The sequence below is a fragment of the Gallinula chloropus genome, assembly GCF_964237585.1.
Source record: "Gallinula chloropus genome assembly, chromosome: 8".
Lineage (NCBI taxonomy): Eukaryota > Metazoa > Chordata > Aves > Gruiformes > Rallidae > Gallinula > Gallinula chloropus.
Genome location: NC_140093.1, coordinates 12589180 through 12731954, shown reverse-complemented (window position 1 = coordinate 12731954; position 142775 = coordinate 12589180). Strand labels below are relative to the sequence as shown.

The window sequence follows — 142775 nt, the reverse complement described above, 5'->3', positions numbered from 1 at the left end:
ATGCTAACAGGCATTGTCTGTGTTTCCTTGGCATGCTTACAGATTGGGCTGTAATATTCTGCAGACCTGGAGTATGTTTATTCAAGGATTTTACAGGTGGCACAAATCCAGCTGTAGGTCCAGCAGCCAAGTGAAGATATTGTTAGTGGATGCTGGTGCTTCCATTGCAGTGACATTCAGTCACCTCAGACTCCATCTGTGTTAAGTGTTAGACAAGAAATACCTGTTTCATGAGTACAGGGGCTGTCTAATGGCTTACCAAAACATTTAAAATCTTTGAAAATATCTCCATTTTTGTGCAGATGTTGTCTTAGGCTTTTTTCTAAATGTACCAATTTCACTTGGATGAACACTGAATTTCCACCGTTCCCTAGATGAGCTTTCACTGTATTCCATCTGTAAGCTAGACAAAGGAATGCTTAAGTCTAAACTAGGGCAGTTTCACATTTGAAATGCAGTTTAAAATAAACCAACACAGAATGCTAAATATAGTTTACTTAGTTCAGATACTGGCTCTTTGACTTTCAACATCTTAAGGTGGTAACAGTTCCTGCCCAGGGGATTGAGGTCATAAAAGTGTTAAGGCTATGCAGTAATAAAGAGGAATGATTATAGCATGAAGATTCACCATCTGAGATTTTATAAAAGCTGTGGATTTCTTTTTTCCCCTTTTAAAAAGGCACTTTCATTCCCTCAGTTCCCAAAACCCAACATCTGCTATGAAACAGAACGACAGAGGTCTGAACGTGAGGCCACCTCACCCAGCTTGTCCCTCCCATTCCCCTTCCCTTCTCAGCCTATCTACCCATCTAATGTAGGAGGCACCAGGACCCACTTTGTTTCATGAAAGCTAAACATTCCCACTGTCCCTGAATACAGCCATTAGCAGAGCTGGGCTCCTCTTATAAACACTGTATGAAAGGCTATAAACAAAGCTAGGGAAGTATATGAAAGCCTGCAAATAAGGCTATTTCAGGGCTACCTTTAGTGTAAACTACTGTGACTAACATCATACCATCTTTGTCATTGGTATCTTTTGTCTTTGTTCCTCTTAGCAAGAGCACTGAGGCTAAAGAAATGGAAAAATTCACTCATCTGGAAGCTCTGCTGTTTACTGCTGTGCTGGAGAATTGCATTGATCAGCTCTCAATTCTTGGATGCATCATGCCGGTTTCATCCGAGGGCAAGACAGACCCCAGCCATGTATGTGCCTCTATCCCTGCTCTTTAAAGAAATCTCTCTTGATTTTCTTTTTGTGATGGTTTTAGGTCTTCTAGCAGCATTTAAAAAAATAAAAATCAATCTGGATGTTTTTTCTGTGTGTGAAGACCCTTGGGTGAAGAACCACAGTAAAAGTTCAGGGATGACCTGCATTAATATTTGTGCTGCAGCATCACTGAGAAGACTTTGTCAAGACTTTCTTCAAAGGACCCTGCTGACCCAAGATGAGGGTCCTGGGCTTATTATTTTAACATGTCAGTGATTAGATGCAAAGGATTAAGGAAAAGGAAGCAAAACATACCTAGGTTCTTATGCAGATATTTTAAAATAAAAATTACTAGAATATTTGACAGAGTGAAAAAAAAACCCCCAGAGTAATTCCATCCCTCTGTAAATCCATGCTAAACTTCCTCTAGTCCCCACACAGAATGAATTGAGAAAGATTCCACTTCAAAATTATTAGTGACTCCCTGTCCTCAATGTCCATTACTCGTTAGTTGACTAACTCACTCATTGCTGAGTGGCTTTGGTGGAGGTAGAAGGAACAGAGAAGCAGCCCCAGTGCTCAGGCAGAGGTTTGTTGGCTGTGGAGGGCGGTGTTTGGTATTTCTCGTGGTGGTTAAGGTGTGTGATTGACACAGCACACAGGAGGTACCCCGGGGTAAATGGGTTTAAGCTCTGTTCTCACACATTTTAAGTCATAGCAGGCTGCTTCCAGGTTAAGCAGATCTGAAGTTCTTTTTTAAGAGGAGCTCAAAAATGAAAAAACCCAGTGTAATCAGGGTGGAAATAAAACCCGGGATCTGAGTTTTTGGATCTAATGCTGTTCCCGCTGTCTACTGTGCCGCTTAGGAATGCAAGGGGATGGTAAATCAACACGTTGTTTTCTACCTGCTTGCTTTCCATACTGCCTTCCTTTCAAAAAACCCATGCTGCAGAGCACCAGGAGCTGCTGTGACAGTGAATTTCAGGGCGTGAACGATGCTCAGACTGTGCAATAGAGGGCACTCCTCCCCTTAGGAGAGCCCTCTGAGCCAGCCTCACCTGTTTCAGAGGATGCTGGATGGGAAACTCCTGATGTGCCAGCAGCAAAAATACGGAGAAAGAGCATATGTCCAGGATGGTAGGAGTTGTTTTCCTTGAGACACAGGCTCAGGTTGATAGATCTACTAAAGGTATGCTTAAATTATAGAGAAAAACACCTTAGCTTTTCACTTAAATCACAGATGCTCATTTTTTCCATGTCTCTTCTTAAAACATGATTTTCTTATAGACTGTAAACCCTGCTTGTGTTCTTAAAGATGCCAAAACAAATTGAGAAGGAAACAATTTAGAAACAAGCAAATGGCTTTGGGAAGCTACTGGCTAACTTTGGTGCTCTGTAATTTGCTACTCCTCCCCCTTGTCAGTTTACATTTGATTGTATTTGCAGAAGGCCAGTATTTGCAAAGCACCCTGGAGCTCTGTCAGTCAAACAAGTTAATGGCATTTTCAAGGACTGACATCTAAATTTCAGCTGAGGACATTTCTGAGAGGTTTAATCACAGTGTTGGCCAGGACCTCACTCATTTCCCAAATCAGGGACTGTTGTACATTGTTTCCCCCAGAGGAAGGCAGCCTTTCTATTTGCTGAATTTGGGACAAAAGACCAGCAAAAGATAAACCAGCTAAGAGACTACACAGATGGTAACACAGGCCGTTTACAAACTCCTTGCTCATACATAGTTATTTGCTAATTATTAGTGTGTAAGTCCCTGCTGTTTACAGACAATCCAGTTATAGCCTGTCTTGAACTTTCCCAGACATTAAAACACATCTATCAGAACATCCATAACATCTACATGATATTAAAACAGTTTGTTTGACAAAATTAGTTCTTTCTGAAGTACAACCATGCCCAGCAAACTATTTAACCCCCCCTTTTATTTTTCCTAATTAACTGTGTAATTTTCATTGGCCTGTATATATATGGGATTAATGTAATGTAAATTTAACTGTCCAGAAATGACACACATAGTCACCTAGACTCCTGCAGTCGTTGGACAGTCGGGCACTGCCAGGGGCTGATTCCTCCCATCTGGAGGTGTCTAAAATACGAAGCTGCTCCTTGCAGGGCCTTTCACAGCACCCCACGGACTGCAGCAGCATCACAGACCACTGAGGGAGCCTCACCTGACAAATCACTTCTTGGAAGTGCTGCTGGCAGATGGAATCGCTGCCCCAGACACTGGTTTTCACTCTGCCCTGTGCTGGCACAAGCGTGTGTGTGGTTGTGGAGGGAGCTGGGCTGAGAAGTGGTGCTGCTAAAAATAAACTATTTCCCCTCCTTTCTGCTGGAAAATGTTTCAGCTCAGTGAGTTCTCTAACCCATTCCTCCAGCAGCCAGGGTGGGGAGTAGGCAGCTATGGACTAAGGATGGGACTGGCAGGGACTGTGTTAGCTGTCTTCAGTGGCACTGCTAGTAAGTGTTCAGCCACAGAGGTGCTGGTAGGGGGGAAGGAAAATTTTATCTTTTAAGGTCCCAGCATGCACACCTCACTCTTACCCAGAGCATGTAAGGCAGAGAAATTCCTAAAAGCAAGGCCCCAGCTATTTTAGCATGCTTATGCTTTTCAGGAGTGTTTTTTTTTTTTTTAATAAAATTGTACATGGCCACAGGACACCTTTCTGTGCCAAAGAGAGCTGCCAGTATTTGGTATTTCTTCTTTGAATTCATGTTCTACTTCCTCTGCTGTCACTTTCTCAAAAAAAAAAAAAAACAACCAACCAAACCCAACCAAACATCTAAGCAGATAGTTGATATCTATCCCTTATTTCCACAGTTGATATCTATCCCTTATTTCCACGCATTTCAGCTCTTGTTACAACAATAATACTGTAGGGAAACGTTGTGGGAAATGGCTAAGATGGAGAGAAGGTGGCAGGCACACTGGCTAGTGGTCTTCTACTGCACAAAAGCTGCTGTGAGGAAGGAATGATTTGTTCTCTGTGCCTGCAAAGGCTGAGACAAGAAGCCAGGTGCTCAACTGCAGCTGAGGAGAAAAAAATCTTTCTTATAGTAAAGATTGTTGTGATGTGCTGGCCCTGGCAGGAGGGTACATAGTCTCCTTTGCAGGTGGTTGTTAAGAACAGGAATGATGGTCTGAAGCATCTTCTTTTGGGGCAGATGAATTTACCTTTTGTAGTCCTGTCACTCTATGACTTTTGATTGCATAAATCTTAATAAGCCTACATTGTGTGCTCAGAGCTAACCAAGATAGACATTTCTGCTCTTCTGCACATTGCAGGATGTAACACACACAATCATCACCTGCTCTTGGTATAGCTTCATTCTAGTTTCTTATTAATATTTTTTTCCTCTCACACAATGTTGCAGAGGGTTTATTTCTACTGCCTAACATGCAGGCAAATCTCTCTCTTTCAGACTAGCAGCCAGGAAATGAAAGAAATCATAGAGACCCAGAAGGAGTGGGACATTAACTACCAAGAGCTTATGTCAGCAAAGCAAGGGAATAGGGAAATAGTTACCTCCACACCTCTGAAAAGCCAGCAGAAACTGGGGAAAACTGAAGATCAAAAAAGTGCCCATCATCATTCCAGTAGAGCCAAGAAACACGGTGCTCTGTCTGTGGAGGATCTCAGAAAAATTCAGGCTGACAGGTGAGTGAAGCCCAAATATGACAGCTATCAGGAGGGGGATGCTCAGAGCTGTGAAGTTCTCAGTCTGTCTCTTGAAAGCAAAAATACAAGCTTCCCTCTCTGCCACTGCTGGTCAACCTCAGTCTTGGTCTGGAAGGAATACCTCTCAGGAGAGCAGCAGGGTCTAGCTTCATAGGCCATTCAGTTCTGGCCTTTGCTTGCTTCTGGATGCCAAGTAATAACAATCAGTTTGTTTTGAATTGAGCTGCAAAACATTACCTAGTTGATAATGGTTGCTTGGGCAGAATTCAGGCCAGGTCCTAGCCATGGGAGAAGCACTCCTGGCTTTGATAGGAGGTAAGAACAGAAATGGGATCTTATGTTTCCTTACCTTTTTAGCTGTAAACAGTAATGGATGAAGGTGCCACACACGGTAGTACCAGCTCCTATAAATTGTTTTGTGTTCCTTTTCTTCCTGGCAGGCAGTATGCAAGTGATGTAATCACTGTCACTATGAAAACAATGCACGAATCAGGAACATTTAATAGCCTAATAGAAGCTATTGAGCAAGAGAAGGCAAAAAAGAGCAAGTTTCATGACATCCTCATCAGGTCAGTGTTGTGTTCAGTACTTCTCTGCTTAACTGGAGAAAGCCAAAGCCCCTGCCTGCTCTGTGCATGCTAAAAAGAAAACAAAAACCCCCAAACCTCACTACAACAAAAAGCCCAGCAAAATACAGACAGGATTCTGCTTTTTCAATTTGAATTATTCTGCCTGCACTACAAACTGCACTTCTTCCCCCTTCAGCAAGAAATAACTGATGGTTCTGATACTGATCGGAGGTAGGAATTGCCTGACCTTTGACCACAGAGGACACCAGTGTCTGCATTAATGCAAATGCTGCCCCACATCAATTAAAACATAATGTGATGTAGGAGCTCCCTGATCTTTAATTCGTGTCCCCAGTGAAAGCCAGAGCAGCAGAGAATCTGTTCAAACCAGGGACAGCAACATACGGTCTTTGCATTATGTGATGCCCAGGAGAATCCTCTCTGACCCAGATGCTAGCAGGCTCCCCTTCCAGCGAGGGGCTAGCACAGATGGTGACAGAGACAGTTGTCTTATTTAGGGCTAATCCAGCAGCCACTTCACTGCAGGTCCTCTTCTGTCCCAGATCTTATAGTGTACAACTCTGTTATCATCTAAACTCAAACTGGTGATTCCTTAGCTCAGAATTCTGTGCACTAGAGGTTTGGAAAGGCTTTTTATCATGCAAAGGTCTAATTTAATCCCAAGTGTGGCAGAGACCATTTGAAAGGTACTTTGTTCTGTGTAGCAGCTCAGGTCCATCATTTAGGGTAGACAGCAAAGCTGTTCCAAGTCATGATTTGTCATGAGTCCAACCTACTGGAACAGCTCTGGTATTTGACTCAGGCATTTGTCTCCAGGGCAATCCACAGCTTCCAGTGATACATGGGATCTCAGGCACAAAACCCAGCTCTTCCACTGTCTAAAACCAAGGGATTTATTGTTAATCCATGGAAGGCACAGAAAGCAAAAATGAAAGCAGCAATTCCTGGTGGAAAAACTATCCAATACTGGAAGGTGGAAAGGAGCAGACAAATTGTAATCAGAAGGGACATAATCCTTTTTGTTCCATTCAAGCCACTATGTTGGCAGTTCTACTACACATTCTTTCCATAGAATGAACTTGACCTGCCTTTCAATAGAATATACACTTGTCTGGTTTTGTGTCAATACACCAGGCTGAGAGCAGCCTGCAGGAGCTTCTGTTTGATTTTAAGGTTGGGATAGGGTATGAAATCTCAGGTACCAACTATAGTATTTACTGGCTTTAAATCAAATCATAAACATAAAAACTTAGAAAGCATTCAGTGAAATTAGATTGTAATACCTAGAACATCTGCATCTGCTTTGTTTTAGAGAGATAAACGCCTCTCTAGCTTTTGGCCTTTGCTCATGTCCCTTCTTAGGTCTCAGAACCTGCAACAGTGGGGTTTTTTGACAGATTTTAAGGATTTTCAGGCTGATACGAAAAATATATTCTCCATTTATATAATAAAACTTACACAACTTGGCACTGTCTGCTGACCAGGCACAATTCTGAGCAGAAATGGAGATTTTTGCTCAAAGTGCAGAAACCATCACTCAATGATAGGCTGCTTCTCTCCCTGCTACAGGAAACAAATCATCCTCAAGTCCACACCAGACTTTCAGCAAGAGCATCCCCTGCTTTTTGGCTCATTCTCCCTTTCATTTCCACCCTCCTTGCTCAGGCCATGCACCTCTTCTTTCAGGATGCACTTACCATGTCACTACCTTTGGTGGGATGTCCATTGCTGACTTGCAGATGTGCTGCCTCCCCAAGGCTCAGAGTGAGGAGGAGAATGCCTTTTTTTCCTACTTACCCCTGGGAAGCAGCATGTCTTCTGCTGGTCTAAAGAAGCAGGCCAAGTTTCTGTGTTTTCTTTTAGTTCAGCTGTTAGAAACACATTGAGTGAGCAGGATAAGTGGGACAGTGTTCAGCTAAGTGTTGGGATGGATCAGGAGACAGGAATTTCCCTTTCTGGGTAAACAACTCATCTTTTTTTTAAAAAAAAATATATTTTCAAATAATTGTATTTCACTGTTTTTCTCCAGGGAGGAGGAAGGAAAGAAGGAGGTAAAGTCCCTAGAGAAACAGCTGCAAGATGTCAAGAAAGAAACCGAGATAGAACTGCAGGTGAGATCACTTAGCACTGGGCATCATGCTGGAGTGAGGGGAAGCCTGTTAGCGAGCTGGCTTCTGCTGCCCAGGAGGAGAGTGTGTGTGGCATCTGTAACAAGCCATCATTCAGGAATATAGAAGCATAATAATTGTAATCAAGCTTGGTATCCTGAATAAGCCTGCTAGTGACTTTAAGAGCAGTGCCCAGTGGTTTTCAAATGGGAGCTCAAAACACTCATAATCCTGAGAAGCCACGATCAAACTAGAATACCCCAAAACCACTGCTGGGAGTGGCAGAGCACAGGCATCTGCACTCAGAAAGAAGCTGTCTGCAGAGAGCAGCATCTCTGGTTCTGTCCCACCTACTCACACAGACGTGACACCTGGCACAGAAGAAAGTGTCATGATGAGGGAGTGAGAAAGAAATAAAGCTGGCACAGGGCCATGCCAGTTTTCTTCCTACATTTTTTTTCTGGGGAGAATGTCATGATTTTAATCTATTTTTCTAGGCATTTAGAAAATGCCAAACATGGAAATCCTACACAGGGACAGGTCGGTGTTACTGCACATACGCTGTCAGCCTGATCTTTCTGGAAGGCTTCAGCCCTTCTGTCTGCAGCACACAAATGGGGTGTGTGTGCACAGTAAGTCTGGGGCACTCTGGACGTGTCAGACTGGCTACACAGGCGTAGATCAATTGAATGACACCCCCCTGATCACTTTGATGCTCACCAGACAACTCAGGCTCAGCTCTTGCGTGTGCTTCAGAGTCAAAGCACACACAGCTCTGTGCAGGAACACAGCCCAGCCCTGCTCAGCAGGGGAAGAGTGTGTGACAGAAACCAAGCAGGAGGCAGGCAGGTTCAGAGCTGTGCAAGGACCCAAAGAAGGAACAAGAATGTGACACTTGGTGCAGTGCTGAGCAAGAGGACAGCCAGGGCATCCGATGAAAGAGTCGGTCTCACTGAGTTTTGTCTTTAGGCAAGAGTGGACAGTGATCAAACCAGTACAGAGTTGGCTACGGAGGAATCTTAAACCACTGACATGCTGGTGAAGTACAGTTTATAAAAGATTAAGGTTTTGTTTTGGCAGCCTGGATGCATGTGTGGTGAAAAGTTTAATTGTAAATACAGGATGGTTGTAAGAACGTGAAGGATCTACTGGCACGGGTAGCACACACAGCTATCTGTAACTGACAGAACACCAGAGGCCCAGAGGAGATAGTAGAGCAGCAAAGAAAGTAGGAATGTCCAAGATAGGATAATTCATTTGTCTGGACTAGCAGAGATCCTGGAAATGCATAAGATGCCCTGGAAGTGTGGCAAGATGAAAAGAACACTGGGGCGGGGGGGGGGGAAGTGAACGTAACTGAGAGGAGAAAGAAGTCACAGAAAGAAATGGAAGGATAGCAAGTTAGGAGACAAACCAAGGAAGAACAGTTGTGGGAACTAAAAGAGAAATGAAGCATGAACTCTTTTTCCCTACAGATTTGAGCAGAACATCTACAGGATGATTCTTACTGCCACTGGAGATGGTATGGGAGCCTATTTCCAGGCCCTGAGGAACAACCAAAAAGTCCCTTGACACCTGCATGGCAGTTAAATGGAATTAGCTGGATAGTTGGTCAGGCTTAGAGACTGCATGTTGTCTGTTTGCTTCTGCACATTGTCCCTTTCTCAGTCAGATTCCCACAGCTACTGGGAAGTTTCTGTTCTGCCAGTGCCCAAACTGGTGACCATGATGAGGTAATGCTTCTGGGTAGTGCTCCTCACACCCTGCAGTGTCTGTGCACACAGCACACATACCTGGTCTGGTTTAATGCCTTCCCAGGCACTGGTGTACAATGCCCTGCAATCATCCCACACCAACATGCAGAAGAACTTCACAGTGAGGGTGACAGAGCCCTGGGACAGGCTGCCCAGGGGGGTGTAGAGTCTCCTTCTTCTCTGGAGATATTCAAGACCCATCTGGCTGCCGACCTGTGTGACCTGTCCTAGGGACCCTGCTTTGGCAGGGGGGCTGGACTCGATCTCTGGAGGTCACTTCCAACCCCTACAAGTCTGTGAATCCCATGTCACACAAGCAGCAATGTCCTGGCACTGCAGTCAGGCACACTTCTCTGTGTCCTGCCCTGCTCCTCTCCTACCTCTTGCAGCCATAGGAAGGTGTGTAGCTCCTGCACTGAGACGATGCTCTTCTGCTAATTTGGTTCTTGCTTTGTTTGCCTCATCAAGTGGTTCTGCACTCATCTGGGCTTTTGTGTTTGCAGCTTACAAGTCCTTTTCTGGGCTTCCTTATAGTTTCAGCTTTGATAACAAATCAAAGCCAAGACTACTTTCAAGCAGTGCTTTCCTCCTGTGCCAAAAATAATGGTGTCTGACTGTCTCCCAAGGGAGAATAATTTCTCTTTGCCTCATATGGGATTTTCCCATAGGCAGTTTTACAGACACTTGCATGATTTGTCACCTTGCCAAGTAATTAAAAACACAAACACAACTTGCTGATTTTGGAGTACTTTGAACAATAATAATGCACAGACCTGTAGACAAAAGCCTACATGGTTGTCTCCAGTCTCGTGGAGAAGAAGACAAAAGCAAGAAAATCTAATCATGGCACCAGAAAAACACAGTCTTCCCTTCATTTTGCCTGCATGTTGGTACTTTCAGCCTTGGTAGCTCTTAATGAGATGCTAATTAATGCTGTATTAGCCTGCTAAGCTCATTTTTCTTTCTAATGGAACACAAAGCAAATGCTAAATGTTCCTATTTATTTTGTTTTCTTTCCTCTGGAAAGCACTGATGTCTCTAAAGGAGCTGAAATGACTGCTTTGGTTTTGCTCTTACCCCACCGTGCAGGAGCATCACCCTAGCATCAGCTCCAGTTTGGCTGCAGGAGTTGGCTGCTGTAGTGTTCATTTTCCAGCTTGTACAAATTTACTCATTTTCTCTGGTTTCCCAGGCAAGTGACAGCAGCCTGTACAGATTTTGAAACCAGTTAATATCCTACAACATGATATAGTTTATCATGAAAATCAGGGAAATGTAAACTTCAGAATTCCTGCACTGCTGTTCACCCAGAGAGCTCTTAACGCCCTGGGGGTTCTGCAGGATGCTCATGTGCAAGTCATGGTGCAGTTTTATAATGAGCAGCAACACTGCAGGCCACATACCAGGCAGAAAGCAAAGATGCTGCACCACAGCAAGGGGGAAAACAGGTCTGTAACTTTTACCCTGTGTGGGCTCTGATCACACACCCAGCTCCATGGTACCAGCGCGCCTCTCAGTAGGGCGTGTAGTAGCACAACTGAAATCCGTCACGTTTCCTCCCTTAACCTTTCCCAGGAGAAATGCATTAACAAAGTGCTTGGGGGGGAATGTTTTAAACATATATATACACCCACGGGTGCGTGTTGCTACTGGAGAAATGCACCAGGTGATGAGGCTTGCAATGGTCCTGAGCTCTTGGGCAGCTTCATTCCTCAGCTGGCAGAGCCCCAGGGCAGAACCCAGAGCCCCGAGGCAGAGCCCCAAGCTCAGCAGAACCCGGAGCTGGAGCCCTAGATCCAAACCTGGCTCCAGTGGGACAGGGCAGTGGACAAGAGTGCTGCTGCCAACAGCAGGTCTGCTCCCTCTGCCAGCAAAGCACCCCTGGCACAGCTCACACGCGCAGTTGCTGGGGCTGGAGGTGAGCTAGCAGGAGGGCTGCAGATGCCATGTTACCAGTAACATGCAGATGCCATGTTACCGAGGCTGGGTGACTTTCCAGGCCTTGCTGCCCTTTCAGGGGACTGCAGCAGGGGGATGACCTGGCAGCCCGGATGGATATGGGGGCTATGGCCCTATTAGGGCTGCGCTGTGGTTTCGGGGGAAGCGGGTCCAGGGCGCAGCAGGTGTGTGGATCTAAGCATATCTTCAGGCTTTGCAAGCTGAGATACAGCAGCTGCTAGTGGCAAGCCTTGAGCCCGTACACACTCAGTGTTGGGAGCAAGGAGGCAGAGGGCTCTGCTGGTGTGCTCGCTGCCTGCACATAGCACAGCAGCCCTGCCCCTCCAAGCCCCAGCCAAATGTGGGGCAGTGGGTACGCTGCTGGCGGCAGGGGGTTTATCCGGCTGCTGGAGGAATTCCTCAGACTGTTCACTCCCATTTGCTGGTTGCAACCAGCTGTATTTTTAAGTGGCTGTAAATACTAATGGCCGTGGAAGAGCTGAGAGGTGGAGGCAGCGCTCACAAGAGAGAGAAATCAAAGCAAAGGGAAACACAGGAGTGCACAGCGTACCCTCTCCAGCTGAGCGCAGTTGCTTTTGCAGCCCACAGCATCTGTGGGGCAGACTCCTATGGCACCGGCTAGCAGCGGCAGACAGGCCTCTGAGCTGATGTCTGGGAGCTGAGAGATCAGAGAAAATCAGCTTGTTTACCTGTTTGCAAAGCAGACGGGCCCTTGTCAGCTATTTCCCGGGTTTTGATCTCAGTCTCTGCTTTTGGACACACGAGGTAGGATTTTGCATCTTTGGTTTGGCAGGTTGAAGGCTGAAGTCATCCCAAATAAGCAGCCCAGGGGTTTGCTGCGTTAACTGTATGAGAACACGCCGTGTCCTGGCTGGGACCTTTGCTGTGACAAACCAGAATGAATAAATATGAACTCATTTTCCCAGTGCCTGCCCCTGGAAGTTCAGAGAACAGCGTACTCCACAGATGGTGCCCACAGGCTTTGGGCATTTACTTTTGCATTTACTGCTTGCAGTCTAGTAGTGAATGTGCCCTGTTTCTGCAGTGCCAGGTCCCTCAGCTGGGCTGTGGTAGCTGCCTGCAGACGATTTTCCCTCTCCCAGCAACAGTGTTGCTATAAACCACTCACGGGGTATTGCATTTCACTTCCCGTCTGGTTCGGATTGTGTAACCAAGCCCCCAGACTCCCCACCTCTAATGGAGATGTTTTACAACACCACAGACCAAATCCAAACCACAACCATGCCATGCAACAAAGAAAACAAAGCGAGCAGACGGGCCTCCAGCCTGGCTGGGGTGCTGGAATCAAAAGGCCGTTTACTAAAATATGAAATGAAAAAGAAAAGACCCTGGTGCAGTGTTCACCTCTCTAATATCTGAGTAGTTGGTAACTTAGGCTGAACCCTTCTTTTCTGACCTGTTTGCAGATCCTTAGCAGATGGCAAGAACACCCGACATCAGCAGCACTTGGCTTTGTTGAGCCCTAGCCCCAAAAAATCAGTGTTTTTCATTAGCATCTCCCCAGTCTCTCTGCCAGCCCCTCCATTTAGACATCATTCCCCCACAGTACAGGGTATGGTCAGCTCCCATGTCTACTGACCAGGAGCACAAAACACACACCCCCTCCCAGTGCCAAAATGTAACAGGAGGGAAAGCAGAGCCCATAACCAGAACCCTTAATAAGGCATAAATAGGCCGTGTCTGTAGCTGCCCACAGTCATATGACAGTAGGGCTGAAAAAGAATATCTGATCTTGGAAACCTTCAAAAAAAGTGAGTGCCTGACTTTTAAACCCACAAAACACCAAGGCCCCTGCCTGTCCCAGCCTTACAAAGCTACTTTTCCTAACTATGTCCGACAAGGGGTGCAGGGGGAGGGAAGGCTTTTCCTTCCAACCGTTACAAACTCTTCTTAGAAGGAAACCTTTTCCAAGTGAGTCACGCTTTTAAACACAGCCCTGTTGAGCTGGCTTCTTCCTGTGGCGTTTTTCCATGTTTACAGAGCTGAGGAATGCGAGGGTGCTTGGGAGACAAGATATGTGGGCTTCAAAGCATTGAAATGCCAGCACTTCAGTGTTTCATTTTCAGCTGCAAGGTCTGGCTGAAGGCTGCCAGAGCTGTCACAGCATGGCGGGAGAGCAAAGAGAAAGGGGTAATGGAGCAATCGGGCGCCAGACCAGAGGCACGAAGGTCCATCTTGCAGAACTGCACTGGAGACTTTGATGACCTTCTTTAACTCTTCTTTAGTACAGAAGCCCAGACTTTTTCATTTTACAGGTGGATCTTCCAAGTCCCGACCCCAGATTAATGAACCATTACCTGTTACTCAAAGAAATTCATTAAAAAGGAGGAAACAAACCAACGATCCCGATCCAAGCAACATGCTTTGCTTCCTGAGCACACTCTAAACCCTGGATAAATGGGGTGTGTGTCTCAGGATTCCTGTCGGGGGGGGAGCTCCTGGGGACAGAATTCCTCCAGGAAATCTCAGCTGCATTGTGAAACTACGCTGGGCACTCATCACCAGTGTTTCTTTGGTACTTCCTCCTCGCCCTGGGTGTATGCTTTTCCAACAAAGTGGGCACCATCCCACTTTGTAAGACTTCAAGAAAGGACTGTTCAAACCTATGCGTGGGACAGGATTAGATTGTCACCTTTGCCAAAGGCTGTTTATACAGTTGCTGTGTAATTAGGAAAAAAATGAATCCAAGGAATAAGAGTAAGGAAATAGTTTAGGAAATCAGACTTTGGTGTGTGTAGGGCTGAGGTGTTTACCCTCCTCGTACAGATGATCACTCTTTGAGATGGCCTAACCCAAGAGGCTAGGAAAGCCTAACTTTAAGCAGTTGAAATGGTTTGGACCAGAGACCAGAACCCTGGTGTCTTGTCCCAATCTGTTCATCACTCCGTCCTCTCCAGAGCTAATTACTCTGATGGGTTTAATTGCCTCCTGTACGGCTTTAGAAAACAAACTTCCCTTTGAAGCAGAGGATGAAATGGAGCAACAATCAGGGAAAGTGTGAAGCCTATAGATGGCCTTTTCTCTTCTGAGTGTGTCAGGGAGTGGAGACATTAAGAAACTGTGAGCTGACCCTGTCTCCAAGCTTGCTTTTGTGCTGCTTCTGTCTCCTCCACTAGAACCGAGACAGTATGATTGCCTACCTCGAAGACGAGCTCCAGGAGATGAAGGCCAAAACAAACATGGAGAGCTGCTACGTGAAGAAAAGCACAGACCTCCAGGTCCACCAAACCCAGAAGAAGTGCAGGAATGCAGAGAAGTTCCTGGAGGAGGAAATTCAGGTAAGCCCTTCCTCATGGTCCCTGCTGGAAGGCACCTCTAGCTAGTAAGGGAAGAGTCCTCCCTCAGTTCCATCACTGGGAGAGATGTCTGTGGACTACACAGGGAGCTCCTGTGCTCTTGATCCCCTGGCTGGCCTTCAGTGGCACGTGTGTGCTCACTGGTGTGCACTAACATTGTCTCTCATGTGTTCTGTCTGTGCTGATGGCAGAAGTTGAGGAGCAAAACTGAGGAAGAGATTCGAGTCCACACGGAGACTGAAAATTTCCTCCGGCAACACCATAAGGTGCGTGTGACGTTCTGCTAATGCCTGAAATAGCAACTGATAAACATTATGCCATCAGTGAGTGCCTGCAGAAAACCAGTTATTGCTCTGTCAAACTTACCAGGTTCCTGATTGCTGCTACTTATCTTCAGGTCTTAATTAACCCAGCTCTTCCAGACTTGGGATTTACTGCATTTGGAAACATTTCCTTAAAACTAAGTTATTTGCGTTGTTTATTCAGGTGTTAGGGATGTTTCCTCCCTCAGATAGGTGTATTCAGCTAATTGGAAGCTTATTTAGACCTTCCTTGGCAGTACCTGGGGCTCCCAGTGACTCAGGGCAGTGCTACCACACAAAGTGAGGGCAACAGCATCACGGAGCCAAGTGTTGCATGGTGGGGGCACTGAGAAGGAGATGACACAAACTGCCAGCTCAGTTTTGCCTTGTCTTAATGTGAGGGGGAGTCAGGGTTGGCTAACTGCTAACTCACAATCACTGTACCCATTTTCAGCAGCAAACAGCCACCAGCATCCTTGTGCTGTTGCTCCAAAGGTTCAGAGTTTTCCTATCAGCAGCAGCGGTGCCCGTTACCGCGAGTAACACCGCCCAGCATCTCCTGAACCATACACCTGGGGAAAAGCCTCTCCTACTGTGGGGTTCCTCATGTAACTGCCAGTACAAAATGGAACAAAAAATAATCATAAAGTGTAAAAACTGTCATTTGAGTGCTGAAAAGTGCTGTATCTTGAGAGCAGTTGAAATGTCCTCTGTAGCCCAGCACCTCAGTCTGAGCAATGCTTCATAGCAAGGGAACTGGCCAAGAACAAGCTGCAGCCTGCTTGACCTCTAGCAGAACACAACATGCAAGCCTCTCTGTGGTCAGACAGCAGCTGGTGGCTTTATAGGAACTCACAGAGAAGAGGATGACCATGCCCCCTCCCCCCATCTCCCTTGTGTGTCCAGCTGTGACACCGTAATGAGATCGATGCTTTTCCTCAGATTATTTTTCCATGCAGGCAGTGCTGGTTGTTGCTATGGAGAAGCTATTTGTGAATGGGAGGAAGTCATCTGCGTGACTGTTACAGCAACACCTGCCCTCCTATTCACCAGTGAGACAAAGCCAAGTTCACAACCTGAAATAGAGTGAAGTGCTGTCCCCTGGGACCTTGTTCCTGGTGTGCTGAGTTTAATCCAGAAAGCAGACAGGGAGCTGGGCAGAGGATAAAAGCTTCCTCACTGTTTCATTACACCACCCCCCTTCTGTACACAGAACCTACACCCAGCCCTTCTCCATCCCTTATGCATTTCTGAAAGCCCAGCCCAGCCTCTCTTCATCCCCTGTCCAGTGCCACAGCCCTAGCAAAGGGTCTGCAACCCACCAGTAATTTATCACCAGTCCTGGGGGTTTGACCCTTTTCAAGGCTTAGACAGGAAGGAAACATTGACCGTGCACAATTCATGGGACTCTTACCATGGTCCTGAAAGATCTGGCCAGATGAGAGTAGCAAACCTTTCCTCATACACTCTTTGTATGGTGCTGAGCATCACTCTGTCCCCGTGCAGAAGGTGGAGGAGAAGCTGGAATACTGGGTGGACAAGTACGAAAATGACACCGATGCTAAAGACGAAGAACTGGACGCCCTGAAAGCATCAAAGGCAAACAACATGGGAACGCTGCAGAGGCTTGCTGAGGAGGTAAGACAGCAGCAGCAGGTCAGTGCTCAGTCATGCAGAACTGCATCCTGGCTTTTTCCTACCCTCGTTCAGGTGAGGAACCAGGACCATGGGAAAACAAATATAAATCAGTAAGCTTGAGATGTAGGAAGGGGTTATGAGGACTGGTCCTGGGAAGGCAGGGGTGGAGTAGTCATCTTCTATTTGCCACCTGTGACATAAGGAGGGATGATGATGATGATGTTTCCCCTCCAGCTATTTCCAAATACCAGCATGTAATCAGAGCACTGTCAATAGCCTTTGTGCAGGGTAAAGACACTGTCCCATCCCATCAATACTCCTCCCCTTAGTTTGTCACCATTAGTCTGAAGAAATCTGCTCCTTCGAGCAACATCTGGGTAAGAGGGGCTGAGCCTGAAAGGGCAGCTCATCCCTTCCTGTGATGCTCAGTCACAGCTGCACAGGGCTCTCAGGGAACGGATTCCTGTTAAAACCATCCCTGCCCCACTCTGGTTCCTTAGTTAACTGCTGGGCTCTGCACACAGCAGAGCCCGTGGCACGGGGCAGGGAGAAGTGTCTAGAAGAAGGGGTGCTTTAAAGCCAGAAGGAATGAACTTGTAATCATTCCTTACTGTCCCTGGGGCTGAGATGATGGGACTGAGACGATTCCCTGCTTGTGGGCTCATTTTTCACTCTGTACACTGTCACCTTGGCATCCCAAGTGAGTTTGTACATCATCTGCTGCCTACCCTGGGGGACCATGGGTCCTTCCTCCCACCATCTGTTGCCCGAGACGCCATCAGACACACCAGCCACTTCACAGCACAGGATGGGAGGGTTAATTACACCCAGGCCACAAGAGGTTTGGCTTTGGCAGCAGCTCCCAGTGCCCTAGGATGGGCTGTGGTAACGAGCAGCATTTGCCATCTGGAATGAGGAAAGATCAAATAAAGGAGGGGGAGGAGGACGGTCCGTGCTGACATGTTACCCTTGGGCTGCCCGGGAGCTCCTTGGAACAGGGGCTGGGGACTCCCCACCACAACTCACTGTCTGGAGCAGCCCTGGCTGGGCTGTGAGAAGCAGGCAGTGGGGATGAGGGGAGCAGGCAGAGGAGAAGACTCAGTGCACCAGGGTCCAGCTGAGCCCTGCCCTGCCTCAACAAGCTGCTGGGCAGCAGGAACCTCGATGGCTGGCCCTGCCAGTTAGGGGGGAATGTCTCTTTCATGTGGCTGCCATCAACCCTGTGCTATTTTGCAGTGCCAGATTTTTGAGGAAACCATCATCAGTGACCGGGCAGAGAAGGATGCCAGAAGAAGAGAACTAGAGCAGGATGCCTTGGAGCTGAAGAGCATCCTGAAGGTAAAGGGGAGCAAAGCTGAGCCAGTGCTGCTCCATCCATCAGAAGTTGGGAGTCAAGTTTCGTTCAGGCAGAAAATGGCCTGAGAAAGTTGGCTGGTGTGGGGTGGCACGAGCAAAGGACAGGTAAAGCCTGTCCATTTCCTCTGGGGCAGACACAAAGCCAGCAGCTAGCTGCAGGTTTGAGCAGGGAGCGAACCTCGAATGATACAGGGCCATGCTCATCACACCAGCCCCACTGCCTGGGTGATACAGGGAGGCTCACAGGGCAGTTCCTCTGCTCTTCCCCTTGCTGCCAGCTGCAGATGCCCTCCACTGGCACAGGCCCAACTGCTGTGCACAGTGGGAGCACAGGGGATGTGCTCTGGGCAGTGAGCTATACCAGGTACCCCTGCAGAGAGATTTCCCCTAAGACCTCTCTCTTTCTCCTCCTTGCAGCTGCAGGCCTGGTGGAAAGGTACAATGGTCCGCAGACACCTGGGCCCCTACCAGGCCCTCGTGAAGATGCGGGAGGGACAGACAGCAAAGCAGAAAGAAAAAGGGAAGAAGGAAAAACTTGGAACAAAGAAAAAGACACGATAAGGAGCCTGGCCACAGACATGCTGGAGGGCTGTTGCTGGGCAGGGCGCTGCAGTCTGTCTGTCTGACAGGACAAAATAAACCATGTAACAGAGCTTGGACTATTCTGGGGAACAGGGTTGGTGATAGACATAGTTACAGCCAAGCTGCAGTAACTCTTAAGGCCTCAGAGCTGCCCTTGTACAGCAGAGACTCTGGTCTCCAGTACAAAGGGAACTGCGTTGAAGCATGGGAAACACTGTATCCCCCAAAGTGCTCCACAGACACTGACAGGAGGTAACGCTGTTAACAGCCCAGCCACTCACCTGCACTGAGGTCCTTCTCTGCAGGCTCCAGGCCGTGGCTGGCACGCTGGTGTTTGCTGTGGCTCTGGGTAAGGCAGGGAGGGCAAGTCTGTCGTGGTTTAACCCTGTTGGCAGCTAAAACAACCACAAACCTCCCCCCACACCCTCTGCCCCAGTGGGATCGGGGAAAGAATTGGAAATTAAAAAAGTAAAACTGAGTTGAGATAAAGACAATTTAATAAGACAGAAAGGGAAGATTAATGATACTAATATACAAAACAAGTGATGCACAGCACAATTCCTCACCTCCAAAAGCTCAGCTAGTTCCTGAGCCACGCTGCCTCCTGTCCAGCCTCTAGCTATATATTGAACGTGACGTCATATAGCATGGAATATCTCTGGGGTCAGCTGTCCTGGCCGAGTCCCCTCCCTGGCTCTTGGGTGCCTCCCACCTTCTCACTGTCAGGTCAGGATGAGAAGCTGAAAAGTCCTTGACTGCTTGGCAACAGCTAAACCATCAGCGTGCTGTCAGCATCCTGAGTCCAAAGCACAGCACTGTACAGCTGCGAGGGACAAAATTAACTCTGTCCCAGCCAAACCCAGGACTGGTATCCACATCCTCAGGCAGCATTCCCTGTGCTGTCAGTGTGGCCATTATGTCAGCAGGGGGAAAACTGCTGACGATCTGCAGTGGCAAACACACAGGCAGTCAAAAGCTCACAGGTTTCCATTCCCACAGTCCCACAAAACATCAGCACAGAGTCGCTCCCTGTAACTTCTGACCAAGGGAAGCAACAAGGTGCTCTGTCCCAGCCATACCCACTCCTGGGCACTGCCTCTGCCCAGCGAGATGAGGCAGCAGGCAGGGAGTGAAGCTGCTGGGGAGCAGTGTGGTGCTGCTTTAGAGTGAGAGGGCTGCCCTTCCTCCAGACACAACAGTCCATCACATGCAGGTTTGTGCACAATTAGCCCTGTGGGAGAGCTGGCTGCTTCCTGATGCTCCCGCGCAGGGCAGTGAGCTCAGGCCATACAAAGTCTGCTCTGCTCTTTGTGACCAGCCCATGCTGGCACCATCCAACGTCCTTATGTCCAAGCTGAGCTGTGCCAAAAGCTCTAAAGTTCAAGTGAGATGACTGAAATTGTGAGCAGAGAGGTTTTGATGCCGAACTTGGTCTGAACGGGAGGACAGGGGCTGGTGCCCGACTATCAGGCACATTTGATTGCCAAGGGAGCGCTTAAATTTCAGGCAAACTTGGGTTAGAAGTATCGGTGTCACTGCTGGAGCGCTGCCACTTGCTTGAAACCAGACACTGGTTCCACATTCACCGTCTTTCCATGGTCCCCTCATGGTGGTAAGCACAGGGATCCAGGGATTGCTCCAGTGGGTGCTGGCAGGAGCGGAGCCAGGGCTGTGCTCACATCCCACGTCTGCACCGCAGGCTTGGTGCAGGAGCCACCTCGGAGCAGCACCGGGAGCCAGGCTCCTAATCTAACGCCTCTTTTGACCTGGTAGTTTCAGAGCAGTATTTTCTGTATGTGGTGGGTGTTAACAGTGACCTGTTTGGGTGGGAGGGAAGAAGTTTGATCAGAGACTCTTCAGAGGCTTTGAGCTATGGAAAAAGCGGGGCTGAACGGAGGGGCAGTAGAACTCCACTGTGATGTCACACTCAAGGCGCACGCTGGACACAGAGCCAACTGAAATCTGAAGCATGACAGCAGCTCGGCTTTGCTTGACTTTCAGCAGAGACCAAAATGTAGTTCTGAAAAGCTCTCCACATCCAGGGGCTGTGCCAGGGCTGGGGTCCCCTGCCAGCCCCAGCTCCTCCTGCCAGCCTCTTGTTCCTATGGCTCATCACGGCCCTGGAGCTGCAGCAAGCGAGCCAGTAGGAAGCAAAACGCAGCACACTGTGTCACAGAGTAATTCCAAACTTTCATTTCAGTCACTTGCTCAAAGGTAAAAAAAACCCTAAACCAACCCAAAACCAAACCACCCTGAAACCAGGGTCACACAGGTACGGCAAAGCCCACTTCCAGAATGGGGAAGCCCCACATGCATGGGGAAAGGGGCACCTTTCCTTTCAGAAACCGGACAATTACACCTCCCCCCCAAAGCACAACAGCAGGACTGGGTTTGCTGTTCCAGTAACACAGGGGTGCTGACATCTCAAGTCCCACCACGACCACCCTAGAGCAAAGGTTCTTAACCAAACCCCTGTGAGAACAGGGGTAGGAAGGGCAAGCACTGGCCTGGAGACTGTGGCCATGCTGCCACCCCACCCACCCAACTCCTCCCTCTGCTGCACTGGCCGTCCCCAGGGCACCGTGTTCTTCACCAGCCTCACCTTGCACAGGGACTTCTGGTCCTCTGCTGTACAGCTGCCAAGTAACGGGCTGAGCACATCCAGTGGTGGGAGCAGGGAGCAGCATCCCAAAACCTGGCCATTTTGAGGAACTTGGCTGGGTTTGGTGCTGCTCGTTGTTTTTCCAGCTAAAGAGAGGTGGGACCAGGGTCAGGAAAACCTGAAATCCTGAGCTCTTTGGAGAAACTGCTTACCTGGGAGGTAAATGGAGAGGAAAGGCTGGAGACCCAGAAGCTGGTTAGAAAGCTTCTGCCAGAGCAGGGAGTGGACACCAGGAGAGGGCTGGGTAGCCCCGACACAGGAACCAAGGTGTCCCAAAGCGACTGCTGGAGTCAGTGGCTGGACAAACAGGGATGCTGAGGCAGCTGGGTGAGCAGGGGGCTGCACAGCATGGATGAGGGTTTGTGGGCTGGTGGCAACTTCCAGACCTTGTTTATTTTTTTAAATAATAAAAACACTATCTATGAGGAGGGGAGAAAAGAGCAGCAAACATCTTGGCTAAGAGGAACAAACCTTTCCAATGCCACGGGGGCGTGAAGCAGAGGTGAAAGTGTTACAGATCACAGCCAAGATGGGATAAAAGAAACCAACAGACAAGGAAGGCACAGAACACCAGTGCTGGCAGCAGCAAGCTCCCACACTTCACTTTGGGGGAGATTCTGTGCTAAATTGCTGCTTCTCCCCCCTCTGGGCAAGGTTAAAAATATCCCCAGAAGTTTCTGATGTGGCCACAGAGCGTGTGTAAAAGTGATGGAACTTCTCTCTCCCGGGTGACTATGGAAACCAGAGACACAAAGCAGGTCTGTCAGTGCTGCCTGTGCCCATGGGGCAGGGGAACAAACACCCCACAGAGGAGGTGATGTCTGTCAATGCAACAGAAAAGCAGCAGGAAGAACACAGTAAGGGATGGAAGCCGTAAAACTTTATTTTGGATTACCCAAGGTTTCCTCTTATATTACTGATGTGCTAGAAGTTCACACTACTGGCAGAGCACAGGCAATTTAAAATAGACAATGTTCAAATACATTTATATGTAACAGACTTAGAAATTATGGAATGTATTTACAGACATACACAAGGGATGAAGCTTTAAAATCCTTTACTCTATTAATTACAGCTTTACACTGCCCTCAGAAATAACAAAATTAGAATAGCTTTATAAAACATCACAGTATCTATACAAAAGAATTGGTTTAATGTCCAAATTCACCTTAAAAGTCCTCTGTTCCTAAAACATCTTTTCAAAGAGCCACTTATAGTCACAAAAGGATAAAAACACCATTTGCCATCGTGTCACTACCAAGAACAATGGAGGTGTTCTCGGCTCTGTAACAAGTCATCTCTGATTTATTTTAAGCAGCAAGCTGAGGTCGGGGCCATCTGAAAGCCTCATCCCCTTCCCAAGGGGGAAGCCCCAAACTCTGGCTGTTTTGCCCCGATCCCCACGATGCCATCAGGGACCCCCGAGTACCTGCACTGCTCCATCTCCAGTGTGGAGCTGTGCTCAGCCTCAGGCACCGCTCAGTGCTCCACACAGTTCGAGGGAGGATGGTGACACGAGGGACTCAGTGTATGAACATCAGATGAATTCCTCCCACGTCCTCCAGCACAAACGCCCCAGAGGGGAAAGACAATCGTGGCTTTAAGACACAATAGCATTTTATACATGTTTTCTTTAAAATATCTTTTTCCCCCCCGGGATACAACAAAAAATTGCACATAAATACACAAAAAAAATATCCCAACCCAGTTCGCACAAGAGAACTGAAGTTATTTTTGGTATAATACATTAAATAAACCATATGATGAAGCTTCAGGTTGAGATTTGTGTCTTAAACATCTGGTCAAGATTTAGTGTTTGCCAGCGTGAGAACAGGGGATCAGACACATCAAACCAAGAGGGTGACACACACTGGAACTGCCTGAGCAGATGAAGTGACACTGGGGACACGCCACCCCCCAGCCGTGCGCTCACAGCTCCGGCCTGTGCACCTCAGCATTACTCAGACACGGTTATAAATGACCATTTCTTGTAGTTCAGGCTCAACTCCCCACCCTGTTAGTTCCTAAAAACTAGTATTAGTGAAATGTCAAACTTCCACCAACCCAAATACTGTCAGGTTTTGTTTCCACGAGTGCTGGAAGCCGGACTGGAGCAAACACCGCACCCCTCGACTCCCCTACAATGGGAAGGTTTCAACAGGAAAAGTAACACGTCCTGGTAACAACACAAGTGACCTAAAGTTGAAAACTAAGGTGAAGTAAGTGCCTCCCCCTCCCCTTCCAAACTGTGTGCAGTGACAAACATACAAGAAGCATCTGTGGCCCATCCTGCTGGCTGCAGGTGGCAGTCCCCGCAGCAGAGGCCACAGAACCTTTTATGCAATCCTTTAGCAATTACCAACACCCCTTTCCAGCCAAATTAAGTGTGAGAGCTACTTTAAGGAGGGAAGTGCATCTGTGGGGAGCTGCTCTCGTCCTACGTGTACTGCAAGTTACTGGGCTTCGTGTTCCCTACGGGGCGAAAGGGCTCCCGCAGCGGTGACGCCCTTCAGGGGCTCCTCTCCGCTTGCAGTGAGACCAACCAATGCCAGTGAGAACCAACTGGAATAACGATGTGGAATAAGGGATTCAACAGTCACCATGATGGACCTCGAAAGAAATACATGAAGCAAAACAGAGCAGAAACAAAACTGCAAATCAAAAAGGGGAAAACCACAGCAAAGACCAGTCCCTGCCCCTGTCCCTGCGACAGGTTTGCTTCAGCAAAACCAACTTGTATCTAGCCTGTTCCCGTTCCTCCTCCTCCTTCCTTTAACCCCATGAAACCCCCTTGGTGTATTCTGCTTCCAATGCACCCCCAGATGCCTGAAGCTGGCCTTGGACCCTGTGCACCGTCTATGTGTAGCGTTAAACTGGCCAGAAGCTAACAAAGGGCCTGCCTGGGTGCTCAGCTGGATTGTGCAAGGTCTTTCTTTGGGGTTAAAAAACCCCAAATTTGAACTGGCCTTATGACTAGGACCAGAGCACATCCTTGTTTTGCAGATCAACTTCCCAGCACAATGGGAAGCTTGCTGGCTCCCATTCCTGTGTAGCGACTTCCCATTGAAACCTTAAGGCAAGAGGAAGGGAGCAACAGCAGCTCTGTAAAGCTAGCACTCCTCTACAGAGCCTCCTGTGATAAAGGGCTTTACTCATCAAAGCCTCATTAAACCCACACCTAGGAGCTGCCTCTTGCAACACGATGGCTGCTGTGGTGATCCACAGCCAACCTCTGGAAACTCAGCAACTGTGTTTTCAGAACACACGTCTCTGTGGCTGGGACACTCTCAGATGCTGGCAGGCCTGCACAGAATGCTTCTGTCCCCAGTAAACCTATTATCTGATAATGGCCTTCTAAGGACTAGCGTGGTGGCTGTAGCACTTCCCACTGCAGTGAAAATACACCCGTGGCTCTTGATGTCATCACTTGACAAAACCATTGAGTAACCCAACACAGCCCCACCTGGCCAGGCTGGGAGGTGAGAGGAGGTGGGGTGTCTCCCTCCACTGCCATTGGAAGCATTTTTGGATAAAAACATGTTAAAAGGCAAACAGAAAGTGAACCCAATGCGAATGCTGATGTGATTAACACAGTTTGAACAGTTCTGATTTAGTAGCTTTTACTAAAACGTTTCTTTCAGAGAAAACATGCAGTAATTTTCCCCTGGGGGAAAAAATTAATCACTTTTTTTTTTTCCTTTCAAATTTTAAGTAATAAGGACATGCCAACACAAGTTGTAGCCACATAAGGTTCGACCCCCCTATCAAACACTGCAGGCTAAGACCGTGTGTTGCAGTTTTTAAAATACATCATGGAAATTGGTGGTGTTCTTTTAAGGCAAAGAAACTGGTTTCTTTGAACCCTGTGGGGAAGGAAATAAATTTCATTCCCTATCCACCCACTGCAGCAACATCCTTCTTTTAGAAACAAATTCCCCCAGGAATTGCTTTCCAGGCTCTACACCCCATGTCTTCACTCTACAAGGTCAGTTTCTACAGCGGGCTCCAACAGCCTGGCACTGGATTCCCTGCCCTCCTCCCAGGGAACTCTCTTTTTTTAAATAAGGGGCAAAAATATTGATAGTAAAAATGTTATTGGAAACTGTTGAGATCTCCAAAAAAAATGGAGAAATGAAGTAAAACATTCCTGTCAGGAATCATGGAAACTCGTTTCCTTAGGACAGAGCTCTGTGTGTTTGGATGCACTGCATGGGCAGTAACGTCTTCACGTCCTTCTGCTTAGCCAAGGTAACCAAAAGGTCCTGGAGGTCTTTACACAGCAGACAAGTGGTGAAGTTGCTGCTGCTTTGGGGGTGCCAGCTCCAGGAGCGCCTGGACAGTCACAGCTACCTGTGTCAAACCCTTCTCTTCTAAAATATGTAGAGGCAAACATAATTGCTCCTGAATGGGGAACAAAACAAAGACAGAAACAAAATGGATGAAAAACACTCAACTGAAAAGAAAAAAAAAACCCAAAAACAAAACTTAAGTAAAAGGTGACTGAACTATGAGATGTTCTGGACAGGCAGCACACACACACAGAGGTATGAAAGGAAACTCCTGCTTGTGACTTACAGAACCGTGACCATGGTACTCAAGAGGCCCTGGGGTAACCCTTGTGTTTGTTTACTACAAAAGTGTGCAAAGAATAATTTGGAACAGGACTGTGGGAGAAGTGGGGAGCAGCAGACTGCCTTCTACCTCTGCCCACGCTGAAATAGCAGCACCTGAGCAAACCAGAAGATGATGAACTAACGGGGGGGAAAGCTTTGCTTCAACATGATGGAACCTGCAACAACGCAAAGCAGGAGAGGAACCACAGCTTCCTCCCCAAAACACAACTGCCTTTGTGAGGGAGCCCTCGTGTAGCAAACCTGGTTAGCCATCACACATGAGGAAAGGGCTGCTTTAAAGCAGAGAATGGAAACACTGGTGGAACAAGTCTAAGGGGAAATGTCCTACGTAAACACAACTCTCATCTCATGAGATGTGCTGCCCACCTCAAGTCTTTCTGGCTGATCTCTGTCGTTACAAAAATTCCTTGGAAGGCACCAAATAAAAGCAAAAAGAACAAACTGGTTTATGGAACAAAAAAAATACTCATTTCTGTGACTGACACAACTTCACTAATAAAGGCAGAAAGTGCCACTTGCCCTGTTCTGGGCGATGAGGAATCGGCAGCATCAGAGGCAAATACCCATCCGATGTTACGTGAGAGTCACTACTGCTCACTCGCCTTCCAGAACGTGGCAGGTAACCTCCAAAATCCTTCTAAGGAGTCAGAGTAATACACAAAATGCAAAAAAAAGAGGTTTTCAAAGCGTTTATTAGTAATTGTGCTATTCTCAGTCTAAGATGGATTTAAAGCCTCATCCTACACAAGTCCTTGGCACATCCTGGCCATCCTCACTCCACAACAGTCAGGATACACATCCAACAGCTCTCTGTGTCTGTAGAGAATAACCAAAGTGTGTCCTTTCTATAGAGCTACAGAGATTAATTTTCATGTGTTATTTCCACAGCAACCTGTGTTGTTTTCTCCACTCTTGGAATCTTTACTGATTTTTGACTTTAAAAGAAATTCTTCAGCACCAACAGTGGCCACCAACACTCCTCCCACAAAGCAAACAAGTGAATCCAGACTGAAATTCTCACAGTGAGCCATATGATCAGGCTGAAATACATTTTTCTTCCAGCAAATTTAAGTTACCTTGAAAAAAAGTGTGCTTCTTGAGAAAGTACTTGTAAACTTGAGCAAATATGCCTTATCTTTTTTTCTTATGTATGCAGATAGATAAGGGGAAAAGCTTTGGAATGACTCCATACCACAGACAGTCGTGACAGACAAACTTTAAAAACTGGAAGGCACTGTTAGTGTAAAACCCCTTGCAGCTTTTATCACAGTGTTCATCAGAAGTTAAGAAACATAGGAACCGAGTTCATTTTAGTTCATACCAGTAAGCAGTGCAAAAATAGCTTATTTTGAAATAAAACAACCTCCCCCTGTCAAAGGTCCCCTCTTTCCTCAAAAATGTTTTGCTTGGACAGAACACTGTGTGTGATTTGGAAAGAGGGCATCAGCTCCTCTACTTGCTCCTTTGTTAAATACTCACTTTATGATACAAGAGCTGGTGAGATCCACATACACGTAACATGTTTTTTACTGGTAGTGACCACTTCTGCATCCAAACCCCTGTGTATCTTAAACTGGGCTTGAAAGCTGCTGCCAGGTTAACACTGGGATGGTAACACCACTTAAACCAGGTTTACAAGCCCTTTGCTGTATTTCCAGATGTAACCAAAATGCACTGAAAACCCATCTGGAACAGCCAATTTACTTTGCACTTACCTGTCACCGGTCTGTGAGCAGAGTTCCCTGAATCAATCTACACTCTGAGGAGACATGGGCTTTTACACAGCACATGGGGAGTGCCCTGAAGTTCTGAGGTGTCCCTGAGATTGAATTAAAGCACCAGGATGCTTTTCCTGGGAAGGGAAAAGCTTTGAAGCTTTATGTAAAACTACCTGAGTTTTGTAAAACAGCGAGGAGTGATCATGCAGCTGGGACTTACATTTCTGCAGTTGTATGTTACAAAGGTTTCTGAAAACGACAGGATAAGAGGAAGAAGGGAATAAACATGGAACAAACATGGGTTGGGCACCCACAATCAAAGGTCAACTCAAGTTTAAATTTTTAGCCAGAGCACAGTAAAATGCTGTAGCATTCTGTGCCATTGGATAGCATCTTGGAAGATTTTTCTCCTTCTGTGCCAGAAAACATCTCTTTCAAACTGCTGAAGAGCTCAGTTTCTCTGAACGTTTCCTGCTTGACCTGTTATGTAGCTCAGGTAGCTCAGGACCCACTGATTGTTATTTTAAAAGTCCTGACAAAGTAATACACCAGAGTCCACAAATACAAGAAATCAAATGCTCTCAGGAGCAAGATAATGGACTGGGGGGATGACAAAAGAAAAATCAGTTACAAAGTCCTGTGGACAAAACCTACCAGACCATGTCTCCTAAGACTGAGATCTCATCAAGAACACTGATGTTGAAAACAGAAAAGACTTCACATTCTTTACTGTTTTTCATCAAATAATCCTCAAACAGTTCAAAGTGGGTGCAATTCCCATTATACAGATGGGGAAACTGAGGCACGAGCTGTCAATGCAGTTTTCCCAGCAGTACATCACCCATCAGAGGACTACAGCGTGCACCCACATGCCCTAACCTCAGTCCTCTGCTCTAGCTCACGGACAGAGCTTCCTCCCTGGTAAAAGCTTATCTGCTAAACATGGCACAGCAAATACAAATGTGAATTACGTCACAAAAGGTTGTGTGGGTGCACCAATGTGTTTACACATGGTGCTTGTCACCTCTGTCCCCTCAGTGGGAAAGAAAGCACTTCATACACACAGTCTTGACAAAACCCCAAATCCTCTCCCAAGCACCAGAGTGATGGAAGGAGGGAGCAGCATCACTACCCTTCAGCTAGAGGAAAAAGACCCAGCGATAGAACATACAGAGCGTTAGCATTAGAGTACAGTAAAACACCACAAAGCCCCAGAGCTGAATGGACAGGGAGACAAGACTGGATTCTTCTGAATCTGTCCCCAGGGAAAGAAGAGTCTCAACTGTTCTTTTAACGCTGAGGTTTAGCTGAAGAATGTCAGAAGGGGAACAAAGATTGTCCTGTCCAGAGTGTGTGAGCAGGAAGGGAAAACAGACAGAAAAAAAAGGTCAGTCAGTTAGCCATAGCAACATCCACGAAGCAGTCAGTCATCAGACATCTCAGATATATCCTACATCTTCGAGAAGCGTTATCACAGCTGGTTAATTCTCACAAAGGAATCTGCAAGACTACTGCAAAGAACTCACTTAATGCAAATATTTAGTGTTCAGTGAGGTACAGCTTACACATGTAACAATCCTGGTGGTTAAAAACACAGCGGTTTACACAGGCCTTAATGAAAACCATCTCCAGGGGAAAAGAAGAGGCTATGGGTGTCTGAGAGGCTGTGGGCACTGGGGACTCACCAAAGCTAAGTCTCCACGTGTATCTTATTTAATGAAAACAGTAGGACAAGGGATTATTTATGTGCAACTGTTGCTCGAATGCACTATCCTGCAGAGATATCTGTTACTAATTTGAGTTTAAGTGTTCTGTAACTATTCCCAGTGTGTAACTTCCCCCCCTTTCACACAGGTAACTGCTGTGAATCAGTGAAATCTAGATGTGCCTATCAACTGGTTTCTTCTGGTGCCAGGGCTTTAACTAGCCAAGCCCTACAGAAACAGCTGCTGCAGTGCCTGAAATTGGCATTTTCTAAAAGTAACCTTCCTCTTCGAAGGTATTTCTACACAGATCTATACTTTCAGAAAGCCTTTTATTTCTTTGATTAGAATTTAAATGAAAGGAAATGCCTGCAGGCATCTTTGCAAGGAAACTAAACTAGAGGCTGCCACGCCATTCCTGCACTCAGCTATCTGAGCTTCACATCTCAGCAGATGTAAATTAGACGTGTGAGAGCAACTCACACGTTTCAGGTGGGGGTAATTTCAGTAAGCTTCCCTGGAGACACTCTCCTTGAACTCTTTCATTAAAGCTAGAAATATGAGGGAAACGGGAAGGTCCTGGACAGTAGATGATGCAGATGTAGCAGACTGGGTCTAGGGGGGGCTTTTTCTTCAGTGACTTGTTTGTTTGTAAATGTGGGTCATTTCGGTGATCTGTTCTGCACTGCGATCCCATTAAAATACACCTTCATATCCAAGGGAGCTATAAATAGGAAAGCTGGGATGAACTGAAAAATTTTCCCCCAGATTAAATTATACTGTACAGTTCTGCTGGGAAGAAGAGTCTGAAGTTTCTTAGGGGACCAAAACCATGCAGGATTTCAAAGTATTAACGGTCACTTTCAACTCCTACCACACTGCAATGTGATGCACCACTGAGTCATATGAAATTGCCAGGCAGCAAGATAAACATGCTGTACTACAACACCACTGGCTCAAATGGTTGCAAGTGAAGCTATCCAGTAATGTCAGAAAATACTGCATGAGTGACTTGAGAACATTGCTTTTAGCCAGGAAATCAGTCACTGGGTCTTACTTTTCCCTTTCACAATAAAAAGGAAAGAAAACAGCATCTATAGCAGAAGCACTAATGCTCAGCAGGAAGAGAAACCAAATCAATAAATGCACTAGAAGAAAAATTAAAGGAAAACACTACGTATGAAAACTATTTGCATTCACTATTGGAACAAGACAAAGTGGAAAGGACAGGACAGGATAAAACAGAACTGGGCTCAGATGGACTATTTGATATGTTCCCACTGCCTAGCTCTTCCAAGTTTGAGAAGAGGACAAGGAACAACACTTGTACATATATGGAAAGAATTAGGATCTATGCAAAGGTAGCTACCATCAGAGAAAGGCCAGTAATACTGTGACTTGGTAAGACAGTATAAAGTTGTTCATGTAAGAGAATTATTCTGAAGGAACATGGAAAGCCTGTGGATAACAACACATGCAAAACATCATCTACATTTTATACTACCTTTGAGCTGTCAAAAATCTAATCTTGAAAAAATGTAGTTGTGCTTATAGAAATAACCTGCAGCTCTAAAAGCAGGCTTGAACTGCATCAGCAGTTAATGCACAGCAGTAAGTGAATCAGACCTTTGATAACCTATACTTGACCCCGTTCTGCTCTGGAAGACAATGCAACATAAGTCTGATCTAAGCTGTGAGACATAACTTATACGTGAACCTTTCCAAACTTTTAATTACTTTGTTTTCACCAAGTCTTTCAAAGGAGGTTTTATTTACTGAAGTACCATGCACCTGGAACGTGTCAGGATGGCAGAAATACCTACCTGAGGCACGCCGATCCTCTTGCAGGCTTCCAAGAAGTTCTCCACATTTCGTCTGCATTTCGCCATTGTAAGTTTAGGCTGCAGAGGGGTAAAGAAGGCAGGCATACAGTGTTCTTAACTGGCAGGATTTTAAAAGTTCTCTATTTCTTACTTAAATAAATCTCTTAATAAATCTCTTTGCCAAAAACATACTGCACAAACACAAGCTTGTCTAATTCAAAGCAGGCTCCGTTTCTTTAGAAAAGCAAGCCCAAATTTCAAAGCTATTTTATGAAAAGCTAATTTATGAATGCTGGATTCTTTTTTTAAAAAAAGACAATTCTGTGCTGTGCAATGTTTATATACAAGGTGTTACATAACACTGGCTAACACTTTTCAGTGCCTACAGTCCAGTAATTTTAAAAATGTATTTTGAATGAAACACATGCATGGCTTCCATGCTGTGATTTCAGGGTGATTTCACAATATGAAGCAATCTAGAGTCTGTTCTGGATTAGTACAATAGGAAATGTGTAAATATCAAACCACTTTTCAATTAATAAAAGAAATAAAAGACACGAAGGCTAACTGAAACCAGAAAACAATGGAAGGAAACCGGAATTGAAGCTTGCTGCTTGTAATCCTCTAGTAGATGTGTTTGATGTAGCTGTTTGAATTCCACTCACTGGCATTTTTTCAAGCATTTTTCTACAGCTAACTTTCACACCTCTACACAAACATACTGCCACACAGGCTCTGTCTTGTTTCTATTCTTGAAGCTTATTCTTTGTTAGAGACACAAGCTTTGAACAAGCTAGCCATAGTCTGTGTAGCAGCAGGTAGCGGCCTCTGTGGGTCTAATACTTTTCCATAAGCAGCGGGGTTCCTGCTCCATCCCCTCACTGTGCCGTATTTCCCCGCCAAGAAAGCAAGTTAAAGGCTAGCACTGACTTCTTCCTCCCAAAGGATGAGGGGAATACAAAGATCACATTGTGGCTGAGGAATGACATGATGCCTCTTCTGCTCCTGGAGCCGTGCTGCTAAGGGCTTTCTCTTCCTTGGGGTTTATACGACAAAGCCATGATTTAAGTCCTAACACAGAATATTCAGCAGCAGATAAAGCCAGGCCATTGACAAGATACTCTCAATGACGCAAGTCTTGTGAATAGCAGCTGTATGCCTTTTCTCCTAAGGATTCCACAATCTGCCTAAAACGTCAGCCTGTCCAGTTCAATCGGTCTCAAAATAATGAAGACATCTGCTTGCTCGCATTGACTCCAAGGGAGAGGAACCACAATGATACAGCAGGCAGCCCTGTAAGTGCCAGTTCAAATTCCAACCAACACGAAGGCAGACTCCAACGTGGGGAAAAGCAAACACAACATGCATGCTTCAACAACTTCCCCCAGGAAAAATCTTCAGGTTTTGTTCCTTACTCGCACAATGTGAAGGTGCATACCAAGGAAGCTGCCTCTCCATACTACTTTGAAGTAGCTGACACTAAATATTTTCACTGAAATTTCCGGCTTCCACAAATACAGATTAGGTGAATAATCTGTCATTAGTTCACAGTTCTTGACCTTTCTCTAGTTCTGTCCTTTCCCCAGATGATACTCAGACCATCTCCACTGCTTTCCAGAAAAACAGCAGTTAGGCAGGGTAAAAGAAATAACTTCAGTAATTTTCAGACTTCTCTGTGTGCTTCCTTCCTGCCTTGCTCTGAGCAGTCCCCAGATAGAGCCACTTTTTTCCTGTTATCACAAAGGTATGACTGGATTTGGTTTGTTCCAGGAGATGCTGTTCTCCAAGTAGCTCGGAGTGTGCTCTGCTAGAATTCCTAAGCAAAGGAATTTGTAGTGCTGTGAAGTGGACACAGGAACCAACTCTGTTTCTCTTCCTGTTTTCACTGCCTTTATAGTGGGACCCTAAACCTTGTAGGGAACACTGTATTTTCAGACTACCTGTTTTCTTGAACTTCTCAAACCTTTTGAAATACCCTGTGTTTCAGTTTTCATGCTGAACTGTCTCTTACTTCAGTAGTTTTCCAGGTAACATAGAGAGGACTTGGAAGCATTAACATTTTATTACTATCTGTGCTCGAAGTAACATAATTTAAATGAAACAAACCCAAGCATAGTTTCTTTTAATGCAGCAACAGACCTTCTTTAGACAGAACACACACAAGGGTTTATTTTTCACGTGTGTTCACAGCATTTGTCTGGATGACAGAACTTTTTTTGCTATTTATAAAATACTATCATCATTGTATACTTACAACAGCAGGCGAGGGGACATGAATGCTGGGAACAGACCGGGGACGCACATGGTTTGCTAAATGGCACAGAACAACCCCATCCGTGAGAGCTGCGCCAAGATCACTGGGCAGAGACACTTTCAACCGAGATTCTATGTTCTGTAGAAGAATGAACAAGCAGACACAAAACGTAAGAGCTGGTTTCCCCCACCTGTTTCACCCTGCAGAACACTTTGTAAGAGACAGAAATGCTTCTATGACAACTCAGTCCATCCTGGTGACGCTTCGAGGCACCTTTCTGAGCATCACCAAGGAAAGCTCAGCACACTACTGTGAGCTGTTCAGGGATGAATACTTTTCATTGTACAGCCCAGGGAACTAATGCAACCATTATTAAAAAGTAATTAAAATGAATGGTTGTCAGGGTCTAAGAACAACCAGGGCAATTTCTAACCCTATGTATTCTCAGAGAATGGTTCTGTCAAGGGAAATGAAAATTATTGTCTGTGTGGGTTGGAGGACAACATAGTTACTGAAAGTCATGATAACATCTTTCCCTGTAAAGAAAACCCCAAACTACTTGGCATTAATAGTTTTAAAGAAACAAGGTGGTTACATCGAGGTAGACTATGTCTGTGTAAGGGAATCAATACAGTTTCAATTCAGGCTTTTAATTTTATATGAGTCTATGATTTCAGATATTGTGTAAATCTCACTGAGTTAAGCTGTATCTAAATTTTCTTAAGTATTAAGAAAAAGATTTAAGATGACTTGGGGAGTCAAATAAGAGACAGACTACATACAAAGCATTCTGAGATAACAGAAGAGAGGCTCTGCAAACAGCACCAAGTTTTGTTTTGAGATAACTTTCTCCTTATAGGGAAAGGAGAGCGTCCTTACTTTGAAGTTTACAAAAAGAAGGAACTCACTCTGTCCATCTGGGATGTTTATCACTTTTAAAATCAGCTCTAACAGGTAGGAATCCTTTTTCTTGAGACAGTTCAAGCAATTAATTGAAGCACCTCAAGGAATCCCTTTGTGTTCCCCAGAATCAAATCTGGGGCAAAGCAGAGCATTACCTTAATGCCACGTGGCACTTTCAATATTCACGTGTATCGTCACTGTGTGTGGGCACAAGCCAGCAGTGTGGTGGCCCTGAACAGGCAAAACAAGCGCAAGTACGAGGAATATTTGTGCCTCAGATGTTCTGAACTTAACTGAGGATAAAGCAAGAATCAATAGATAGATCCAGAGCACAGAAGGAAATCACGCTCTCAGCATGACTGGCAGGAATCTCTGCACTCCATCTGCTTTTCTGTGGGCTTTGCAGCAAAAAGGAGTTTTAAAAAAAGAGATTAAAAAGAAGACAATGAGCAACTTCCCATGCAGTTCCTTACAAGTGTGAATGCCAATAAGGAAGAAAGGAAGCGCACATCCGTTCTAAAAGCAGAGATCACCAGACACCAAGAAGCAGGAGTCAGCACAGTGTATTTTACAGAATTTGAAGCTGACTTTATGCACCACAAAAACGAAAGCCAACACCACTGCTTCCATCTGAAAAAAAACACTCAGCCTGTACAATGCTATTCAATTTTGGTCAACTGTCCACCTTATTAGTTCAGTGAAAAAAAGCCCAAAATACGAGGACAGAGTTATCTGGGTGCATGCAATGCCCCCAGATGTCCACGTACAGGCTCCTGTCAGCACTTACCTTCCGTAGCTGCTCTATTAGCTCCAGCTCCTCCTCTCGTTGTTTGGAGTTTTGTCTTACTCTGGGGTCTGCAGGATCGTTAGCAGGAGACAAGGCACGGGTAGGAGATGAAGTAAAAGCTAAAAAAGCAGCATGGAGGAAAGAAAGTCAGTGGTGTGGCTGATTGCTCCTCACTGCTGCACCATACATGTGCCCATAAGGTTCCAGGGTGGGTACAGTGTGCTCCTGTTTACAAATGTTTCTTTCATTTGATTGTTGATCAAGTGAATTATCAACTAATCTAAATGAGACTTTGCATAACGCATTTTCCTTTCTGATTTGAGTCTTTTGGATGATATTCACAGAATGAGGACAAAGTTTTGTCAAATGAAGTATGTTGAAACAGCTCAGTCTTTCTACAGATACTGCAGCGTTGTTATGTGCAACTGTGCAATGCCACGTTTATCAAGCTGCCTTCATCAGCTGTCAGAGGCTTCTCTGGCATTTCCTTGGCATCTTTTTAGTTACAAGCAGAGACCAGGAAGAGCAAGTTTCCACATTTTGACAAATATGACAAAAGAATATCTGACATATCTAAATAAACAATTGCTTGTTCACAAAATATTTAATGCTGTGTGTCTACAAATGCAGCTCTAAAAGCAGCCTGATGATAATGACCTGGAGTAACAGTGCAAAATGTAGGTAACCAGGTGTTTGTATAACGTAGCAAACCCAGCTAGTTTCTGAGCTATATAACCTACCTTTGTTCGCTTCATCCCTGACAGCTGCTCGGAAAAGGAAACTCTCAGGTCGCTGGGAAGGGTTTCTATAGGAAGGCGGGGCTGCATGGCCAGGATATGGAGGGGAAAGGTGGACTAAACAAATGTGGAAAGGCACAGGAAAGGAAAAGGAGGAAGAAGGAAATGGTTAGAGTTTAAATAGGAAATGGGTTCAGCAATGTGGTAATTAAAAAGAACAAACAAAAAAAATTTTAATATAATAATGCCAAAATAAATTACAGCCATGCATGATAAAAGCACAGAGCAGGAAAAAGCACTTCCAAGGACACATGCATGCAAAGCACATTCCACATACCAATTCCAGCAACTGTTCTGACTGTTGCTGAACGCATCTGTGTGCCAAAGCCTGGATGAGGGCCTTAAGCAGCCAAACCCTGTGCTCAGCCTGAGGACACGCTTCACCCCTGCTCTGTTCCCTCTTGTGCTTCTAAGGAGACCCAAGCAACTGGGCGGTTTCTCAAACACAGCAGTGCCACATACAGAGATGGGAACACACACTCCCTTCTCTTGACAGTACAAATGAGCAAGCAGGCATCTTGATCTTGTTTTTCAGAATTTTTTCTTCCTTGCCCTGTTACCTGTCTGAGTGGTAGGTGAGCCGGGTGAGATGGTAGATCTGTCATCACTCTGTGGACAGAAAAAGCAGAAGAGTATAAAAGGTCCTAATCTGGAAAAACTGTGACTACATTTTAGTTTGCTGTGTTTTAAAAAAGGTTCCACCCAATTGTGTTTCAGAAAAAAAGCCAACCCCAAACCAACCAAAACCAAACCAGAAACCTGAAAAAACACCAGTATTTTGTTTCCAAAGTATCATCTCTGCAGAAAGCAACACATTTTTTTCTTTTGCAGAAATTACACAATTGGGTTTTTTTCTGAGGAGAACGAATGATGAAACAGCACTGACTGGGCAATAGGAGCTCTTTGTTCGCTCTTCCTTCCATCCCAAACTTTCAGAATATTCTTTGCAAAGCAGACACAGAAGAACAGATAATTAAATAACACACAGAACTTGCATTACAGCAGCAGCAATAAGGATACAACCTCTGACATCTTTGCTAATGCAAAACTGCTATTTACTGAACTCCCTCATGAAACACATTATGGTTTTACGACACTGCTTACACAGACTAATGATTTCTTGAGATTAATACATCCAGTAGAGCAGCATCCACAGAAGATAAAGAAATACTGTAATCACGTGTAGCAGTAAGCCGGTAAAGAATACAATAAAAGTACTTCTGATGAACTCAACTTGGTCAAGAGAAAAAAAAAATCTTAAAAAGCAACATGAAAGAAAACCAGGAACCCCTCAGAGGACAGAGTAGTTACCATGTTTTGATAGCTTAGGCCTCCTGTAGACACTGCCTAAAGCTAAAGATGAGGTAATATCTACTACAGTTTAATCAGGTAAATTGGACTCATACCCTACCTGAACTTTGGATTAGAAGCTGACAGACTAACACCTGTTAAAACAGATGTGTGGATCCAAGAGGGTTTTTTTTTTTGGCTTTACTGGTGAATGATAATAGCAAGAGATACCTTGACAGGACTGAAGGTAGAGGCATTAGGCAGGGTAGTAGCACAGCTTTCTTGATTCAACCCTGAGAGCGACTGAAGGTAGAAAGAAAGAGAAGGCAGTGGCAGAGTTAGCAAGTGGCTGACAGGTCATGCACAAAGGTGGAGTGTAAGATAAAAAGGAAGAGGTGATCATGATCACATTCTCAGAACAACTCAACAGACAATGGATACATACTTGCTGAACTATAGTGAAAGCCTTCCTACCTTATGGCTAACAAGCTCGGGAGATGTGATGTTTCTTTTATACACAGGACAGTGACCTCTGAAGCAGAACTAAGAGCAGTCAACTGAGGTCACAAGTTCTTACTAACAGCTATGCCATCAGACAAAAGAAAAGTTTACCCTACAACAGTTCATTCTGAGCCATTATTCAAACAAACAGCTTGCTTAGTAGTGTTTCATGAATGTCACACATTTTTAGTAAGCTGTTTTCCTATCAGCTTGGCAAAATCAGAGAAGCCCACTTTTAACAGGCTCAAGAATACACACTTGGTGTCTGCCACAAACACCTAATGCTGATCCTTGTGAATTACACACAAAGTAAATAAGATTCCGTGGGTGGAATCTGGCTCTTGGAAAGGTGTCTCTGAAGATTTACAGTGTTGTCACAAAGTGCAGCCAATTTTTAATTATATCCAGTATCAAAACCAACCAAATAACTAACTTTCCATGCTTCCCAAACAGGAGCTCCAGCATGCCAACCAACCTGTCACTGGCAGCTGGATCCAGAAAGCCAAAGTTCTGTGGCTTATTGAAAGCACAATCAAAATGTTAATGCTTGAGGACTGAATGGCTCAGGAACAAAACTCTACCTTCTGAAACAGCATTGGAATAGCAATGTGACAGCTTAGCAAAGGAGAACCCCACCAAATGACATGTAGAAACTCTACAGGTGTGAATGATACACTTGGGAGAGTTAATACTTTAAACAATTTGCAACTGTTATGCCACTTCAGAACAGTACAGCCAGGAACAACTAGAATGAGAGGTTGTACACAGGACAAGCCTTAAACACGTCTTTAGGCCAAATGCAGACTGAACAGTGAATCCTCAAAGCAGCCTCTTTCCCCACAGCAGTGCAGAGCAAAAACTGTTTCTTTGTTCTTTTCTTTTAAATAGCTTCAAAATATCACCTGACTTAGGCAAAATGTTAGCCAGTGTTTGAGAACAGGAAAATGAAACAGAAGTAGGTTGTCTCTACCATTAACCTAACTGCTTGTTCCTGCATGAAAAGAGCTTGACAACCTTCACACAGACTCCACACAGTCATCACAATCCACATACCCAGCAGTGGGAGAAGGGAGGGGGAACATGGCACACCACAAGGCAGAACAATCACAACAGCAACACACCGCATGCTCTTCACCTGTTTGCGAGTCCCTGGCCTTCTTTTAATGGTATTGGTGTTATTGTCAATCTCAAACACAAAGAGAGGCTCAAAGCCATTCTGTCAGGGACAGCAAGGAAAGAAAGACAGGGAAGAAAGGAAGCAGTGAGAAAGGTAGCCACAATACAAAGGGAACCAGGATCCTGCAATTCAGATTTACAACATTCTACTGCAAGTGCTGCCCGTGGCCTCTAGGTCTTGCACTGAAGTCAGTAGAAATCTCCCTGCGCCAGAAATGACTGTAGATAGAGGGACTGCCAAAGCAAGAGTCCAACCACAACTCTGCACCAACCAAATAAGGATATTTTAAAGGGAATTTGATTATTATGTGTTTGAATACACAAATGCCTATGGTCTGATGCCTATGGTCTGAGAGAAAACTCCATGGTACAAGTTAGCATAATTCAAGTCCTGCTTACTTTAGAATCATAGAATATACTGAGTTGGAAAGGACTCATAAGGATTATCAAGTCCAACTCCTGGCTCCATAATTATTTGTTAACATGGTGATGACTAAAAGCCTTAACTTAAAAGTGCTTCTGAGATCCCATGTGCTCACAGTAATACGATGGCCTTGGGCCACATTTCAGACCACAAGAGGAAAACAAAGCCATGAAGGGAGCACAAGGCACCAATGACACAAAGGTTATGAAAGGAAGAGGTCACACCAGCTGCCTGATGCTTATCAAGGGTTCCTCAGGCTTCATGACAGAGAAATTGAGCAGCAGTTTGAGAAGGTTTTTTCCATATTTGGTATTTTCCATAGTACTCACCTTGTAAGGGACAGTATGGGAGAAAACAAGAAGATATTTGGGGAAAAATGAGATTCATGACCAATCAAGGCTGAAATCATTAGCCAAGTCTGAAGCCTTCATACTATCTCAACAAGCAATTGCAGGTGTAACAAATGGGACTACCCTTGTGGGAACAGCAAGCAGGATATGACTAATACAAAACCTTGGGGTATACAGCACGTTTTCTCAGAGAGGCCAGGGATTATATTTCTTCAGCAATGTTTTAGTCAGTCTGCATATTACAAGTGAACACAAATCCACCACAGCGTGAAGTACTACAGCCAAACTCCACTTCTAATCACAGCCATGTAGAATAAACAACTAAACTGAACTAGTAACATTCACAGAAAGGACAGGCAGTCATTTTGTGAGTTCAAACAGACTGTCCTGAAATTGTTTGCAAACAGAAGTGAACGGTTAGAGTAACCTATGCAATGTGAATTCAGTTTAATTAGTGGTGAAAGACAACAAGGAGATGACCAAACGAAACACTATTTCAGAGAGGAAATTCACAGCTGAGATTTTGGTTTAAGAAAATTTTTGTTAAATCAGTAACAATACCAGAAGAGGAAAGGAGTAAAATAAAAGAAAGCTCACTTGCTTTCCAACTACATATTAGACTTATTCCTTTTTTTTTCCTTACATCTGAGCTGTAAACATTGTTTGGAGGGGGAAAAAAAAGCATTTGCTCAGTTTGGAGAGTTCTGATGTAACGGGGGAAATGCTGAACAAAGGACCTTTTTCCATACCTCTGTAATATTCTCCTGTTTTGTCAAAGTGTTATTCCCACACTGTAAAGCTAGAACAATCAGTGGGAAAATCTAGAAGAACTTCTTTTCTGAATTAACCTATCAGCAGGTTTCCATGTCCAAAATTTTCATAAGGTAAAGTCTACACTACTACATGCAGACTTTATGCAGGGAGGGAAAATGACAGAGGAAACTGTGTAAATGGAAAATGTGTCCTGAAAACTGCCATTAGTGAACAGAATTTTGATATGAAATGACTCTATAATTTGGTGAAGGAGATAAAACCCATCCTCAGAAATTAGACCTAGCTAAATTTCAAATCCCTAAGGACTGGGGAAGTGTCAAACAAATAGCAATAGAATATAAAAAGGTAAAAGTAATTTCAACTCTTACGACAGACTTGGTTTTTTTTGAAGCAAAACAATAAACATTTCCTTGTTGTTGAATAAGGTTTTTGCCATATAAAATACAATTGTGGAAACAAAAATGCTACGAATTCATGAGCTAGCCTGGGCTCACTGTTCCAGTTACAATAATTGCCAGAAACAGCTGCCCTGGCATATGTCATCATTAGACACAGTGTGTATTTCCACTACAAAACAGAGCTGCAGATCATAGTTCAGCAGTTCAGAAAACCCAGTATTTCAGATACTATTATAGTTTAGTGCTGCTGAAAAGAACAAGCAATCAAAAGAAAAATGATTAAAGAAATGATTGCTTTCAAATCTAGTTCAATCTTTCCCTACTAGCCCGTCTGCTTTTTTTGTGAAGGCACAAAGGAATGAAACAGTGATTGAAGCCAGTTTCAAAATGCTGAAAAATTCAAGACATGTAACATAAAATTCTATATATTAGTTTACAAAAGATCACACAGTGAAATAGAAATGGGGTCCTTAAAGGTATCTCTAAAATACATTCCAAAGATTAATTCACTGACAACAGAGTATCAACACTTAACCCAAACCACTGCTCTTTCCTGTTTCTTATTATCTGAATATGAAAGCACATTTTAATATGCTAATTGATTGTGATTTCTCTAAACAGTCACATGCATGATCACAACTAAACGTCTTTAATATCATAGGCTTTCTTTTTCTCCACACAGTGCTAGTCATGTGAAAGCAGGAAAACAAAAAGGTCCAAATAAAGAGACAGTAAATATCTGGACCAACATGTTCTGGAGAGATATTCTGACCAAGAGCACTGCCTAAAGAAAATTTAGGCAAATAATGGAAACACATGAATTAAGAAAATAAATCCCAAGCATGCAGTCATGCAGCAGCAGGCAAATCAAGTATATTTTTCTTTTACAGACATAGATTATGGCATTAATTATATTCTTTAATTATGCTACATCACTAAGATGCCACAAAGGAAGAAATAGCATAAAACATGAAGTGCATAAATGGTTTTATTTTTTCTAAGTGTTCAAAATAGATTTTTTTAAGAGCTCTTCATCGATGAACAGTAACAAGGCATGAGGAGTATTTCATGGTTTGCAGCATTCTAACGTAGAGCAGTTTTTCCCTGTTCTATGATACAGTTACCATAATCCTAAGTATTTCTAACCACCATGTGCAGGATGCAGACAAATTAAAGTGGGAGGCTGTACTTAAAGCATTGAAATTGCTTACTTGACATTGAAGAACACATCAATTTGAAAGTAAGCTAAATGAAGAAGATTGAACCAGAACAACTAGAGGTGAATTTTTAATTTTAGAAGCTGTTCTTTACTGTCAGCAATTTTCTCCTGCTCTCAGTAAAAGACAAGCTTTAATAATTTTTTGGAAGCCCCACTGTATCATTAATAAATGGCTGCCAGTACAACTATCATATTCATGCTACAGAAGCTCATAGCTAAGCTACTTTTCAAAGATGATCTTCATGTTTTATGCTATTTAGATTAGCTCTAATATAGTTGGACTAATCTGTGACAATCATAACGTTGTTATTTCTATGCTCTAGAATCTGCCACATAAAAAGGCCATTACGTGCAGGGTCTTACCACTAACAAGGCACTATCATCAGTATGCTGAGACCTTCTGGATGGAAAGGGACACTGGGAGGTGGGAGAGATGGAGTAATGTCAGAAACACACAGAATGGCAGAAACACACAGAATGGAACAGGTAGTGCTTGTTTGTAGCATTTTGAGGCGTTAAAAAAATAATCCATGAAGTATACATAACTGTGCAGGAATATACAGCCATATGACCCATGAACTATAGTGTATTCGTATTACTTAAGGAATCAATTATTCTGCTTTCTGTGTTGTCTCAAGCAAGCACAGACAGCTATGTATTCACAGTTCTTATTCCAGTAGAACAAAGGACCCTTTAAAAGAATAAATTAAGAACAGAAGAACATTAAGAAGGAGAAAAACCTATTTCAATTACCTCTTATTTCACTAATTTCCTAACAAAAAAAAAAGATATTTGAAAAATGCTGCTAAAGAACCATTTATATTCATTACATTATTAAAAGTTTTGATCTGATTAACACTGCCAAGTGAATTATCTTCCCCTGGAGGGAAGCGGGATAGCAAGCAGAAATCTGATGCAGAGACTGAACAGATGTCATTGGCTCAGCTCTGCACCTTATGTGACTTTTGTTCTCTACTGTGTTACTGGTTTTTGATTCTAAAATTACAGTAAAATAAAAATAAAAGTAGAATAAAATTAAAAAAAACATTTATTTCTTTTTCTGACAGGCCTCAAAATTCTAACACTTAATCTTTCTGGGATAACTGGTGATGAGAAACTGGGAGAAAACTGGTCAGTGAAGGGTAACTGCAACACAATAACCAGTCTGACTACTCCCATTAGAAAGTTAACTGTGCTGCTCCCAAGGAGCATCTTAAAGTGGAACATGAAACGTGTGTTCTGAACATAGAAAGCGTACATGAAACAACAAAACAAGCACACACAGACAGGCAATCTAACACAGAGGGAAATATTAGACTAATCCCATAAGCAAAAAAAAAATCTAAAACCCAACCCAAAGCTGTTTATTAAGTGTGAAAAAAATTATGCTGTAAGTCTTGAAGAGCCCTCCAGTATCAGGAAAGTATCTCTGATGGAGAGCGCTAAGAATTCAGGTGCTGACATCTCAAGTAGTACTCTTATTGGATTCTTACCTCACTATCCAGGGGACTTTGCTTCTGAGGACTTAAAGCTGCTTTTTGCTACAGAGAAAAAGGAAAGACCAATTTAAACTAACATGACAGAGAAACAAAAGCTCAGAACAAACCAGCATAATTTTAGAAGCATTTTAAAATACAAGACATCTTAGTTCTTTTAATAAAACATGTATTGGGGAAATTTTAAGTTTCCACTGAGCTGAAACTTCACTCATTGATATTATTAGTAAAAAACCCAGCCTCTATTCCATATGAAAACAGAGGAAAAAAAATGGTTTTGCATAAAAATATAACCCAAGGGAGGAATTTAATTGCTGAGAACAAAGTGCTCATGAATAACAAAGGCAACAGAATTTAAAAAAACCACCAAACCAACACCACAAAACCCACATAAAAATGAAAACCCCAAAAGGCTCATCAATGAATAAAATGCATCCTAAATATCTAAAGTCTTTAACTGAAAGACTGAACTGAATCTTTAATAAAAGCAGCTTTTCTACAAAAATATTGGCAGGGGCTTGAGATTAGTTGGTGCTAATGAAAAGCCTAGTTTCAGGCAGCTTTTTCTAAACTAACTTTATACGCCATATAAATGCAATAAACCATTATTCTCCTCTCTGCAGAGATTTGAGTAGGTCACCAGAGACATCATCAGTAAAATAAATTTAAGTCAACTAGCATATAATTTTTTCGCATATTAAGCAGCAGACTACTTCATATTGACTGCAGAAAAAGAGAAAGTGAAGACACTGAGTCCATGGAGTGTGTGATATACCACAAATTTGCACCCATGCTTTACCTGGTGGTAATATTTATACATCAAAAAATACCAAAATAGATCAGGCAACATTATCTTCTTGTGTGTACAGCTGGTTTCTTCTCTGCCAAATTTGTCTTAAAAATTAAATTGCCTCTATGCCTTCCCAAATAAAGACCCTTTCTTTCTTATACCAATCCCATCCCATCTATGCAAATGAAAAACTGAGAGAATGAGGCAGACTACGTAAAACCAGAATTCTTTGCAACCACCCTATTTTGGGTAAACCTCTTCCATCTTCTTCTTCAGTTCTAGTTTTGTCTGTGTCAAGCTGCAGCACCAACAGTGAATGGAATTAAATGCTACTTAAATGCTGGGACCTGATGAGATGCACCTGTGGCTCCTGAGGGAACCAGTGGATGAAGTTGCTATGCCACTCTCCATCCTATTTGAGAAGTCACAGCAGGCCACTAAAGTTTCCACTGACTGAAAAAGGGGAAACATAACCCCATTTTTTAGAAGAGAAAAAAGGAAGATTCCCAGGAACTACAGGCCAGTCAGTCTCACCTTTATGCCCTGCAAGATCATAGAGCAGATCATCCCGGAAACTACACTCAGACACATGGAAAATGAGGCGATTGATGATAACCAATATGGCTTCACTTAGGGCAAACTGTGCCTAACGAACTTGTTGGCCATCTGCGACAGGGTTAGAGTGTCAGTGTGTAAGGGAAGTGCAGTGGACATGAAACTAGATGATCTTTAAGGTCCCTTCCAACCCAAACCATTTTATTGTTCTATTTCTCCATTTTCTTTATAAAAAGTGCTGTGCATGCCCAAGAGTGCACTAGACCAGTATTAACAATCTTGGCAATTAATTTTCATTAAGGGATTCAGAAAATATAGAGTACCAAGTAGGTACTAAAAGGGGGTACCTTCACAAAGTCAAGCACAGCCTCTCTCTGGATCTGTTTTGTTCTCATCCTCTCCTCCTCGTACTGAAGCGCTGCTAGCTGGGCCTCTCGACGGGTACGCTCTATGTGCCTGCGATGCAGCTCAGCATCTGTATTAGGCACCTGGAGAAAAACAGGGCATCAGGCTGTAAAGACAGAGCTACAGGGGGTGAAACAGATGGCTCGTGGAGGAACAGCCACCTTATGGCTAACCTAAGTTTGGTTTTGCACCGAGCTCAATTCAAAAGTTCAAAATACTACAGTTCAATGTGTTACCTGACTGTGGTGACTTGATAGAGAGAGAAAGTAAGGTGAATCAGCTGGAGGTCTGGCAAATGGAAAAACAGAGAGTAAGCATACTTTTTATCTTAAATATAAACAAATTTTCATACTTGAGTTGTCAGTGGCACAAGTATCTCATGAAATCAGAAGAGTAACTGCTTTGTAAGCAAAGCTGTTAAACCAACTGCTGTGGTAACAATTTTACTCATTCTGCATGACAGATTTTGAGCAATCATTTCTCTCCTGAATTGTGATTTTTTTTTTTTTTACAGCTCAATATGTACCAGTGCAATTAAACATTTGGCCTATTACACTGAGGTATCTAGTACTTTATGCCCATTCTCTAAGAGCTGGTTAAATAACCAATCCAGGAACTTTTCAGGTGATCTTCATTTAGAGGTGCAACTGGCTACTATGGTTATTTGAGGGTGAGGGGTAGGAATAGTAAATCAGCAGAAACTATGTTTCTTTTCCCTACCTCTCTGTCCTGTCCACATAACTCCTTAGTACTTGGTGATGCTCTCTGTCCTGCATCAAATTTAGAGTTTCAGGTCTTCGTAATTCATCAGTATCCCTGTGGGTAAACACCAGATGGAAGGGGGATTGGCCACTGATGCATATAAACTACTGTCAGATGAATTCTTCTGTAGATTACAGATGGTTTTCTAAGAGCAATTGCCTAGACAATTAACTTCAGATAACCACAAAGGTGAAATTTAGGGTGATTGAAGAAATACTGTTGTGATACCAAGTCAGATCACAACTGCTGTAGTTCAAAATCATTACAAAATCCAACAGGATGGACTGTCTCTCTTAAGACTATGTTCCAGTTATCATGGCCCTTATTCTGCTCTGGAAAGAACAGAATTATTTTTAAACATTTGCATCAGCCGATACTTTCAGAACAAATCTGCTCACTTCACCAATCAAGTGATGACTTTCTGTCAGTGAAATAAGCCATTAAAGTCACAAGGCAAACAATAACCTATTTGTCTCTCAACCATCATATCAACAAAACATGAGAATGTTGCCAGTTCTTCTCCAGAAGGTAGCTGCTAGCACTGAAACAATTCCCAAGGTCTACAGCCTACAGCATGTTCCCTGCCATGCTGCTTCCTAGAAAGAAAGTAGATGGAAATTGAGTAGCTTACTCTTGACAGCCTAGACTCTGCAACCTTCAGTCCCAAGGCAGCTATGGAACAGAGACCTGCTTACCAATGCATTTCCAAATAACATCACTCATACTGCCTGCGTGTAGGCTTCTTACCTATTCTGCATGGAGAAGCTTAAGAGATGTGAAGACCCATACACTCCAGGTCTCCTGTTACTTAAATTAGCACTGGTGCACATAAATCTATTGCTGTGCTGCTGTGAACACACAGGACTGGGTTCAACTGAGTGCCAAGAAGCGTACTGAAACTAGAGCACACGCTGCTTTGCTGCTTCAGGAATGCACCACAGTCTGTCCAGGGGCACAAACTCTATTTACTGAATTGAATCAACCAATGTAAGTACTCTTGAGATGAAGTCTGCGTTACATCCAGCTCTAAGGGTTTTAACGGCTCCAGCATGCTGAAGCACAAGCCCAGGCTGCCTGCCAAGGCGTTTGCACAGAACTGTTGTGGAAGCAGTTTACAGCTTGTGGTTGCCACAAATGAAACATTTGACTAAAATGTAAAAAAATTACTCATTGTCACATGGCCATTTTTCCACAATTCTCAAGGCAACAACAACAACATGACCTTTTTAGTGAATTTGACTGCTGCAGCATAATATAAGCTACAATTCATTTAGATCATTAACTCTGCATCAAGATCCACTGCCACCCTTAAGTTAAATTTTGAGAACACATTGGATGCCCCAGAAGAACAGTTTCCTTTACCATTAAAACCTGCCTATGTAAACAGCAGCTCCCTCTTTCTAACTAGCTTTGCTTGTCATGGAACCCACTGTTTGTGAAGTATAACCATTTCCATGTTCACCACAAATGTTCAAATAGAAAAATAAACAAACAAACTAAAAATCAGTCATTCAAACCAAGAGCACTCTATCTGGGGAGAACACATCAGTCTGCTGTATTATTTTATACCTTACCCGTAGACACTACAGGATAAAGAATGCTGATATAGGCTGAAGGATTTATCCTCCTTTATATCAGCAGAGCTGCTGTACCTGCCCACTGGTTGCACTTGCAATTAAAATATTGCAGTATATCTGGGAAAATTTACACAATATTCTTAATCAATTTTCTCTTCCAATACCATTTTAGAATGCCATTAAAAATTAATTTCTATCGCCAGTGTAAGTAATGATGTACAGCTAACAGTTGTCTTAATTTTTTACCACACTTAGTACAATTGAACTGTTTTGCTGCCAAGTCACAGAATCACAGAATTGTAGGGGTTGGAAGGGACCTCGAGAGATCATCAGGTCCAACCTCCCTGCCAGAGCAGGCACATTCCCTTTCGCTCCACAGAATACTGAAATGCTTCAATGCCATATCAAAAGTTCTATCAATTCTGACTTTATTTCCACTGTCAAGAAGCTATGCATTTGCTTGTCTTCTGTTCTTTTAATTAAACACTGAAAATCTCTTCTCAAACCTAACCACCTCATTTATATCCTGGACAACTCTGACCCACATTTTACAGATACACATTCCCTCCCATAAGCCAAGCAATCATTACAGAGTACGGACAGAATTCAAAAAGCCTACTTCATTGAACTAAACATCCTGTTTTCAGCACTGACTCTCATCCCATCCCTTCTTCCCTGACGTAAGCTCATGACCATGGCACAGAAAAGCACATTTTGAATTAAACTAAATCCCGGAAGTACTACAGCTATGAAGAGTCAACCAAGAACATGACCTCACAGCACACCAGATACCCCACAGAAACTCTCATTACACTTCCCTAAACCTGCAGTACACTCTGCTTATCCCTTCTGTCCTTTATGTAATATAGCTTAAGTCAAGTACTTAATCAAAGCACAAATTAAATCGTGGAAAGCAGGCATTATATCAGTTTAAGAGTATACACTTTGATTTGGCAGATTGCTCCAACCAACAGATTTAAAGCCAAGCACTGGCCTAGAACAGACGAGCCTTCTGGTCACTGCCATTACTGGAATGCAAATTCCTAATGTGGAGCAATAACTTCTAAATGAAGTGCCATGCACATTCCTGGTGCAGCAATGGAAAGCAATAAAATTTTCTGAACACATTCAGTAAAGGTGCACTCTTGCATGCATCAGGAAATTTTGGATAAAGTTACTGTTACCACACATTCTTACCTGTTTTGATGTAAGTGTCGTCTTGTATCCTCTGTTCTCTGAAATTCTCGGACAGACACAGGCTTTACTGGTGAACTCTAAGCAAAGTAACACAGAAGATTGTCAGCAACGTGCTCAGAATACTACACATTCATGTCAAAGAATCTGTACAACAACATTTGTAACTACAGATATTTGGAAACTCGACAAAGAACCACAAGACACAACTCAGGGTTGCTCATTTCCATCTAGGAAACCTCACTTTTTATGTCCTGAGATTTAAATAATTTATTTTCAAGATTAAATATGCCTACGGATAAATTTAAGAGTTTAAAAACCTCCATTATCAAGAATCACACAGAGAAATAAAAGTGGGCTAAAAATAATTGATCTTTATGCATGTCAGCCACAAAGATTTTCTCAGACAGGTTATTCATGTAGTCTGTTTCTATAGGTTTGATTTCTGAGGACCAGTCTCCAAAAGCATACCACCTCAATGACAGTTTTCCCCCCAGTGTTCACAGCAGTGGCTGCTACAACTGGAACACAGGCTTCTTCCACTTCTGGCAAGTCACGCTATTGCAAAGCAACCCAAGTGAATTTTATTGAGTGCCCACTAATCCTCACACAGCTCGAAAGCGATCACATGATGTGAGCTAAAGAAAAGTGACAGTCACTTTACTGGAATCATTGCTCGTCCTTGTCTGTGCCAGGACACCATTTGGATATAATAACCAATCAATAAAAGCAGCTTCTGTTTGTGTATCATAAAGGCTAATCACAGATATGTGAAAACAAACCACTTCCATATGTTGGAGGGAAAAGGGTGCACATACCCTGACTCTCAGGAGTTACGCTGCAGTTACTGAGATCTCTGAAATGCAGCATTACAGTGCAAGAATTACATGCCAGCTCAAACAGAAAGAAAACCAAAGACAAACACGAGAAAATACTGTTTAGACAGATGATGACACACACTAACTTGCCCTTTTTTTCTTTTTTCTGTAAAAGGAAACAAGGCAGTGTCCACAGTCACTCACACCTATTTGTAAAGGCTGTCCTGAGAGCTTTCTAACCTGTCTAGTTGTTCATTTAACTGCATGCTTTTACCAGCAGAACAGTTTCACCTGAAACTACAGATGGAAGGTTTTGCTCATAAAGGTGATTACATATGTCTCCAACTCTGTAACTGTGGGTTCAGAGCCTTGCTCAACAGTAAGCAAGAAGTTGTTCTCTGCAAGAAGTAGGCTTCCTGTAAGCTAGTATAAACTTAAATTGGTGCTCAAGACATCGACTTTACTTGCAAATAACCATAATCACTGCTGTACTCAACCTTTATGCTGATTACAATCATCTTTTTTTCCTTGAGAGCGCCAGTATTTATTCAGTGCTACCAAGTAAATGTTAATAACTTTCTATATCACTAATTACCAGTTGAAAGCACCCACTTCAGTATGTTTGGAAGACAGCACTTATTTGGAAAAACCATTTACTTCACTAGCTGACAAGAACCCACATGACAGGAAAAATAGCGTGGCTGCTTTAGACTTGCTCCACAAATCCCAGAGGCCACTCAGGAGCAGCTTAACACTCCAGCTCTGACCCTCCAACAAAGCACAACACTGCTCTTTCTCCAGATCAGACCTAATGTTTTAGGGCTTTTGTTTTAAAATAGTAATTAAAAACAACACACACACACACACCACTTCTAAGAAAGAAGCATTAATGCCATCACAAAGGTTTTCCTGGGGTGTATGAATTTAATTTAAGTAAAAGCACCACCTCGTTAGAGATTCTCCGCTGGTCAATATATGCCATGAATTGTGAGCTGAGGCTGTCTGGGTCCATGCACTTGGGTTGCCTCACCTCTTCCTCCTCCTCTTCTGTAGCACAGCTATCAATATAGTCAATCTGATCAAGATCATGTTCCACTTGACACACATATACAAAAGGAAACAACATAATTAGATAACCAACAGCAGAGGAAAAACTCAACCAAAAAGCAATGTCAGGAACTAAGGCTCTACTGTTTTTTCTTCAGTCTGGGAAAGCTCAGCCTAAAAGCTCTTTGATTTTACCAGGTTCACTAACATCTATTAAACATCAAATTTTGAAATAATGATCAATTAATGGTTTTTAAAAAGCAATGAGAAACATATCATGCTCATAGTTTTTAAATGCTGTCCATGGATACTTTCACAGTGACTGGGAAAGTAAACTAAATACAGTGGGGATTGTTCAACAGCTAAAACCATCAAAATATATCAATTCACATTCAGACTGTTCAAAAAATCTGTGGACATTTTTAATCATTTCTCCTGCTTCTAATTCATCCCTTCAAGCAAATGAGAATGGATATGACAGATACTTTTACTACTTCCACTACAACAATGAAGCAGAAGACAGCATGTCCAAGCTGTCTGGGTGCAAATACAATGAGTAAAAAGTGTATGTGGAAATTATGAGGGACAGTACAGAAAGCAACAAAATCCTTCTAAAGCAATACAGAATCGTAAGAGATTTAATCTTACAATAGGAATGAAAAAAGAAATTAGGAACCACTGAATTGAGAGCAAAAAACAGCCTGGTTTGCCTACTATTGATTTTCCCTTATGGGGGTGATATTATATAGGGCAATTTCTTTACTTGTCACTGCTTTTACACATTCTGCCCAGGGACTCAGAGCCATGACATTGAGCAACCTACCCTGGTAAAAACCCACTGTGCTGACGATGCAGGGAAAAGCATAAGCTCCCTTTCTGAGCTCTAGAACCTTCTTTTCCCTAACTCTCCCCAAACTTGCTCCAGACTCTCCTGCAGACATTCTTTTTCTACTCCCCCACCCCTTTCCTGCTTGACTAAAACAGACTTCTCTTTGCCTCACCACACAATCTAGCAACTGTTACTGCCAAAGCCACCTCCGCTGCTACTACAACCATCCAAAACAGCATTCCTATATACTTTGGCTTCACTAAATTGCCAGCTCAGTTTCAAATCCTAAAAAACCCTGCCCCTCAGCAAAACAAATCAAACCAAACCAATCCCCCCCTTCTTTCTAGCTTTGCTTATTAAAGATTAGTAACAATAATATAGTAGAGGGTAAATGACACAGTATCTGTGTTAGGAACACATACTTGGAAAGGATCTCCTGGATCACAGACAGCCACAGGCTATATGGCTCATGCCCATCAAACACTCCTACTCATGAACTGACCGTGCTCTATCTTAAAATACTAGTGAGGTATTTTGAAATCCCTGGTGTTCAAAACTCAAAGAACAAAATGAAGTTAGTCTTAGAAGTGGAGCTGGCAGCACTACCTGTCATTAAGGCTGCCCACAGCTTCCCATAACACCATGTCTTCAATTCTTCTAACTTTGCCAGAATTAAACTGTTTGAACTGATTTTTGTCGTCTGTTAATGTGTAAAAGAGCATGAGTCAACTATAAAGGTTCAGATATTTCTAGAAGATGGCAAAAGAACAGAAAACATTGGCACAGAGAAGAGTAAGACCAAGAAAAGTTGACAAAGACAGGTGTGAGGAGGGAAGAAGGAAAAAGAAGTGGGAGTCAGGCTCAGGATACTAAAACTATCAGGGAATAGTGACACCCTGGGAATATGAACTGGAACCATTAAGGAAACAGAAAACAGAGCAGCTGATGAAGAACAATTAATCAAAGTGGAAGGGGATGAGATTTAACAGTCAGTAATGAGAAAAAAAATAAATTAAGAAGTTGAAATCACTGAAAAACACCCCAAATGTGGAAGAATGCTAAAACTGGGACATATATCGAGGGACACTGTACTGTGAGACAGTGGTAGCAGCAGATTAATGAAAGTTAAAATTGAGAACTGCAGAGATCAAGAAACATGGAAGTGCTATCACCTCCCGAACAACTACGAGGATGCTACTGTAAGACTACAGGACAACAAACTGAGAAGGTGCAAAAAAGTAATGTCACACACAGATACACATTAGTTCTCCCTGGATGGCCTGTATGTTTTGATTAAAACCCAAGACTGCTGAACGAGGCACTTTTTCTACTTGGAAATATGAAATTCCCTGACAAAGCCAGCACCGTAAGTTTTCCCCAGTAGCTCAAGCAGCAAAACTCTGTGTACCAAAATTCAAGCTTCCAAAACACCATTTGAATCATTTGGATACTTTAACATCATACATATGTGGATGCTGACAATGTTCCCCAGATAATCCTGATACTATTCGATTGTGCCTTGTAACATCCTTAATGCAAGTGTTCTTACACTGTTTACACAACTGTGGTTTGTGTAATTCCACCTAGAGCTTTCTCTCTCTCCTTTTTAGACGACTGACTACTAATACAAATGTTCTGGAACTTCAGTACTGACGACCAAGATCACAATTTACCTCCACCATTAGTTACCACCGTGCTCCCTCGGTTGTCTTGGTACTGACTTTCTCTCCGCAGTCTCTGTTCTTTAGTGATCTCTGCCACACGTAACGGGAGGTCTGAGAACTCATCTGTTGGCTTTAGAAAACACACAGTGAGGGCAAGAAAACACCCTTCTCTGGAAACACCATCTTGATTTGTGCTCTTACTCCAACTGCCCTGTTTTGCCCCTACAAATCACTAACTTAAAGCAAAATACAGCAATAGAGTTTGGGTTTTTAAAAACAACCCCAAACATATTTAAGCTTTCCTGGAAAAACCACCTTCTCTGCAGTTTTGCTTGCAATATCTACAACTCCTTGAAAACATCCCAGGATGTAAATTCCTAAAACCCTCTCAAAAATTAAGCTAGGAGTTCAAGCTCACTGAAACACTTTAGGTCTTGGTTATAGCCTTTTCTAGCCATCTCAAGAGGAAAAGAGAGCTTCTTCCTGGGAAAGTAATTGACAATCTCCTTGCCAAGAGACCCCATGTTCCTGCTTTTAAATGGCAAACAGATTTCATTTTTAACATTTGAAACAAGGCACAAAAAAAAGCTGAAGTTTCCATCTTTTTTGAACCTTAATTTTCATATCCAGATTTATTTTATTGAAACTGGGTAATTGTAGTTGACTCAACATTATAACACGATACAGGTTACAAGCTTTTTCTAAAATGAGGAACCTCCTTTTTCCCATCTTTTGCACTCCAGTAAATTCATCTGTGCTACACTGTTACACACATTTCTCTCATCACTTCCAACTTTGTCTCCATCCCATATGAACTCATGCTTGTTTTTCTTCAATACACAACGAATAGTTTTGACTTAAGGCAACCTGTGCACTAGCATATACACATTACCTATTGAATATGCTTCCAGACGTATACCTATTAGTGGTCTTTCCTGTACAATACTGTACTCAACAAAAATAAAGCTGCAACACTTACTTCATTCCCTGACCATCTTTTGTCTCCGCTGTCCACACTGTTGAAGCCAGAATCAAGTGCTCCATATGGGCGACTGGAATAGAGCTCCTCGTGGCTGTCAAACACACAGTTTTAGTTACTGGAATATAAACATCACCAAAAGCTTCCCAGCTCTTACAGAGCAAAAGCAGAGTAAGCTCCCAAGCACAGTTGCATTCCCAAGCTCAGAATGTTAGAAAGCATCGTACTCAGTTTGCTGCATAGAGCAAGAGGCATGTGCTGACAACCACATACCCATCAGTCAGCTGTCCACCTGCCACTGCCCGGCGTTTTAAGAGCTAATCTGATCCAAAGTACATCTCCATACTTCAAACAGTTCCCAAGCAGAAATTATGACAGAGAAAATGCCAAAGTGGTCTCTTACTTCATAAGTCAAACTTTCATTTTCCACTACTCATATGTTTTTGTTTAAAAAACACTGTCCCACCAGCTTTTTCATAGGTAAACATAAACCCATGCAAAATCACTAAACCTACAGGTGCATCAGAATATACCACACCAAAGTAAGCAGGATGTATTACACAGCTATCTTCTGGATCATAAATACCTAAGAAACAGTGCAGTAAGCTGGACAGTATTTCAAAACCTTCATCATACAATAAATATAGAAGTACAGTTTGCATCTGCAGAGCCTTTGTCAATGACATGTCTAGACAAAGGCATTAGACATGTGCCTAGTGTTACAATAACCAAACAGCCATACAGTTCTTCTCTAAATTTCTGGGCTCAGAAACTACGTAATTCAGCAGTACAGCCATCACAGATGTCAACTCTGGCAACTGTTGCAGATAGCAACAGTGAGAGAGACAATGGGACTTGTCTGATCCACTGCAGATGGCATTTCACAATGGCTCAACTGTCCTACTGGCAGTCGCTGCCCCAGGGAGAACTGCAGCAGTAATTACTGCATAATACACAAGGAAGAACGAATTTCAGGAAGCTAATTGCTTCACCCCATCATAACTATACTGCAGGTCATTTTCTCACTGGTATTGCTCTCAAGTTGTTGCTCCCTCTGAAATCCCTCTTTCAGGAAATACTTCTTTTCAAATGATTATTACTATTATTAATGCAGCAGCGTATGCGTGCGTGGGACTCAGTAGAACAGTGACAGGCTATTGCCCTGGGCTATTTTGACTTTCAGACAGACACAGCAAAAAAGTAAGAGGAGGGATAGAGGGCTACAGATGAGAAACATCAGGCTATACAGCTGCTTCTCTGCAGATCTAGACTCTGCAAGTTTGTACCGAAAGACAAGCTCTTTTACCTGCATGGAGTTTTGATTAACTCAAAAGAGTTCCACCGTTCTGGCCCTGTATTTGAACAGAAAGATTATCTACAAAATAAACCCCCAGAAAGAGAAAAGGGGAAAGAAAAACAACTGCTGCCTTTTGTGTGGGGAAGGGAAGGAATGACCATGAAATCACCCAGTACAGTTAGAGAGCTATCAATTTGAATCACTGATGATAGAACTACACCTATGCAAACAGTTCACTCTACTAAATATTGGATTTAAAACACAGGTCAAAGACAAATCCATGTGCAATATAACTCCATTTTAAAGGGATCAATATTTTCAGAATCCCTGTTCTAAGTTGAACAATTACTGCAAATTGAAGGGCAACAACATGACTATTTGGTTGCATCTCAAAAGAAGGAAGTATTTTGATATAAAATTTCTCCTTTTAGCCTTCCTTTTCCATCAGAGATTTTGAAAAGCTATACATCTAACACTAAGACTTTTTGAGGTTCCACATATTCATGAACAATTTTTCCAGGGCTCCTGAACCAGGTGAGACAAGACTTTTATTCCTTCCTGACTAGCAAGCTACAAGGAACAACAACTAGGCATTTGGACAGATCAGAGCATTCTGGGGCAACTACAACTCACGTGGGAAGCTATGTAAGGCTTGAAAGCAAAGGATGAGAGGTTGAATGCCTGGGAAGACCAATAGTCACAGGAAAGACAAAACTTGTCAGTGTTTTTAAATATGCAGCTCCAAAGCCACACTGAACCACGTATTTTTAACTCCAAGAACTCCAAGCCCCAGAACATCCACTACACTGCTTCATGCACAAGTACATCATATTTAAGCCACCTAAATCCACACACCCAGTTTGCCTCAACACCAAAAGAGTTGCTACACAGTTTTGACAGGTCTGCCTCCTGTGACCTCACTCCACTGACACCCTGAGCTGCTCTGACTTCAGTGTGCAAAGCAGCAGATCAAAACTTGCTGCAAGGTAAGGTCCACATAGCTTATGTTTAGAAAAGGACAGTAACAGACAAGGTTTCCCTCTGGTAAGACACTTTGATATAATGTGCCATGGCTAAAATAAATAGTTAGCTGTGCTAACCTCCCAACCACACCACTTTCTGCAATAGTGTTTCAGAGTATCTTGCTTTATTAGGTGTATTAACAGCTTTATTTTTAAAAAGTATGTGATCACAAGTGAACACACAGCACAAGTCCAACTTCCTGAAACTCTCAGAATATCTACCACTCAAGTTTCAGATTATTAACCTCCATGGTATTTCTCACCTAGCTTATCAGATAAAGCAGCAACAAAGTCTAGATGTACTGACTGATACCTTATTTCTACTGGTCACCTGTGAAGATAACAAACATGTCTTGTGACTTGCCTGGAAATATTAACTATACTGTAGCTGAATGTTTTATTTCTTTCATCCCAAATTCCAGAACATAGTAATTTGAGAACCTCTCTTCCAGTGGATCCTTCTACCATTTTCTCCTAACACATACTTGATCCACAGCCAGTGCTTCCGTGGGTAGACAAAGGCAGGAGGAACAACCTGAAACACTAAATGCCCTAAACAGCACAGTAACAAAAAAATAATTCCATCACCAACTCTTACTTCCTCTTGGAGATGGAAAACCAGCTGAAGCTCATTTCATATGGCTGAATCCAGAAGCAACTCTAGGGAAAGAATCCTCAAACAGTTCTGCATTTTTTTACATTCATAATTCCAAGCAATGATTAGAACATGTTCATTCTCATTTCAAAAGAGCAACTGATGAAATCTTTCACAGTAATGCACTGATTTTGTTGGAATTTCTCTTAAAAACAAACTATGCTAAGGATAGAAAGATCATGACATTTTATCATTTTGAGCTTTTTCTTTTCAGTATTACCAAGTATTACAGAGCTGTCTGCAACAGCTCATACTTGAGGAAGCTGCGTAACACTCAAAACGCTCACACATTGACCTCATCCAGCAAAATAATTTAAGACATTCGGTGAGGAATCCCTCAGTCCCTCATGTAAATCCTTCTTCACAAGGATGACTTATGATGGTTTATTGTGAGGCCCTCTGATTTGTGTTTTATGGCTGCTAAGACAGCAGTATATCCTTTAGCAACTTTTATTCCTCCACACCTTATTACCACCTTCCAAGGTGACTGAGTTAATTTTTAGACATATCTTTAGTTTCAAACTTCACCGACTCCCTTTCCTCTGTATCATGTAAGAGAAATAAATCTTAACTCCTGCTTTTCTCTAGACGATTTAGCAGCTGATATGGCTGACTGTTCCAATATTTGTGTTACAATGCTAAGCAGTAGTGCCAAGTGAAAGCTTGCCAAAAATAACAGTTTACTAATGGGGTGGAGATCAGCATTTACACCTGCAGCCTGAGCACAGCAGTTACAGAATTCTGTACAAAAGGTTAAAAATCACAGCAGGGATATACTTCAGCAAGTATGTGGAAAATACTAAGATTTTACAAGCTGAACACACGTTAACAACATGAGAGCAAGCCTCCTGTACTAAGAAGATACCAACACTCTCTTCTTACTGTCTATCAACTATACTGCTGCCTTTCATATGATATTACCCAAGTAGTCTTCTGAACTGGTACTTGCTTTTTACATAGTGGCACCTTGTTAGAATGCATCATGAGACAACACGAATGATACTCTTCAGAGAAGAATCACAGAATCAGAGAATAATAGAGCTTGGAAGGCACCTCTGGAGATCATCTAGTCCAACTCTCAAAGTCACTTCCATCAATGCATTTACCAAAGAACAATCCTGGGATCTGTTTTTTTTTTTTAAATTACAAATTTTTCCTGAATTTCATCTAAACTAGGATTATGCCAAACTTACCAAGATCCAAATCCCATGGGTCTCCTATCATAGTCAGGCAAGTCTGGAGCTATCTTGCATGCTTCTATGTTCAGGTATTTAAATATGTGAAATTTTCCTTTTATACATATCTTTAAAAAAAACCAAAGGAAAACAGATTATATGAGAATAATTTGGCACTAGATTTTCAAATTATTCTACAGACATTTAACCTGTAATTGAGAGTAATACGTGAGCACATTTACATCAACTAATGCATCTTGTCTTCTAATTTCACTGCATTTTAGAGGAACAGCTATAGTGGAGCATCACGGGATGCCCGTGACAGACAAATGGAAGCTGCACTCCACACCTGGCCTGCATACAACTTTGGCAGCTGGATGCTGAAATTTCATCATGCAAACAAGACAGAAGCATTTACAAGTACTAGAATTTATAGGCTTGGCATCGGAACAGATGCATCCCACCCATGCCCAGCTTTGAATGGCAGTGGCAGACTGCCCAAGCAAGCTCAAATTTAAAATGAATGAAGCTGGTAACAGCTGTCTTGGCTTTCAAAAGGGAGGCAAAAGTACAGGTCTTAGCATGTGCCACTCTTGACTCAGATGCAGCAGATCACAGTAGAGCCTGTTTTACTCAAGGAGTTATAGACCCACATTAAAAATAAAATTAGTCACTAACCACACTGCGTTTTCTAGCTCAAAGGCCAATTTGAGCACTCTGCAGCAAAGTGAACCGGCACACAGCAGCACTGAGGCCTCTAAGTTTGATTTTGTGCTACTTAAATGTCAAGGCTTGCCTAACAGGGCTTTATCTCTCCTAAACTGAAAGCTGAAATGTTCAGCTAACATTATACCAAGAATTCCACTGCAGCAATATCCCATAGGTGAGACTACTATTACAGCAAACAGGAGAAAAAGGGATTTTTCAAGCTGTGCTATATATTTAACTCTTTTAGACAACACAATTTATATAAATCCCTTTGTTCTTAAATAAAACTTGCAATATAATCCTTCTGCCTTTAATTTTGTCTGCCCTTTTTATTTGAACTAGTGACCTGAATTTCTAGCTGCAGTTTACCTGTGCAGGGGGTGACTGGAGAGGGTTGTTCTCTAACATGATGGTCTGCAGATGTCTGAGGTTCCTATAACAAACTGGTATCGTTGTTATTTTATTGCAGGAGAAATCTAATCGAATCAAAGGCAACTCAGCAAGCTCTGCAGGCAGAAAATAAACACAATTCATCAGATTTAAGAGTGAGGGTATAAAAATATGCATTTTACAAAATACTCAAGTACACTGCTCTAGCTCTCAGGGGAAGAAAAAGGCATTAAAATGAAGAAGTGCTTGAGGTCTCTGCTGTTGACTGACAGCCTTTATCTCACCTTCAGGTAAACACACCAAATTATTTCTTCTCACGTTTAGGTCCCGTAAGGATTCCAAATGGCCAATCTGTGGAGGTATTGTCTGTATTTCATTACAGCTCACATCCTACAGAGCAAAAGTAAAGAATGAGTTAGTGGTTTTGACATTACCACCACTGACTGGTAAGGCTCTGTTAATTACAATGCATGGTGTTTTATTTAGGGACTGAAAAAGACAACTATTTACATAACACCTCAGATTCTGATATTCATTAAAACTCACTGCTGATGTGAAGCATTAGTCTCATTTTAAATACACAGGGAAATAAAATAGAAGATCAAGCATTCAAATGTAGAAGTTTATTTCAAGTTGTCTCGTTCAAGTTATTCCATATTATTTGGGACAGTACAACTTGCTATATAAAAGCTTTTTGCCAGAAACAGATGCATCAACAGCTCTAATTCCTTTCTCTCAAAACCAGGCCAGACTTATCCAGTACAAGGCATCTTTCCCTCACATTTTTTTCTTAAATCTCAGGAGTGCTTAAAACCTTTACACAAAGTTCAAAGCATAGTATGGAAGACAGAAATCTTCCTTATACTAAGAAAAGATTTAAGTAATTTGCTATTGCATACAAGTGACTGGTTCATAATCACAAAGTTATCAGCAGAACAAGAAACAGGGTATTAAACTTGCCCATGCCCACACTGAATCCTATTTACTGCATTAAACTGACCAGTTTTTTTTTAAAAAAGCTATTTCTTCTGAAGCACCTCTGAACATATTTAACACATTGATTAAAGACTGGTTTGTAATAGTTAAAAAAATAAGTGTATACTCACAAGCTCTGTCAGCTGTCTGAGCTGTCCAATTTCTTCAGGTATTGAAACCAACTTATTATTACTTGCTATCAAAACTTTTAGTGGCAGACTACAGAGGTGGACTGGCAATGTTGAGAGCTGGTTTCGACTTTTTGGACAGAAAGAAAGCAAAATCATCAGAACTCTAGTAACAAAGAACTGCACATCCTAATGCACTCAAAGCACACTGTTTAAATGATTAATGCGTTTTTTATATAATTACTGTAAAAGTAGTTCCATAAAGTCTTTCTTTATTACTTGCTTTACCTAGTTATGTGTGAACAAACTCTGACTATCAAGCACCAAACTTTATCAGATACTTTTGAACTCTGTGCTCGGGAACATTCTATTTCCATGCCCTTCAGGTGGTTCTGATAACTGGCCACCCTCTTTCCCAAATGAGTATGTTTGACAGCGTGCAGAAGCCTTTCTGATAGGTAGTGCTGCAGGTCAGCACATACAAAATGCCACAGGGAAAGCCATTACTTAATTAGAAACATACTTCAGCATGTCATGTAGATTAAGTAACTTGATATGATGGCTTTCATTATCCCAAAATACAGTCTTGGACATCTCCTTATAAACTACAACTTGAGCAAATATGAGGTTGTAAGACTGAACCATAACCTTAAATAAGAGTCAGGCAGGATGAAAATGGATTGTAAAAGCTAAAGATTTGCTTTAAAACATAGCAAGAAGCAGTGACTGCATGATTAAAAAGTAAGTTATTACGATCTTAACTAAGGCTTTGATCAGGTGTTGACATTTACCGAAATATGCTGTTGTTTTATTTTGTACTTGAAACCTCGAATTTCCCTACTATTAAAAAAAATAGTAGTAAAAAGTTCTGAGCCATAAGTGAACCAGCAGCAACTTTTAAAAGGATAATAATTGGCCTGCACCTACTAGAGATCATAGCAATAGGAAACACTTACCTGATTCATATCCTATTCCTACAATTGCCACCATCAATAAAAAATGAAAATAAAGAAACATAAGCATACTGAATTGGCAAAAGTATAATATGAGCAGGAAGCAGACTGAAGTTTTTCTGGATTGGTATCACTGCTGATTGGTGGCAAGGAACTTTCAACACCTCTTAAAAAGCCTTCTACAAATGAAGGATGCTGTACACTTCCTGATGATGCTGAATTTCATCAATGATTGATTTCAACACCTACAGTGAATTTCACAAGCAGGCTAAGTTGCAGCAATTACCTTTAATGCTGGCAGAGAAGCATTAATGCTTGAGAAAGGTCTTTAAAAGCCACCAGGACAGAGAAGGTAAAGGGAAATTGTGTAAGCTTTATTCAGCAGCTGAGAGATGAATTGCAAAGCTATCCAAGAGCTCTATCCTCTCTTTTCAGTCTGCGTCCCTGTGTTTCATATGAAAACTACTGAAATTTATTTTGTGGGTCCTTTAAGCTGGAATTTGCTTATTTCTTCACACTCTACTTCTACAAGCAGCTGCTTAATCCTCATGTTCCCTAAGTTGGTAAAACAGGTTCAGGTTGCTTTGATTCAATGACACCCACTATAACAACGTGAGGATTACAGCAGTAGTGTTAGCAGTACTTATGGATGCATCAGAATTTACAAACCCAGACTACTGATGCTTAAGCAAAAATCTCTACAACAATCATTACCTGATATTTAGAAACGTTAAAGACTGTAAGTTCAACACGGCCTCTGGGATATACCGAATGCAGTTCTGGTACAAATTAAGACTCTCAAGGGAGACAAAGTGACATGCTTCAGCAGGAAGCTCTGACAGCCTGTTCCGTGACAAATCTGAAGGGAGGGAAAAAAGAAACATTCAGTAAAGCTATTCTAAAACTTCATGAGCACAATTACTGTTTGTGTGTTTCTCACCACACAGTGGGAACAGTTGGGCAGGAATTGGTTTCACAAAAATTTCAAGATCATGAGGCAACTCACTTCACACACAAAATAAACCTGTATCTCCTGAAATCTTACAGCCACAATGAGAACAAGACAGCCAGATGCAGCACCCCTTCGACACTCATGCTTTTGTACCCCAAACTGCCTTATGCTTGAGGAAGCTAGTTTAAGGTGCTGAAAGCCCAGCTTCCTATCTCTGTTTCAGGACTATCTTTAGGTTATGGAGCTGGTACTGGGTGAGCAATGCTGTAATGAAAAGAATCAGAAAGTACTTTTCCCCAGTCCACTGCTGAGGTATTCTCTGCTACATGTAAATCGGCCTCAGATTTCGGGTCTAAAATATACACTTACTATACACACATATTTAGAGATAACAGCTCCCACAGGGGAACCATGAGCCACACACCTTAGACGAGCCACCTAGACTCTAGCCGAAATAATTCCCTCCTTCACAAAGATATGAGTCCAAGTCTGTAATCCCAACCAAGCAATGGAAGGATTTCCAATAAAGGGCCTCCCCACTGCAGAGAAATGCTCTGCTTGCTGCTAGCAATAAGGCTTTACTCCTCCTTTGGGATCACACACTCCTTGCTTGGCAAGAGACAGTTTAACCAAAACTACTACCAGACATTTGTATTTGAAGAACCAGTATCTTTGCTTAGCCAGTTCCAATTAGGAGCCTATACATATGCAAATATTCTTGACTATTACTCTCCTTCAGGAGTAAAAGCTGCATGTATATATAATGCAGGTGCTAAGGACACTTCTTTTTTTCTGTAAAGGTGAAGGAAATTTCTTGCTTATAAATATCAAAGGACAATTCTCACAAACACACCCAGTTCTTAATTCTGACAGGAATTATGCTCACAACAAGAGCACCTTGTGTCACCAGGGAGTTCCTACAGAGATACTGCCTGGTTAATAAACTGATGCTTCATTTTCACATGTTCAAGGGAGGGCAGACATTCCTTGTAAAAACCCATCTAACCTGAACTGGTGTCATGAATTAAGAAAAAAAACAAACCTCAAATTTAATATTTCTTTTTGTTTGGAATTTCAATTTCTCCTCATCAGCATAAGAAAATAAAAGCCAAAACATATACAATAACCTGATATTAATTTCTGTACCTTTATTCCATTAAGGAACCATCCAATGCAGATGGCTTTCTGAAATCTGACAAGTGCAGACAGGTCAGGTGTCTCTTGACATTTTAGGTTTTTTTTTCCATGCAAGAAGATTTTCCAAGGTAAAAAAGCCCTGTCCATAGAGATCCTGCCTGCGACTGTTCCAATGTACTCTGCCCCAGGTTGCCCGATGAAATAGATCACTCCAGATTCAGTCAGAACTGACTCTAGACTTAACTCAGTGCTTAGAACAAGCCACAGGCTACTAGTGGTAAATAACAAGTATTGTAAAATCCTGGTATAAAGCAGCACTACAGAAAACATTGATGAGAAAAACCTCCAGATGTACTTCAGTGTGTAACTGGGAAGGAACTGCCTTATCCAACCTACAGAAGCCAACCACAGTAGAGGTTTTGATGGAAATAGAGTTCAGCAGATGTGGCAGGGTGCACAGATAAGACAACATGAAAATCATAAAAACTTCTAACCTGCCAATACAGAAGGCAATGGGGAACATAAAGCACTCTGTTCAGCAATGAGGATTAATAAATAATTTAAAAATAAAAAAATACAATAAATGTTTTTTTCCAGCTTGTATCAGCCTCAAACATGACCTCAGCTGAAACTTGTCCAAACTTCATTTTGAAAACCCAATGCTTTTAAAAGAACGTTCCCAACCAGCTGTGACACACACAGCTTGCCATAAGGTTCCACAGTACATGCATACAGCTGTATGTTACCATATAAAAAAGAAGAAAAAAGCAAGTTATTTCAGAGATGACAAGAAACAAGCAAGAGCAATGAAACCCCAAACCTTAGCTTCCACATTGACTAGATGCTTAAGCACCTATGTATTTTAAAAAAAAATTACAACACTGATTCACATATAAGGTGTGTTTCTCAGTGTCCTTGGAGGATGGGACTGAATCCCACCACCTATATCATAGTGCCCCAACATCCTCCAGCATACAGCTTAGGCTCTCCTTCATGCTACAGTGCTGGCAAAGTCTGGTTTAACAAAGAGATACGGCTCCCAAGTAATGAGCCATAAGCTCTGGCAGAAGAGCCACAAAGAAAAAATTTCTCTCAACTCTGTTTTGGAAAGGGTTTAACCAAAAATGTAAGAATTCTCAACTGCTTTTTGTTCCACTTTATCACAGAACATTTAAAACCCAGTGTTTACATGTTGTGCAGATCACAGAGCATGAGCTAGGTCAGGAACTTCATATACTTGGTATTTCTAAAGAAATAACTCCCTGCAAAATAACAGTAGGTATGAAAAAATGAAAATACACCCTTTCAAACAACAAATGAGCTCATAACATGATAGAAATGAGACACCAAAGCGGGTTAGCAACAATGACTAAGTTTTTCCAGACTTCCCTCATCTACGGTGATTTTTAAAACTTAGCATTTCTGTTTACCAGTAGAAATTCAGTGGAAAGCAGATTAAATTAGAGCTGTATGTTGAAGCACCGGTATAGTTTCTTAAATAATTCAAACTAGGCCTAATGAATTATAAGTCTGGATAATAAAGCTACAGCATTGTTACTCGTGATGGCCATGAGAATGCTGTCTTTATACACAGCATCCACAATTTCATGTGTTTCAGTGGGGAGCTAAGAGGGAAGGTCTGACAGGACCATTAAAAAAGGCAAGTGCTGGAAAAAACCAACCCTACACTATCTTGTAAAATGAGAACACCTTGAGAATCAGAGGCAGTATATGATAAAATACAGCGTGAATCCTGAATCTGCAGATGAAGCACCACTCTGTTACCTGCAATCCTGCCTCGACCCCTGCAAACCTCCAACGTTTATTTAAATTTCCCGAAGTCCAGAACAGCATCCCTGAGACTCAGTAACATTTCTTATTTTGGCCAATTTCTCAAGAACCTTCTCCCAACTCCAGAAAGCAGACCTTAAATGGGACCAGAACGGGGGCAGAGTATAACAGTCATTGTACAAAACAATTCAACAACTCCATCCTCTTCCCCCACCTTCCTCCTAAAAATATCTGAATGAAAGGAACAGCTCTAACAAAACCAGGAGAGAAGCACAGAGAAAAGCACTCCAGTGGTTGGTTATATACTTACATATATGCTTCCCTGCAGTACAGAACTTTCCCACACAAAGTGGGAGTGAGGTAAAGGAAAAATAATGGTTTTTATTGAAAATATGTTGTCAATTAAGACTTGAGTGATATCCTCCTGATACTGTACATCTATTCAACAGCAACCAGAAAATAAAAAGCTGTTACAGTACAAATTCCTGTGCTAACTAAAATTTGTGCAAAGATTTATCTCCACTTCTCAGAAAAATGACTTTTTTTTTTTACAAATATTGTATCATGAGCTAAGCAGCAATTAGTAACTGCCAAATCAACCAAGACTGCGTAATCAGCATGATGCAGATGACATGCTTTAATACGTATGTGCACACGCTTGTGGCTTGACATACCATAAAGGACAAAGCAAATGACTAATTCTACCCCAAAAGCACAAATGCCAAATTTCTCTATGAATAAGCATATGAGTGAAATATGGTTATTCTACTTTGAACTAGGATTGACTTGTTTGTGCTCACATTTCATGGGTTAAAGTTACTGCTACCAGAAATCTGCTTTAAGAAAGGTTGTTCTAGGCTGCTAAAAATGGATGTGTTTCCTTGAAGGCACGATCCGTGTGGAATTTTGGCAAAGGGGATGCGTTCTTTGGAACTAAGCTCTTTGTGAAAGATAAAAAAAACCCAACAGCACAGATACAAAATGAAATCTCAGAGCAGAGTCAGATCACCAACCTTCTCCCTCTGAACTGGGATTCTGTTCAGAAAGCCAGCAAATCCAATAACAAATGTGACTACAGAATACATGCTGTTTAAAATGGCATCATTCGCCAGGAAATGCAAACTCTTCCCGCCCAAAGAAGAACGTTCCTCTAAGATCAAACATCAGCTGGGCTCTGTTCTCACACCTTTAACTTAATCAGTAACAGAAATTTAGTCTCCAAAGGGAAATCACTGATCCAGAGACGCACTGTTTAAGGTACGGGGTACTCAACCAACTATGCACGCTATACAGTGGGAGTTGCTGCTGGCACTCAAACAAGCTGGGTGGTGGTGAATTCCAATTCATCATGAGATGCTAATGTGATCAGTCCACTAATCCTGTTGCGATGGGAATACAGCTTCTGCTTCATTCCAATTAACTACCACAATGAAGGGCAATTCTAGGCCTGGGCTACACTACAGAATTTTATTTATAAAGATCTGCCTTTTGTCACCAGAGATCTGTATGTGTTCCCCACATACTTCTATTTTTTAATTTATTTTTTTTTTTAATATAATTTAAACCAGCAAGGCCTAGATTCTTGGCTGTCTATTCAAAACCAAATGTCAGCGACCACCAGAACACCCGCTGGCAAAATGCTAATGCAAAAGAGACTGTGAGTCTGTCAGCAGCTGTAAGCTGTGGGCTCCCACCCATGATGTATCATGTCTTCTATAACAACCCAGTTGCTGCTGCGTGACTTCAGCCCTGAATGTGCTGCAGTGATGCAACAATACTGGTATCTGTGAATTGACTTAATCCTGACGGTGACACTGGCTGCTGTATGCTGCCCTCAACTACGATGACTTCATTGGAAGGGCAAGAAAATGTTGTTTTCCCTGAAACTGTGAAGCACATGTTATAAAGAATGTGCTTTTAAGTTACAACGGACAAATCTAAGATATATGAGCTCGCATTTTTCAGACAAAAGTATATTTTCATATAAATAATTAGATAAACCACTCAACAGCCAGGAGGCTGACAGCCAGTGTAGTCGCAGACGGCGTAAGGCAGGATGAAGTGCTGGCTGTAAGAGGATAAAGTGCAGCTGTTCAAGAAGAATTATGTTCAAAACCTGGAACTGTGTGAACACTCTTTTTTTTATCAGGTACACAACTTAAGACCAGAAGCAAACTCCACAGTTTCACAATGATAACAACAAAACCGCAATCACCAGCTTCTCATAAAACACTCAAAAATATCCTTGAAGTAGCTGATGTAATCTCACAGATAGGGGAGTCAGTACACCTGAAGAACTCATTTACAACTACTGTTGCGGAAGAGTTGGGCTGCTCCCTGGTAATTAACTGCTTAAGTTTTAGGTATCATTCAGATAACGTCACTGAACAAATATTTTAAGGAACTCGATGCCATTTGATTGCTCAGTTATGACATTTAGAATCAAGTGTGCTAGAACAATTGAATTTCCAAGTGAATTTGAAGCACATCATTACATAAACCTTAACTCTATTTCGTCATTGATTCTGTTAGCTGAATAAACTCATGCATATTGATTCTGACTTTAATAATTGATTTGATCCACCTCCCAAACATTTCAGAACTTGAAATGAAAATCTAAGAACAATTTTTATGATCCTGATAAATCTTAGGAAACATTCCAGTAAAGCTATTAAAAGAAAATGAATAGTATGAAGCCTAGCCCTGAGCAGATAAGGTACTGGTATTAATGCACTGACTGTTTTCTTGCACAAGAAAACTAGAAATCATCATAAAAGAATACCTCTGTGATACAATTTTGGTGCTGTTGGCCTCTGTACTCAATACCTGGGCACATCTTCCTTTCTAAGCACTGAAAACGTCGGCGTTCTTAAAGCTCCATTTCACACCTGAAGATTTCCTGACGCAGGACAGGTGATTTTACCTCTTCCTGTCTGTTGTGATATTACACTTCACTCTTGTCATACACTAATTTAAAACAAACCTCAGAAATGTCATCTCCTGACTCAACTTCTACCTGTCAGTCCTGTCAAACCTGAACTTCCTGCAACTATTCTCCCATGTACTTAAGACACTCTTCTTGTAAGCCTCTTACGTTACAGTGAAAGAAGGTGACATTTACTGAACTGAAATGTGGTTTTTCCTTTGTTGTTTCACCTAAGTAATGCACACTGCCAGTGTGATAGCACCACTGCCCAAGTCGGAATACTCAAGTAACAGGCATAATATGAACACTGTTTTCACCTACACTATCTTTGTAGCCCGGTAATGAAATACATCCCCCAATTTCTAGTTTCTATTTTCAATTTTTCACAAAGGAAAACTAGAGTCAGACATGCAATCCACCCTTGATACACTTATTTCAATTCTCAGCAGATCCTTTCTCAGTATGTATGATAGTCAGCAGCAGTAATAGCAGCATTAAGTCGTGTTTTAACCATTTCCAGGGGCTATCACACTGTAACCACAAATCTTCAACCTGCTGGTTTTTACAACACGAACTGGGTATGATTTCTGCAGTTACAGAGAAAAAGAGGCAAAGGTTAGAGGTCTCTTCCAAATATCAACTTGGTGGTGCCATGCCTGGAACGCAGAAGTGCTTACCACTAAGGCCTACTTCTACAAACTGAGAATATTTTGCATGATATGGAAAACAAATGGAAAGATTACACTTCACACTGAAATCAGTCCTCAAGACTTCCCTCTCTGTGCACTAAAGACAAGGTTTGTTTTTATCCAAAACTACTTAACACCATCCTTTTATAAAACCTGTTTCAAATCATTGTCAAGTGTCACGTGTGGATCAGTTTCACATACCCTATTTTCTCTGCGTACTCAAGAGCATCTAAATAACAGTCAGACAAGGGAGTTTTGCAGAATTCAGCTTCCAAATTACTTTACTACACCCTTTTTTAGCAGTAAGTTGCTTCTTCAACTCTTCTCCATTAAAACACATCACATAAACCCAAGAAATGAATGAATTATAACTCTCAGACTAGTTTATGCAACAGTCACCATTCTCTGTTAAGACTAGAACAATCTATGTACAAAGTTCTGTGAGAACTTTAATCATACTAAATACAACTCAGTCATACCTGGGATCAAAGAGGGCAACAGAAGATTCTGAGCACCAACTCCCATTCTCGCTCCCTTTTTTCTCTCCACGTGACTTTAATGTATGTTTGCTGTAGTTTAGCACTCTTACATATGAATGAAAACCTCACAGGTGCCATCATAAAAAACATACATTATAGTCCTGCATTTAATATCACCTGCTGTATGTCCACTGACAAGAATGCATATTCCCAAAGAAAGCATGGTTTTCTCACAGGGGCAGCCCCAATGAGTATTGCAAGAAAAGGATGAGCATTCTAAATGGAGTAACAACCTGGAATACAATGCTACTTCCTCTGTGAAATAATGTAATTTTCCTTTTGCAAGGAATGTTGCTTATTAAAATAAAAAATCCCCACCCGAACAAACAAAAAAACAAGCCAAAAGACCAGGGGAAAGTATAGAACATCATTATGCAGCTGTTCTTGTGTCGTTACTGGAGAACAGGCAAGAAGCTGGGAATGCCTAATACTCTGTTGTCTCCAGTTGCTTTTCCTCTAGTTGGCTCTAGAGCAGAAAAATCAGTAGCTTAAAAGGATCAAACTGTTATGTCAAGTACTATTTATTAATTTTCCAGCACAGACCCTGGTTTCATGGGCAGCCACTCCGAGGCAGTGAAGGGAACGATTCTTTACTGGCCATGTGTTATCATCCCCTCCCTTGCACCAGCACTCCTGATTGTGCAGCCACACAGCCAGTTGGGTCTCATTACTGAGAGTAAATGCTGTAAAATCCAAAGCCACAAATAGTTTTTAGCCCTTCTGAGGCATGATCTGATTCATGCTGCAGTTGTGTAATCTCTAACAGCAATACAAGGGAGAGGATGGGAATGCGTGGCTGCGTGTGTAGAGAAGAGAGACCACGACTTTTGGCACCAGTGGGGATTTGGAGTAGCTGGTTAGCAAGAAGCACGAACAGCACTTTCTTTGGTTCCTTAACACACAGAGAGATGCAAACTTCTACTAACACAGAATGCTTTTCAGAGTAGCAAATACAGGGTTATGATCTGGGATTTATTTCCAAGTTTTTGCTCATTACAGATAGGTTCCTGTGTACACTTCATGGTATTTTAAGGATTGCACACAGTGGAGCGAAGCACTTCACGGAAGAGATGCAACCACTCCTCAGAGGAGCAGAGTTCAGTGACTTTAGAAGGGAGGCATGAAGGAAGTCAGATGACCTACCAGCTGGGCCTTATGACTGATCAGTAAACAAGAGGACAGACTACAGAGAGACTACAAACTGCAACTGCATGCACACTGCATCAGAGATGGCACAAAGAGGAACTGTTTATCTGTGTTTAAAAGTAAGAATTCTAAGCCCTTCCTAGGGGGCTTGGGGTGAAAGAAGTTTTTACATATGCTCTGCTTCCAATTTCTAATAGACACCCTGACACACCCACACCCACTCCCCAATCTTCTCTCTTCCAGCAATTTAATTCCCTTTCCTCACTAAACCTGGGCACCCAGCCAACAGCATAATCATGCTTTTCTTTCAAACAAGCCTAAAACGTAAAGCCAAACGAACTAAAATAAGTGAAAGTTGGCGAAGCAATGTTGCAAGAGATCTAACACTTAGGAAATGAACCAGGGTCTCCAGTTCACCAAGTCCAGTTAAATGGGGGAAGTTCAGTTCCTTACCACCCAGCTGCATTGCAGGTCCCATTTTGTGTGTGTGTGTGCAAAACACATACAGTATTTATCTCCCAGGTAAGCAGTCTTTGGACTACAGCATACATACACCCCTTTATTGATAAACCTGGCTGAAACAAAGCTGTTTTGGTTTGACCCAAACATACTCCTTGTTGACTTTAAGCTAAAAAAGAAAAACAAGTCAAATGACAGCAGGAAACCTGTCTAGCCTTTTCTACTAATTTAACCAAGGTAGCTTAAATTGTGTCTAGAAGCCTTGAAAATAAACTCTCTAGGATCCAACTATACTGGTGTAAAACCATCACCTCTACAGGATACTCCTTACCACCCCTTTACTGTAAGCTGCTGACTCCGGAACCCTTGTGTGAGCGTTGCCCAATTCGCATCAGGCAGAAACACCATCAAGTTGGCTCACAAGACTTTTCGAGTTGGTTAAACTTCTCCTGCAAATTTTGCCTGAAGCAAACTTGGGGAGGACTTAGATGAACTGTATCTCTAGCGGATACATAAGGGCAGTGACTTCCTTTGGCAGCACAGTCTCCTTAAAGTAGCTTCTATCTGCAAACTGAGAAACAAGTGGAAGCCTTGCCTCTGCAAAAAGGTTTAGAAAAAGACAGGGGAAAAAGAAAAAAACAGCTTTTGAAAGAAACCTTTAATCAGAATTTTCTAAGCAGTTGTTACTTGGAATTGAATTAGATCAAAGTCCTCATTACTTAAGCATTCTAATTTCTTCTAGCATTAAGCAACCATCTTGGCTAAAACAACAGAGACCAAGTTTGTTCTGTAAATGTTTTGCTCCACCACTATTCCTCAGAATCATTACGCAGTTCAGATTTGTTGCTTTGGTTCAAGCCCTCAATCCCAGCATACACAACACAATTTACTTCTACTCCTGTACATCCTCCTCATCTGTTTTTATTTTAATTAAGACATCTGCTTTTCTCAGTTCTCACACTCAGGATCATGGAGAATCAGTACCAGTAAACAGACAGACTCCCACTAAAATCTTTCCACTACTTTTGCTTCCCAAAGGCCTGAGCTGGTCTTGTCCCACATTATTCAGGAAAGACACACCTACTTTCTATGGCCCTCCTTCCCCAGTCAGGAAACGATTCATCATTTTCTTTCACATCTCTCCACTTTCCCAAGAACACTTCAAGACAACTGTCCACTCAAGACTGGAGTGTAACCTCTCACTTTCACAGGACAGAACTAACCTGGTTGTTACTTCGTAACTTACAGCAACTTGTTTTTAAAGGTGTCATCGACATGGGAATGAAAGCATCAAAGGGACACAACTTCTTCAACCTGCTCTGACAGTGTCTCTTGAAACTACACTGAAGCTTCATTACACTTCAGGTGGAGACATTCTTTTGCAGGCTTGCCTTGGGATGCTGAATCTAAAAGTTAAATGACTTAATATGTATTTTTTTATCTTGTTTTTCATTAAAAACTTGTTGCTGTCATTCTAAAACTTGTCCCACATCTTGGTAAGCTGTATTCAATTCCTGTGTATAGGACACAACGTAAGCTGCCATGTCCAGAAGAGAGGGCTGAGCCAGTGCTGGACTAGGAAGACATTTCCTTCTTAGGAGAGGATAAGGCTGTGTGTTCTACATGGAAACTTTCCATTTCTTTGAGTTTAAAAAAATACATTTTCCTCACAGCCCAGAGACCGGCCAGTAAGCACTCCGAGGGCTTCAAGGTCTTCACACACATCATCATCATCATCACCTTCAATTCCATTTCTCTTACCTTTCCATTTTTACATGGAAAACTTGTCACATGCAGTATGTCCATGAGGTACCACACCCACAAAAAGTTCCATAAAACAGAAAAGACTCTTGCCAAGAAACTACACCACACATGCAAGTTCACACAAAAAAAGACAGGAAAATATGATAAATATTAGCTACTCCACATCATGATTAGGCTTGAGGATACTGTGCTAGTTACCGTTGTCTAAAGCATAAAACCCCATGGTCAGCTCATGATTATTCAGAAAAGGAGGGGGAAGGGAGGGTCAGGTAACATGGGTAAAACAACAGGCTAATATAGAGCATCATGCAGATGTGTGCAATAACTAACAACGCTGCTGACAGAAGTGAATCAAGACCTCCTAGGTAGCTCTGAGCCAGACTAGGAAACCCCTGTATGGCAGCAGCGTGCCTCTTAAATAAATTCATGCTGTCCAAGCTCGCACTCCCACAGCCAGCTTTGCCACTCCAAGGGCACCCATTCCATTGTTAAATTACCCTCAACAGTCTGTTCAGAGCTTTGTGGAGCTCTACCTGAGAAGACTGTCAGTGAGGAGTGTATTTTACTGTTGCTTTTGCTCCTCTCTTTTATCTGTATCAGTGAAAAAATCTCAAACATTTGGCAATTCCAACAGCTCTGTGACTAAACCATAAATTTGGGAAAGAGACCTGGCATGGAATAAAGACAGGGATAGGGCAGTCAGGAGGGCTGGAAACGTAAGATGCAACCAACCAAGACTTCACATTTCCAACCATTCACCTACTTGTTTTATAAGTGCTAGCCATTACTTTAATTCATCTTAATACTGTACATAAAACTATTCACCTACAAGCATTTCCACATATAAATGACAGCTAATAGCATAGCAATAATATTATCAACAGCTACAGTTTACCTGGTATGGCATTAGTTTTGTCTATTCTCCCTGTATATATCATCTGCCAGTTCAAAACAGGTTACCTTACTCCTTTTGTTTCCTAGAGGGTTTAGGTAGAATTACATATTAAAGTCATCAATAGATGGATAGACCATAATGGAAAGCATTTTAGCTGTTAATGCATTTCAGAATGTCTGAAGTGGAGAATTAGAAACAAGCCAGCTCAAACCAGAACTGAAAACTAAAAGGTCCTTAAAAATCAAAGTGAGTAATTTCACATAAAAAGGCCAATTAGTTTAAGAGAAAGGCAAGCATTTCTATAAAATGTTATGCCTGGTATTACTGCATTTCTCTGAAGTTCTTAATACAGTACATCCATATTTATGGCAGTTAAATACAGCCTCATCAGACTACATGGTAAGGTCACCAAATGCATCTCATGCCACTGCAGACACCAATCTGTCTTCAGCAGGATGGTATTTTATTGAGGAGAAAAGTCAATAAAGTCCAGTACTCAAAAGTCCTATGTTCTTTTAATGACTCCTTGAGGCCATCTCTCATGCTGACATCATCCCTAACAAAAAAAGTCTGTTACATTTTACACAAGCAGCATTGCAGTTTTCAATAGGATAATTATTGCCAGAATTCTAGAAAAAAAGCTGGAGTCTTACCAAGTCATCTGTGCAGTACAAGCCATTTCAGTGTCAAGAAATAAAGCAACAGCATAGGATATGTATGGAAAATAACCCATATGAAACAGAGAAAACAGTCAAATGAGGAGATAAATGACAGCAATTGCCAAAACATATGTTCATAATATGAAATAAATTTTGAATCTGGAAACCATAAAAGTCACCTTCAGTCAAAAACACACCATGCAGACTTCAGCAGGGCTCACGGACTACAGGACCTGCAGTCATTTTCATACATCTTTACTTTCTTAAAAGTTAAGCTTGCTAAAATCTCCCAGCAAGGCTATCAAAATGATTGTTACATTCACAAATTAATATTTTGAGTTAACTTGTAATGTATCCTTTCACATATGAAAAAAAAACCAACCCCAAACTATTATGAATCTCTGTCAGTAAACCCACAAAAGAAAACCCAAACTGACAAACAGATATGACTACAACTGAAAATAGGTGGTGTTTGGGGGGTTTTCTTGCTTGGTTTGGGGTTTTTTATGGGGGTGGTGGGGTGTGGCGTGCTGTTTTCAAGCAAACCCAACCAAACCCATCCCTGTTCAGGAAAATCCTTAAATCAAGGTTTAACTGTAAACATTTCTCTGAAGAGTCCATGATGAAATTAACCTCAAACTGCAGTAGTCACTTGGAATGTTTTGGGCTGGTTGGTTCTATCCCTCTATCTCCTTCTGAGAAACACCAGTTTTGTGCACGTGACACCCCTCTGCCCACGCCAGCTCAGTACAAACTGCATGGAGCAGGAGAAAAAGCAGAATGAAAGCTTTTTGTCCTGCTAGAAGAACTGCTGACCAACCCTGAGCCACAGAAGAAAAGCTGTGTGGCAACTGCCCACGCTGCAGAATTCCACTTCCAGAGACCTCCATTATTCCATTTCATAAAGACTATTTTAAGTGCTACTATTTTTAGAGCTCTAAATACATAAACACCCCCCTCATTTAAAAAAATGTTCATTCCTCTTGCAAATGTACAAGAAATGTAAATGGCAGAGTCTGAGTTACAGAGAAAGACTAACGTGCTAACGGGGGGCACGACGTGATGCTGGAGAGGTATGGAAGCACACTAGTGCTCCTCAGCAACACGACACCCTGCCTCTGCCCACTGCTTATGAAATACTTGACTCTGTTCCAGCAGAGCAGGGTTTCATTTTACAAGAGCGCTCCACAAAGAAGTTAGTAGGGAGGGGAAGTGTGCAGTAAATGAACTCAGCATCCCCCCAACCCACCCCAGATAAAGTTGCTTCAGGTACAGAAGGAGTTACCCAACTAAACATATCAACTTTTAAGCAATCATTTTAAAGAAAAGGCATTAACAAGCTTGGAAAATTAAGCTAGGACTATTTTGCAGATTGTAAATCCCTGAGCAAACCTCAGGATCCTTCTATTATTTTTCCTATTAAAAATTATGAGCATTGTTAAAAACATAAATTTAGTAATCATTCAATCCATGTAACTTCCCCAAAGTTGCACAAGGTTGATGGACTTGGGTAAAAAGAGGGACAAGTCTTCAATTTAGGTAAGGCAGCAGGTAAACTAGTAGTTCTAGTATGGCAAAATAATCCCAACAGCCAACCATAGATAACAGTCCCACTGCAAGAGTCCTTCCCTGGATTTTAATCCAGAGCTTTCAGAGGTCTGCACAGAGAAGGAAGGAGATAGGAGAGAAAGGCTTAAGGTGCAACAAGAGCACTGAGTAGCTTTGACCCTGAAATGACAAATTTGGTTGTCACTGGATAGCGAAGAATATGCCAATGAACCCACACACAGCAAAATGGAAGGGCAATACACTGAAAATAATTGGCCCTGATATGCAAATTTTAAAGACAATACAGTATAAACCCAGCACAGCATTCAAACATTAATTTAGCTTCAGTATAAACATGGAGCCATCAGCAAAAGGAGAGCAGTAAGGGTAGGAAAATGCAAATCAAACATGGTATTGGAAGTTTATATGAAAATAAAGACAAAGCACTAACAGCAGTGATACTGCTAAATAACTAAATAGCATAAGATGAAGAAAATCTATCCTGAGATCACTAGAAGTACAGGAATGCATCTATACTTCTAATAGAATAAAACTCTTCAAACTACTGTAAAGCAAGACTGAGAAGCTTGCGAAGTCTCTCCATAAAAATGTTTGAAAATAAATCCATTTTAGTTTATATTCCATCTTATAATGTTTAACATCCTTTACAAACAAGAATTTCCCCATCTCTATGAAACTGTTTTATGAATCAAATCCTTCAGAACACCACAAACTATTTTGCTTATGAAAAAGGATGTCTTCAGCTTTACAGTTGTTAACACCCCCAGTTCCTCCTAAATAGTGTCATCCCCACGCAACATGTGATTTTGTGAGATTACATAATGTACCAATATAGTTTCAAATCAACTGGCATGGAAATAAAATAAAAGGGCATACAAGAGACTATTTCAACAAATTTTGTATCCATGTAATAATATAAAACTTGAAATTAAAGTCAAAGCCCCCAGATAAAATGGATGGTTTAGTTTCTTTTTTTCTCTCCTCTTTTCAATGGCACAAACAACGTTTTCTAGCTTTAACAAGTTACACACTTTGCCTGAGAAGTAAAACAATTCACCAGAGAAACTTTTCTATAAATCCCTCTGACACAAGCACGCATCACTGTGCAAGCAGTGAGAAGGCAGGATGTACCACACAAATTAGAGAAAGCAAGATGCAAAGAGATGGGAAACACAGCGGCAGAAGGGTTTCTGTAAGGTCAAAACCAGAGAATGGAAATAGAATAGGCAAATCTAAGACCCATCATTTGTTTTAAGTATGAACCTGCTTTCTTCCCATGTGATTAAAATACAAACACCACTGTTCAGCAGACTGAAACACTTCCAGATGAGAAAAACAGAAGCATTAACTGCTTCTCCAAGAGTGAAGTGTTAGCCACACCAGCCTACAGACAGGTCCTCTCTGCCTCTACTGCTGCATCACATCAGCAACGTAAGAGCACAGATAAACTCTCATGATTCCACTCAGGTCCTCTTTCTTTGTTTTTATTTTTGTAATCTCCAACAGTTGTCAGGTACCAGATACACTTCTCATTACTACTACTTAGAAAGCCCCAGAGACATGTTGCAGTTATTCATTAGAAGACTAAATGCCTCTCCCAAAACAGAGACACCACCTCATTTAAGTTATCCCAGAATCTGCTCACGCAGCTTGCAGCACATACTTCTAAAAAAATCACTTTTATTTCCATTTATTAGTTATTCAACATGAACATGGAGTGAAAAGAAATGCATCATATGGGAGGGACACAGTCCAGTTCAAAAAAACCAAGCCACATTTCTGTCTGAAAATCTAATTAGCTATAAATAATACTAAGCCTGTAGAGTTATAATACTGCAAATCTGGAAGCACCATGCCAAGTGCATTATTAGTGAAAAAATATATTTTGCCTTTTGTCACCATGCCAAGTGCATTATTAGTGAAAAAATATATTTTGCCTTTTGTTTTACATACCCAAAGAGGGAAAATCTGTTTTAAGAAAAAGGAACATGAACCGAGTAATATTTTAATGTTATGTAAATGTGGAAAGCAACTGAAGCAGTCTAGTTTCAAACTGATACTATGCTATGGAAATGGAGCTTCTGCAGACTTAGTTCTCAACCACTTTCTGCAGCAGCACTACAGGGACTGTGAAGAGAAATCACACTGCATGACATTGACACAAAGAACTTGACAAATGCACTTATTTTAGGTTGCATTTGTGAAAGCAGAGGTGGCAGATGTTTAAAATTTGATTCCATCTGTATTAGTCACATAAATTCCCACCCAAATAACGTGTGCTAGAAATATGTACTACCTCCATTGTACCTTCCCTCTTCAAAGTGCAGTATACTCCTTAACTCATAGTAGTAAACAACTTGCTTACCTGCTCCCGAATAGCAATTTGAGTAGAGTATTATGGTGCAGAAAAAGTTCAACTCAAGAACAACTTATCAAGTGTGTTAGTCACTTAAGGAATAGATATTTCTGGCACAGAAAGCCATGCTCAAATATTTATTGTATTAGTACTTCAGTCTAGATGAAACCCCATGAACTGGAAGAGATTCCCACATTAAGTAACAAAACTGCTCTTTTGAAAAAAGCAAGAGCAGCCATCAGGCTTTGCAACCCATCCCACAGTGCTGCCAAGGTGTTTTCAGTGTCTGAAAGGATGAACTCTTTGAAAAACACAGAACCTAGACGTGTCTGTAGCTACAAAAGTATATTCAAAACTGAGACATAAGTTTCAGATCTCGGATGAAAGCATTTTGTACCACACTTTATCCGTGCTTAATTTTCAGGTTTATTCAGCATTATCCCTTCCACCTGCATGCTTGAACTTGCGATAAATGCAATGATACGGAAACATCATATAAAATCAAAAGTGCAAAAAATATGGCATATCACAATCAATGAAGTTCTCAAAATAATTACAATACAGGCATGCTTTTATAACCCCGGACATTCTTGCTAGCTTCAAGTGTAACCCTGGGAAAAGCTGAATTCTTCAAAATGTAAGTCAAGTCTCAGAAACTACAGCTTTATCTTCATAGTACATAGTGTTTGTGTTTCTTCTGTTTCCTTGGGTTTGTTTTTTTTTCTAAATAAGCAGATTAATACTCAAACACAAACCATCAGGTAGAGCATAACAGGTCGTAAAAAGACCATTTTTAACAGAAAGCTAGCCTTTTCCTTACTTTGCCTGAAGAGAGAGGAAATGTCTCACTCAAGGCTGTTTGCTAACAGTCACCATAACCATGAGCCAAGAGAAAGGAGGATGTAACACTTCGGGAAGATTTTAATAGTTGCTGTACATTTGGGCATTAAGAAAATAAACCAAAGTCTTCCACCTCTTACTTCACATGAAAAGTTATGCTCCCCCCCTCCCCAAGGAACAGAAAAACAGCAGGAGTAAAAATAGTGAGTATCTTAGAAGCAAAAAGGCAAGCAAGCATCTTAAGGTGTCCACAGTAAAAGGTCTGCAGTTGTCTTGTGGCAAGTGACATGACAGCACCTTTAAACTGAAAATTCTATTTGAAAAGATGACTTTAAACAAAGGTGTTTGCAAGGAGATGGGAACTACAAGACCGACTGAGCAGCAGCAGTTACAGGTGGAGGCGGGGGGGCAGCGTGCATGGTCTCCATGAAAATTTCTTGCACTGTGCATCACCAGTGAGGCTCCTGGGCTTGCTTTTCCTTTCCATGCTCTAACTTGTAAAGATAATTCTGACAACCCTCTGACACACAGGCATCCCTGAATGATGGGACATACCTCAACTGCAGGGCAGCAGAACAGAGCCATGCAATACATCCTGCTTTAATATTGTGCAACACATTCACAGCTCAAAGGATCAGCCTCCTGTTCTAGCACAGATGAGTTACAAAGACAATTTTTTTTACCCTGCTAAGCACAAATCTCTCTGCCTTTTGGCCAGCCAGCAGAATAAAGGAAGTAGCAGATATTTTATGGCTCATAACCACATTCAGTGGTGGCCCTCTATAAAAACATTTATTCCAAGGCTGAGTTTGGAGTCAATGTAATGACAAGCACCTAATTGTCCCACTATTACTGTGCTCAATGACTCTCTAACCCCTAGAGAACAGTATGTATGACATCAGCTCAAAACCCAGTAAAAGCCTTGGGCTATGACTTAACTACGAGGTAATGTATGTGGCCATAAATAATAGTAATAATGAATTAAGCAGGTTTAAATTACTGCTTGTCTCATCAGCACACTAAAATCAATGTTTTCCTTGGATGTAAAAGGAATTTTCTACCAAACATTAAGATACTAATTACTCCTCTTTTTGCTGTGCTAACCACATTGATGAGAAGACTGGAGTTGGCAATGAAAGGGGCATTTTGGAAGGGCAAGACTGACAAGGTAGGAAGAAAAGGTTAAGGCACAAAAGCCGGGATGAGATTAAAAAAAACCCTGAGAAAGAGTCAGAAGAGACAGAACTGTGATAACATATTGCTCAGAACAAGGGACGTGACATGAACAGACACAGGAACCCCAACATGTAAGAGCACAATCCTCTCCAGTACCAACCACAGAACCCCAGACACGCAGCCCCTCACTCAGCTGTCAAACATCTGTACGACTCACAGGCAGAGCATCCCACTCTACAGACAGGTCCCAGGGAACAACAACGTGCTGCTATTTATTGACTCAAGTCAGAAAGACCTGATGGATGTAAATGTTTGAACTCCCCTGATGAGTAGTCCCATGGACGGCAGCACGATTCCACTTAACCAAATCTAGAAGTTCAGCCTGAGTTTAGAGTTCAGTGTTAGAGAAGTAATCTGATCTTTGTGCAGAAAAAGCTCGGTAAGACTGTGAAATTAAGCACACCAGATGGTACAGACTACAATCAAAGATGCCCAGGTAACTTTAATTGCTTATTTCCTGCACATATCTACTGGTTAACAAACAACACCACACTACTTCTCAATCCTTTTCAAGATTTTTCTGTTCAAGGAGATTTCTTCAAAAAAGACGAAATTAATTCTAAGAATCAGAACTGATGACAGTAACTGTCTTATGCAAGAGACTCTTGTTGAAAAACCATTAGGGAATGAAACAGGGAATTACAGAAAGAGAGATGGCTATACCTGAAAGCTGGGGAATCCTTCTTTTTAAAAATTGATTGTATCCTGTCACTGACATATTCCCTTCACAATGCTAGAGCAAATCTTATAAACTGATTTTTCCAAAAGTAGTAATTAATCACATAGTCCCATTTTGCTAAATGTTGGGCTTGATTTTCAGTACTGCTGATGAGTCAGCAAGGCATCTGGGGTTAACTAAGCTTTCAGGCACTAAGTGTTTTTTAATTCGGTACCCCAGATTATCAAAAGCTTTCAACCTGTGTATGATTCCAAAATCCACATATATATGTAAAATGCAGTAACATCACCTTGTTTCTCTTCATGGAAACTACATGAAAAACAGTGTTTGAAGCCTTTTCGATAGCAGGGAGCGCTACCCAAAAGCCCAAGGCAACAATAACACATTTCTGTATTCAGAGCTACATTTCAGCAATAAGCAGAAAAAGAGACTAAAATTCACATGGGTCGCTGAACAAGGGAAGGGTGGGGGGTGGAATTAAATAGAGGCTAGTTAATTCTACTGCCCTCTACTTAGAGCATCCATGGTTAAAACCCCTATGTTCCAGCAGCCAACACCTAGCAAGTGGGATTCTTTTAGGCATACCGAGTGCTTGAGCTACATTTGGAGAAGACTGCGACTGTAAACACTTAACTTTCAAGTCAGTAACACTACCAGCAAGAAAAGAACAAAGACTCTCCTCCCTCTGAAGAGGCTTCTGGGCTCTGTCAGTGAAAGCAGAGATCTGTAGTGTGGAATCATAAGCGAGGCTGAAGTAAGGGGCTATCCGGACAGTTTTGGGAACTTCAAAGTGAAAAATAAAGCCCTCTGCCCGCATATATACAAAAGTACTACCTTATATAAAACAGTCTAATAAAGCGTCCTTTCTAAACATCTACAATCCGGAGAACTAGAGCTGTAGTTTAACCCTAATGAGCTGATAAAGTCTGACGCCAGGACACTGTTAACATGAATGGGTTTTCACCCCTCCACTCTGGAGAGGGGGCAGCAGCAGATAAAAAGAAAGCACACGGCTAAATACACAACTGCAGTTCATTCAAGCTGTTTGGCTCACATCAGAAACCATGAGATCCAAGCCTGATTAGTTATTAAAGAGAAAAGAACCCTTGATCTGAGTTATAGCCCTCTCGTTAGCTACTGTGTAATTTTATTTTTAACACATGCTATCTAATTTGCAGCGTTTGTTGTAACTAATTCCCTACTGCTGCTTCTTTTACTGACGAAACTAATTACGTCTCCTGCAGTCTAAAGCTAAACCTAAACCACCGGTTTACAATTACTTGCATAAAATAACGTATTTTGCCAAATGAGAGCGTGAGAGCTCAATCTGTCAGCAGTGAAGTGTCACTGAATGCTGCTCAGCTCTGAGCCATGCTCTAAAAGAAAAAAACTCCCATGCCCACTGACTCAAAGGCTAGTACACTGCTTTACAAAAAATATAATTAGCAAAGTTACAAGCTGGTGCTAAAAGGTTATAAAATAAAGTGTGATTTCACAATTGATGGGAGTCAATTTAAGCTTATGTAGGTGCCAAAATGGGCGCTCTCATTCTCATCCCCAATGCAGCCTTTCCACCCTTGCTGTTTGCTGGCACTCACACGTGCCTATTGCCACAGCTGAAAGCACAGGGAGCTGCCCAAGGATTTGATCCAACTGCAAACTGAGTTTTCAGCCAGGTAAGTAGGAAACAGCTTGCTGGAGGCAGTGTGATTGGTGCTGTTGCCTGTGCAGCAGGAGATGAAGACAGAACTTCCCCTTCTGGCATCAGCACAGACCTTGGCTCACATTAGGCTGTGTATTTACAACTGACTGCAAGGAGTACTTAACCAATATAAATTTGCTACCTCAAAGAACAGGTACAGCCACAGGAGGAGAGAGCTGGAAACACCATGTGAAAAATAAAGACATTTCCTTTTGTTCCTCATTTGTCCTTCACATGACAGCAGGACCCAATATATTCACCTATCAACCCTTCTTTTTATGTAGTTATGGTTAACTCCAAAAATATAACTAAGGGTGTGTGCACAGACAAGACAATATTCGAGGAAAAAAACAAACAAAAAAGCCTGATCATGATGGAGGCAGGGAAGTGGAAGACTCCTAGGGAAGTAACTAGAAACACATGTGATCCTGAACACCACTTAGAAGAGTTTCCTGGTAATAAAAGTTTGATTGTGGGACTTTTTAGAAAACTTTTTAAAAGAAGATCAACTCACTAAAGAAAGGCATTCCACATGTCACCTATCACAACAAGGCTTAGAAACTGCAAGCTCAGACTTTGCTTTCCCAGTTGCTATAAAACCTGACTCAAGAAGACCACATGTGCGCCAAGAACCTCTGAGCACCACTGCTGGGCTCGGCTCGGCATCCGAGCCCAAGGAAGTTCATCCAACAAAACCAACCTATAAACAACTGTCCACTGCCCATCTTGAGGGTCACAGCAAAAGCAAGAGAAGGAACTTTGACTTACCAAAGGATGACCCTCAGGTAATTCCATTAGCCTAGACTAGGAATTGCAAGTACCGATGTACAGAACACACACGAGATCCAGATTTTCAAACAACAGAAATGTACCAAGAAAGAAATCAAGAGGGAGCAGTGGCCAAGTGATAAAGGGACAGAAGTAGGAGGTAACACCACAAAACGCAGCTGGGATGGGACAAGCTGGATAACCATCTAAAGTCTGGGGAAAAACTGTCATCCTTTCTCCTAGAACCTCTGGTCAGGTATTTCTGTTTGGGTTTGGATAAGGGTAGAGGCAAGTACACAAATCTGAGCACAAGGCTATGAACTACCCTAGTGAAATGTTAGGGTTTGATTTTTAATGCTAAAACTTCAGATTATTGCATTACCAGCATCGTAAACTCTTCTGACAAATAGCCTGCAACGTGAACAAAGGACAACTACATTTTCTTCCAAGTTATCTTAAAGATCATAATGAAATTATGTTTGAGATACAGTAACCCAAAGAGGCATTTTCCAAACAATTACTTAATTTTAGGATGGTTTGGATTCTACTGTTGTGGCTTTAAGAACAAATGTTTGGGAAATACAGCCATGGCTGCAGGAGCAACACTGCACTTCTCAAGCTGGTTTACATTTCATCACGTAATATCAACTAAATTTCTGGCAGGAAACTAAAAAAAATAGCAGTGAGACCACTTACTGCAGAACACTCTGCAGTAATCCTTCTAAATGCATACAAGCACTTAGCATATAGAAATTATACTGACATTATGGTCAGATGTTACCATTTCTAATGAGAGATGCTATGAATAAAACTACAGAGATACCAGATTGGCAAAGTCATGCAAAATGTAGTAGCAGACCATTTTTTTTCTTCCTTTTCAGTGTCTTGCCATCTTTTTTCACTACTAATGTATTCCAGAAACAAGACATCATATATTGCATGTAATTATCTTACTAGCTGATTTCCATACAACAGCCTTTTTTTCTTTTTTTTATTTCATCAACCCACATATTCCCATCTTCTCCCTTAAAAATGGAGACACTGAGTGGTTTAGGTAATTACAGCTGTCAGGGAGGGTTTGACAAATAACTTCTGCTCAATGTATGCTTCAGGCCACTGGGAGAGCTGTCAGATAATGACATCAGTCTGCATCAGCACTGGCAAAGTGTAACCATGCTTCCTTTCATATTTAGCCCAGGTGGTTTATAGCTCTTCCTTTTCCTATTCCCTGGGTGAGAATGAGTGGAATGAACAAATGGGTTCTAATTCGACCCGGATAAAACAGGGATAGATAATGCAGGCTAAATGAAAGAGCATTACATAGAAAAAAAGCACATCCTTGCTTTGTTAATGAAGAAGCTTGCTCATTCTTCATCATCAGTAAGCTTTGTAAGCTTGAGTCACTTCCTAAAATTCCAATTAATTTGTAAAGGATGAGCACAAAGTACATCTGCTTTCCCCTCTAAGTTATTATTATACTGCATTTCTTGTACATGAGCCATCCCACATGTACAGGAATGTTAGATGGACTACTGATCATGCATTGCAGGGAGCTACCTTCCTGCTACTCCGTTCCAAAGCTCTCAAGCCCCATCTTCAATTTGATTTTATATTACACGATCTTGATTTCAATCAGAGTTACAAAACAACCAGAAGCTTGCCGTTGCTTCAATGCCTGCTGAAGTTACCTGCTCAGCTCTGAGAACAACCTTCAGTGCTGATCTCAGTTTGAAAAGACTTCTGTGGGTCTTCACTGTCTTGGAAGACTGAAGTGCCCAGAAGCAGCCTGACATTATGTGCAGGTTTTGGTTAGGGTAGAGTTCATTTTCCTCATAGTAGCCAACATGAGGCTTCTCACACCACCTCACCAGCAAGAAGGCAGGGGGTGCACAGGAAGTTGGGAAGGGATATAGCCAGGACAGCTGACCCAGAGTGGCCAGAACATCATGCTCTATATTTAACTGGGGAAGCCAGCCAGAAGGCAGAACTACCTGAGCATCATCTTCAGGTGGCGAGAAACTGTGCTGTGCATGACTTGTTTTATATATTGTTTTATAATTATTATCTTCCCTTTTTTGTCATAGTAAATAGTTTTATCTCAACCTATGAGTTTTATTTTCTTCTTTTCCTTCTTGATTCTCCCCCCCCATGCCACTGAACTGTGTGTGGCTGATTTATCTGTCAGCCGGGTTAAACCATGACACGTTACTAGAGAATTTGCTTTCCAGTGAAAAGTTTAGTGACTGAGGCAAATGATTCATGAAGAACTTATATTTTCCACTGATGCTCAACAGATATATTTCATTAACTCCCAGAATAAGAACGTAACAAACCTTGTCATATGGTTTAGCTTTAGGTAGCCCTGGGAGGAGGAGAGATTTGGACTCAATGATTCTTATGGGTGCCTTCCAACCTGAGATATTCTATCATCTGTTTATCAAATATTTTTCCAAAGTTACATTACACCTGCCAAAACCTCAGCTCTTATGAGTGTTTAGTGAGTGGTTAAGAATGCTGCCTAGAAGCTATTACAGTCTGAGCACCAGGGTTAATATTACTGTTAACTCTGAACCCATAAGAGATCCAAATAAATGCAATCTTTCCATTAATTCAACATTTGAAAATGTACTTTATGGCTGACATATACTTAAAGAGATTCTCCCCTCACCCAGCATCAAACTCAGAATCTGCACAGAGTACCCAACTAAACTTGATTAAACATCTAATCTCTAATGCCCTGCCCCTACCGACCCGCTTCATGGGTTCATCTGCTTCTTCTTAACAGCTTCCAGGCAAGGGCAGTGACTCTGTGAAGCCTAAGGCTATGCTAGACCTGGGTTTCTAGCAGTGTAATTACATTAAGGAGGGGTGTGATTCATTCCCACCTCTTTAGCATCAGTGCAGTTACAGTAGCACTGGCTACTTTTATTACTACTAGCTTGGGAATGAGCTACACCAGTATAACAGGACTCATGCTAGAGAGGTGTCTATTCCAGCACATCACAAGGAGTAAGATGTACATATATACTGTTTTGTCTTCAGTTTCATGGTTTGGGATTAATCCTGATGGTTTTTATGAAACCACATGCACACGTCCCACCTGATGTGCACAGCACAGAGGGAAGCACCCCGTCTCTGAAGTCTAGGGGGTTATTTATAAGTCAGTCTCTATGAAGGTGCTAGGTGTCATGTTGTATCATATTCTTTGTGGCTACTCCCATGCAAAAGAACTGGAAGTTACACAAAAAGAAACTGGCAGGGGGAAAGAAGTGGATTAAATCTGTAGCTGAGCACTCAACTGAAAACCCAGGGTCAGAAACACTGGTGTGGATCTCTCTCCACTGCCCTTATCCAAAACAAGAGAGTCATAGAACAGGCCAGGCTAACAAAGGCACGAGATGAAGTTATTCACAGCAGCCTTCAAAACAGAGAATTTCAACAGAATGTGTCCTCCTAATAAGCTCTGCCTCTTACAACTTCAGAACAGTCCTAGCTTTTCTCTGAGGTTCATTGTGATGGTAAATGCACAAAAGTGTATGGTATGCACTGCTGCTTATTAGCATTTAATGCTTCTTGAACAACTACAATGCAAATATTCATCACAATAGATGGGAACTTTGGTGGAAACAAGAATTCCCACAGATTGTTTAAGAGTACAGTAAACGAACAGTATTACAAACAAGAAGCCCAAATCCCTGACAAATGTGTGTGCTGCATCTGCTTGGCCCACTACACATTCATTGTTCAAGTGCATTTGCAGAAAACCCTTTGAACAAAACAAATTTTATACCCTAACAAGAAGCATTTTCTATTTATAGATGTGTTCCAGTCAAACAGCTGTCTCAGGGTTTGGTTGGGTGGTTTGTTTATGGGTTTGTTAAGGCTTTCTGGTGTTGTATTAGTGATAGATTTTTGCAGAAATAGGATGCTACAGGACAGAGTACGAAGTCAGACAATTTTAGGGGATGCTCCATGTTTAATTTCTTAACTGAGAGTGTATCAACACACTAATAAACATAGTAACTTTCAAAAAGTGATGACTGGAGTGCATTTCTAAGCTTTTAAGCTACGGCTCAACACAACCCCCTAGAAAATCTAAATCCATAGGAAGTAATCAAAGCTACAAACAAATGACATGCTGACACCTTTTAAAACTACTGTTACTTTACTTACACAACTAGGCAATAAAAATAAACAAAGATTTTCTCTATATAATGCATTAGGAAAACTTCTACAACCTGCATAAACTCTTGTTATTTCCCAAGTCTCACCCCTCTGTTCAATACACTACAATGTAAACATACACTGCAAAGGTGGCTTTGCTTACGATCAAAGTGCCTTCAGGGAAAGCATACAGCTTCAGTCTACTCCTGTGAACATATTCCAGAAGCAGGAGGAAAAAGCAGCCCTACTGCTTACTGTAACCTGTAAAGTATTTCTTAAAAAACCCTTAATAACTTTAACCATGTGATTCCTATTCAGTACCTTCCATATATTGCTTACAGGTGCCAGAAACAGCAATAGAAGCACAAACAAATCACTTGCCTTTAGCGTATGCACACCTGTCAGCCCTTCTTGGAAAGCTGTTTTCCCGTGTCAACAGCACGAGATGAGAGATGGCAAGGGTGTGTGCACATGTGTGTGTGTGTGTGCACATGTGTGTACGTGTACACACACAAACACACACATCAGAAGAACACCCCTGGCTAAAATCACATCAGTGAGCAGCAGCAGCAAGAAAAGCCTCTAAACTCTTTTCAAAACAGCCTCTAACAAGGGAACCAGCTCTTGCTAGAGGTTAGAGAACCCGGTTGGAGGCAACAGAGAAAAAAACCCCATCAAACCGAGACACCTCATCGGCCAGGGCCGCGACGGGCGAGGAAGGAGTGAGTATCCTGCAACTGCTCCTCGTCCTGCCCCTCAGCCGAGGAGAGGAAGGGCGGAGGGCGAAGGGAGGAGGCGGGAGCACGAAGGAGAAACGGCCCAAGAAGAGGAATGTATCAAGCACACATCGCTTGATACAGAAAATCCCCCTCTACGCGCACACATACACCCTCGAAAAGAAAAGGGGGGGGGGACACGACTCCTCCAACACCCCCCGAGGAAATTCCTCCTCCTCATGCATCTCGCGACAGTTTACTGACCAGACGGCAAATTGTTGAGCTCAGCCCCCCCCTCAGCGGGGGGCCGGCTGTCCTCACCGCCCACGACGGTCCCTCTGAGGGTGGGCTGGGGTGTGGGGGGGGACAGCAGGCCCCCCGCCCAAGCTCCCTGAGGGGCAGCCGCCGGACCCCGCCGCACCAGGCATCCCCCGCTCCAACCCGGAGTCGCCTGCGAGGGCAGGACAAGGCGCGTCGCCAGCCCGCCCTTCCCCGCCACCCCGCGACGCCGCGTCTCTCACCGGCTTGGGTGGTGTCACTGAGGTCGTGGTTGGCGGCGCTGGCCCGCGGGTAGTCACGGAGCTTTCTGCCGCTCAAACTGAGCGTGCCGCTCGTCGCCGCTTCTTCTAAGGCGCGGTCCAAGGAACGGCTCCACGACCCCGGGCCCGAAGGACCAGGCGGCGGAGGACAAGCCGTCGCGCTGCCCGTCGGCATCACGGCAGAGCCGCCCTCCGGCACCGCCAGCACCGCGGCCGCCATTTCCCCCCACCGCCGCCGCTACTGCTGCTCCAGCTTCGCGCGCCACTGCGCAGGCGAGGGAAGCTGAGCGCCCACCCGCGAGCGCGCATGCGCCAGCCCTGACAGTGCCCGGAGCGCGCATGCGCCCTCCCGCGGGTACACCTGGCTGAGCCGGGGAGGCACGGCCCCAACGCGGGGCTGCGGGCGGGGCGGGAGCGCTGCGCTCCGCTCCGCTCCCCTCGCACACGGCGGTGGCACCGGCAAGAGAAGTCCTGTTTACCCGCCGTGCCGGAGGGCTGCAGGGGTTCCTCCGCCCAGGTTGGCTTTTGGGCCGGAGCTGCTCACTGCCAGCGGGCACATCGTTACTCTGTCAGCTTCAGGGATTCTTCCCTTGGTGCCACCAGGCGCAGGCGTCACACCGTCCAGTCTGGCTCCGGGAAAGCTGAGATGCGCTGCCACAGCTGCCCGGAGCGAGCTGGCAGGAAGAGACCACAGGTGGTCAGGGCCAAGGCTCTCAAACACACTCAAGCCCTTACCAAATAGATTTCCTGGCAGCATCTCCTGTCCTGCACCACCAATGAATAGCAGCGCTTCCCCTGCTTACCCTAGCCCCCTGCTAACACGGCGCCCAGGAACACGACCACAGTAGCTTATCAGGGTGTTCATGCTGATCCCAGAACACGAGGCTGGGATTACAGCAACCGCTCCTTAGTGAAGACATGTCACAGCAACATGGGAACCACCGCCTGGGCCGGCAGATTAAGGGATCTGGTACTATAATTGCACCAAACCATGAGATCAGATGGTGCTACTGACAGAGACGTTACAAGCCGACACAGTTAAATGCAACTGAGCTTACACAGTGCCTCTCCAAGACGTGCTTAATCCTCAGGATGTTAAGCTGGGCAATGTGTGAAAGCTCTCTTTAAATTAGGCTGCTTGTTGGAACATTCTTTGTAACACTTAAGAATTTAATCATTAAGAACCCCTTGGAAGGTATCAGAAAACTCACGTAACTATACACTGCCCAGGCGGTTACAACAGGAACAAGACAATATAAAACCTGTAACTTTTTATTAAAAAAAAAAAAAGAAGAAAAAATTTAACAGCTTCATAATAGATCAAAGGTCATAACTTCTCCAAAAAATACCAAAAGGTACAGTGTAAAGCATCTTCTCATTAAATACAAACTAGCATTTTTTGATGCATTGCATCAATGTTTTGCATCTATGTTGATGCAAAAGAATTTTTTGTTGCATCCTGGCACGTGGAAAATGTGTACACTAAACAGGATGACTGACAACACATTACCTACTCAAACTCTTTAACAGTGGGACATTTTTTTTAAAAAAAATCCTACTAGTAATTAAGAAAAAACCCACCTTTAACACCATTACGTTTAGTTTGCTTCTGCTACGGTATATTTTTTAACATTAAAAATAAGGTTTTATGTACTATATAGCATCAAGGATGCACTCTGACTTTAAAACTGCTCTATGAACAAAACCCCTTCTACTGTCAAATGCTCTTCAACCTTGAAGTTCCTGGTAAACTCTAGTTAACTTGGAATTTGAGATAAAAACGCAAGGAAACCAACTCTGTAACAAGTCAAATGTTTCTTGAAGAACAATAAAAGGAATTAAACCCACTTCAAACACCATAAACACCTCTGGATGCAGCAAGCCAACAATTCTTTTACCTGACTGTACCTAAATCTCATTGCTATAGAACAGTGTAAGTTCGGTTCCTGGTCTGGAAGCAATTCTGACCAGGTGCCTCATTTTTAGGGATCATCTAAACTCACATTAAAGGTGCCCCAGTTGTAACCATCCTGCAGATTCTGATGCACAAAGCTAAGCTAAAAGTAATCGACTACAGGCTCCTGCTTAATGCTCTGCACATACTGCCACGCTGAGGGCTTTCTGCTGGCCAATTTCAAGACACATGACCAGTTCCAATCACCTTCACATCTCACCTCTCTTTGGTATATACAAACAAGTGCCATCACAACACTCGGCTCCAGCTAGTGGTAAGAGCCAGAGAAAACCTTCTGGGACAAGATGTGCAAGATGAGAATCCTATGTCTGGAAGGGAGGGTAAGGAACTCTGCTATACCACTGACTTTCTTGTGAACTGTTCCATTTATTCCTAGGAAATTATTTAAAAATGTGAAGTTATTGCATTAGGTTTGTGAGAAAAAAACCAAACTTACAAAAAGACATAGAAAGGAAAAGTTGAAGAAAAAAACAGGAGACATACTGTGTTTACAGAGGAGGAGGATGAATTTGAGCTATTTGCACTATAAATTACTCTGTATTCCTCCAATATGACGTTGATCCAATTTTCAAGGCTTCAATCTGGACCACTTTTAAGGATAAGAGCAGAATAGTCTCCATCCCAATTACATATTTTGGGTCTCAGCCAACAGCTTTATTTGTGAGACTGGGGATGCAAAACATTTAGTTTTTAAGAAAGGAAAAAACCTGAAATTTAAAAGCACAAAGAAGTACAACCAATGCTTCATGAAAAACGCCGCTACATCACTACCAAGGGATTCCTGGACTGAGGCTCTGTGCCAAACCACAGTCCAAAGAAATGCTCATAGGCAGGCCCTAAAAAACACTAAAATGGGGTTTAGAATGAAACACACAATCTTTACCATAACACAGGGGTCAAAGAACGAATACTGGACAGCCCTAAACAAAACAAAACCCCAAAACCCACTTTTAAAATTTGTGTTTGTGTTTTGGTTGCAAAATGAACCAAAATCAGTGTTGGTCATCAGCTGGGCAACAGAATTTTTTCCAACCAGGTGACAGTGCCATTCTAGTGGATCAGTTTCCCCACTTTCTCCCCCTCAGGGCGATGTGTCTTCTACCATTCAAAGGAAAAGTAATATAGATAGATAACTCTGTCACCATCTTAGCGAGAGTCTGGAGAATTTCAGTGACACACACTGTGTTCTTCTGCCAACTTCTATCTCAGTTTCTTAGGTAGGTGAGATTAGTCCCCAAGTCCATCTGTCAGGTTAGCCCACTGTTACAAAACGGCTTCCTTTGTTCTGAGACAGCGCTGTTCTTTGTTCCTTCAGGATCCCAAAGCGTTCGTTCAACGTCATCCCTGTCTGAAAAATTAAAATATGTTAGGTTAATTTAATAACATTATCACAGACAAGAATATTTTTTTCCTTAATCTGTGCCATTGCTTGACTTAATTGCCTCAGATTAAAAAAAAAAAAAAAGGTTAATTTGATTTCACCATTCCCCACACCATTTAAAAACCAGACTGGGCTATACTTCAAGAGCTAGCATTCCTCAGAATTCATTAAGAAAACATGGCACACAGTGTCAAGATTGAAAGTCTCCTCAAAATATCCTATGTTAAACTGAGGACAGACTGAAAAGGGAACTTTCACTACACACACTTCCCCATACAGATTCCATGCAACTTCAATAAATGCAGCATTTTAACCATGTTAATGCAGGTGGCTTTCCAGTCCACCCAGTTGAGACAGCAGACTGGAGTCCAGCACAAAATTTCAGTTAATTTTACAATACAGTGGTACACTATTTTCAACATGATGCTTATTCACGGAAGGAGCAAATCCAGACCAACGCCCTGAGCCCTTACGTCATCACACTTGAATTATTTCTCCTAGTTGCATAGCAAAAGTTGCTTTATGAATTCAGCTGTCAGTGTCCCATCCAGGTTAAACAGCTGAAAGCAGCTCACCCCTGAATTATAAACACTCGCTGATTCACACACAGCAGGATCACCAGGAGGCTTTTAGAAATATTTGACAATTTAAATCCCATTTAACGCATGTAGGCATGCAAGACATTAACAAGAGGAACAGGAACAGTAAGTTTAGTTGCTTGAAGTTACAGAGCAAGTTGGTGGAAGAACTGGAAGTAGAAACAAGAAGTAGCTACTAGTTCCCTCTTTATGTCACTACAGAGTTTAGGAGGAAAATGTCTGCCTCACTGGCTTTTTCTCTCTTCACACTACATTCACAGATAAGGAAAGGAACAGCATTTACCTGTTTACCAACACTATTAATATCAAACTGCAATGGAACCCCTTTGGGGATCTTCTTCTCTTCAGACTGATCCCTCTTCATCAGGAATGGTGGCACAGGAGTACGAGTTAATCGCAGTTTCTGGGAACTGAAAGAGGAATGTTACAAAGGAGATAGTGAACATGTGTTTTTATGCAATAAAGCCTTAATGCTGTTAAGAGGTATGAATTTTTCATTAAGCTATTTGATCAGGCTGGCTGAATAGCTAAAGGGCACAAATTCAAGAAGGTAGAAATCAGGCAGGATAGCACGTGTTATTGTTATCAGACAGCAAGTGTCCTGATGGGATGCAGTCTTGTCTTTTCTCTCTCAATCCAAATGACGAATGTATAACTCATGATTAATTATACCCATGAATTTAAAAGAAAAACAATTGGTAAAGTATTCCTTACAGATAAAATGCTACTAATGATAAAAGCTACTCAAAGGTATTTATAAAACAAAAAACAAACCACCATCTCATGAAACAACAGTACCATGAACTTCCCAAAGACCAATACAGTAATGCTTTCTTTAAGCACAACTCCAGCAGTATCTTTATGAATCAGAGAGAAACTGTTACCATCAACTACATGCTCATTCATCTTCGTTCACATAGAGGAGGAAAAGAGCTGCAATATGGTCTGACTTGGAAGAGGCAGACAAGGCAAAAATCTTCCAGCCCACCACTCTTCAATGCCACACACTGCATGAAGCTCCCAACTGGGAGATGCCAGCTGTGACTTTATTTAAATAAAGCTCAAACACTCAGAAAAGAGCCAGATTTAAAGTCTTCAAGAGAAACTGTGACCTTCAGGTCACCTAAAATACTGTAAGCACAGAGCTTGCTAAAAGGCTCAAAACAGGGACTTCAGTTATGCTAAGCACATTTCAGGCCTTTTTTGAAAACTCACATTGGGGTTATGATTGCTCCTGGGTTGTCAATGGACACAGTCAGAATCCCTCCACTTGTGGTAGAAGTTCGCCATCTAGTTTGAAATCACAGAAATCACTTAGAAAAACATTGCAGACATTTCTGTCAGAGCATCTTTAAATGTGTCTCCAGAACACCAGCTAGTAATGAATGTAGAAGCTTTTAGAATACAGGCCAGTACAAAGACCATGTGCAGTCAAGCAACCCACAAGTAACTTGGTTATTGATCCTTGTATCTTTTACATTATCTAAATCTATCCAGGCGAGTGTTGAACCACGTGCTGGCAAGGTGTGTGAGCACTGACTGAAATATTTACTCTTTTAAAACATTCTGTTTCCTTGCCACAGAAGGGGCCAAAATTGTCCTCACAGCAAATCAAAGAGGTGACAGACTGCAGGTCTGCAGCACATGCTGCTTACTCAGCCTGTTGTGTTACCAAGAAACAAGCTGTGAAGAGCCTAGTAGGCACAGAGCAATAATGGAAGAATACGTGGGAGGAGAGTTGAGTGCCCACCTTGTGACCTGCCTTGCTTATTTCCAAACTGCTCCACAGGCCTATATGTATATTAAATGAAATGGAAATGACATCAAGAGCTCAGAACAACATTGACATTTGTATTTTTCTTCCCGTCTATGCAGTATTCATGAGTAGTATAAATTAGTCTGATCCTCTGAAACTACCACCTTCCCCCTCAATCCTGCAGGCATCTTATGCAAACTAAGTCTTTTTGGTTAAATCAGGAGATAATTCAGGAAATAACTGAGAACAGAGGGAGGATCACTGTCACTCAGCTGATATGCCTACCAAGAAAAAAAAACCCATTCAATTACCATAGACAGGAAGCCAGAACTGAAGTGAGAATCGTATGAATAAGCAAACTGAAGCTTTCTAAATGAAATACTTACTGACGAGTTCTCTTTACTGCCTGATTATCAAGGTCATCTGTTGACTGCACTTGAGCCTGCACCTGAAAACACATCAATACAGACACTGGATTTGAATACTGTTTCAATTCCCATTATAGCAGCTGGAAATACAGAAGTTCAAAACCAGAAGTTTAAAGCTGCTTATACACTCTGCACAAACAGGGTCATACTTTCAGAGGAACTTCAAAGATAATTATCTTACTACATTTGTAAGACATTGGAAAGAAATTATTTTAAGAACACAAAATGATTTAAACAGAGTTGTCGATGACAGTAACAATCAATACAGAGATTGAAACATTTCTGAGGACTATGTCAGCAAACATACACTTTACCAACACAGACCAAAACGTTAGCAGGCCACCAAGAAAAACCCAGCTAGTTCCTAACATGATCAGTGTTAACATACATAACATTCAATGTCACCAAGTGCTGCTGCTCTTTTGAAGGTCTTTGGTTTTGTTTTGCTTCCTCCTGATCGTGTCTGTAATTCTGCAATCCATGTGGATTGAAAACAGCAGCTACTTACAGTCACAACAATGGTGGCAGAATGAGGGCACAAATGCTAACTGTGAACGCTGCTATCATTCACTGCAAGCTCTCTATTCTCTTGATCATACTCAAAATAACTAAAAAATCCTGATGTAACTGAAATAACTTTAAATAACTCCAAAATATCATTAAAGAAATCAAATCATGTTCTAACACATATTTATGCTCTATCCTTCACACAAAGGCAACTTTTAAAAGCTGCATAGTGCTTTCTAACACTTACTTTTAAAAGGCAAAATTAATGCCGTCCAACTATCCTCAAACACTCTGGCAAGTTCCATGCCTTGCTGAACAGTCCAGCTACACTGGAACAGGAAGCAAGACTCAATGGGTTACAGTAACTGAAGAGGACAAGTACACTTCCCTAAAAGAACTCATGCCTATTTTCCAGCTCACTTAAGTGTTCTACTTGGATCTGATATTCAAAGTTGATTCATCCCTATCAGTGTGTTACAGGCTAGCTTAGAACCTGTGGGACAATTATGTTGTTGTTTTCAGTAATTTTTATTACCTTCAGGCCTCTTCTAAACAGGAAGGTTGCTTGACGAGTGTCTTTCTGCTGATTTAGTTTGTTTCCAATCCTGGCAAAAGCCGACGGCATGTTATTCCTGTAATATTTGTTAGAATACAGTTCTCAAAGGCTCCACATCTTAAGAGACACCAATATTACAATCCAGAAACTGATCGATACATCCCTAAGGGCATCTGCACTGTTGCCTCTGAGGCAGAACATTTCAGCTGCAATAAGGTTCTCATCTACTAGGAACAAAACACCCTACTCATGAAAGGAGAAATCACTTATGATATATAGAAGCCCAGTACTCCTATGTCACAGTATCCATGGTTATTAGTTCTCGTTTTCACTTTGCTCAGTGTCCTCCAGTGCTTTAAACACTAGATGGAAAAAAAAAAAGAAAAAAGAAAAAGGCAGGTTTGATAAATATAAAGGAAGTTTGTTTAAAGTTACCACAATAGAGCTAAATAGTGAAAATTTGCATCATGGAGATGAGTTAAGATGCAGTTTGTAACAGACATGTTGATTCCAGCAGAAATAAGATGTGCAATAGCAACTCTGAAACTGAAGATGGCACCAGCTTCCACAAAGGCATTTTATTTAGAATAGATTCACTGAGCCATGTCTGTCACTCCAAAGCTACCAAAATCCATGTTTGCCATGTCCATATAGGCTGCCTTTAACTAAAATGAAGGCAGAATACCAAGTGCTCACAAATTGAGGTACTTCCTGAGTGCCCTACAATGGTAATAAAAATCTGGCTTTGGGTCCGGACCATGTTTGTCCTATGCTTTGCTTCCAGATTTGTAGAATGTCATTCACATGACAGCCTTGAACATATTACTGTAGCCAGTACCTACTGTCTTTTCTTGGACTCAGTCCTGTCAAACAAGACTTACTACAAAAACCTGTCAAGAAGAGTTCAGAAAGCAGACTAGCTGTTTTACCTTCTGGTTAGGGAGGTGGGTCTCCTGAGGGTCGGAGCTTGTTTCCTTTGCATTTCAGATTGTCTCTGCAGGTTTGTTTTCTTTTTCAAAACTGGATAATTTCGCTGTGCATTCTTAAAAAAATATATATATATCTCACATATGTATACCATATAGACACATTTTCTTTCCATTTCCATTTACAAACTGCATATAGAACACATTTCATTTTTCCTATCTCTCCCAGTGTAATTTGAAAATGTCCTCTACACCTTAATGAATTCTATAGTCCTCTTATTACCACAAAGAAAAAAAAGAAATGCAGAGCTTAGCAGTTACATTTTGATCACTGTACCTCCCAAGCTAACAAAACACATGCTCTGCATCTTTAAAGTAACAAACACAAAAGCACACACACACCCCGTTCTACAATACTGAATGAAATGGAGCGAGCCCCACTGGAGGGGTGCAGAAGAGGGAGCATGTTCCTACTGAAGAAGTTAAATATTTTGCAAAACTTCCATTTTTGTAACAGACACATGCTTAACTCTGCCAGGTCAGCTGAATTATTCATTTGTAGCAAGGCATTGCAAAGACAAGAAATCTTAGTAAGTGCACAGAACATACCTTCTTCTGTACTTCAATTTTCATGACTTGCAACTTGACCGTTGGAAAACCTTCAAACCTAGTCATTAACTACCCCCCCTCAAGGCATACAAGAACTCAGAGAACTCAGCTAACACATCCCCAGTGTAGTAAAAGGTTGTACCAGATGTCTCCATTTTATACTTCAGCAGCACTGTTCCGAAGCTGTTGTGCTTCATTCTTTTAACCTGCCCTCAAACGAGCCACCCAGCTTGCATCCGTGCTTGTTACGTACTTGTTACGTGCTTATGATGGTGGAGACAACCACTGGCTGGCTAGAAACATATCCCGTACCCCATGCCACTGCCCGGAATACAATCCTGGGCCTGGAAAGGCAAGTCCTATGGCGACACGGCACCCCAGAAAGAATTGAGTCAGACAACGGGACTCATTTCCGAAACGCTCTCATAGACACCTGGGCAAAAGAGCATGGCATTGAGTGGGTGTACCACATTCCTTATCATGCACCAGCCTCTGGGAAAATTGAACGATATAATGGGCTCTTAAAGACTACCCTGAAAGCAATGGGTGGTGGAACATTCAAACACTGGGATACACATTTAGCCAAAGCCACGTGGTTAGTTAACTCTAGGGGATCCACCAATCGAGCTGGTCCTGCCCAGTCAAAATTTCCACGTACTGTAGAAGGAGACAGAGTCCCAGTAGTGCATATGAAGAGTATATTAGGGAAGACGGTTTGGGTCATTCCTGCTTCAGGCAAAGGTAAACCCATGTCTGGGATTGTTTTTGCTCAAGGACCTGGTTGTACTTGGTGGGTAATGCAGAAGGATGGAGAAGTTCGACGTGTACCTCAAAGGGATTTGACTTTAGCTGAGAATAGCCAATATAATTAATAAGGTATAGATTACCTTCTCGCTAAGCGGCTGTCTGTTCAGAGGACTAGTGCCCTTGTGTGCCCCCATCGCCTTCTTGGCAGCCAAGCCAGTTATCACTCCGTAAGGGCGCTTCTTCCCTGCGACCTTCTTCCTGCGTCCCAAACGATTCTTACCATAACCTGCAACAAGCATGAAGAGTTCAACAGTTCTTACCGCAAGAAAACACTTCCTGCTTTAAGAAGCTATGCAGGCAACACGAGTTGTTTGACTGTGAGCTTCCAGCCATCACTACACATGAAGACGATTTGGTCATTCAGTTACTTTAGCAGGTCTGGCCCAAGTCCTGGCACAACAATAATCAGCTTTGAGTGCAGATCACAGTTTTACTCCAGTTCATTGCATTAATTTATGTTGAAAATTTGTTATTTTTCATGTCTACAGGGACAACTTAAGAGTCATTCTGGCATAGAAAACTTCCAAAATACTCTGAAATGGAACTTCATCAAGTGCTGAGTAATACAAAACCAAGCTAAAAAACACCCCAGCTCCCCACCCACACAGCAAACTTTAAATTACCAGCTTAAATTAAAGGGGAAAAAAGTAACTTCAAAGCTTATTTATTTAGATCAATGGTTCCCAATACATGACTTAAGAAAAAAGAACAATCAGCCCACAAAACTGCATTAAACACCACTATGAATTACATCACATTTAAAGTGTTTTCAATTAGAAGTCTGCATGGCCGTCTGGATGAAACTGAGAATTGAAAGCAACCTTTTAACATACAAGGCTTGTAAGCCTGAGGTCTGTAGTATAAACATCTCAAAGCTCCAGTTACAAGGGTTTGGTTAACCCTGCCTGGAGCCATTTAGCTTCATGCTATGAAGACAAACCATGTTTCGGTTTTATCCCCAAATATCATCCCCTCTAGAACCTCAGACTGCTAAGACTGAGGAGTCGGCTCTACCATGACAGACACATCTAGCTTGGACAATCTGACTTCACAGCACTGATAATAAATCTGTGCTGCTTCATGAGGCAGAAGCCATTGATCAGAACCTAGCTTACATAAATTTGCCATGGAGAAACTGCTATCTATCATGTGGATGGTTAGCAAATACCCTTCTTTTCAAATAGAAAAGCTGAGAAACAGGATTACTTAGGTTGAAAGGAACCTCATGAGCACTCTGGACTCATATAAAACCTCCAAGTTAGCTCAGGCTGCACAGGGTTTTGTGCAATTGCATTCTGTGTATCACCAAGGACAACTTTTATTTAAATGAACAATGTTTTATCCTCAAATTTCTCCCCTCAAAAGCTGAAAAGAGTCCCAGTTCACTTCTTTCCAGAGCGTTTGGCAGCCACTTCTAAAACCACAAGGAATTGGATGTTGTTGATCATTTGTGGTTTCTGTAGCTGTCCACAAACAGCAGAAGATTTGCTACTTCTCAGAATAATTTCAATGGCAATGGAGCAGCAATAAATCTATTAGTCATAAGCTTCTAATCGCTAAAATGCTCAGAAGAACTGTTTAATGATACCTTCTGCTCTAAAAAGCATTATCAATGAGGTTTGCTTTCAATAGGAGAAAATGTGTGGAGCTGAACAGGAGGGGGTGGCTACAGCTATTCATGACATTTGAACATGTCATGAATCTGGCAATTCTGCAAACATATTGTTTGCTTTTTCCCAGAACAAGGTCAGGAAAGGAGGGAAGGTTCCAAGAAGAAAAAGCAGCTAACAAGATGGCTGTATTTAGAATATTATATTTGCAGCTTGAGCTCCTCCTAAAAAATCTGAAGTCTAATACTTTCTTCTTTTGTACCCTTTGGATTATAAACAATTGGATTGAAGATCTGCAGTCATAAATAGAAGCCTACGTGTTTAATAATCTAAAATTTAAATTCACTCACTCTTTCATCTACACAAACATTGTCACACTTTGCACACTGATGTAAAATGTTTTCCTGCACTGCCACCAATTTACTAAAGATGCACAAAAAAAATGTTACAAAAAGCAAAACTTCTCTAAGCCCTGAGCAACGTGATGTTCCACTAATCCCCAAAAACACTGCTGTCTTTGCTAACTACCAGCTGCTGCTGCAACAAATATTAAGCAAAGATAAAGTGGGCAGTGCTGTGAACACCCCAGACAGATGTTTGTTTGTTTTAAATGAATGCAACTAAACAAGAAATTGCATGTATTCACTTAAACACTTCATTAGCTTGGATTGGAGTGGTAAGCTTTCTGATTAGACAGTATTTCTCCATAGTTTGATAATCTGTTGTGGTTTAACCCCCAGCGAGCAGCTGAGCAGCATGCAGCCGCTCACTGGCTTCCCCCCCCACCCAGGAAAAAGGGGCAGGGGAAAGAAAAAAAAAGGGTGGGGGTAGACAAAGGCAAACCTTGTGGGTTGGGATGAGGACAGTTTACTGGGACAACAAAGGGAGGGAGAAATAACACTGACAGGACTGTATAGCAAAATACACAATACAGCTTCTCACTGAATGGCACAACTCCAAACGCACAGGTCAGAGCCGTCCTAAAGCTGTACCAGCCTGGAGCTGCAAGCTCCTTGCCCACCTGTCCCCCCCCCCCCAACTTATGCTGAGCCTGATGTCATGGTATGGAATTCCCCCTTTGGTCAGTTTGGGTCACCTGTCCTTGTGAGTCCCCTCAGAGTTTCCTGGGTGCCTCCCCTCGGCCTTCTCAATAGCAGGGCAGCATGAAAAGCTGAAGAGTCCCTGACTGCTTGGCAACAACTAAGAACATCCATGTGTTATCAACAGTGCTCTCATCCTAACTCCCAAACACAGCAGGACAGTAGATACTACAAAGAAAATTAACTCTCTCCTAGCTGAACCAAGGACATAATCCAGTCCTTAAAAGGTACTTTCCAAAACTAAACATAAGCAAAACCAGTCTACACTTCAAAGAGGTGCCGGCCACGTACTGGACTAAAGTCTAGGCATCACTTTGAAATAGGACTTCAGCTTATCAAAAAACCCCCTAACAGTTACTCCAGGAATCTAGAGTAAAGCTGTAATTGTGCACTTTTCCTTTCTTCAGTCCCTGCTTCTATTATTACTCCCCCCTCCCTGCCCCTGCTTTTGTGTTCCACTATTAGAACATTGGCTTAAGGAGGCTGACATGGTACTTCCTTTGCATCCTAAGCTCTTAACAAGAAAAATCGACTGGGGGACATTGCACTATCCATTTATATATCCCAGAGGCAGCATTACAGTCTCCAGTAACAGCTATTTTGGGGAAGCCTATCAGGACAATTCTACCTAGCAAATATAAATACACTGGCTCTGTTGCACAAAGTTCTGAGTGCTGGCAAGGCATTTTCTAAAACACAGGCTTTGGCATAAGTGCGTTTTCTATCCATCTCTGAGAAGGGACAAAGTATCAACAAAATGTCCAAAATCAAAATACATTTTTAAAAAATCAGGACAAAACAGTCCCCTTCTTTGTGTCAGAGAGTCTCTCAAGCACCTAAGTCCTCCTTGGCCAAACATGTCAATGTTATTTTCATACTGAGCCAAACACAAGCATAAATATATCACAAAGAACTGAATTACAATAAAAACTATATATGCCATGTTTAAGACACATGAAATGACCATGTCAATCCATACATTTCATTTAGGTTACATTTTGGCTCAAAAAACCAAAAAGTAATTGTGCAATGCACACTGTGTTGTGTTTGGCATACACACCTTTCTGCTGCTGGATTCCCCACTTAGAGCCTGGTGTCCTGAACTGTCGAGTTCGGTTCTGCTGAAGCCCTCTTTTCATTTTGGGGGAATACTGTTTTCTCTCTTCTTTCTTGTTCAGTTTAATTATATCATCTGTAAGCAGAAAGTGAAAAATTTGTAGTGTTGCAGACATATTCTGGTTGTGAAGAAAAAACCCCAGCAGGTTTTTGTTTCCCCTAGTTGCAGGAAACAGGAAACAGAGCAGTTAGTTTCACAAAGCCAGCACATACACGTTAAGGTTCCAGAAGTATCTCTACAGAACATCCAGTCCCTGTTAGTCTTACAGTACCTCCTTCATAATACAATGCCATGGCTAAAAAGAAACAGTTGAGTACATCCAGGAGACTTGAAAGATCGTGGCATTCAGCCCAGCATGAAATTTTAAATTGAATTACATTAGTTTCTGTATACCATTAAAGAGAAAGTAATCCCACCTCACTAACAGAGGCTGCAGATTCTGAGCAAAATGTCAGTTCTTTCACCCTAACCTACTTAAGAGATAACAGAGAAAGAACTCAGCATATCAGTTATTTTCATATGTTCACTGAGGTTGAGATGATTGGGATAAAAGCAAGCAAGACTTCTCCCCCCAGGTATCTTCGATCCAAAACAGTCACCTTATCTTTTGTCCAGGGAAGCAATGTGAACAAATTATTTGTTTAAGAATATGTTTAAGATAGCAAACTTATGAAAAGTGAACAGCAGGTGTGTCAAGTGCAAATCACACCACACCAGTTGGATTTCCTTCACTGATCAGGTTGCTGGTTCAGGAGGTGAAGCAATAGATATGGCATGTTTTCATCTGACTGTCAGCTCGTTCACAAAAATCCCATAAAGGAAAATGTAAAATGATGTTCACTGCATCCAAACCATGAGAGCACAGCTGAGAAAAGCATTATGTTTCAAGAGGGATCTACCACAAACACGTGGACATCCTTTCTTGAGTCAAGGAGAGATGGGGAAGGCATTACTTTGTTTGTCAGAGCTCAAATGGACTCAGATGGGATAGAACAGAGGAAAGTGTAAAAAAAACCCCAAACACAAAAAACCAAACAACCCTCCAACCCAAAACCAGTTATCCAATAATCTGTATCCTGTTGAAGTAAATCTAGGAGAAAATAATCTTAATTTGCTGCTAAAATTATTGAATATTCAGAAAGAAATCTATGAGGTCACACTGAATCTGTGATCCTGTGCAATGGCTGCTGTTTCCATTCCTACATTCCCATGATACAAACCCACCACGTTCACAGGGCACAGATCCTTGCTTCATAGCACATCTGCTCTGTCTTAAATCCTGTTTTTCCAAGCTAGGTGCTGCCATACACAGGCCCACAAGTTGTTAAACAAAAGAACCTTTAAGTTTCAGCTATTCTCTTTGTTTGAGGAAATTAAGGCTATCTGGGACATCCCATGTTTGTTAACTGGGACAGGCTGAACCATTCTCCTATCATGCCTGAGGTTGGAGATCAAAACTCAGCCAGAACAGCAGAATAGTCTGTGAACATTATCAAACTGGAAGCTTAGCTTCAGATGAGTTGCTTGTAACTCACAAGCAACAAAAATAAGGTTAATCTTTATTACTACATGAGAAAATACTTAACATTAGAATCCAGGTCTTAAGATTTTCTAGATTAATGCTGTGGCAATTTTTTGGATATCACAACAGATGTGGGATGGCATCTCACCTTTGCTTACACCAAACCACACAGCTTTGACTTGAGGACAGTTGCACAGTTCTCATGCAATGATACCCTTGCAAGGAAACAAGTTAAGGGACACACCCACTCACAGCAGCTTCTTAAACAAACATCCCTGTGACATCACATCAGTCTTTTGCAATCTGCTATTAGTCACTGTCTGGGACACGTAGTAGTTACTAACTGAAAGGTTAATTTGTCCACGTAAGAAACATGACAATAGAAGAAAATAGAACTAGCTACTCAGAATCAATAACTCTGTTATTGGGGGTTGGACCCAATGATCTCTTGAGGTCCCTTCCAACCCATACAATTCTGTGATTCTGTGATTAATCATGGTAACCTCAGGAACAAAGATTCAACACACTACAAGTAAAAATAGATTTATATGAATGCTGTAATGCTACTCCACATTCAGACAAACTCTAAACATTTCACAAATTACATTTCCATTCCTGAAGAACTCAACTGGATCATCTGCAGAAGGAAGAAAACGTAGGAATCTTCTTATTTTAAGGTGGTTGACAAAAGCTTAGCCTACTGTTAACATTCTAATTCACACTGTCATTTCACTTTCTGACGCAAGTGTCCTGATAGTACCTGAGTGGTGTCATGGAGCAGTCTTGGACTACACAAAAACAATCCTTTTAGATAAAGCTGAACCAAACGTGTCCCCAACTGTTAAGGGGACTCAGTGCATTGGATCAGAGTAGAACTACTGAAATACATATAGCACAGACACCAGGTTCTCAGATGCGCTTGAGAGCCAGATGATCTGTAATGAAGTTGTGCAACATCTTAATACACACACACAACCAGGAGGAGGGCAGGGGAGAAAGTGGTAGCTTGCCACAGGAAACTACATGGGAGAGGCACCATCACCCCTGATCTGACTGGTAAAGTATTGTAGAGGGGTTACAGAGGAGACTTGCCATTAACAACTTTCAAACCTGGGAAGAAAAAAAAGGCAAGGCCGGCTGAGCAGCAACCTGACTCCCACTCCCCTACCCCCGCAAATACCAGCCCCAGGGCGCACCCCAGGGCTACTCAGCGAAAGGCCCAGCATCGCAGGCCTGACTGGTGCCAGACACAGGCTGAGGCTCGGTTTTAAGCCCACTCCAGCCATCCAGATGGAACAAAAGGGATCCACCCGCTGAACCCGGGTCCTCTCTAGTTCGGGAGAGCGACCCCCCGCGCCCAGCCCCCGGGAGCCCCGCTGCTCCCGGGCATACAGCTAGGCCTCTCGTCCCCGCCGCGCCGGGCCCGCGGGCCCCGCAAGCCTGCCTCGCCCCCCGCCGCGCTCTAGCTGTGGTAGGGTCCTGCCCCTCCCTCCCCACCTGGCTTGGTGCAGGCCGCTTCCCTTCGCCCCCCGTTGGTTCCGCCCGCGTCGGTGCCCGGTTAAGTCGATTGGTTCGTTCCGACTCCCCCTACCTACCCCCCTCCCCCCCACGGCCTCAGCGCTTGGTTCAGCCCGCGCCCCTCCGCCCGCCCCCCACAGCGCCGGGCCTCCGGGCCTCTCCTCACCGAGGGACATGTCGATCTTCTCCAGGCTGTCGCTGCTGCCGTTCCGCGCCGCAGCCGAAGAGCCCGAAAGCGGCGCCGCAACCCCAAACCCACTCATGGCTCCCCACAGGACCACCGCCGCCTCCCCTCACTGCCTGAGCCAGCTGCCTCTGCGCATGCGCAGGGTGGGGTCGCGCATGCGCCGCACGCCCCTCCAGGCGGAGGGCGGCAGCTCGCGCGTGCCCAGTAAAGCGCTTCTCGGGCCTGGGAGCGACGCTTGCGTTGAGGGGAGCAGCTGCCTCTCTTCCCGCTCTGGAGTCGGTGCGCTGCCCCCTGCTGGACGGGAGGAGCAGGTACAGCGGGGGCGGGGAGGGGGTCCGGGCACGGGGGGAGACCCGGCCCTGAGCTCCCGCGTCGCCTTCGGAGGCGCCGCAGCCCTGCGGTACCCCGGGGCGGGCGCCCGTGCGCGCTCCCCTCAGAGCTTGGGGGTCTGCCTCGGGGCCTGGGCGCAGGGCGGCCTAGGGGCTCGGGGGCTGGGTGATGGCAGCGCCCGCCAGCGCAGGCTGGGTGCCCGGGCCGGCAGGAGGGGTCCTGCAGGGGCAGCCGGCAGCGGGTGTCCTTGGGAAGGGCGAGGGCCGCCCTGCCCTGTCGGCCTGGGGCGGGGGGTGGCTGGGCGCTGGGAAGCGGGGCTGCTGCTGATGGAGGGGTGCCGTGCGGCCCGGGGCTGGGGGACGTGGTGGCCGGAGAGCCGGCTCACTGCTGACGTGTTGCAGGGACAGCGGAGAAGCCGAACGTGGGATGACTTTGCCTGTGACCCCTGGGCAGTTAAGAGAAATAACCCGTCCTCTGAACAGCTAAACCTGCACAGGCTGGTTTCTAACTGAGTGATGCCTCCCAGCCTCCAGCAGCAGGGCTCAAACCAGGCTTAATGTTTCTAGTTAAACCCAAACCAGTCTGGCCATGGATGTTTTATTTGGGTTCTTTTCAGCGTTGTTAACCAGATTTCGGTCAGAATCAGGTGATTCAGAAAAGAAATGAACAGCTTGTTTTTTAACAAGGAATGTAGCCAGGCTTCCCACCCCTGTGCTTTTGCATGCACATACCCAGAGGTCAGCTGGCTGCCACTAAATGAGTTGTAACGGGCCTGGGACCTGCTCCTCCTTTAGTCAGCGGCGTTCCCTGCATTCAGCACTTCCTTCGTTAAATATAAGGGACAGTAATTACCTTTGAACCCTCAGTCTTGGTCACAGTTGGTTGAAATTGGTCGGTGAGTTCCAGAGGTAGTAAAGGAAAGAGCAGATGGGCAAACAATGTGATTGCAAAGGCTGGACTTCCCACAGAGCCCAGGCAGTAAATGGCAGGAGGAAAATCCATATGGGTTTCCCCTGTTCACAGCGGTCACCTGGCACTGCTGTCCATATCTCCCTGACTTTTCTCCAAGTGCCGAGCCGAGGCTGCCGTTGAAAAGTTGGCCTTCAGCTGGCTTTGCAGCAAGGCCCAAGGATAGCTTGGTTTGGGGTTCAAGGGACTGCCTCCAGTGAGAGGGAGCTCCATACTGAGACTCTGGGGCCTGTGTCACAAATACCCTTGGGCAGGATTAACTCTTTCCATGCATGCCACCTCACACACAGGTCCTTGCAGTAGGCACACGGAGGCACACTCCCACATTTCATCAGCTGCTCCCCGACTCTGTGTGCTCGTTTGCTAAATACGCTGTGTGGTGGTTGTGATATCCGCAGTACCAAACAGAGAACCAGCTCCTCATCCCTGGCACGGGTCTGTGCTGGGAGGCACCTGTGCCAAAATGTGCTACAGGCCTTCAGCCCGTAACTGCAGAACTGGGGATTTTTCTAGGAGTATTATTTTTCTAGGAGTATTGTAGTGAAAAGCAAGAACGAGAGGAGAGAGCTGAGACTTTCTGGCCTCTGCTCCATCGTGTACTACAGACTGTTGTCAAGGCCTTGTTCTCTCCATTTATCCTCTTTATGCTTCTCCTTCCTTTTACAATAAGGCCAATAGCATGTTTTCACATGTTCCTCTTGCTGCTTTCTACTGTCTAGAAGAGAGCTGCTGCTCAGTCACACTGACATCTCCAGCCAGTGAGAGATTTTGCCTCCATCTGAGCAGGAGGAGCTGGAGGTTGAGTTCCACCCTGTTTTCTTCTCCACGTGTAGCGTAAGCTCAGACATGGATTCCTGGAGCCACAGGTCAGATAGTTTCTGTGTTTTCCTCCAGATGACGTGGGATTTGATGGCAAGTGATTGATGACAAGTGAGACTTGAGGGTGTTAAAGTCAGACTACATTTCTAAAGGGAAGATGCTATCGCCAGATGACCAATAAATACTAACAATGGAGGTGCCAAATAAAAGGAGCATTAAAAAAACAACTTTAAATCAAACCCCTGTGAGGCTGTAGGGTGCGGTTCCATCTGGTGACTGTGTCACACTGAGACAGGAATGCTCTGTTTACCCAAAACAAACACACTAACTGCAAAGGTGGCAGATTGCTGCCTGCTCTCGTGAGGGGTGGAAAGCAGACAAAATCCAGATTGTACCACATCCACAGGTCACATTTATTATCCAAACAGGATGCCATCTGTTTGCTGATTGGCACAGCAGAAAGCCAGGCAAAGGTTCTGATCCTGAAGAGTATTTTTCTTCTGTGTTCAGAAGGCTGAAATGCCACGGAAAACAACTGTGCTCAGCATCAGCTCTTGGTTTTCTGTCTAGCTCTCGGGATTGCATCAGCATCTAGCCCCACAATGAGGGTTCCATGTGGCACTGACAGTTGTAAGAACTAATACTTTACAAGCTAGTGTGTAACTGCAGCCCTGCTGAGTTTGTATCTGCTGTAAGAAGACAGCACATCTAAAGCGTCCACAGGCTGTAGTCAGTGATGGGGCAGGTTCTTTCCTGGGCCTTTCCCAGACTCTTCCCGAGCACTGGTTGCCTCACAAAAATGACACATCACAGCTTGGCTGCCCAGTAACCACCATTTTCACAGTATGTTTTGGGGGAACTGCAAACTAGATGTTACCCACTCAACGTTCTAGCTGACATTCCCAAGGGGAGTTGTTAAAATTGCCAAGCAGAAGCCACACCTAAAGAATTGGGTACTAAATGCACTCATAGATTAAAGGCAGAGGGGCCCATCTAGTCCAGAGTCTGTGTTGTGGAATATTGCACTGCACTGATCCCGGAATCAGGTGAGCTATTCAAGTGTGTTTTCCAAAGGTCTTTGCTTCCCCTGGGGGGTTGTTCCAAAGCACAGGCATTACTCCTACTAAAAATTGCTTCATATTCCTAACATGAAATTGTCTGCTGTCTACCAAGATCTTCCAATTCTGCCTTCTCTGGGAAGTACTTTGAATAAGTAAAGAAATAACATTGAGTTTGTAAATGAGTTTATGTTGCCCAAATCTTCCCCAAACAGCAGCTGGGTCTGTGAGGTTCCAAATTCCGCTGCTGTTTAGCAGAAGGACATACACAGCCTTTCATACCTGTAAAAATGGCCTCTATTGGCACTCCTCAGATTTTACACTGCAGGATTAATCTCCAGTGTAGTCTCAGGGCAGTGCTAGAAGGTAACACACCGATGTTTGACTTCAGGCTCTGTGTAGCCAGGCTGGGTTTTGATGGAATTATTTTTCTTACACGCTCTCTAAATTGACGTGGGCATCAGCAACACTTAAGTAACATGTAAAACAAGTAGAGGAAAAGGAGAGGTTTTTCTGAAGGAATTTTTAAAATCTCTGTTAAGCAACATTCCCAGCTGTTTCTGACTAGGGGAGCTAGAAGAGTTTTGTAATTCCTGATTTAGGAGCTAAACTAGATCTGTCAGCTTCGTCTGCTTCATCAGTGGCTCTATGCAAGAAACTTTCCACCTGTGTGTTAAATGACTACGGGGAGCCTGGGTCTCTGAACTAAACTCTTCTGGAAAGCGTTTTGTTGTTGCTGTTGCTGTAAGAGCAGCAGCGTGGGACCGGTTGCCACAAACGCTGCTGAAATACTGTGCTGGTTGGACAAGCCACAGGGTTTCAGATCGGGGGAGGTGCCTCCACACGCACAGCATCAGCGAGCAGCGTATCTGCGGCTGTAAAAGTAACTCATAGGAAGTGTGCACCGTGCAAAAGCCCGCCTCGGGTCTCTGAGGCGTCAGGCAACTCTGGAGAGGGATGTTTGTCTCCTGTAGGAACCCGTCGGGGTCAGCGCTGTGCCCGGCCCGACGGCAGCACCGTCACTTTCTCCTTTCGCTGCTTTTCAGTTTGCGTCCCTCTGCAGCACTTCCCCGCCCCTTTCGCTGTGGGCAGCAGAACGAGCTTCTTTCCCGTTACACGTGGCTGCTGGTGCGCTCAAGGCGTGAGCTGCCTCGCTGGGGACGCGCCGCTTCCCTGGGGTTTTCCTCGCCTTTGCGGACGCGTGACTCGGGCGGCAGAGAGTCACCCGGCGGGCAGCGCAACTTCTGCTCGCCGAGAGCCGCGTTATCGCCCGGGGGCTCGCAGCAGCCTCCGCCACCGGCACCCCCGTGTGCGCCTACCCACGGCGGGGGGAGTGGGGGGCGGCCGCAGAGGGGCCCGCCCGCCCCGTCGAGGAAACCCGAGGGCCCGTTGCCCCCCCTCCCCGAGCCACGTAGGGCGGTGACTCGACTCGCGGGGCATTCGTTCTGCCGCGGAGGCGAAGGGCAGCGCCGAGCTCAGGGGTGTGAAGCTGAGGCGAAGCGCCGGCCGCGCGCTGTGCGTGGCGGGGGCCGGGGCAGCCGCGGTGCGCGCTGGGAATTGTAGTGCGGGGCGGCGGCGGCGGGGCGGGGCGGCCCCTCGCCCCCACGTGACGGTGGCGCGGCGGCAGCGGGTGGCGGCGGCGGCGGGGCCGCGCGCGCCCGGGATGGAGGTCGGGCCCCGCGAGGGTCGCGCGGAGAGCAGGTGCGGGGCGCGGCGCGGGGGGACGGGGCGCGCGGGTGCGGGAGGCCCGGCTGGCCGCCGGGGCGCGGCACGTGTGCGTGACACGCCGGGTTGGAGGCGTGAGCGGACCGGGGGCCGGGGCCCGCGGGGGAGGCACGACGCGGAGGGTGCGAGGTGGGCAGGGCGTGTGCGGCGGGTGCTTCCCGCGCCGGTGCGGCGAGGGCGCTGGCACCGGAGGCAGGGCACGCGTGGGGGCAGGGGGGCGGCACGCGTGGGGTGACGGCGCCCGTGCCAGGCTGTCGAGGACGCGGCAGAGGCACGGGCGGGAGCTCCGTGGCTGGGGACGCGCTGGGGGCCCGGGATGCCCCCGCAGAGCCCAGCGGCAGCGCGTGTGGTGCCCAGCCGGCACCAGGGCACGGTGCGGGAGGAGGCGATCCCACTCACACGCACCCCGTGCCGGGTGCTGGGGGTCGGCGCCGGCAGAACATGCCGGCTGCCCCCGGTTCGCTCCCTCCTGGGGTGCAAGCACAGGCCAAGCTGGGCTGTCAGAGCTGAGTGCGGCCACCTCCGCCCGCCCAGGGCCAGCACGTCGCTCGTTGCCCTGCCCCGGGCAGCTGGCTTGGCCACCGGAGGGGCAGCGGGGGCCACAGGCGTGTGCCTTCAGTAATACCTGATGCTCTGCCCCCACTGTGATGGAGACAGCAACTAACTCTCTGCCCAGCCTCTGCTTCGCACACCTTAAGCACAAAGCCTGATGTCACGCTGCCATTCGGGTCGCCCTGCAGTTTGATATATTTGGATCGTGTCTCCTTCCCCTCCTGGCAGTCGGCTGCGTCACCCCTTCATGGAATCATAGAGTGGTCTGGGTTGGAAGGGACCCCCAGGGTCACAGTTCCAAACCCCTGCCATAGGCAGGGCCACCAACCTCCAGGCCTGGAGCGACACAAGGTTGCCCAGGGCCCCATCCAACCTGGCCTTGGACACCCCTAGGGATGGGGCATCCACCACCTCTCTGGGCAGCCCGTACCAGCACCTCACCACTCCCTCTGTAAAGAACTTCCCCCTAATATCTAATCTAAACTTTCCCTCCTTCAGCTTCGATCCATCCCCCTTGTCCTGCCATTGCCTACCCTTTTAAAAAGTTGATTCCCCTCCTGTTTGTATGCTCCCTTCAGGTACTGGAAGGCTGCCAGGAGGTCCCCCCCACCCCGCAGCCTTCTCTAGGCTGAACAAGCCCAGCTCCCTCAGCCTCTCTTCCTAGGGGAGGTGCTCCAGCCCTCCTGGGTGCTGAAAACAAACCTTTAGCTTCTCTTTCTGAAGGTGAGGCCCTGCGCCTGCACGTGGCTGGCGGTGAGAGCGGCTGTGGCGTGGTGGCTCCATCTGCGTGGTCTATATGTTGTGCTTTAGGCATGGGTTTTCTCCTGAGCGCTTCTGGACGCAGCAGAGCTTGTTGCCTGGAGGTGCTTCTGTGACGAGTCCTATTTAACTTGGGTTTTTTGCATGTCTCCGGCCTTTGCTTTGCGCTTCGGGTTTGCCCTGGTGCGCGTAAGCGCAGGGTGGATGTTGGGTGGGAATGGGAGTGTTGGCTGGGGAGGAAGGAGCAGCTGAAACTCGATATGTGAGAGAAGCATTCCTTATCGGAGGGGCTCGGCTGGCTGCTCTATTCCTGCTGGCAATATCAGCAGGGAAAAATGTTGCTGGTGCTTTTAAAGCTGTAGCACAGGTTTGGGTTGGCTTTTGGCTTGCACAGTTTGAGCTATTCTCCCTCTTAGCTCGTGCTTCAGAGCCAGCAGGTTCAGAGAAGTTAAAGGAATTTACACCATTCGCTTCTTTCTCTTTCCAGAATCATCTTTGTGTGTTTTCTTGCCTTTGCAAGTGCCAGTCCTGCACTACCAGACTCTACCATTGTGTGACTAATAGGAGTGAGGTGGTGCCACCCCCAGCACTCCCCTGGGGACGATGAGGGCATGGTCCCCTCAGATGCTGGCACATGAGGGGGCTGCTTGTTCTGCTGCCTGTCACTGGTGCACTGGGAGGATCCTGGCATGGGCCTCGCGCAGCCTCATTGTCCTTTGTGCAGATGGTTTAACATTTCAGTTCCCAGTGAAGTGTCATTTCGCTGTAGATTGTGGCCATGACTGATAGCAACAGGCTAGAGGTCACTGCATCCATCTTCCCATGGATCACGGGAAGCACAGAAGCAAAAGTTATTTTGATGAAGTCCATCCTTCTGCCAGCACAGGAGAGGAAAATGAGGATCTTGTGGTGGGTTTTGCTGTCTCCCCTCACAAGCAGCAGGTCTGAAATGCATCAGGGAGCAGGGGCTGTAACCCCCAATGTCCATTGAGGCACAGCAGGGAGGTTTGTGCTCTGCTTCTGCTGGGCAGAGAGCAGTGCTCTCTGTGCCTCAGTTCGGTGGGTGGCTGGTGCGGAGGACACAGCAGTCCTGGGGCCAGTGGTCAGCCTGGCAGGTTAGCAATGACTGCCACCTTAGGCTCTGGCATCAGCAAGGCTCCCAGGGGTGGAAGGGCCAGAGGAGAGGGTCCCTAAGGGGAACCTGTGCTGGGAGCGATGGAGGAAGGTGACTGGCTGGTCCCAGGGAGATGGGTTGCCGTGGGACAGGCTTGCATGTGCTTGTTGGAGACAAGTCCCGTGCAGATCAAAGCCCGATGGGCAATATCCCTGGTCCACAGGTTATGGTCACCTGCAGGTGGGAGGCTTTCCCAGGAAGATCTATCTGCCCTGCTGGGAGAAGGCTAAAACCCACCTTTAATCCCTATATCCATCCCTCAGCCTTTGCCGGTGCAGAGCAAGGGTGCCTTAGAGAGCAGCAGCTCTGGGCTGCATTTCCCAGGGAAGCCTTTTGTGGCTGTGCCCCCAGTTTTATACCAGTGCAAGCTTTCAGCACCAGTGCAAGCAGCCCAGCGTTTCAGTTTCCCAGGCAGCCTGCCTGGACACCGCAGGGCTGACCCACCAGGCTGGCAGAGCTCTTCTGGCTTCCTCTGCCTCATCAGCTGCTCCTCGTGGCTGCAGATGAATTGCACGAAGCCTGCCATTCTTTTAATCCCATTTCCCAGCAGTGCCGAGCCTGCTAGAAGAGCAGGAGAGGGAGCCCGAGGAAGGAGGCTGCTGGTTGTCAGGGAGACCCAGGGATGGTGAGCAAGCTGTGCACAGCAGCGGGTTACCAGCGCCTTCAGGATCTGCAGGAGGAACAGGCAGCCAGCACAGGAACATCCTTGGAGATCTGGTGGAAGGCCCTCCGTGACTTTGGCATCCTCAGCCCGACCTCTTTAGTGTGTGAAGAAGGATGGAGAGACAACTATGGGTAGAGGACAGTTCAGGAGGCCATTGCTGGATGCCACAGGCAGACACAGCAGGTGACCTTTGCAAGGAAGGCACACTGTTTTTTAATCTTGGCTACCTGTGTGAATCTGGTTTGGAAAGTGAGGAGGGGTTGGTTTTATATTAAATAAAGACATTCATCTGAGTCAGCGACGCAGCTCCCTGCCTCTGCTGTGAGTCACCTTTGCTGGCTTGGACTAAGAGAAGTTCCTACCCCAGCTGGCATGGAGGGGCTGAGAAAGCCTTGGGAGAGCAAGCAGCATTTCCCTGTCATCATCATCATCAGCATGAAAACATTTCTTGCTCCAAGGCTGGATTCTGTCTTTTATCGCTCCAGTGCAAGAGGCTGGGTTATATTTGGAAGAGTTCCTGGCAGTGGGCTGATGTTGCTGCACCCAAAGACAAAGTTTGTGGTGGCAAAGCAAGGAAACTTAGCACCAAGTTTAGAGCTGCTGGCTGAAGTTGGAGGCTGGTTAAGGAAGGAAAGGAATGGGGCTGAGGTCTCACTGGTGCTTCACTAGCAATTGCCTCTGCAAACCCCCTCAGCCCTTCTGCCCAGGGGAACCAGGCTCTACCGAAGCAAGAGCAGAAGCACGTGTGGTTCTTGTAGGGGAAGCTGTGCTTCTGTACTGTGACCTCTCTGGGGTGTGTTGCTCACTTTGCCCTTCCTGTAAGTTGGGGTGTTTTCATGATGTGATATGAATTGTCCTTACCTCATGTCTGGGTTTCTTTAGCACTAGCAAAAGAAAATTCATTTTATTCAGGGAAAAAACAAGCGGATTTCTCAGTACTGCCCTGAACACCTGCTGAAACAGGGAACTCCAGGGCAGCTGGGACCCAGGCTTTGGCCATCCCTCATGGCAGGCTTGGGCTCTGTCAGTGGGAGGGGAACAAACCCTGCTGCTAATTCAAGGTTGGCCCACAAGTCCAGTTTGAGCTGAACTGTGGTTAGTGCATTGTCTCTTGACATCCCCACCACCTGCAGCCAACTCTGTGGGTCTTTGTGTCACTGTATGGTTCAGCATGCACCACGTTCCACCCCAGAAACAGCTGGGCTTTGGGTGTCAGTAGGGTCTTATGCATCCCATGGGATCCTTGCTGTCTTACAGGGATCTAATTTGCTTTTGGTAGCTTCTGAATCACCTCTGCACATTCATTGCCCTGCTTGCTGCCTATATGCTTCCGAGTTCAATGTTTTAACATTTCAAGGTTATTCTGTTCAAGGATTGCTTAACCATAGTCTCCCTGTGCTAGGAGGGGGCCGTGACTTCAGTCTGTTGGATCCTGGTTTCCTACATCTGGGGAGATGCACAGCTCTTCCTTTCATGAGACAGGTTATTTGGTAAGGCCTGGCTCTGAGTGTCCTACCCCCCACATCCTCACGTGCATCGCCTGCTTTTTATAGCATGGAATAGCAGGGAGTTTCCTTGACTCACTGGCTTGGAAGATCATCAGCGTGGCTGAGCTTTCACTTGCATCTCCTAACTCTGTGGTAGAGATGTCTTGGTGAGGAGCTGGTGAGGAGCCACTTTTCAGCTCAGTGGCTGCAGGTGCTCTATGGCAGGTAGCTGGTCCCCAGTCAGGGAACTGGCCAGGGATGAGAAAATCACATAAATTAAAGAGAACATCTGGACTGGTTTTCTGTGTCTCCCTGAGTCAGATCTCCTTTAGGAAGCTGCTTTTGTTTTATATCCATGCTTGCTTCTTCATCTCTCCTGAGACAAGCCCTGACCATGCTTGTTAGTGCATCATAAACATATATATTCTTCTTTACATGTTGTAGGTGTGGTGTGGAGCTCCCATGCTGTCAGGGTGACAGGCTCTGCTCCTGGAATGGTTTAAGCATAGGTGAGCACTGAAAGGGGTGAGGCTTTGCTGCAGAGACCTTACGAAGGGGCTGGATGGGGACCCTGAAGTAGAGTCAGTGTTTGATGATCTGCTTGTTCAATTAATCTGTTTTGCTGTAAGAAATGAGTTGTGAAAAGAGATGCTGATAGGAAAAGTTTGGGTTGAAATATCAGGATTATGTTACTTTTTAGTGTCCGCTGTGCTGCCCACACTTTCAGCCACAAGGACACAAGGATTTCATCCACAAGGATTTCCTTTTGCTTTGGAAATCTTGTTTGTTTTGGGCAGTGAGAGGGATTAACAGCTGAAACTCTGCCTTCCTCCTTGCCAGGGGAAAGGGTCTGCTCTCAGCCGTCACCCCCAGTGCTTTTGTTACAACCCCTGCACGTCTTTTCAGCAGTTACACCCCAAATCTACCTTGTAATATTCCTGTTGCTTCTGAGAGAGCGGCTGCTGTCTGAAAAGATGTTTCTGACAGCTGCCTCTTCTCTGGCAGCGCTGTCGAACAGCTTGAGGGGGGATCTCAGTCATTCAGAGCTTCCTTCCCCAGAGTTGCTTTTGCATAGGCAAATGACATTGCTTCTCTGCACCATCCTTCCCGCTTCATGGCAGAAGATGGTGAGTCCTGGCTGTATGCAGGGCAGCTGAGGGTCTGGACATGGATCAGACGTTCTGTGCAAGCTCAGGAGTCCGACAGCAGTTTGCAGTTTGCTACTCTCTGTCCAGAACATAACAGACACCATTGCAAGAGAGTCAGCTTGCCCCTGTGCCAGCTCAGGAGCCAAGCCCAGCAGCTGCCCAGGTGGAGATGCTGGCGAAGAGTTGCCAAACTCGGAGCGGAATACTTCTGCGTCCTGGCAGTGCTGGGGTGCTCAGTGTGGTGCTGGGGGGCTTGATGTGGTGCACACGGCTTGGGGGGCAATTCACAGCAGCCAATGTAAATGTGGGTGCAGCACGGACAGTGTCAGCTGGGTGTGGACATTGTGCTGTTGCCTTACAAGTGCTGTTCTGAACAGTCTCTAGTAGACTGTGTGAGTGAAGCAGACACGAGGTTGGCTGGAAAGATGACCTCCAGCTTTCTTGGCTCATAGTAAGCACGTGGTATGTTGCAGGAACCATCGGTCTTTGTTCTGGCTGTCTCCTGAGACCACATTATGATGAGGCCTCTTGCCCACAAACCATGTACAGGAGACTTATGGGAGGTGTAAAGTCCTTTAGCTCACCTTTGCTAGCTTCTGGAGCACCGAAGGTTTCATCCTGACCAGTCCCCTTGGAAAGAGTGCAATACTGTGGTCCTGTTGTGAAGCTCCTTTTGCTGTGTACCTGATGCAACTTGCTGTGTTCCTTTGCAGGAAGGAGCACTGGAAGCTGCTAGGTAACCTGAAGACCACAGTGGAAGGCTTAGTGTCCACCAGCAACCCCAACGTCTGGTCCAAGTATGGAGGCTTGGAACGGCTCTGCAGAGACATGCACAGCATCCTGTACCATGGCCTTATCCACGACAAGGTAGGACTCTGTCCTGCCAGCTCTGTTGTCTGTCTGTAGCTTTGGTGCCTGTCATGAGCAGGTGGGACCTTTCCATCTGCCTACACCTTGCTTCAGTACTCGTAGCACAGAGTGGGTACAAGGCTTGTAGCAGCGGTGAAAGTGATCGAAGCAGGGACTGAGCTTGCTGGGCAAATGCTGTGGTTGTCAGAGGGACCTGAGCACATGTTCTCTCTGTCTCATCCACCCTTGACATATGTGTTCTAAGTGCCTGTGCCCCATGTGCTGAAGCCACCCCTTTCTGCTTTCTGCTGCAGCCAAGCGATAAAGCTGCATTTGCAATGAGTCAGCCCTGTATCATCTGCACTTGGACAACTCCCCAGCGAGGTCTGGCAAGAGAAACCTCCCATCTCTACAGTTTCTGGTTAGCTCTGTTAATAATAACAGGAGCTGGCAGCTACATCTGTGCTCTGTGTGAATGGGATCTCTCTTTCCAGGCCCTCATACCTTGTAGTTGCTCACCCAGATGTTCCTCCTTCAGTGGCTGCCTGAAGCTCTCCCCTTTAGCTTGCAATTACCACCCTAATTAATTTACAATGGAAAGTTGAGGCAAGTCTGCAGGGCATGCGTGGGGGCAGGCTTCCCATCCAGGCTCTGCCACCCAGAGTGATGCAGGGAAGTGAGCAATGCAGAGAAGGACCAGGCAGCTTGACAGGCCAGCTACATCCAGGAGCAGGAAAACTGCACCTACGCAGTGCTGCACCCAAGCTAATGAGTCTCCAGGAAGATCCAGGCTGGCAGCTCATCCCAGCAGGGTGCTTCCATCCCTGGATGTATTAGCTGCAGCTGGCACTGGATCCCGTGCTGCTCTGTTCCCATTAGTCCCCGGGGTTGCATGGCTGGGACCTTCTGGAGATCAAAGAATCATAGAGTCATAGAGTGTGCAAGGTTGGAAGGGACCTTTAGAGGTCATCTAGTCCAACCCTCCTGCAGTAAGCAGGGACATCTTCACTGGATCAGGTTGCTCAGAGCCCCGTCAAACCTGACCTTGAATATCTCCAGGGATGGGGCCTCTACTGTGTCTCTGGGCAACCTGTTCCAGTGATCCACTGCCCTCAGATTGAGGAACTTTTTCCTAATATCCAACCAAACCCTCCCCTTTTCTAGTTTAAAACCATTACCCCTTGTCCTACTGCTGCATGTCCTCGTGAACAGATCTGCAGTGAGAGAAGCCACCTTTCAGACGTGAGGAGTGCAGTTCTCCTTTCTGATAGATGGGCTATTAATAGGCTTCAGGAAATGAGATTTAAATTATTTATATTCATCTACTGGTAACAGTTCATGCCAGACCTGCAAAGCAGGAGGGTGTGTTGCCTTCCTCAGATGCTTTTGCTGTGGGCTTTTACCTAGAAATGCCTCCCCTGCTTGGGTGTGTGTGACACCAGTCGAGATAGAACAGCTGCCAAGGGAAGCCCATAAGAATACAGCTTCTTAACAGCAGGTTTCTCAGGTTCACCTTAACAGCTTTTTTTTCCTACAACTGGGAATAAATTTTAAAAGATGAAAAAAGTCCCTATGTACATGTAAAGAGAACTAGGGAAAGAGGGGTTTAAACTTTTGAGCGAATTCTGTTTATTTCTTCAGAAAACCTCAATTTCGTCTCGAGGCCTAAAATTGCTGTATTAGTTTTCTACTCTTAAAATACCCAAACCAACGCTCCCCCCCCCAACCGCCCAACCAAATAAACCACAAAACAGAACCCATTCCTCTGACTCTTGTGAAAGAGGAAACAAGAAATGGAAGAAAAAAGACATCAGCCTTTTTGTGAAGAGAGACATTTTGGGGCTGTGTTTACACCCGGCAGGGTGGTGAGGGAAACAGCAGCTCTGCTGCAGTTCCTCTTTCAGGGGAAGAAATAACTAAGAACTAAATAACTCATTGTCTGAGTGAAGCTGAGGCAAACAGCAGCAAAGAGCTGATAGAAATGCAGGGCCAAACTTCTTACCTGGAGTGCTCAGCCGTGCTGGTATCCTCAGTGGTGACCTGCATGGGAAGACAGCAATGGTTGCTGGTTTTGCTGGGGTGTGTTTCCATGTTGCCCTTTGTGTCCCATCACGGAGGTCTGACTGAAGTGCTGAGGCATCAGGACTTTCCTCCAGGTCCTACTCTGTCAGGAAAGGGAACAGTGATGTGGGAACTTGGTCAGCCTTGAACTTGGCAGACCTGAGGTTGGCTTTTAGGATCTGTATTTCACTGCATCAGGGATGTGAGCCCTTCAGTGCCGTGTTCTGTCCCTGTCCCAAGACCTCTCCTGTTTCCACAGTATGAGGGACTGGGATCTCACCTGGTGAAGGTGAGAAGTTGGTGGGATCTGTTGTCTTGTCACCTGTGGGCTGACCACAAATGAGAGGTTGCTGTGGGAGTGTCAGGAGACAACTTACCTACATCTAGACAGTGTTTTTTGACTTGATCCCTTGATGTACAAAACTGCTATAGGCTTGCATTGTGTCTCCTGTGCTGCTCTTCCTCTGTCTGTTTTCTGGCCCATCCCACCAGGGTGAGCGTCTCTCCACTCATGGTAGCATGGGGCTAATGGGAGATGTCATTTAACTGGGACTTGGGTGGTGGTGTCTAACCATGCCTGTCCTGGGCAGGTGTGCCGCAGACAGAAGGATTACTGGCAGTTTGTGAAGGACATTCGCTGGCTGAGCCCGGGCTCTGCTCATCATCTGGAGAAGGTGGGTTCTGCTGGGGTGGCCTTCTGTGTGGTGAGGAGGGGAGAGGAGAGGGCAGCTGGTGGGATACCAGCACCTTGGCCATTGGCCCACTGTGGGCAAAGCATCTCCGTGGCTCGTGGAGGCTGAAGGAGCCATGTGTTTGTGTACAAGCCATGTCCCAGGAGCTCAGCGTGGCTTGAGCTGAGACAATCGGCTGCTTATTTCTCCCAGGCCAGTCTCCAGCTCAGCTTGGCCACGTGCCGCAGGCATCACCAAGGGAACCGGTACAAGCAGCACTTGTGTGTGTGCAGGGGTGATTCATGTGTCTGTGCAAAGTCTCTCAAGGTCTGTGCTGTCCCATTCCTGGGATGTGCCTTCACCATGCGTTTGGTTCTTCTGATCCTGCCTCGTGCTGACTGTTGGCACATGGGGATGCCTCGGCCCTCAGCTGCCCGTGCCAACATCCCTGGTTCTCACCGTGGGTAGGTGCAAGGGATTGATGACAGGTAATCCCCGTGTGCAGGTGTGGGGTGTGACTCCAGTCCAGCTCTCCAGTCTGCAGCAGCTCAGGTGTTTAGCTGGCACCTTCCCCAGTTAATGTGTCAGCAAGAACATGACTGTCACCACAATCAGCAGGTTGGATTTGGGAGTGTAGGGTCCCTCTGGGTCAGGGATGAGGCACACGGGTGGGAGAATGTGCAGGAGAAATTCATACTGCTGGTGGCTGTCAGAGGACTTTGGTCACTGGCTGACCTTTGAAGTGTTGATCCTCTCCAGTGCTTTTGCCTCCCTGGTGGCTTGGGAGCTGCTGGGTTGTGTCCACCTTCCCAGTGACAGTGACTGCACTGTAAGCTGCCATTAACTGGTGGGAGGCACCAAATTCGTGTGGCAGAACAACCCCAGGTCCCTGGTTGCCTCTGGCTGTCTTAACCTGTACCTGGCATCCCTTTCCAGTTCATCAGCCTGCAGGAGAGCAGCCAGCCCGACCCTGAGGGCCCTGGGGACCCGGCCATCGCGCAGCTCTGGCTGCAGCACAGCCTGCAGTGCCACTGCCTGTCTGCACAGCTGAGACCGCTCCTGGGGAACCGGCAGTACATCAGGAAATTCTACGCAGGTACAGAGAAACAGGCCTGTTCCTTCATGTGAGGGAAATATCTAGCTGGTGGCCTTTCCAAGCCATATGGGAGTGAGAGGGGAAGGCAGGAGTGGTGGTTTGTGTGTGAGAAATCGGTGCTGTCAAACCACCCGGTGAGACACCCCCACTGACCAGTGGTTTTCTGCCCCCAGACACTGCGTTCCTGCTCAGCGACGCCCACGTCACGGCCATGCTGCAGTGCCTGGAGGCTGTTGAGCAGAACAACCCCAGGCTCCTGGCTCAGATTGACACCTCCATGGTGAGTCAAGGTCCTGGCTTTTCCACCTGGCTCTCCCCAGACCCCATCCGGCTGCAGCTGCTCATGGCTCAATGAGGCCTCATTTGGGGCAGACTGAGCCCATGGATAAGGAGCTCCAGGGCCTGGCAGGGGTCAGGGTGGGGGAGATGGCTGTATGGAGCTTGTAGTGGGGCACCTCACTTCTGGTGGGTATTGAGAGTTTGAATATGAGAACCAGTTCCTTGTAAGAGGCACCTTTTGAAGTCCTCTGCAACAATCCCAGGCTTCAGGGCCATCAAGCAGTGCTGCCTGGTTGTGAGGGACAGCCACCCTCAGAGGGGACAAGCAGCACCCCAGGGCATCTGGTTCCCCACTCCTGCTGATGACAGCAGTGACCTCCCATGCAGCCCTGTGCCAGCTGCCTCTCCCCAGAGGAGGGAACAGCAGCTGCTTTCTTTGCACAGAGCTCCCCAGAGGAAGGCAACTACTGAGGCGTCGTTAAATGGAGGCTGTGTTCTTTCAGCTGGCCGGCACGTCACTGCCATCCCTGTGCGCATCAGGTCCTTCTGCTGGGTCAAAAGAGATGTGTGACCGTGACACTGAAGGACAGGAGAGCCACCTGCCTGGAGCACTGGGCTGCCTGGACCGTTTTGCTGAGAGCCTGGTAATTTCCCAGCAGGAGCCTGTTGTGTAGCTGAGCAAAGAGCCGCTCCCATTCTGCACCCCTGCATTTTTCCCTCCCCATCCTCCTGCCCCTCGGGCTGCGGCATCCTTTGCAGGAGATTCCTTTCTCTTGCTGCTCCTTTGATGTGTAGCCCTTTAAATGTCGATTTATACTGATCCCAACTCTCCTCAGCTTACCAGGAAGAGTGACGGGCTGCCCTCAGTGACCAAGAGTCAGAGCCTGACTGCCCTCCCTGCTTCCCCATACATCCCTGCTGCGGGCTGCACGCAGCAGCGCTGCTTTGGGTCCTTCTCCAGCCTTGACCATCCAGCTTCCTCCGGCCTCTCAGGTAACAAGGATGGTCTGAGAAGCTCAGGATAGATCCAAAAAAGACTTTGCCTTTTTTCTGGTCTCTGCCCACACTGGGGGGGAGATCCCTGGCCTTTGCTCATGGTGGATGGGTATGCCAGTGTGAAGCCACAAGCTTATTGCTGTCAGGTTGTATGTTTGTATCTGGGTGTGTGACATCCTGCTTCTATCTCTGTCCAGACAGGAGACCAGTGAGTCTCTCCGTCAGCTCCAACTCTAGTCAATCCCAGGAGCGCTGCCCGTCCACCCGGTCCTCCTCCTTCAGTGACGGCAGGTCCTCTCTGGAGCAGGCGGGCTCTGCCAACCGCTTCCATGTCACCTCACCCAAAGACCCCTTCTCTGCAGCCAGTGAGATGAGCTCCAGCACCACCAGCCAGAGTGAGGACACTTGGACAGGGAGTCAGGATGACACACAGAGTGATGCTAATGATGGGCCAGAGTACCTGGCCATTGGGAACTTGGGGCGCCGAGGCCGGGCTTGCAGCACCACCAGCACCAACAGCACCAAGAGCAGCAGCTCCAAACTCTTCTCCTCCAGCAGCTCCCAGAAGCTGGACTCGGTCTCCTCCCTGGGAGAGCAGGGGGCAAGTGGAGGTGGAAGCAGGGGCTTGAGCCTCTTGCGCCGGTCCAGCTTCTCAGAGGGACAGTCATCAGCTCCACAGGGCATCCTCAAGAAGAGCCACGTGCGCTCGCACTCTGACACCAACGTGGCTTCGGGGAAGTTGCACGGTAATGGGATGACTTTTGTGGGATGGCTTTGGGGTGTGGGAGTCCCTGGTACCCAGAGGCTGGTGCTGGCCCCTTTGACTCCATGGATCAGGTCAGCGAGGGGAACAATGGGCGAGCGATTGGGAAATTTGGTCTTTGCCCTTAAACTTCCCTGCTCCACACTGGAGTGATGGGCTGACATTTTTCTTCCCAGAATGCCCTGGGACAGTATGTAATTGGTATTAGTGGGATTTACCAAAACCTTGGAAAATAGCAGTGATGCCATGGCATTAGCCATCCTGCTTCCCACTGGCCTTGCCTGTCTGGGGAATGGGGCCATGGCAGGGCACTGGGCTGGGGCTTGGGCTCCTCCTACTGATAGGATGTCCTATCACTGGTAACCTGCTGGGTCCTCCTGTGCTTGTGTGGATGAATGCATGGTGGGGAGGAGTGGGGTGTGAGGGGACAACTGGTTCATGGAGGTCTGCCCCACTGGTGCTGCCTTCATGGTAGAAGTGGAGGTCCTTGCTGAGTAGTAACCAGTCTCTCTGTTTTCTCTCCCTTAATGCTGCCCTCCTCCTCGGTCTGCCCAGGAGGCCTCAGGGATATCACCATTATAATAGAAGATCCAGTGGCAGGTTTGAGAGCCAGTATAACAGGCCTTCATTAGTGATCATTGCATCAAGTTCAGGATTTCCATCAACCCATTAGTGTCCATTTAGAAAACCCAAAAAATTCTCTCTTCCCTGTGTCCTAGCTCGTGCTTTGAAGCGTGGTCAGGTTTATGCATGCAACCTGACTGAAGATCCCAGCTTGGTTGTTGGGAGCATTGAACCAAACCAAGAAAGGTGCCCAGTTTCCCTGCATGGTGCTAAGGAGCACTGGCCACCCATTCCCTGAGCTGTGTCCCCTGCCCTTCTCCCATCCCACTGCCTCAGGAGCCAGGAGAGGTTTCAGCTCTCACCTAGCCAATAAGGGCTGGCAGCTATGCAGGGATGGGCTTGAACATCTTTTTTTCCCTTTCATTTAGTTGATCTTGGCTGAGATCAGCTTCATCCCAGCCAGCTGTGCCTGAATCCACAGTCAGAACAGGTTTCCCCCAGGCAGAGGTGCTGGGGTCCTGCCATCTCTTTGCCCCCCACATGCAGAAGGAGTCAGCAGCTCAAAAAAAGGGGGCTGTTTTGTTTTGTACCCATTGAACAGTGGCACTGGGTTTGTCAAGTTCATATCTGGGTGCTGAGGGCTCTGTGGCTGGCAAGGCTCCTTCCTGTAGGTGGTTGATGTCCAAACATAGGTGCCCAGGCCTGTGCCCTGCGCTAGCAGAGGGTGCCAAGCAGTGCCTTGCTTTGCCCTTCAGCAGTAGGCTCTGTTGTATGTGGCATCCCCCAGACTGGTGATTATGAGGTAATTGCCATGGTGGCTTTCAGCAGGGTTGAGGTGGCTGTGGGAGACCCTGCCAGGCTGTGGTGATCAGCTATGAGAGCTTCCCACCCCAGCAGGTCTCCTGTGTCACCCTGTTGGGCAGGTTGGTCCTAAGCCCCATCCTGGTGGCTGCTGCTTCACCATCTTGGCAGGGAGATGCTGGTGTTGGTGGGCTTGGGAGCTTCCAGCTGCATCAAGGGTTATGGCATGAAGCTGGGAGCAAAGCTGGGATGAAGAGGATGGGGTTGCCCTTCTGTTGTGCTCGGGATATCAGCCAATCCCTGCCCCCTGCCCACACCCTTATGCTTCAGTCAGGGTGTTTTCAGTTTCCATCAGCAGTGCTCTGTCACCCACCTGCCGTGTCCTGGTGCTCTCTGTAGGGCACCAGCTGTTGTTGGTCCCCGGTCAGGCCAGCTCCTGGCAGTCCCCACCAGCTCAGCCCAGCAGGGAGCGGCACCAGGGCACGTGCATGGGGCAGAGCCCAGTGACAGCCTGTGCAGGTCACCTTGAGCAGTGCAGCCCAGGCTCCAGGGTTGTGTGCAGGGAACACTGGCTTCTAGTTGAACAAGAACATGTCCTTCAGATGCCTCCTTTTGCTGTTTCCCAGGCTGCTTTGCAGGGCTAGAAGCCCCACAGATCCTTTGGCTGCTCTGGTTTCCCCTGTCTCTGCCCTGAGGGATAACTTCCCTAGGAGGAAGAAGGGGCTGGGAGAGGCACTTGCTGGAGGCTACTGCATCCCCCAGGTCTGCTAGAAGTTAAAGAGAGGAAGGCTCGGGACTGAACTGCACTGTGGCTTTTCTTTCCCTTTTTCCCCTCCTGCCTGAAGTGCCCCTTTAGCTTTGTCCCCTCCTGGGCTTGCTGTGACACGGAGCAGGAGGATGTCCCGCCGTGTTTCCCATCCATTTCTACCTGCCCATGTGTTGTTGAACTCTTTCCATTTCACCCTGTGCTCTGGGCTGGACAACTTGGGGATACTGAGGTCTGTCTGGTGCTCTCTTCCCTTCCAGAGTCCCATGGTGATCCAGGCAGAGGGCGAGGGCCGGTCTCTGCTTCCACCCAGAGCAGCGAGCTGAGCACACCCAGCTCTCTCTACATGGAGTATGGTGAGTGCAGCCACGCTCAGCGGTGACGCTCGCTCCTGGTCAGGCTCCTCATCAGCTGCTTGTGAGATGCTGGCTGGGCCCTGGCAGGACTCATTGGCCTGAGGATGGCAGCAGGCACCCCCCTCATATGTTTCTTGCTTTTCTAGACTCTGGGCAGTACCTGAGCTCTGGGGAAGGGATGTTCAGAAGACCCTCAGAAGGGCAGTCCCTCATCAGCTACCTCTCTGAGCAGGACTTCGGCAGCTGTGCAGACCTAGAGAAGGTGAGGGGGGGCAGCAGCAACTGGTGCACATTGGAGAACAAACCTGACTGCAGGTTCAGTGATACTTCCCTCCATGGGAGCGATAATCCCATAGTATTTCCTGCTGTAGAGCTGTGCATGGAATTTCAAGGTTGAACTCCCTAGTGCTGTCTGTCAGCCAGGATCTGCCCATGCCAGCATATGCACAGCAGCTATGCAATGTCTTAAGGCTCCTCATGGATGTTTGCTGCCTCTCCAGAGCGGATGAGTTGCACATCCTCTTTGCAGGATGTCCCTTGCGTTTTGAGAGTATTCTGGTGCTCAAGAAAGCTTTCGCTTCCTAGGTTCTCATAGAAGTGAGTCAGGTTTTGTGGAGTCAACAGGGAGTAAGGTCTTTCTTACCACCCTCCATGAGTAATAAGCTCTTTCCTGTCACAGGTGTGGAACAGAATTTTACCAAGTCTTCCTAGTTTCTCTGTGGTACAGCCTTGAATGCTTTTGCTCTTGCCTCGCAGGAGAATGCCCACTTCAGCATCTCAGAGTCCCTGATCGCTGCCATTGAGCTGATGAAATGCAACATGATGAGCCGGCAGCTGGAGGAAGAGGAGGAGGAAGACAGCGACAAGGAGATCCAGGAGCTCAAACAAAAGATTCGCATTCGGCGCCAGCAGATCCGCACCAGACACCTGTTCCCTGCCTGCCATGAGATGGGCTCGGATAGTGAGTGGTGTCTTTTGGGCTCATCAGCTAGTGGGATGGGGGTTTTCTGTTGGCTGCTGTCCGTATAGCATCCTGCTGTCCCTCCAATGCATGGATAAGGCTCATGTTGCTACCAAGGTGCTGCAGAGATCTGTGAACCTCTGCTGCTACTGAGGACTGTAGTGGGACTGATACTGTTCATGGGTAACACTGGTGCACTGCTGGTGCTGAGTAATGGAAGGTACTTTCATTTTGCACCCATAGCATTTTCCATCCTTGACCTTCATCCCTCCTTGCCCTGTCCTTACCTGGCTGCCATCTTCTCCCTTAGCTGTCAGTGACCCTTCGGACCACTTCCATTGATGGCCTGGCTGTGTTGCATTTTCCCAGGTCTTGTGGTGACAGACAGTGAGTCCCAGTTCAGCTCCCACGGCTCCATGCGGCTCTCCGACTCTGGCTCTGCGGAGGATGTGGAGGAGTACGAGATCCGAGGTAGGAGCGAATGGCTGCGTTGGCTCCTTGTGTAGAGACAGACATCTCCTTGGTGTGATTGTGTTGAGGCCAGTCCTGCTGAAGAAGAGCACGTCCTTCTGGCCCTCAGGATGGCTTTTCCCAACGAAATGGCTGAATTCTGAGCATGAGCAGAGCAACCCATTTCCCTCCTGTGGTGGCATGACTTTATGTCAAAATCCTCTGTAAGCCTGCAGCATTCGGTGCCTCTGGCTCGTAGGTGGTCTCCATTTCATTGTCTGGTCCATGTGGCAGCCATTGCAGCTAGAGAGGAATGGGAGAGCTGCCATCCCGCTCTCCTCCTCCCCAGGCCAAAGGAGCCATAGCTCCAGCCACTTATCTCCTGGGTCACAGTGACGGGTGCTGGTCATGTCCTGACCTATAAGATCTGTTGTCTCTACTCCTGGCAGCTTGGGTGGCTGAGCTTACGGTGCACAGGAGACCTGTCTGGGTTCCTGGGTGTCCCTTTCCTTCAGGGCCCAGTTCACCCTCTGGTGTGGATAAGTTATTTCTCAGCAGTACCTCTGTCTCACTGACTTTAAAGAGAAGACGGAGCAGTCCGGTCTCCAGCTACAAACTTCTCGTCTTGTGACAGCAAAGCCCACCTTTCAGTCCCTGGTGGCTAGATTCTGAGCTCAGTTTTGAAGCCCACAGAGGGGAGTGTGAGCTCAATTCTGAGCTTCTCTCGTGTGAGTGCTGCTCTTGTATTACACCCGAAGCACTGAAGTCAACTGTTTTGTCATCACCGTGTTATGCAGATGGTAGCGATGGATCTAGCCTGATTCAAATGTCCAAGAACGGCCTCTCAGTGTCAATGGCTTCCTTGTTCTCAGGTAGTACCCCGCAGTGCTCCCCTATGGCATGTGTGTGTGTGTGTGCAAGGTGTGTGTGTGCACAGGCACACTTAGAAATCTGCCTGGTTTGGGAGCTGTGACCAGTACCATCCAGGTGTCAACAAGAAAAGCCATGGGTGAGATGTCCTGGGGAGCAGAGAGGAGGCAGAGGAGCTCTGCTATGGGCTCCATCCCCCAGGGTGTTTTGCGATGCAGTATTTTGAATATACCAAATGTGTCTGCTGTGGTGAAGACCTGTCGTGCCTGAGGTAGGGCATGGCATGGCACAGCTCTGTAGCTCTGTAGCTGCTGAAGGCTGAGCCTAGGCTGGGTGAGAGCGGAGTCCTCTGTGGTATGAGACCAGCTCTCCAACCCAGGTGTCCTGGGATGCATTATTCTGCTTGAGTCTGCAGAGCTGGCATGTCATAGCTGTGAACTGAAGCACAGCCAACCCTTCCTGTCCTGCCCAGACTTGCTGTGGGGAAGAATCCTTCTACAAAGAAGCCTGGAGAGAAGAGTAGTGAGAGCAGACAGGGCACAGGCAGTTTGTTCATGCTGGAGGTTGTGGGCACTGGGCTCATGTGCAGCCAGGTCTTCCTTAGTGTTTTTAGTGTTTACAGTACTTCTGGTCTGCTGGCTGCATTTAAATAACCTTCATGTGCTCCCTGTTTGCTGTAGCAGGGGAACAGCCTGCGTGAGCGGCCGATGATGTCCCGTTTGGCATTCAGCACCCATGGGTTGCTCCTTCTGCTCGGAGCTTCCCCATCAACCCTCTTGTGTCCTGTATTGACAGCCCAGGGGTCTGTCCAGAGGGGACATGCCTGGAGCTGGCATGCAGGGACTAGGGGGGGTGTCCTCAGGTTTGGGGGCTCTTCATGAGCCTCTTGGGGACTGTCCCACCTGGTGAAAGCATTGGCAGCAGAGGTGTTTTGGGTGGCTAACTGCAGTTAAGTTTGGGAAGTGAGCAGTGGCTGGATTGCAGTCGTAGACCCTGCAGTAGCCTGGGGCCAGATTTGGCTCCCTCTGCCATCCCTGAGATGATGATGGTGCCTAAATTCACTGGGTCTGCATCCCTGTAAAGCTTGGCCCACACTCTGCTGCACGTGTCCCGCTGTTTGCTCATGTTCGTTGCAGTTAGGACCATGCAGCACCTTCCTGCGCAGAGCTGAGGGCACCAGGGCATGGCAGGCATGTCTGGCCAGTGCCCTGTATGGTCAGGAGGTTTTTTGTTTGAATTCCTTGTTTTCTGCAGCTAGAAGCCCATTGGCATGATGTAGATCTGTGGGTTCCTTAGCATTAGGACGCTTCCCTGTGCCTGTTTCTAGCACTGGGTGTCAAACGAGGAAGATCAAGTGTCCATGCTGAGCTCCACAAGTGTGAGCCCGTAAATGTGTGGGCAGGACTGGGACCTACTCCCCTTGCTGCCAGGGCAGCTGACAGCTCAGGGGTGACTCTCCACTCAGACAGGCTGCAATTCTCCAGGCCTCAGTGTGTGGTTGGTCCCTGGCCAGGATCAGATGTGCAGGTCCACGTAGCCAACCTGCTTGGGGTGGAGGAGCAGGGACCCCAAGGTTGTGTTTGAGGGCAGTGTGGTTGCTGCAGACTCTGTTCAGAGAGCTCACCAGAGGTACAAAACAGGAGACCTGCTGGGCCAGAGGTTGTGGCATTGGCTTCTTCTGTCTTGACCCTGATATGCCTGCCTTGCTGTTTCTGGGAGTCTGTAGCGAAGTAAGGTTTCTGCCCACTTCTGCCCACCTTGTGCTGCTGGAAGAGTCTCCTGTCCTAGGGTGCTTCTGCCATTCAGATGAATTCCCTGTTAGGGTTTAGCAGGGAAACCAGTTGGGGTGAAAAAAGAGATGACTGATGAAGGTACCATTGGGTGCCACCTTATCCTGGGCCCCTTCCTCCCTGGGAGATGTGTCTATGGCCTCTGCATAGAGATGGCCCCTGACCTGCACTCTGCAGGGATGCTGACATGGGGCCTAGGCTGCCAGCCCTGGCTGTGCAGTTGCTGGCAGGCTGTGGCATGGCCACTATCTGACGTTGCAGGCTGTGGTCAAATAGAGAGAAGGGTTCTGCATCCCATTGCTAATCTGCAGCACCTGTACTGTGTGTGGAGAGCTACTAAACCTTCTTGCTAACCTTGCTGTCCTGCTGTCCTAGCTCCCATGTGCATGGTGTCAGGCCATGTCTCTGCTAGGACTTGGTGTGTGTGACCTGTACTGGCAGCCACTTGTCTTCCCCACACCCCAGGCTTGCTGTTTTCACAGCGTCCCACCACGTCCCTCCCTTATAACTCCAACAGGTAACTGCTGAGACTGCACCTCTCCTTGCTGCTCTGTGCCACTGGCAGAAGTTGCCACTGTAGTTTACATGCTTGTGAACAGCTTGTTGAGTTTTACAGTGAAGCTTTGGTTTGAAATGCGTGTGTTCTCCTGCCCCACCCCATCTGCTCCACCTTGTCTGTTTGTGATTCAGATGCAGACATCAAGAGGAACCCAGACTCCAGCAGGAAGTCCTTTCTCTCCTCGGACTCCATGTACGTCTTCGGCTTGTGATGAGACATCCTGGTACCAAGTTCCCCTTCCTGCCCAACTCTGCTTTTCCATGTGCATCAGCTGCTGTTTTGCACTGGAGTGGGCATCCCTCCAGCTGGCTCCTAGTCTTAAATTTGGGAAGCAGCACCTGGAATGATGGAGATCATTCACATGTTACATAAGCATGAGGTAGATGTGATGTGGACTGATGTCAGGAAATATCCCCACACCTCCTGGTAGGTAAGAGGCTGAGGAGAGGACCTGGCATGTCCCAGAGCATCCGGACTGGCTGCTGGCTTGTTGCTGGCACTGAGCCTCGCCTGCCTCCCCCCTCTCAGCTGGGGTACAGGCTGTTGTTAGACTGCATGGTGCTGCTGCCTTCTCTCCAACCCTTGCTGAGCACTTTGAGGTGGAACTGTGAGGCTCAGATCTCTCCCTGCAGTGCAGCAACAGCTGAAACATGAACTCGGTCCTTTCCCAGGACTGCCTGAGGTGGAGAGGTTGGGGCTGTGGAGTTCTAAATCACAGCCTGTTTTAAGCACAGCTGCTGTGCTAACGTTCTGAAAACCAAAACCTCTTTGGGGTGTGGGGACCCCTCTGCTCATTGGGTGTGATATGAAACTATGTCCCTACTCAGCAGCTTCTTGGGTAGGTTCATACTGGGAGAGCAATTAACTCCTGGCTTGTGCAGACACTGGCTTTCACTTTGCTGCTTCCCCTGTGAACAGGGGCAGGTTTCATTAGGTGAGATGTTTTCCTTGCCTTCCCAAAGCATTGCTGTTGTGCCATTAGCCAGCTTTGCTTGGGGCCAGCTGTAAAGATAGAAACCAAAACTGTGTATCAATGTTAAGCCTGTGCAGTAGTGCAGATACGAACTACCAGAGCTGAAGGGAGCATTTTGGGGTTGAGTTTGGACCAGAATTAGGGGTTGTGAGGGGGGTGCAGCTGTGAGACCCAGTACTAACCACTCCACTGCTTAGATCCCACTCCTTCCTCAATTCGAACTCGGCGGAGGCTGTGGCCATGGGCTTGCTGAAGCAGTTTGAGGGCATGCAGCTCCCAGCTGCCTCCGAATTGGAGTGGCTGGTCCCTGAGCACGACGCACCACAGAAGGTAGGGATGTGAGGTCCTGGTCACTGGTTGCATTTGAGTGCCCTTCCCTGAACCGCTGACTTCAGCCCACTTCCCAGGGGCTTTGCTAGTCCTGGTGATCCCTTTGTGGAGCTGGGAGAGGGGGTTTGTCTGGGCTCCAGAGATGGATGCAGCTGAAAGGGGCTCTGCCTCCAGAGCCTCCTACAGCAGGGTGTCCAGATGCCCGGGGACATCGCTTCTCCAGACCCCATTCATCTGGAGCAGCACACGGATGCCTGGCATTTCTCCAGGAGGCTGCAGTTGCAGGCTTCTGGCTGAGTAGCCAGGTGCATTGCCTGGTACCAGGCAGGGATCTGACCCTCTTGCCTGCCTCTCCCAGCTCCTGCCCATCCCTGACTCTCTACCCATCTCTCCTGATGATGGTGAACATGCCGACATCTACAAGCTGAGGATTCGGGTGCGCGGAAACCTGGAGTGGGCCCCACCACGACCACAGATCATCTTCAATGTTCACCCAGCCCCCACGTAAGGACCCCTGCAGCTGAGGACTCTCCAGGGACCTGCCCTTTCCAACCCTTTTCCATCAACTCCAAGGTTGATAATCCTCTCCTTCCCACCTGGCTGCCAGGGCTTCCCTGCCCTGAGCTTGGTAAATCCACAGTGGTCACCACTGGCAGCTGGTGCTGTGAGATGGGGTCAGTGCCTTTGGCGTGCACTGGGGCACAACAGGGCTCTTCCTCTTGGCTTTGCTGTCCACACTTCAGTGGCACTGCATGTGGCCATCTCTGCCATCCAGCCCTGTGCCAGAGGCTGTCCCTTGCTGCCAGGTATTATCAGGACTGGACTCATGTGAGTTGTCTTCTCTCTCTGGGCAGGAGGAAGGTGGCCGTGGCCAAGCAGAATTACCGCTGTGCAGGCTGTGGCATCCGAACTGATCCTGGTGAGTGCTGGGACCCTGGCCTGTAGCCAGAGAGTGGGGAAGAACCAGTGAACAAGTGGGAAGAAATAGACTGGGTGGGTGGTGGCAAAGTGCTACCAGGCACTCCAGAGAGATGCAGCACCTGCAGAGTGTCATGGGGCTGGTGGAGGCAAAGAGCAGCCAGCCTGTTTTTCAGAGGTTGTTTCAGATGTTGACTCTTCTAAGGCAATGTCATATGTTGGGGTCCTGACATTTCCAGCAGGTTCTACTGTGGGTGTAGAGCAGGTTCTACTATCGGTATAGAGCTCTTTGACCAGACATCCTTCCTAAATGTGTAGGTAGATGTGGCTACACAGGACCAGACTGTGGTCCCAGGGGCATTTGCAGTTGGCTGGGGTGCTTGCAGATGCCGTTCTTGAGCAGCCTGGGGCTGGAGGAGGTATTGAGGAGACAGACTGCCTTGCTGGTTGGAAATGCTGAGCAGCATTGGGGGGCCAGTGTGTGGCTGGGCAGAGCCTGGGCCTTGGCTGACCTCCCCGTTTGCCTGGGTTTGGCTAGATTACATCAAGCGGCTGCGGTACTGTGAGTACCTGGGGAAGTATTTCTGCCAGTGCTGCCACGAGAACGCCCAGACCCTCATCCCCAGCCGCATCCTGCGCAAGTGGGACTTCAGCAAGTACTACGTGAGCAACTTCTCCAAAGACCTGCTGAGCAAGATCTGGAGTGACCCACTCTTCAACGTGCAGGACATCAACCCTGCCCTGTACCGCAAAGTGAAGTCTCTCAACCAAGTGTGGGTAAGCCCCGTTCCATGCTTTCCTGAGTGGGGTTGTGTGAGGTGGGTGGGTGCCAGTTGTAAACCACGTTCCAGGGAAGCTGAGAAGTGGATATTTCTGGTTTTGAGGCTTAAACCCTGGCATCATGGGTTTCCATTCAAATCTTGTTCGTTGTCCAGTAACATAGAAATTTGAGAAGGAATTTTTGCCTGGTGTCCAGCTGGGCTTTGCTTTGTCTCCTGAAGCACGTGACAATGATTGTGCTTGCTGTGCTCTGCATGGTGTAAACATGTTGGTAGCAGGGGACCAGCAGCTGAGGAGCAACAGTGGTTTCACCAGTGCAGAAAACTGGGCAGACCTGCTTGTCCAAGGACTGTGCTGTTTATTGATTCTTGTGTCCCCCCCCCTTCCTCTCCAGCTGCTGCGAATCCAGCTTTTCCACATGAAGAACATGTTTAAGACCTGCCGACTAGCTAAAGAGTGAGTCCCAGCCTGAAGCCCTTTTGCTCTCCTGGATCTGCCCCATGGCACTGAGGATCTGTGCCAGGAGCCGTGGGGGGAGAGGGGAGTGGAGGGGGAGGGAAAGAAGTGGAGAGAGGGGGCTTAGTGCCCTTTGCTCTGAGCTCTGGTTTCTCTGTCCTGCAGCCTCCTAGACTCCTTCGATGCGGTGCCCGGCCACTTGACGGAGGATTTGCACCTCTACTCGCTGAGCGACCTCAGCGCCACGAAGAAGGGAGACCTGGTGCCTCGCCTGACAGATCTCCTGAAGGCAGGCAGCCTGCACGTTGAGAAGTGCATGGTAAGACCCCCTTGCCTGCCTCCTGCACGGCTTAATGCCCTCAGGAGCACCCTTTGGAGCGGGCTTTGCTGCATAGATAACTGATGGAGGGGCCTTTGAGTGTGAGACAGCCACCAAATGAACTGTTTGATGCTAGCTGCTCCTTCCTGGTCCACAGAGCTGCTAACCAGCATGTGCAGGATGTTTCTTATCCCATTTTGGCTCTCCCCAACCCTTGCCACCCTGCTGTGCTGGGGAAGGGCTGTCCCATGTGGTTAAGCCAGGCACTGTGCCTTGCTCCTCAACTTCCTACATGGTTTGCCAGGAAGATGAGGAGGATTTAGCTCCTTTCTTCTCACCCTTTCTTCTTCCAGCTGTGCCAAGCCAAAGGCTTCATCTGCGAGTTCTGCCAGAATGAGGGTGACATCATCTTCCCCTTTGAGCTCAACAAGTGCAGGACATGTGAAGGTGAGATGCTGGGGAGGAACAGGGAGGGGGCAGACCCTGGGGCCAGCAGCATCTGCCTCTCTGGTTCTGAACGGCATTTGTGCTAGCGAGAGGCAGGGAGCCAGAGCCAGCCAGAGCAGAGTGCCCCCTGCATGGCCTGTGTCCCAGCACTACGTTATCACAGCAGCAGAGCAGCATTATAACGGCTTTTAGCCAGAGCCACTGGTACCAGAGAGCATGTAGGTCCCTTCCCAACCACACTGTGCGTTGCCTGTCCCTTGCAGCAAGTGGGTGTCAGGGAGCCCTGGCTTCCCCTTTGCTGCGGTTACAGGACAGGTTGCAGCCTGCACACAGCTTCCCTGTCCCTGCTTGAATGGCTGGAGCGGAACTTGCAGAGCAGAGAGACCCTGAGGGCTTTGTCTCTGTGCCCTTCCTGGCTGAAAGGAAATCCCCAGGCCCCTTCAGGAGTCATCCTCCATAATGGCCAGTACTAATGGGCCAGGCAGTGTTTGTCCCTGCAGTTTGGGACTGACCTCTGAACTGGCCTGAAATATTTCCTGACAAGTCTTGGTTTGGGGAGCATCATGCCAGGGAAAACTCAGTGCAGGGTCATTGTTTCCTTGGAGAATGAGGGAAATTTGGGGAGGTGCCTCATGTGGAGCAGGGTAGTTCCTGTCAGTGCTTCCAAAGGCTTTGCAAATGGGTGCAGGGACCCTGCAGTGAGACTTCTTGCTGTTTCCAAAATGTGCTGGACCCCCACTTCTGGTGCTTGTTCTGACATGGCTTTGCTAGAAGTGTCCTCCTGGGTAAGCCAGGAACATCCCTCTCCAGGGTGCAGAGTGCTGGGCAGTCTGTGACAACACCCTGCCAGCCCTCAGCCATGCTCTCCCCCTCTCCCCACAGAGTGCAAAGCCTGCTACCACAAATCCTGCTTCAAGTCCACCCGCTGTCCCCGCTGCGAGCGGCTCCAAGCTCGGAGAGAGCTGCTGGCCAGGCAGAACATGGAGTCCTACGTCTCAGACTATGAAGATGAGCTGGAGGAGCTGCAGGCCGTGGCAGCCACATGAGCACATCACCGTGGAGGAGCAGATCGGGGGTTTGTTTATGTGTGTGGCCTTCATCACTGGAGACTGAGCCACACGAACTGGAGATGAAGAGAACCATCAGGAGGCCAAGAGCACTGTCTCCCAAGGATCTGTTCTCCCCTGTGCAGTAGTGCTGGGATGGGGAAGGGACATCTTCCATCATCTGGGTCTGCTCCAGGTACTGCTCGCCCTCCCCAGTGCCTTTGCCTGGGGAAAGGCAGTTGCTCCAGCCTGTCTCGCAGGCAGAACAGGGGCCTTTTCCAAGCAGTTGCTCATACTGGACCAGGCCAGGTTGTGCTGCCAGTCCCAGTGCCCTCTCCCCACCCAGGGGGTCAGCGCTTCCTGCTCGTCAGCTGGATACTAGGAAGCTCTGAGAGTCTGCTCCTTGGAGGGAGGAAATCAGCTGAGTCCTCTGATCCCCTATCCTGCTGCTAGGGGTTGTGTGCATGGAGAGAGGGTGTGGGTTAGGGGTTGGCTGTACACCTAGCAGCTCCCTTTCTTAGATCTGGCAGAGGGCAGTTGGTCTCGCGCTGGGATCAGGGCAGAGGAGGCAGCAGCGGTGAAACTGCCGGATTTCTGCCTCACCTCTGTCTCTGAGCAGTGTGGTGAGCGGCTGTCCCTGCCCTCCACCCACAGCCTGTGCTGCCCAGGGGCATTGTCCCCAGAGCAGCCGCACAAGGGGGACCAGTGCTGCCAGCCCTTTGGTAGAGGCAGATCCTCATGGCTGGAGGATGCTGTAAGCAAGGCTTCCAATCCTGCTTCCTTCTCACGCTGACGGTCTATCCTCCCAGAGCACATGTCCTCCTCTAAGGGTGACATAGGATTTCACTCTGGTGGCAGCAGGACCTGCCTTGTGTGCAGCTGCCTTCTGCCTGAGACCTGTTGGGATGTGGGTGAAGACTCAGGCTGTGTCCCCCCAACCTCTGTCTCAGTTCTTTTACATTGCTTTTTGTGTGTTTTTAATCTGCTGGATTCAGTTTTAGTTTTTTTTAATGTGGTTGTATTTTTAACTGTGTGTTTCCCCCCTCCGCCCTCCAGGGATGTGCTGCTTGAAATGCCTCTTCACTGGGCACATGATCTGCTCGGGACTCACCAGTATAAAACCTCCAGGGCTGTCCTCTCCTGGTTCACTTTTCCCAATAGATCTCCTGCTCCTCTTGGGAGAGGGGTCCCTGAGCTAGGCAGAGCCTCTGGGCTACCCAGCTGCGGTGCAGCAGGGTGGCTGGGCAGCCCACTTGCAACAGGGGGTGCACAGGGGAGAGGGGTTTGGCATAGGGGTGCTGCAGAGGGTCTGTCCCCTGCACATGCATGACGGATGGCTCCACGGGGTCAGACCCTGTGGCACAGGGTGGGCTAGTGGTCAGTTGAGGAGGTGGCTCCGCATCGCAGGAGGATGCTTTAGCCCATGGTGTGGGTGGACATCCAGCACCACCTTAGCATGGGTGGGATGTGAGGTGGCAGTGGGGTGTATGAAAGGACAGTGTGGCCCGTGTATGTGCCAGAAGGGCGTTGAGGAACGGAGGAGCAATATGCTGACAGAAGGCACCATGGGGCAGTGGCTGTCGCAGTGCGAGTCCTGGCTTGATGCTGGGATGTGACCCCCTCAGGGCTGTCCCTGGGGTGTGGCAGGGTTCCAGGGGAGCGGCTGGGAGCAGGAGAGGTGGCTGCAGGGGAGGGGAGGGTGGCTGCCAGCTTCGCTGCTGGGCCCAAGCTGCTACATGGCGGCGTTGCTCCCCTGCTCTGCAGCATCCTGACACAGCCAAGTCTAGCCCAGGAAAGGGGTTTTCAGCTCCTCATCTGCTCCCCTGGGGTTTTGCCACCTCCTGTCTTGCTCCCACTTGTTTTCTTCAGGCAAGAGGCAGCTGGGAGCTGTGTGCTCTGCAAGTCCCGGGGCTGCTAGATGCTGGTCTGCCTTGGTCTTGCTTGACCCAAAGCTGAGTCCTCCTGCCAACCCCCTGGAGCTGGCACCCCCTTCCCTGGAACTGCCCCAGCAGCACACCTCCATCCATCCCATTTTGTTTGAAGCACTTTAATGTCATGGGACAGCAGCTGTGAGAGGTTGTCCACGTCCCTTTCTAGAAGCACTGACTATGTTTAGGGAAGAGATTTTTGATTTATTTGTGGTTTCCACCCTCCACCATGGACTTTGGAAGCAGTGGGACTTGCAAACCTAGGGGAGGTCTCCAGGGCAGGGTTGTGCCCAGCGCTAACACTGCTGCCCAGCACCAACTGCTACCAGTGACACTGGAACTGGCCAAGACTGCCAGCTCTTCATAAGGGAGAGCAAGGGGCTGCCCTGGCCATAAACCAGAGCTTCCCCCCAAGACTATTGCACAGCATAGCAATGGAAATGCCGTCCGTAATTAATAAACTAAGTTAATGAGGGGCCTGGTGGTGGTGTGGCGTTGTTTGGGGTAGGGTAACAGTGCCTGTGCAGGGAGGGAGCATGATCTGCCAGCTGATGGCAGGGGACAGCTTGTGCAACTGGTGGTGCGTAACCAGATGCCACTGGCATGGGGTTATTGTCCTCACTCCTTAAATTAATGCTTCTGGTTTGTGGCTTCCCACTGCAAACCTCTCCCTGGACTCCAGGCAGGAGTTATGAGCAAGGGGCTCCCCATAATGCCTGTCCCCTCTCTGAGCCTGCTGTTGCTGCTGCCCCTTCCCATGATGCAGGGCTGTCCCCTCCTTGCAGGGCTGTGCGTCACCACAAACACCACAGGCACAGGAGTTACAAACTGTAAACTTTAAAACAAAGTTAAGGATGCACAAGGCTGGCTCTGTGGAGAGCGAAGCAGGAGCCACTGCCCTGTGGGGAAGCTGGGTTTCCTCCAGAACACCCTGCTCAGCCTAAAGCTCAGCAGCAACAGTGGCAATTGGGGCTCACACCTGAGCATGGGGGCTGTGGAAAAGGTGTCCGGCCAGCATGGGGACACTGATGATGGGCTCTTACCACCCCCAGCAAACCCGTGGCAGCAGGAGGGCCCTGTGCAGCCCCCAGGGTCCCAGCTGAGCCGGGGCTGATGGTAGAGAATAGAAACCTGCAGAACCCTGGGGCTTGCAATAAGCCCAGGGGTGAGGTACGAACCTGTGCCGTAGCAAAGGCACATCCACCCCAGCGTAGAGGAGGGATGAGCAGTGTCAAGCCCTGTTGTGCCCATCATGGGGAGGGCGTGTGGGGGGCGTAGCGACGCTCAAACTGGCCCACGTCAAACTTGCGCTTGCAGCCGGCGTAGTTCATGTAGCGGATCTTCCCGAAGACGGCTCGCTCTGCCCAGCCCTGGTCGTGTATGCCACAGATGGACCAGAGGCAGCCTGCCGGGCGTGGAGACACTGTGTCAGCTCTCCTCCCTGCTCAGAGGCATCTGGAGAGCAGGTGGGATGTGGAGGCCAAGCAGGACAGGCTGGCGCATGGGATGGGTTGTCTAAAGAGAGCCCCCACCCTTGGCCATCAGATAGAAGACCCGCCAACCCGTGCTCCCCTCACGTTGCTTACCGACATATCCGTTGGGATCCCTCCCGTCCAGCTCGTAGCGGTCATTGAGGTAGATGGCAAACTTTAGGGCTTCCTCGGGGGAGCGGGTCCACTCCAGGATCTTCTTGGCCCAGTACATCCGCAGGAAGCCATGCATCTTGCCCTCCCGGACCATCTGGAGCTGAGGAAAGAAAAGAGATAGATAGCCACAGGGGTCAGGCCAGGCCAGCTCATCTCCTGCCTCGGGAAAAGGCTCAGTGTTTCAAGAGGGGGACATGTGGGATACTACCTGGGCAGCATTCCAGAGCGGGTCATGTGTGGTCCCCTGCTCCAGCTCCTGCAGCTCATAGATATAAGGCCTCTTGTCTTTGGCGTGGAGCTTCAGGGTAGTTTGTGCCCAGTCGTAGGCACCTGTGAGCAAAAGAGATGAGAAGCAACACTGAGGAACCCTCTCCTGCAGAGCCCTCAGGAAGGGATGGGGAATTGGGCTACTGAGGGCACCATGCCCCGAAGGCATCAGCCATCTCCTGTGCTAAAAGGTACCGAATGATGGCAAGTCAGTGCCCCCACTGCCCCTCTCCTAGCAGAGATGGGATTGCCAAATTGGGGTGGCCACCTGGATACCAACCCAGCCCCAGCTGCCCACCTGACCCAGGATGCTACCTTGCACGCTGTCGTAGTTCTCATTGTAGTAGCAAAAGTTTTCAGCCAGCTCCCGCCGCACCACGGCCTCCTCCACGAACGTGTCCACCGACTCCTTGTATTTGCTTCGGTGTTTCTGCACCTCCAGGATGGCTCGTTGGGTGGAAACCTGGCCTGGAGACATGCAGAGGGAGCAGGTTGGACTGCTGGTTCTTGCTGCTGTGCTGCGGGGGTGGGAAGCCCAGGGCACTCACCGAAGTGGAACCACGGGGACAGGTTGCTGAGCGCCGCCTTGTTGGGGTCGTTCCGGTGGGAACCAAACGATTTCAGCCGCTCTGTGATGAAGGACTGCAGCACAGCCAGGCCTGCAGCTGTGCCGGGGGTTGCCCACTCCACCTCCTTCACAGTGCGGTCCACCTGCAAGCTGGAATAACAGGCCTCCCAGGCGATGGGCTGGGTGGCAACCAAACAACATGAGTGCATTTGCTCTTCAGCCCAGGTTGCCCTAGTACATCCCCTGGATGTCCCCAGCCAGCAGCTTGTGCCAGCCTTCTCTTAAACCAGCCCTGTACTACGGCAGAGATGTGGGAACAGCCCTTCCCCCGGGGCATCACCATCTCCACACCACTTACACGTGACCTCAGGCAGGTCACTGTCCCCATCCCCTGCCATCCCCTCCCACGATCACAAAGCAGCTGTTACACTCTCCAGGACTGGCTGTGCGGAGGTGTGTCTGGCTGGTACCTCTGCTGGGCATGATGGGGGATATGGGTGATGAATGACAGGGGGAAACTCGGTGAGGAACTCAGGCAGCTGAGCATGGATCTTGCCCCGGATGGTCCTGGCGCTGTACTCCTGCTTGGGGGAGGCGACCCAGCATGGCACGATGTTGTGGGCATCAACCTGGGAAATGGAGCCGCAGAGGAGGGCATGAGTGGGAGAAGCGAACAGTCCTGATGATGTAACACACATGCTACCCGCTCAGTCACTCCAGCACACCTCTGCAGGCAGGAAACGCAGGAGACAAGTTTGTCCCACATGTCAACAGCCAGATTTCCCCTCCCAGAGCATGGCACTCACCTGGGCAAAAGGCACATCCTCTGGCAAATGCTCCCTGACGCTCTCCACCCACTGCCGGGGGACGCGGAGGGGGCAGAAGTCTGTCACCAGCCCACCCACACCGTGCTCCACCACAAACTTGGGCAGCACGTCCTGGGCATAGCCCAACAGCAAGTGGAAGGGGATGTTCAGCTCTGCGCACTCCTGCAGCGAGGGGGGAAAGGGCTGTGGGAAGGTCTGTACCACTGCAGACCCCATCCCACCACCATCTGCTGAAGGGATGGATCTGTTTCCCCTTCCCCTAGGAACCCTGCCCTGTCCCACCCAGCACAGACATCCATCCCTGCAAGTGGCCCTACCTTGGCCACCTCCTGCAGGCCCTTCAGCATGAAGGTATAATGGCGGATGGTGGCATCCAGGAATTTGGGTACCAGGCAGAAGCAGACGTGCAGGGGTAGTTCCTGCTTGAGGGCCAGGCGCTGGGCGTAGAGGAAAGCCCAGTTATCTGGGGGGAAAGTGCACAGGTCAGTGTTGGGGAGACACTGCTGGGGGGATGGAGACGGGGTTTTGCAAGAATCCCACCGGCTCCACCTGCAGAGGGGGTACGAGCTCCAAGGGCTAATGTGGGAAGTGGCCAAGGCTTTCACCACCCATGGGAGCTTCATTTCCCAACCCTCTCCACCAGCTAGTTCTCACCTTGCACCCGCTGGTCCCTGGACATCCAGTAAAGGATGCACCGAGCATCATCCTTCAGGTCCGAGCCCTGCGAGACAAGGCGAACCCGCTTTTTGTTGTACTTGAACTCCCTCACGGACGGGGCCGCCCTCCGCCGGGCCTCCTGCACCGCCTCCTCTTCCTCCTTCCTCCTCCGGGACACGACTGGCAGCTCCGCGGCCTCGGCCTTTCGCTTCCCTTGTCCCCGCCGCATCCTTCGGGCTGCCCAGCCCAGCGCCCGGAGCAGCGTGGTTCCTTCGGGCCGCTGCGAGAGGAAACGGGACCGTGCTGAGCTCCCTGCGCCTTGCCCATCCCGCTCCCCGGCCCGCCCCCCCAGCCCGGGGATGCCGGTACCCCGCTCACGCCGTGGCCGGTCCGCTCCAGATCCCCGGTTCGCTCCCGGAGCCCACGGGGGTCCCTACCTGATAACCACGCGGCACTCCGGTTGTTACACAAGCAGGCGGGAGGGTGGTGGGCGTGCCAGTGGGGGTGGCTTTTGGGTGAGGGGCGTGGTATCGGCACCTGGTACCGCCCCCGCGCTCACGAGGGCCGGTACACCGGTCCCCGGGAAGCGGGATGGGGAGTGCCCGTGGTTACCTGCCCTCCCTGCCCCTGGGAATGAGGAAGCGGCTCCGGCAACCTTTAGCCACCGCCCGGCAGCCGCAGTTTCCCGCTGGCACCTTCCCCTCGCCCTGCGTGCCGGGGGTCCGGCACGGGACCCCGAGCGGCGAGCGGGGGACATGGCTGGGCGCCTGTCGCTGTCCCTGTCCCCGCGGCTGCTGAGCCTCGCCGTGCTGCACCTGGCGCTGGGTAAGGGCTGAGCGGGATGCGAGGCTCCGGGAGGGGCGGGCAGTGGGCGAGCAGCATCGTTCCCCGGGGGTGGCGGGGGCCCCGCCGGTGGCTTCACCTGCAGAGGTGGGTGCTGTCTGCGCTCACACATCTCAGCCCCTTCCCAGCGAGCAAACGAGGCGACGCTGGGCGCTGCCGGGGCAAGAGGCTTGGCTTTAGTTCTTCTACCTCTCCCGTGGGTCTCTGTCTGGGCAGAGAAGCCCCTGGCCCAGGCACAGGACAGCGGGGCCTTGCTGCACGGGTCCTGCTGGGCTCACTGGCTTCACTGACAGGTGTCACACCTGTCCCAGTGGGAGCATCCCCAGGATGTCCTGGGCTGGGAAAACTGCAAACACCAGCTGGTTGTTTGCACTTGACACAAGCGCAGGGCTGAGCCCAGCTCAGGAATAAACCCGGCTTGTACCTCCAGCGAGCCTTGAGCTACAGTTGTAGGTCCCCTCTTCCTATATCCCTCAACCCCTCTCTCAAAGCTTTCATGAGTCGCTGCATGTCTCTAAGGACTGGCCCTGAGCTGCAAGGTGGGATTTGTTCCACTGCAGCCCCCCTCACTGGGGCTGGCTCCCCATTTCCATGTCTGCTCCCAGCGCTATCAGTTCCTGACTATCTGCAGCAGAGAGCTTTGTGTAAACTGCTGCTGCCGGGTTCCAGCCTGTCCCACGGCCACCAGTTCCTGCACAGCTCTTCCCGTCGGGCGGGTTTGTCCCACTTCCTCCAGGGAGGGGGAAGGTGCTGGAACAGGTCTTAGCGCTGGTGCCTACTGCAGCTTCT

The 142775-nt window shown here is 45.9% G+C and overlaps 5 protein-coding genes across 6 annotated transcripts in view; 2 read left to right on the top strand and 3 right to left on the bottom strand.

Moving 5' to 3' along the window:
- Positions 1-18509, top strand: part of DRC9 (dynein regulatory complex subunit 9) — a 22627-nt gene extending 4118 nt beyond the window's left edge. The window contains exons 2-10 of the mRNA XM_084267149.1: positions 1056-1203; positions 4646-4881; positions 5343-5471; positions 7522-7603; positions 14451-14612; positions 14822-14896; positions 16439-16570; positions 17807-17908; positions 18344-18509. Of these exons, the coding sequence (XP_084123275.1) occupies positions 1056-1203; positions 4646-4881; positions 5343-5471; positions 7522-7603; positions 14451-14612; positions 14822-14896; positions 16439-16570; positions 17807-17908; positions 18344-18487 (1210 nt within the window). The 3' untranslated portion in view covers positions 18488-18509. The remainder of the gene's footprint in view (positions 1-1055; positions 1204-4645; positions 4882-5342; positions 5472-7521; positions 7604-14450; positions 14613-14821; positions 14897-16438; positions 16571-17806; positions 17909-18343) is intronic.
- A 10152-nt stretch (positions 18510-28661) lies between these two features.
- LRCH3 (leucine rich repeats and calponin homology domain containing 3) lies at positions 28662-89207 on the bottom strand (the record flags this gene model as incomplete). Its single annotated transcript, XM_084267443.1, is given in 24 exon segments — positions 28662-28862; positions 31049-31126; positions 33303-33440; positions 34993-35111; positions 35733-35846; positions 36350-36398; positions 37311-37382; positions 38716-38796; positions 42285-42338; positions 43415-43462; positions 45110-45250; positions 45404-45455; positions 45888-45983; positions 48704-48780; positions 50465-50613; positions 53068-53188; positions 54038-54131; positions 58205-58314; positions 59264-59400; positions 59569-59674; positions 60391-60517; positions 62055-62199; positions 88849-89087; positions 89089-89207. Coding segments are annotated over 24 exon segments (2667 nt in total).
- Positions 89208-90122: 915 nt separating this feature from the next.
- FYTTD1 (forty-two-three domain containing 1) lies at positions 90123-105581 on the bottom strand. The gene is made up of 9 exons (XM_084267229.1): positions 105444-105581; positions 102181-102312; positions 98491-98636; positions 96998-97110; positions 96048-96144; positions 94964-95025; positions 94037-94111; positions 93105-93231; positions 90123-92189 (listed from the first exon to the last, which is right to left on the bottom strand). Exons 1-9 carry the CDS (start codon positions 105538-105540, stop codon positions 92094-92096), a joined length of 945 nt encoding a protein of 314 aa, XP_084123355.1. The 5' UTR covers positions 105541-105581; the 3' UTR covers positions 90123-92093.
- Positions 105582-116962: 11381 nt separating this feature from the next.
- On the top strand, positions 116963-137891 carry RUBCN (rubicon autophagy regulator). 2 transcript variants are annotated; one of them, XM_084267534.1, is made up of 22 exons: positions 116963-117016; positions 119650-119733; positions 120667-120826; positions 121000-121106; positions 121609-121749; positions 121942-122098; positions 122299-122847; positions 123420-123464; positions 125256-125351; positions 125498-125613; positions 126108-126312; positions 126682-126783; positions 127560-127634; positions 130113-130173; positions 131152-131284; positions 131643-131788; positions 132139-132203; positions 132741-132979; positions 133377-133438; positions 133604-133757; positions 134111-134204; positions 135087-137891. In XM_084267534.1, the coding sequence occupies exons 1-22, from the start codon at positions 116978-116980 to the stop codon at positions 135248-135250; spliced, it is 2994 nt and encodes a 997-aa protein (XP_084123660.1). In that variant the 5' UTR covers positions 116963-116977; the 3' UTR covers positions 135251-137891. The 2 variants fall into 2 exon arrangements, with proteins under 2 accessions (XP_084123660.1, XP_084123661.1); XM_084267535.1 differs by lacking the exon at positions 127560-127634.
- An 802-nt stretch (positions 137892-138693) lies between these two features.
- On the bottom strand, positions 138694-141372 carry LOC311194285 (deoxyribodipyrimidine photo-lyase-like; the record flags this gene model as incomplete). Its single annotated transcript, XM_084267333.1, has 8 exons — positions 138694-138924; positions 139033-139154; positions 139407-139559; positions 139640-139838; positions 140130-140288; positions 140466-140648; positions 140804-140949; positions 141141-141372. 8 exons carry the CDS (start codon positions 141370-141372, stop codon positions 138694-138696), a joined length of 1425 nt encoding a protein of 474 aa, XP_084123459.1.
- Between the last annotated feature and the right edge of the window lie 1403 nt (positions 141373-142775).

Bases quoted from the DNA above. Each gene is read 5' to 3' on its own strand.
- FYTTD1 (XM_084267229.1), bottom strand. From the start codon at position 105,540: ATGAGTGGGTTTGGGGTTGCGGCGCCGCTTTCGGGCTCTTCGGCTGCG. The intron at 96,145-96,997 runs GTAAAACAGCTA...CAAATATTACAG, and splicing joins CCCACCTCCCTAACCAGAAG to GAATAACATGCCGTCGGCTT. The intron at 94,112-94,963 runs GTAAGTATTTCA...ATTTCAAACTAG, and splicing joins GCAGTAAAGAGAACTCGTCA to ATGGCGAACTTCTACCACAA.
- RUBCN (XM_084267534.1), top strand. From the start codon at position 116,978: ATGCACAGCATCCTGTACCATGGCCTTATCCACGACAAG. The intron at 133,439-133,603 runs GTGAGTCCCAGC...TCTGTCCTGCAG, and splicing joins ACCTGCCGACTAGCTAAAGA to CCTCCTAGACTCCTTCGATG. The intron at 133,758-134,110 runs GTAAGACCCCCT...TTCTTCTTCCAG, and splicing joins TGCACGTTGAGAAGTGCATG to CTGTGCCAAGCCAAAGGCTT.